The sequence below is a fragment of the Trifolium pratense genome, linkage group LG2 (assembly GCF_020283565.1).
Source record: "Trifolium pratense cultivar HEN17-A07 linkage group LG2, ARS_RC_1.1, whole genome shotgun sequence".
In the NCBI taxonomy this organism is placed as follows: Eukaryota; Viridiplantae; Streptophyta; class Magnoliopsida; order Fabales; family Fabaceae; genus Trifolium; species Trifolium pratense.
In genome coordinates this window covers 22470900-22615078 of record NC_060060.1, presented here as the reverse complement: position 1 = coordinate 22615078, position 144179 = coordinate 22470900, and the positions used below count along the sequence as shown (strand labels likewise).

Below are 144179 nucleotides of genomic sequence, written 5' to 3'. Positions count from 1 at the left end.
GGGATAATAGTAGAAGAAAGAGAAGAGAAAGTAAAAGTAGAGTGATGGAAGAAAGTGAAGAAGAGAAGAAGAAATCAGAAAGATTATTATTATGGAGTTGGGGTGCTGGAACAGATGGTCAATTAGGAACAGAAAGACTTCAAGATCAACAAATTCCTCAACAACTGTCTATCTCCTCTGTCTCTTCACTTGCCTGTGGCGGCGCTCATGTCATCGCCTTAACTTCTGGTAATAACATTATTATTTTTCATTTTCTATTTATGGCAATGTTGTGTGAAATGGTTAAACGTGACAGAAAGAAAAAGAGGGAGAATTATTATTATTATTTTTACCATTTATTTATTGCACAGTAGATAAAAGTAATTTATGTTACAGATGAAATTGTTAGGAAAATCATATATGACATTGTCAACATCGCTGGTTGTTAGTTAAGTGCTATCTATCTTATAAATAGTGTAAGTAAGTTCCACCACGATAGACTACTACATGACTAACATGAGAGTATCAAAATTTCAATTTAGAAGACCAAAAACATATTTAACTTTTTTTGTTATTTTTTCTTGATTTTCACTTTATGTTAATATTCAAAAGTAAAAAACAAATGCAGCTGGGAAGGTATTGTCATGGGGTAGGGGCAGTTCTGGTCAACTAGGCCATGGAGAGGTTGTCAATAATGTATTGCATCCCAAGGCTGTAACATCATTGGATAATTACTTCATAACTCATGTCTCTGCTGGTTGGAGTCACTCAGGTTTTGTTTCAGGTTTGTATTTTTGTCTCCAGCATGTGTTTGTGAAGTGAATAATTGAGATTGGTTATTTTGTTGAAAGTTTACTAATTTTGTTTTCTGATTTGTTCTTGGTTGGTTTCCAGATAAAGGGTGCTTATTCACCTGTGGGGATGGTTCCTTTGGTCAACTTGGACATGGTGATTATGCCTCACACAGTTCACCTGTCATAGTGTCATCCTTTGTTGGTCAGCATGTTGCACAGGTAGCATGTGGAATGCGCCATTCTCTTGTCTTGTTGAAAGGTATTCGATTTGTAAAAGTAGTTGCTTAGTTTGCTCTAATTTCTGTTTCAGTATTATGAATGTGAATCATGGTCATATAACAACATTTTAGATTGAAGGTGTTTTTAGTATTTGACACATGTTAGTGTCAGAAACCAGAACGATAATAGTACAACATTCAGTCGTTTTTCAATTGTGCGTCCGGTGTTTATGTATGTGTTCAATATCTATGTCTGTGTCAACTTCATAGGAGATTAGTAACCTTTATTTTACGGTCACGATCGCGATTGTGATAATGCAGGTTCTCTTTCAAATCAAGTTTATGGATTTGGTTCTGGGAAGCGTGGTCAATTGGGTGTCTCCAAAGATAAAATCAAATATATTAATCTTCCTGAAGTTGTTAATGGATTTGAAGATGTGGAAATAGTTGGAGTTTCTGCAAATGGAGATCATAGTGCTGCATTATCTGGTAAATCCATCACTCTTCCATTACATGGGTTTACAATTTTCTTAAATAAGATCAACCAAGTCATCTAGTGAAATTGATATACAGCAACAGTTGGTCAAAATATTACATTATGTTATTTTCTAAACAGTTTCATCATCTCTGTGTTGGTTATTGTTGCATTAGTTGATGGGAATCTTTACACCTGGGGAAGAGGCTTCAAGGGCTTTGAAGATTCTCACCTTCCACAATGCTTAAACTCTACATTGAAATTTACTAAAGCTACTCTAGGGTGGAACCATGCTTTAGCTATGACTGGTATTTATCAACACAGTTTTATGATTTCCTATCTTCTGTCACATCCCTGTTTTTAAAAGGGTGAATTTTGTTTGCTAAAATGCGTATAGGTGAAGGCGAGGTTTATATGCTTGGTGGCAACCACCTTGGAGTGCTTAGTGATCTTCACACTGTAAGACAGGCTAAGCAGTTAACCGGTACTCTCTCTGGACTAAATTGTAAACAAAAATGATTATTACTTTCACTTTTATTAACAATAGTTAAGTGCATTTAATTATCTTGAGTTTATGTAAAAAAGGAAATACATATACTAACATATCCCTAATTATAATTGCCATCCCCTTAAGAATTTATGTTCTCACCACAAATATTAATTTCAGAGTTCCATATTACTCTAGACAGGACTTTTCTAAAGTGAACATGTTTATCATGCAGTAGATTCAAGAGAAGCCAATTTGGAGAAAGTGCCTGGTCTTGATGAAACAAAGATTACTGATATTGCTACTGGAGCTGAGCATTCTGTCCTTGTCACAGGCAAGATATAGTTTTCTTACACCTAAGTAGTTTAAGGTCACATAAGCATGCTGACCTATTTCTTTCTAATGTTTTAGAGAATGGAGAAATAAAGACATGGGGTTGGGGTGAGCATGGTCAACTTGGCTTAGGGGATGATGGTGACCGAATCAGTCCTGTTACAGTAAGTCTTGGCTATGATCTAAGCGAAGCTGCATCAACCAAAGTCTATTGCGGAAGCGGCTTCACGTTTGCTTTAACTAAGCCCTAAATGTTTATCAAACTTGTTTATACACTAGAGTGCAGTATTTTCCTCACCTCCAACAACAGTCCAGATGTATGTTTCCGACTAATCTGAATGCGCACTTCCAAGAAAGTATTTTGCTTTTCATTCTCTTTTGGGTTCAGGTTGCATTGCGCGCACTAGGAAGCAGAGTCCTATGGCCTCTCAAAGCTGGGAACTGGAAGCAAAATGCCCGCTGATATGATATGGGTAGGGATAACTCAAAAACAAAATTAGAGAGCTACATTTTATACTTTATGGTGTATACACATTTTTTGTCAAAGATGATCTATAGTCCTGCCATTTATGGATCATATGGCTCATTCTCGTTATCGGCATTGTATACAAGCCAGTTTCACATATTCAGGTTTGAGCTAGAACATGGCTGAGATTCTCCTCTAGACTACAATTGTAAATTTAACTTGGTGGCCACTGATTTTTCTTGTTACTGCAAGACTCATGACTTCTTTCTATTTAATAGTCTAATAATGTTTGGTTTCTTGTATGGCCATAGTTGTAATAAAGGATTCAATTTGACTTGAACTTTCAAGTGTCAAATATCTACAAAAAGTTGGAAAGGAAAACGAGTGTTTTCTTCCACCATTGCCGTTCATCGATTGAAGAAATGTGTACAAAGAAAAGGAAAATTTCAAGCTGGTTCTAAAAAGCATGAATACTTATAGAACTGTAAAAGTATACTTAATTAATCTGGGAGCATGCTAAGAACAACATTGAAACCTGTGAATGTGGCACTACTTGCACAATTATATGAATGTGTTAAAAATAATTGAATAAAGATTAGTTTGAGATCACTCAAGTTATCTACATCTAAAAGTGTTACAAGGACTAAATAAAAAATAAATTAACCTCTCACTCTATACTTTGTACAAGAGTGAAAAAATGGCTAAAAAATTGGGTGACTAACCTAATGCATGTCATCCTCACTCAACTTTTTTTGTTACATCAACATCAATCATGAATCACGAGAAGATTATTCACAAAGCCATTGTTGTTGACCACTGGACGCAATGGATCGATTTTCCATTCACCGTCAACAATGAACTTGATCTGCAACAAAAAACTAAATGATTATACCACCTGCAGCTTATATCTTACTTATCACAACATCAACAGGTTTAGGAAATCATTTTTTGGATAAAATACAACTAACCTCATATGTTCCAGGATACAGTTGCAAATACACAGAAAATATACCAGTATTTGATTTCTCCATCTTTCTCTGCAAAGTAATAATATGTTGGTGTTCAGTATAGGTATCTATCTGAACAACATCAGGAGATAACATATACAAAATATTGTTATGCTGCATTTGTCATTCTACAAATCAAAGACAAATCAGAATTGATTTTTGCAGAATACAATGACAAAAGCAAAGGCAATTTAATTTCATTGATGATGCCCTTGCAACTGACCTATGATTCCTAGACAATAACACAGGAAATGTTGATGATTCATTCTAAGAGTACTTTCATCTATAGTATATGCACAAATCCTAAGCAAGATTGTTTGTGAACCATGAACTGACATTTGATATGGCATCCATGCGATTAACATAACAATTTCAAAACTTTTAAAGCATTTTCAACAATTGTTGCATCAACCTATTTACCAAAGTCAGAACTCAATGAAGATACGCCATCTTTGACTTATTATAGTTATAACTTATACAAGAGGGAGGTGTGAAGGAGTTCCTTTTGAAATTATTCCAAAGTGAAAACGACCCCTCTCAAGGAGAACCATGAAACCCATGTAGAGAAGGTGTCTTAATAAATCAATTTACACCCAGGGCGCGTATAATACCATGATGCATTTGGATTAAATTATAAACGAAAGCGCTTTTATGATATCATTTATTTCGATAACTTTTGTAAAAAAGGGACGAAAAAAAAAAGCTTGATTAATCATTTTAAAGTTTATTAGACCATTTTTTATAATTAAAAAAAATCACAAACGGACATGATATAATAACCTAAATAAAAATTTCTCAGAAAGATATTATACCTGGGAGGACCAGCCATCAAATGACCCTAACAAAAATACTTCAGAAGCAATATTAGGCCAAACTACACAAGTAGGCTTCAAAAGTTTCAAAGCTTTGTGGACATGATCAATCTTCTTCTGCTTCTCATCCAGAGCCTTCTGTGCATCCCTGGGAGAAAATAATATGATAATGTCAAGATTTAGATATTTTTTCCGTGTGAATTGTGAAATCATTTGAATGGTGTCTGAGGATACATTATTGCCAATGTCATCTTTCCTTCTAACACTGCTAGCTTGGCACGTAACGAACGCAGTCTGGCTTGAGCATTCATGATTTCAGTTTCCTGGAATTCCCAAGCATCGGAAAGCTTTTCGAGATTATCCGAAGAGTTCTTCTGTTCCTATTGAAGAATATACAGCAGACAAATAAAGACCAGTTTTAGGATTTTCTGAGGAGAGGGCCTTCAAACTGATGTTCAGAGTGAATGAAATACTATTCTATTAAAAAGTGAACATTCTTCTAGGCTCTAGTTTCTTTACGGTAACAAATTCTGATATCTATAATTTTTGTTGTTTTCAATAATTGATAATAAAATCACCCCTCCTGCATGAAAAATGCAAGCAGTGTGTGAATCTTGTTTCTATTTCTTAACTTCTTATTGGGGTAATTTACATAAAAGTCCTATTATTAGCCTCACTATATTATTATTACGATTAAAAGCTTACCGTCAGCGTTGTCACTTCACTGGTGTTAGACCTCAACGTGTGAAGTACAGAGGATAGCTCTGATTCCAGAAGCTGGATTCGGGATTTTATGTCATTTTCATTTGCATTTCCAATTATGTCAAGAGAATCTAATCCTGTTTCTCTGTTTATTTTGTGAGAAAATTCTCCTATTTTGACGATTTTAGGTTGTCCATAAACATCGCTAACATCTCCTTTCTGAGTTTGACTGGGAATAATTTCCGCATCTGTATGTCATAATTACAAATATATTAGTTAATCATGACTATAGTACAAAGAAAGGCATAACCTGAAAATGAAAAAAAGATTACCTTCAAAATCTGCATCTGAAGAACCAGTTCTCTGAACAATCCAACTTCTCCATGTCTCTGGCTTAATTGAGTTTCTTGAATTATCAGAACCTAATTGTGATCCGTTCTGGTCAAGTTTGATCTGGGAACCACTGATACGAATGGTTGTTGGTTTCAACGAGGATGGTCTACTACTGTTGCCAAGGTTGGCAGCTACCTTTACAACAAATGAGACACCAACATCATTATTTTACGTAGAGTACTGCAGATCATCTAAAGAAACGTTTAACTATTTTAAACTAGATTCTCTCAATTTCTGGTCACAACAGCTCACTATATGTTCTTTGAACAGTAAAACTATATTGCAATTAACTTTAACTGATTGGAAGAAATACATAATAGAAGAAACACTGAAAATATGATTGTTACATTATTTTCAACATCACGGATGGTGTTCCATAATTCCAAGATTATTTTTTTACTTCTGACATGTAATAAAAATAGAAACTAATGAACAACCTAAATCAGTTGGAGGGGATTTTATACTTACTCCATCCGTTGTAGTTCTATGTTCCCACTTCTCTTTATCATTATCAGATGAAATACAATCTTCTTTCTCTCCAAATCCACGTCCAAAAGAACTATTTCTGTGTTTCTCCAGCCGATTTAGTATACCCTCAATGCCAGACTCCTCAGCTTCTATTTCCCTGTTTAACAGAATACAACACTTAGGGTAATTCTCAAAGTTACATCTATTTCATCCATTCAATAAGAACAATAACATGGCATGTGTTAGAATAAAGAAAATATGTAGATATTCTATGAACTTTACATCTTCCTAGATTAGTTATTAATAGTCCTAGTCTCCCCAACTAACTGGGCTTCCTTAGTTATTAATAGTCCTAGTCTCCCCAACTAACTGGGCTTCCTTGTATTTATTGTATCTACATTATAAATACATAGAGTGTGTGATCTGGTTGGGCTGCTGCCGTTGAACTTTGGTTTGAAGGACAAGGTCGTCAGGACCATTTGCTCAAACAGTACAAGAATGTCCCTACCAAGGATCAACCAAGTTGGAAACAGGTTGATGCCTCCCTCTGTAGTGTCCTTTGGTACTCAATTGATGCAAAACTTCAAGCCCAGTTTCGTTCATTTAAGACATGCTACGATGTTTGGGCAAAGGCAAAGAAGACATATTCCAACGATGTCAATCGTTTATATAAAGTTGTCTCTAATCTTATTTCCATGAAGAAAGATGACATGGATATGCAAAGCTATGTGGGGAAACTTGATAGTCTGATTGCTGATTTTGATGCACTTATGCCTTTTACTGATAATGTCGACAAACATGCTGAACAACGTGGAAAATTCTTTATGGTGTTAGCACTTGCTGGTCTTCCACCAGAACTTGACTCAGTTCGCAATCAAATTTTATCTAGTGCTACTGTCCCGTCATACGACACTGTTTGCGAGCAGCTACTGCGTCTCTCAGCTCATACTCCAGCCGCTATTCCGGTGTCCACTTCTCTCAATGTGCCTGTTGACTCTACTGCACTTGTCTCAAATTACTATCAACGAGGTGGCAGAGGCGGAGGACGTGGAAATAATCGACATCGATCCCGCTGTACCTTTTGCAACCGTATTGGCCACATTGAAGCAGAGTGCCGAACAAAAGCTAATCAATTGCAGCCCAAAGTTGTGAATGTTGCTCAAATTGAAGCCTCTAACACCGGTGGTCAAGTCTCCCTTTCTACCGCAGAGTATAATGAGTATCTCAAACTGAAGGCACAAATGCAAACTACTGCACCGGTTGCCTCTGTTTCTCAGAATGGTAATCCCATTGCTTTTGTTTCACAATCTTCTTCACTTGGACCTTGGATCCTTGACTCAGGCGCCTCTGATCATATGTCCGGTAACAAATTGCTTTTCTCGCATTTGACTTATATAGACACACTTCCTAGTATTACTTTGGCTAATGGATCACAAACTAAATGTAAAGGCATTGGCCAAACTAATCCCATACCCACACTTTCTTTGGACTCTGTGCTCTATGTTCCCGATTGTCCATTTAACTTAATATCCATCAGTAAACTCACTCGCACCCTACCGTACTCTGTTACATTTGCTAATAGTTCTGTTCTTGTGCAGGATCGAAGTACTGGGACGACGATTGGAGTAGGGCATGAGTCTCATGGTTTATATTATCTCTCAACACCTACACTGCCAATTGCTTGTTCAGCCGTCGAGTCTTCACATATTGTTCACCAACGATTGGGTCATCCTAGCCTCCAGAAGTTGCATCTTATGGTTCCAAGTTTATCAAAAGTGTCTAACTTAGAGTGTGAGTCGTGTCAATTTGGGAAACATGCTAGGAGTTTCTTTCCCGACAGAATCAATAAAAGAGCTGCGTCTCCTTTTGCTTTAGTTCATTCTGATATTTGGGGTCCTAGTCGTGTTGCTTCATGTTTAGGCTATCAATATTTTGTTACCTTTATTGATGACTTTTCCAGATGCACTTGGATATTTTTAATGAAAAATCGTTCCGATGTCTTCTCTATATTTAAAACATTTTGCTCCGAAATAACTACACAATTTGGTACCCACATTAAAATCTTGCAAAGTGATAATGCTCGTGAATATTTGTCTACGTCTTTTCAATCCTTTTTGGCTTCACATGGTATCCTCCATCAGACATCATGTGCTCATACACCTCAACAAAATGGTGTCGCTGAGAGAAAGAACCGACACTTAGTTGAAACGGCTCGTACCATGCTCCTTCATAATAATGTTCCTCCTCGTTTTTGGGGAGATGCAATACTCACAGCCTGCTACTTAATCAACCGCATGCCCTCCTCTGTCCTCAAAAACCAGGTGCCACACTCCATCTTGTTCCCCCAACAACACCTTTACTCTCTGCCACTCCGCGTCTTCGGGTGTACATGCTTTGTTCACGACCTTACTCCTGGAAAAGATAAACTTGCTGCAAAATCCCTCAAGTGTCTTTTCCTCGGCTATTCTCGTCTTCAGAAAGGTTATCGATGCTATTCTCCAGATCTTCGGAGGTACATTGTCTCTGCTGATGTTAGCTTCTTTGAGACTCGCCCTTTCTTTCCTTCTACTCCTAAGGAGCCCAATGATTCTAGTCCAGAGATCCTTACTCTTCCCATTGCACCCACCCCTGTCTCTATCCCCACACCTGCCCCTATCCTTACACCTCCCCTTCGCGTCTATCAACGAAGGCCACGTGCACCACCCGCTTCTCAAGACTCATCCTCTACTCCGTCGGACTCTCATACTCCGCATCCGACACAGGAACTACCCATTGCTCTTCGTAAAGGTAACAGATCATCTCGGAATCCTAATCCTATTTATGCTTGCCATTTAGATTATCATCGATTATCTCCATCCTATTCTGCTTTTGTGGTTTCTTTGGATTCTGTGTCTATTCCAAAAACTACAGGTGAAGCTATGTCTGACCCTGGATGGCGACAAGCTATGGTTGATGAGATGGCTGCTTTGCACTCCAATGGTACTTGGGATTTGGTTCCCTTACCCAGTGGGAAAACTACAGTGGGTTGTCGATGGGTCTATACAGTTAAAGTTGGGCCAAATGGAAAGATTGACCGCTTAAAAGCTCGCCTCGTGGCCAAAGGATACACACAAATCTTCGGCCTTGACTATGGAGATACTTTCTCTCCCGTTGCCAAGATTGCATCTGTCCGCCTTTTTCTTGCCATAGCTGCTATGCATCAATGGCCACTCCATCAATTGGACATAAAAAATGCCTTCCTACATGGTGAATTACAAGAGGAGGTGTACATGGCACAACCACCGGGATTCACTGTTAGTGGTGCTTCTCACCTTGTTTGTCGGCTTCGTCGAGCACTTTATGGCTTGAAACAATCTCCCCGAGCTTGGTTTGGAAGGTTTAGTACTGTACTCCAAGAGTATGGCATGACTAGATGTGAAGCTGATTTCTCCGTCTTCTTCTTGCATTCTTCCCCAACTACTTGCCTCTACCTGCTTGTTTATGTCGATGATATCATCATCACTGGTAATGATGAGGCTGAAATCCAACGGTTGAAACAACATTTGTCTTTACACTTTCAGACTAAAGACTTGGGACCATTGAAATATTTTTTGGGGATTGAAGTTGCTCAGTCCAAAACTGGTGTGGCTATTACTCAGCGAAAATATGCTCTTGATATACTTGAGGAAACTGGATTGCTTGATTGTCGTCCTAGCGACACTCCCATGGATCCCAATGTTAAGCTACTACCAGGTCAGGGGGAGCCATTGAAAGACCCTGGTAGATATCGACATCTAGTTGGGAAACTTAATTACCTCACAGTGACAAGACCGGACATTACTTTTGCTGTCAGTGTGGTTAGCCAGTTTCTAAATGCTCCATGTGATGACCATTGGAACGCTGTGATTCGCATTCTCAAGTATATAAAGAGTGCACCGGGTAAGGGATTACTTTATGAAAACAAGGGCAACACCCAAGTTGTGGGTTATTCTGATGCTGATTGGGCAGGTTCACCAGCAGACAGAAGATCTACTTCAGGGTATTGTGTCCTCATTGGAGGAAATTTGATCTCATGGCGGAGCAAGAAACAAAACATAGTTGCAAGGTCGAGTGCAGAAGCAGAATATCGTGCTATGGCTGCAGCAGCTTGTGAACTTACGTGGCTAAGACAATTACTCCAACAACTCAAACTAGGAGATGTAAAAACAATGAAATTAATTTGTGACAACCAAGCTGCACTACATATTGCCTCCAACCCGGTTTTTCATGAAAGAACTAAACATATAGAGATCGATTGTCACTTTGTACGAGATAAAGTTCTTTCAGGAGAAATTGTAACTGATTTTGTTGGTTCAAATGATCAATTAGCTGACATATTTACTAAGTCCCTTAGAGGACCTCGGGTTGAATCTATTTGTAACAAGCTTGGTGCATACGACATGTATGCTCAGCTTGAGGAGGAGTGTTAGAATAAAGAAAATATGTAGATATTCTATGAACTTTACATCTTCCTAGATTAGTTATTAATAGTCCTAGTCTCCCCAACTAACTGGGCTTCCTTAGTTATTAATAGTCCTAGTCTCCCCAACTAACTGGGCTTCCTTGTATTTATTGTATCTACATTATAAATACATAGAGTGTGTGATCTGGTTGGACACACAGAATTCACATAATTTAATAGCATGAAATAAAAACGATGCAAGACTATAAATGTAACTAAAGTAAATCATTAGCTCATTGCTGCAAGATTAAAGGTGCATGCAAAATGTTACAAGTGAAAAGTTCCAAAACCCATGTAATTCCCAAGAAACAAACCGGGCTTGCTTAAAACTTTGAACAATTCAAGGATAAGAACAATACAACATCAACAACATAAAATATTATGGACTCTCCTATAGCAATTGGACTACCCTCCATGTTATCGACTCTCCTAACAGCATAATCTACAAGTCTCCTCCATATATTCCCAAAACACCTAAGTGGATGAATCGTGATTCAATTATCTTTCCTACAATAGAGAGTCCAACCCATCATTCTCATCTCTGCTATACCATTTTATTTTATTTGCCTTTTTATTATCCAACACTCAATCCCATACTAAGCAACAAAACCCATGTTAGTCACCTTAATTATTCCCTAATTCCTACACAACTCAATCCACAAAAATATAAATGCAATAAGGATTTACAACAAAAGAAAATTGAAAAGCAAAAAAAGCAGCTGCATCAATATAACAGGATCCTCACACTGATTCAACTGATTGAGAAGAGTTATCGAAAGATGAAGAAGCAGAAGAACCAGCAACCCCAGAAGTCCTAGTTACATTCCCTTGAATTTCACTGCTACTCCCATCTTCAAAATCAACCCTTTCAACAAACCCATCATTCAAATTCCACCCATAAGAAAGCCACCCACCTTCTTTCACAATAGCTTCAGCCAAATCCAATCTCCCAGCTTTAACCAACTCTTCCTTTGTAGGAAACCTTTCTGGGTTATCCGAATTTTGCATGAACTCCAAAATCTCGTCTTCCAAAGACGAAAATTCTCCGTCCCAATTCTTACACCGTGTCAAAACCCGAGAACAAGACCAACACAAACCTTTTTGAGTGTGTAAATTTCCCTTCCTAGGGGAAAAACTCTCACCCCCAATAACCAAACCAAGCTCGCTTAAAACCGCAACTCTTTGCACCTTCCTTGAAGAGGGGAACGATACAATGATAGGGTGAAAGAGAGAAAGGTTTAGATGAGGAAAAAACACGGAAAGAGATGGTGAGGTGAGAGAATGCATGGTTCAGGCATTTCGTCGAACAGTTACAAGGCGTAACATGCAAAACAAGGTGCTAGGCTCGAAGAACCAAGCAATGAACAATAGCTTGATAGAAATTAAACTTGAAATGGAATTATTATTTAAATATTCTTATTGCACACTTTCTACAATTGTTGTTGAACACAATGCCACTTTAGGGTCAGAGTTATTTTCAGTGACCATTTATTTTTTATAGATAAATGATAATCAACGTCTCTTGTATTTTACTTGTTTTCTTTGTCAAGTTGATTTAATATTTTTTTATTTTGAAAGTAAGTCTATTTATCAAGTTTAACTTATAATGGCGGTGGAGTGGTGCTCAATTGGCAGAGACATTATAAATTATTATAGGGTTTTTATATTTGGCTCATCATCATTGTTTTTGCAACGGGTCGTGTTCTGTTTCTTGGTGCTTGATTGTGGTTTTTTCTGGCACTGTCACCTCTCGTGGCGGTGGTTTCTAGTTAGGGTTAGTGGTGTTTCGGTTGATGTGTCTTGTGGTTGGTTTTCTAGATATTTGATTTTCTGATCGTTTCTAAATCTGTTGAGATTTGCAGGATTCATGATCTCTGGCTGACCTCTACTGTGTCGGTGATTTTCCTCGGGACTTGTTTTGTTTCTCGGTGCTTGGTTGTGGTTGATTTGGCACTACCACCCTCGTGGTGATGGTTGCTAGTCAATGGTGTTTAAGTTGATGCCGCGTACGGTTGGTTTTCAACATATGTGATTCTTGTTATCAAAAAAAAAAAAAAAAAAGATATGTGATTCTTTGATTGCTTCTAAATTTGTTGAGGTTTGCCAGATTCATGATCTCTGGTTGACCTATATTGCACGCTGTCGAAGTATCTGATATCCTCAGGTCAGACTGATGTTTATGTTTGCACTTTTATTTACGAACGATTAATTGGGTGTTTGGGGTGCTATAAAGATAGGGGACAATTAGCTTCCCATTTTTTATAATGGTGTTGCTCTTTTATTTGTTGTGGTGTTGTTGTTTAACTGCATTTAATTTTGTACTATTTCATTCTATTAGTATGTTTTATACTTATGACGATATGTTATAATATATTTGTCGATTAAAAGAACATCAAGGAATTAAAATTAATATAAAAAAGTGACCGATGGTTGAGTTAGAGACTAGCGTAATAAGATGATCATCGATTCTATTTTCATCCACAATAGAAATTTAACAAAAAACTAATAATATCAATTACTAACATTCATGGATTTCATGCCATTCAACAAATCATATACTTCTTATTTATTTTTATAATTGAGGTTGGAAGGAATATTTTTTAAGCAGGTAGCCCATTGTATTTTGTAAAAAGAAAGAAAGTGAAAAACATATATATATATTTTGAATAAAAAATTTCTTTTAGTGGAATGCTTAAAGAGTGCTCCGGGACACTCGTTAGCAAGACCCATTTTTAATTTTTCGATAATTGAAAACCTTAAACAACAACAGTGTACCTTTGACACATAGTTAACACACGATTCTATATTTTTTGTTTCCTCTTCAAGTTGGCTTAAATGCACTATTAAGGTGAAGTGTGAAGAAAGCAACGTCGCATAGAGGAACACTTTCTTAGGCCCAACTCCAAATAAAAGGTGTTGGGCACACACACATAATTTTTAAAAAATAAATTGTAAAATAATTAATTAATTTTAAATGATGTGACTAATTTATTTAACATTTACTTTTTCTTTTATATAAGTGTGTGCCTAAATAAATTTTTGTTAGGGTTGTGCCCAACTAAGAATTACTCCGTCGCATAAATCGATCACGTGGTTGGAAGGTATTGTTTTAATTTTGTGGGGTGAATTGGTGGATCAGATTAATGCCAAAGAATACCAAAAAGTAGTAATGATAATTTAAAGATAAGATCTACAAAAATAAACAAACTTTATGGACTTTCATTACGTTCACAAATCATATAAACTGGACACTGGACAGGGCCTGTCAATATAATAAACAAAAATTGGTCCGTAACGTAGTGGTAAAAATGTTTTTTCTTTAGGTTTCATGATTTTTTTTTTTTCTGGAATTTTTTTTTTGCCCGTCAATAAAAACTTCGGTTGTTATGAACTGAATTTTTTTTTCCTTAAAAAATATTTGGTTTCTGTTAACCGAATTTTTCCTGAATTTGAACTATAAAAAACTTCGGTTTCTGCGAACCGAAATTTTTAGCAAGAGCAAAATTTGAATATTTGAGGTATAAAAGATACATGGGATCAGTGCCAAAAATGGCTTGTTTGGGACGTAAATTTTGTTGATTTTGGATTCTGTGTATATTTTTGAACCAAATTGACAATTTTTTTCCATGTCGATAGGAAATTTCGAATTTGGATTAGTGTGACCAGCATGTGCACTGTTACATCGTACTTTATCGTTTTCTTTCTCCCGACATCATATGCATAAATTGAATGCACAATGCCAGTTTCTATCTAGTCAACAACTAAGATCTAAGGTTGTTTTAGTAAAATTTGGTCTAACAACTGTACATCGTATAATATATGTGGATGTCGGAGTACTCTAATTATTCATCAAAACAAAAATCTAAGGTCTAAGGTTGTTCCTTCATCCACACGCACAAAAAAAGAAAACAGTTCAATTTTCTCCGATTAATATTATAAGATTTTTTTTTTATAATAAGAAAATTTTACTCTTTGGATAATAAATTAAATATAAGCTTAATTGCATAGTTGGTCCCTTATATTTATTTTAGTTTTCAATTTTATCTCTTATGTATAAAAAGTTTCATGTTGGTCTTTTCAGGGGCAAATCTACACTGTGTCTTGAGGGGTTTCAACTGAACCCTGAACTTAAAAAAATGCACATATATAATCTTGTATATTTTGGATTTTGAACCCTGAAATTTTACATTTGCACCCTAACAATTAACACAGAGACCAAAGACCAGAGTCCAAAGAGAATAGAAAAAACATAGAAGGGAAATAATGAATATGCAGGTAGAAGAAAAGATGAATCTGCTTCTACAACCTATTTTGAGATTTTCAATATGTGGCCCATACGTAAATTGTGTAGTGAATTTCTTTGTGCGCCTCCCATTATATTTGTGCACCCCCGACATTCCCAATTTATACCCTCGTTATTTAGGATGCGAGTGTTTAAATAGGAAAAATTGGAGAAAAAAGATTTCGCATTTCTAGGATGAATTTTTGCCTCGAAATCGATCCAAGCCGAATTGCGAGCACCCCTCTACTTGAGAGCAATTCAGGGGGCCTCAAGAGCAATTTTCTTATGTTGAACTTATGGAGAAAGCCCAATATGGAGAAAGTGGACTTTAAGGTATTTCAAGTTTGGGAGTTATCATATTTGTCCTAAAAGTTTAGAATTTTTGAACTCAAATAAATTTTTTGAATCTATGAGAAGTGATAAGAGTTTGGCTTTATAAAAATTTGACTTTATCTTCTTTATCATATTGTTGACTTTATAAATTTATTTGGTCTAAATTTATTTGAGGTGAACGTGCATCCACCCCTGAACATATGAGGTGATCTCAGCCAGGTTCTTGACGTCGACCATGTATGAGGTGGTCTTGGCCACATATGAGGTCAACTTGGCAATGTTATTGGTTTCGACTACGTATGAGGTGATCTCGACCACTACCTTTAGTAACATCTCCTCCAACCTCTAAATATAGAGATGTTTGGAATTCAAAAGACTTTCTCAATCTCAAATCTAGGTGAATTGTCTGGTAGTGTACGTACCCATCACCAGGCCCCGGCCCAGAAGCATAGGCAACAAGCCCTATGGCAGCAGGCCTCTTAAATTTGAAGGCCTCAAAAAAAATTATGGGGTAGTAATATTAGTAAAATTGGGGGTGTAAATATTAATTATTGCTGCAAAATAAATATAAAGCCCCACTTTTGTCAAACCCAATCTAAAGTAGCTAGAATGTATTTTATTGTTATTGATAGAATAAGAATTTTTGTTATGTTAATCATAAGGATAATTATTTTCTATGTTATTTGCAATTTAAAATTGATGATTTTTTTTTTTTTAAAATTGATGATTTGCATGTGACCTCTAAAATCTCGGGACCGGCCCTGCCCATCACATAATCTTAATAAAAATATTTGGCACCCACCGTGTGAGGCTCGAATCCACGATCACAAGGTTAAGAAAGGTCACTAATGAAATTACACAAATGTCCATAAATGAGAAGTGTTGGTAATTCTTTGCTATCACATTAAACAGCTGTTGATAGTAACCTAAGCAGTTTTATTGTGAACATTATTCATAGTTTAATCAGTGGAAAACAAGGTCTAATTGGTTAGAATAGTGATGTCAATAAGGGAAGATTGGAGTACTTTTATTTCATTGTGGCTGGATTGGGAGTTTTGAATTTTGAATGGTTTTTGTTATGTGCTTGTATTAATTAGAACAATACCTTAGTGAAAATTGAGGACATAAGAAGCATACTTTAATGTGTAAAAGTATGTATTTTACTTTAGTGTCTGGATTAGATTATGATACAAATAAAGATGAAAGGAATAAATTTGAATTGCATATTGTGCAGTAATGTTTCTGGATTTAAACTTGAAGCACTTAATAGGTAGCATAAGTATTTTAGATAAAGGTTTGGATGTATATGACTTTATCTCTTGTTATTTTGTTAGAACTCTTTTTTACCAAAATGTTTTTTTGTTAGAATGTTTTGTTAAAGGTTTGATAATTTATTTTGTTGAAAATGATTTCATTGTTAGTAAATTTTGTTGGCACATACATTTAATCTCACATCACTATTTTTTTATAAGCAAAAGTTAAATTATAAAGAATATTAAGTATACTCAATCCTTACGATTTATGATGATTCCAATAGATACTATGAAGGTAAATCAATTTGATTATTACATCAATCGATAAAAGATAAAAGATGAATTATTTGCTATTCTCTCTAAAAACCAGAACCAAGATATAAGCAAAATTTGATCTACTAATACACGATAACAATTTTTCCTCTGAACATGATGTTATTACGAACATTTCTTAGATTTCAGTATTTCACATAGTAGCTAACCAAATGAGATTACGACCTTTGCATCTCACTACATGGCATTAATATTTAGTAAACTAATTTAACAAATCACGATCACGCACCAATACACAACTAGTATTAAACTATTTCCTTCTTTTTTAGTAAAAATAAATACTTTATTGTATCCACCAATACATAACTATTACTCCTTCCGCCCCTAATTATAAACACCATTTCAAAGAAAAAATTTGTCCCTATATATAAGCTCATTTTCAATTCCCTAGACATATTTATTATTATTTTTTCAAACATAACTCTACTTTGCATTGAAATACGTAAAGTTAACTACAAATACATCTTTTCACAAAGGACAACATAATAATTGTAATATCCAAAAAGTGCACATTTATTACACTACTAACTTTTCTTAATAAGCGTGAAAAATTGCAAAGGGAACTTGTATTAAGGGAAGGAGGGAGTAATCTATTTTCTTCTTTTTTACAAAAGGGTCTTGTTAACATGTGCATATAGGGCACATGATAAGGTATCTTAATATAGAAATTTAACATTTAATGATACAAGATATTTAATGCTTGAAAAGTTAAAATGCACAAATTTTAAGACATAATTTCTATTTTTACTACCTTAACATGTGCATATAGGGCACATGTTAACATTCTCCTTTACCGCAAAAGTTATTTTCACACCACAAAAGCTTGGTGGACGCTTTTCCCCCCACTAGTTTAAATTAATTTCAGTAGAAGGAAAAAGCATCACAAAATTACCGCAAAAGTTATTTTCACATCACCAAAGTTTGGTGGATTGCACTAGAAAAAAATATTATGGGAAGATTTTTGTTGGTAAGATTTACACTACTAGCGTACTTCATTTACACATCATAGAGAGGCTGAAAATGTTAAATTTGCACTATTTGGTACTACATATGGACTTTTGTTCACCACTATGAATTTAGGGAACCAATAATATGCAATGAAATGAACACAGAGGACACAGGCACATGTCTATTAATTGTAATAAAGGACAATGTTTCCTTTATTATTTGAACTAAAATTTTATGTTTAAATTTGTGCTTAGCTAAATCTATCAAACTTGCTAGCATAACATATGTGAATCCAAGGCAAGGATTCCTCATATAATTTTAATTTTAGCCACAAATTTATTTTGATATGTTTGGGTGATGACCGTGATGTTGATTGAAATTAATTTGGCTTGTTGAATTGATTCAAGTTTGAAAATAAGATTTGTAACTCTTAACTTTAAACATAATATACGGTAAAAAAAAAAACATTATATCTAAATTTATTGTTCAACTCACTTTTATATAATACTCATCATTTCAAAATCAAAGTATAAACCACCTCACAATCAACTCATTTTTAACTAAAATTATTTCATTTCAAAATCAATTTTTATTAGTGTGTAGCGTAAAACCAAACAAGCACTAGTTTCACTCACATTGTTAAAAAAAAATAAACTTCACTCACTTGATTTCCTTGAAAAAAATTGTATCTGTTATGTCTTTACCTGAGTTAGACCGATTTCGTCATGGATATGGTCCTGCTTGCTTAATGATGTAGTTGTGGTCCATGGATATGCATGTAGATATAGCCTCATTTACTGTCACTTAATGATGTTATTAATGTATAAATTCATTCCTTCGGTATTTTTTATAAGCGACAATTTATTTTTTCAGATTCACCGAATAAATAATGTATTTATTTATATTGTAAACCGGATATATAATTTATTCAATAAATCTTAAAAAATGAAATGTCTCTTATAAAGTTAAAAAATAATTATAATTAAAAGGAACTACTTGTTAGTAATATACGATACCCAAAATGATACTCTCTACGATCCTTAATACAAGAGAAATTTGACTTTATAGATTAATTGAGAATTTAATGTACCTAATCTAGTCGATATTATTGACTAAATACATTAAATTTACGATGAATCTAAAAAATAAAATGTCACTTAGAGTAAGGTTTTATTTTTTATTTTTCTACCATTACTTGTTTAAGGTTATACAAGAGAAATTGTCGTCCAAGAAGCATCATCCGTTGTCATTGAATGATGTCATCACTCATGAGTATATGGCGGTATTCACCTACCAAATAAAGTCTATACTCCATCCGATCCTTAATATAAGAAGAAGTTCACTTTTTAGATATATTGAAATATTGATGTATCTAAACTATATTATTGTTTAGATACATCAATATTTTGATGTATCTAAAAAGTGATATTTCTCTTATATTAAGGACTGGAGGAGTGTATTGCAATACTAGAAAACACAATTTGGGTGACCATAAAAATAAGAATAATGCTAGCAACACACTCTTTAACAAACACACTCCAACACACTCTCTTTTATTGGTTGAAATTCACATGGGTCCCATAAAAAAATGTGGACCCATATAACTTTTATGGGACCCATATAAATTTTTACCAATAGAAGAGAGTGTGTTAGAGTGTGTTTGTTATTGGAGTGTGTTGCTAGCACTCCTCTAAAAATAAACTAAAACCTCACAATGCTTCTAGTCACAACCAATGCTTATCGAAACAAACCATAACATCCGTACAAACTATAACAATCATAACCATGGTTATGTTTTGTGTTGAGAATCATTTTTTATAACCATGGTTATGTTTTGTGTTGAGAATCAACCATGGTTATTTTTATTAGTTTTTACTATAAAAAAATCATTTTTTCATCAAAATGATAATTTATTTTCAATAGCTTTTATCAAAATTCATTTTTTTATTACTCATCATCCCTCACCATCTTAAAAAAATAAATTTTTATGAATATAAACAAACGACAAATAGCTTTAAATTTTTTTCAAAATCTCTAAAAAAAAATCCATTTTTTTTAAAGCTGAAACAAACAGGCCCTAAGTCGGTCCAAGTTAGGTTTTGCATGGTTCTCAACCTGACCTATTAATAAACTTAAAATTTAAGTAGGGCATGCGGGTAGTATTATTTTTTAGACTTGAGTCTTGTATTCTAAAAGTATGGTATTATTTCATATTAATTAATTTAAATAAATAATTATATCTATGTTTAAATAAATTAACGAACTATAATAGACTAATGTGGTTAAATTTTTTACAGTATTAATGATTAACCTAACATTTTAAAGAATTTGACTATATAATGACATATTATTTTAATTCTAAGTTTATAATAATATATTTAAATATGTGAAAAATTTAACGTAAAAGAATAAGTTTAAATTATTGAAAAAAGTTATTGTAAAAAAAAAATTTATTTAAAAAGTTAACAAATTATAATTTAATTTAAAGTACAAAATTGAATATATTAACAACAACAATAATAAAAAATATTATTCATTTTTATAGACCGTATCAATCTACATTACATATTTTTTTTATCAAGAGTCTCGATCACTAACTAGGCTCACATGTTGGAATTAACTTATCAAGAATCTATAAGTTAGATGATAGCTGAAAAGTTAATAGAATAAAATTAAAGTGTTTGGTAAATTTAGCTTTTGAAATTTTAAAATGACATAAAAGTACATAGTTATTTTATGTGAGTGGATAATTATTTTTGTGGGTGAGTAGTTTTTTATTAAAAAAAATAAAGAAATTAACATAATAATAAGGTTAAAATTGAAATAAAAGGTAAAAAACTAAAACTATAAGTTGAAACGCTACTTGAAATAACATCTAAAAAGGTTGTTACCAAACACCTTTAATTTTATGAAACAAGCTTATAAACTACTATAATAAACTATAAGCTAACTTATTTGTTTTACCAAACACACCCTATATCTTTTTTATTTGTTTTTTTTATGTCTCCTTGTTTTGTGTCTCCATTTTGCCCATCATCATCACCACCACCACTAACATTACTATTACACTATATATAGTGCTCATGACATGGATAAAAATTTCACCTTATCTGATTTTCTGGTACTTATCGAACAACAATAATCACATATTTGTTCCCACAACCATTGTCTAAGATCACAATCTCTCATTTTGATCTTCCATTCAACCTATACCACCCACTAGTTCAATATGTTCAATTATTTCTCTTCTCATATATTGCCACACGCATCTACATATAGTTCCATGTTAAGGGATTTGACAATGCATGCTTAAAACAAATATGAACATATGCTCAACAAATTTTGTGTCAAAATTAGACAAATATCATATTTTGCTTATTTAAATTTCTATAAAAAATAAGACAAATATTATTTTTAAAGAAGGCTCACAACAATTAGCTGAAACTGTTCAACATCACGCTCTAGATTTTTCATAATTGGGCTCTCTTATTGCTCAATGTCAATCGTTATCATGTGTTATCCAAACATTTTCGTTAAGTTTACTAAGTGCCTATTTGTTTCAGCTTATCTTTAGAAAAATTATTTATTTTAAAAAAAAAAATCATTTTTGAGAATGTTACTACATTTGTTTGTAACGTTACATATTTTAAATTTGTGCCTATTTAACAATTCTTTTCATTTCAAGTATTGCATATATAGTTGGATTTTTTTGTGGACAATAATTTATATGAGTAGTACAACAAATATTAGTTGGTTTTTTTATATGACATATTACACTGGGGTTATAAATTATCGAGAGTTAAAATCACTTATTTTTTAATTTGTAATAAACGGACTCTAAATGACAAATAAATATGATCGACTACTTGTAGTAAAGGCAGTTGTATTGTGGACTAAATATCAAAACACATTTAACATTTTACCTTCTTGTATATCGTCTATTATATTAAAAAGAGGTTAAACAACCAAAATATAACGAGTACCAGAAATACTTAGAAATGATAGCAAAAAGAAACAATCACTAAAAAAGAAAGCAAAACAACAAATATAAAAGTATGAACAGAGCTAGAAAGTAACTTTGGGATACCGGTAAAAAACAAAGCGACAACCACAAATTGAGATCCTAGAGGCACCCTTGCACACGCAGGGGGCTCCAAGGGACAAACTGCCACCAAGACCCCACAAAGAAAGTACATAAGGCGTGCCAAGTGCCAACCACACATAACTCTACCAGAACCAACAAAGGACGGGTCCACCACTCACTCATAATGGGAGCAGAGATTTCCAAAATTCTTAGCATAAAACTATTTCCTAGAAGAGAATTGAATCCAGTCAAACAGTTGTTACACATCCACTGTCTTACTGAAAAAATAAGTGCATTTTAAACCTTTCAGATGGACCACACACAACAATTTTCGAAACAAAATTCAAACATATTCTAATCCTAGCCCTATACCCTAAATATATAAAGATGGAAAATAACTCCGGCAGATCTGTAGGTAAAAATTGCTCTCAACCTAACCACCTATAGACCTTATATACTCTAAAAGCAAAATCACAAGTAACAAAAAGATGCTTAACACATTCTACCAAGCTCCAAAAAAAACAAAACACACACGAAGTACCTACAAAATCCATAGTAACCTTACACCGAAAGAGATTTTGGCGGGTAGCTAGCTAGGAACCTTATTTTAGAGAAGTTGCCATTAGAAAACCAAAACTTTTGACGGCGTGTAACTTTTCCAAACCTTGGCAAGAAGACGGATCGCGTCCCCATAACAATCTTCGCAATTATTTGCTTCATAGCAAATTAGGAAGCCTACCTAACCGAATAAGTTCTATCTCGGAAATACTTCCACAACCACAAATCGCCATTTTAAGAGAGATGAATATCGTGAAGGACATGCTTCTGACTATCTAACTCCTGTTGTTCCCAAGAAATAAACCCCTCCTCCATTTGAAGTTTCACATCCACTCACCCCTCACCTAAAGGCTGATATTAAAGAAATGAATTAAGTTGTTTTCATTAAAAGGAAAAAAATCTTACTTATGTAAGGATCATATTTCCTTATGCAGTATTGACAATGAGAGACTATAAAGAATATAAATTCATTTCGCTAGTATTTTGGACCAAACTTTTAGGATGGATCAAGTCGAATGTTACATCCATCGACTTTTATATACAACCTTTTTTAGGCTGAGCATCTGAGTGTTTTCTGCGAGTGCAGCTTCGCTCCATTTAAGAAGCCTCCATTTATTCAAATTTAATGTACATATTGATGTCACATAGCAAATATTAATCGAACGGATGACATCTACATGTACCTCACCATTTTCATTGTCGATCACCTCCAATACTCGGATTCTGACCTCCAGCTTAAAACACACCTTCCATCAAACCACCTTTAATGTGAATTCATCTATCCTCTCTTCTATCCTCTTCGAATAATTTTGTTCTATGCTGAACACCTAATAAGTTATACCTGGCTCTAATTTCATTTCTTCGTATAATTGTATATTATTTGTCCTACTTTTTGAGACCTCAAATTAACTCTAGAGATGAAGAGTTAATTACAAAGAGGAGTACCGGGAGTACTCATAAAAGAAGAAAAACATAAATAGGAGACAAACACAAAAACCAAAACCAAAATACCAACAGGTGACACCAGTAGACACGAGCCCACCCAAATATAGTAACCAAGACAGAACAAGAAGAGGAAAGAAAATTTTTGCTTATCAAAAAAAAAAAAAAGAAGAGGAAAGAAAAGGACAAAAGAAGAAGAAAAAGGATGAAACCACCCACCAAGCAGAGTCATCATAAGCCAGCACCCATACTCTTAGAAATGAGTATTGGGCCTAACTCATCCTTACAAAACCGGCTTGTAAGGTGAGGATTGTCTCTAGTTTATAAACACTTAGTCAGACCATCTCTCAACCGATGTGAGACTTCTTAACACACCTCCTCGCGCCCAGCACTATTGGGCTTGGTGCGCGGATATAACGGTGGGCGGTCCGATAGCGGAAACCTGATAACAGGCGCCCAACGGATCGTGGAGAGGCTCTGATATCATCTTACAAATGAGTATTGGGTCTAACTCATCCTTACAAAACCGACTTGTAAGGTAAAAATTGCCTCTAGTTTATATACACTTAGTCAGATTATCTCTCAACCAATGTAAGACTTTTTAACACATACTTCAGCCATCTCTATCAGCTCCAACACATGATTGGTTGCATTTTTTTTAACTCTAATTGATTCAAACTTAAAACTATATGACTCAAAATCATTTTTTATCATATTCACCCAAAAACATTATCACCCGTACAACTAATTACACGATAAGACTCATTGGCCTTTATGGCGTCACTCATAAAAGTAGGTAATCACTTTTCTAGAGGCCACTCATAAAAGAACATGAAAAATAAAATAAAATAGCGCGTGATAATAAAAAATTCAACTAAAAATCAATGAAATGCAACACATGATACATCAACTCATGATATAAATTATTCTCTCCAATTACTATTATAAATGATGACGGATCGTCACACTCTCTAAATCAATGCCTATTCTAGTAACATTAAATGCATTTTAGTAGGTTTTAAGCAATAAATGTAAGAGAAATCTATTCATAAGCATGATTACTTGTGTTGCAAGAAAACAGGTAAATTGCAGGAAATTGCTGATTTTCACTACGCTGGGGGCGTAGCCCATCACGCGCCGCGTGATGGAGTTCACAGAGAGCCAAATTTTTCACCATGATCACGCGCAGCGTGAGGCCTACCACGCGCGGCGTGAAGCTTTGATCAGAATTGGATTGCTCTCTGACTTGATCACGCGCGGCGTAGCACTGACCACGCGCGGCGTGAATGAAGGAAGAATAACTGCGCCGGGGGCGTAGAGCTATCACGCGCGGCGTGAAGATTGCAGAGTTGAAGATCAGAGACCTCAGATTTGATCACGCGCCGCGTAAGACCGTTACACGCGCGGCGTAGTTGAAGAAATTGCAACCACGCGCGGCGTGATAGATCTGGCGCGCGGCGTGGTTGCGATTATTATATAAGGAAACTGCATTTTCTGTTTGAGGGGTTGGAAAATCTGCTACATTTCATCTACTTTCTGGTTTTGGAGCTTTCACAGTTGGATCCAGACCTTCATAGGATAGCTTCAAGCTCCTCAATAGCATGGATTCTCAAGCCATGAAGTTGAAGCTAGGACGCGATCGAAGCAACATGAGGAGCTAAACTCATTGTGGAGGTAGGATCTAGGATAGCCTAGGATGTAGATGGATCTAATGTAATCTGCTCTATTGTAAGAATTTACTCTGTTTCATAGTGTTTACTTAATGCAATTCTTCACTTAATGCTTTATAATCCTTCATTAGTGTTATAATGATTTTGAGTTAAGTCACGTATGAGAATATTGGTTTAATTTCTGAACTGAATTGCATTGAGCACTCGAGTGTTTCCGGTCGAGAGATTGAAACATAGAGTGTAGCGAACGATCGACACGCTTTCATATCATTCGTTGTAGGTAGCTTCCACCCGAGAGATCGGGGGAGTATCGACAACGAATAGAGTGGATTTTGACAAGAGATTGCAATTCACTAATTTGTTGATCCAGTTGTGAACACTTGAGTAAATTCGTATGATACGGTAGATTGCATGTGATTTAGCTATAGACTAGGTGATTCCGATGATTCTACCTCGCTTTTCCACTTATTACAAAGCACGTTTTCTACCAATTAATCACTCAACATACCCCAAATTTATGTGTTATTCTTGCATGATGTTTATGAACACTATTAGACTAGTTTAATCACACAATCCCTGTGGATCGATATTTTTATTACTACGTGGTAGTTCGTTCACTTGCGAAAATTCCATCAAGTTTTTGGCGCCGTTGCCGGGGATTGTGATTGATTCAACAAGGCAATAGTGTTTATATTTTCTGTGTTTTCTTTGATTTTTCTGTTTTACATTTTTCTACCGGAGCGTTCTACTTGTTTGTTCCTTGTGCATGCGGAGGACAGGTCCCATTGAGCTGCAGTTTGATCTAGAAATTGAGAAGACAGCTCGCGCAAATCGGAAGGCGGCAAGGGAAGCTCAAGCTTCTAGAGAAAAAGCTTCGTTAGGTGGTACACCGGACTGTCAAGAACAGAGTTCAGCTGCTATGGAAGAAGAGCAGGATCCACCGGTCCACGTTCCACCGGTTCCTCCACCACAAAGACGTACTCTTGGTGATTATGGGCGAAGAGATAATGACGCTCTAGCAAATCAGGGTTTTCAACCGGCAAACCCGGTTTCCTTTGACATAAAGAATACGGTCTTATCCGCACTCAAAGAGAACCCCTACTCCGGATCGGAATCCCAATGTCCCAACTTGCATTTGTCACATTTCTATGAGGCCTGCGATTATACCGACCCACCGGGGGAAAGTGAATCAGATAAGAGACTTAGGTTGTTCAAACACTCTCTCACCGGCCGTGCTAAGGATTGGTTGGATACAATACCCGCCGGAACTATTGAGACATGGAGACAACTTGAGCGGAAGTTCTTAGACCGCTACTTTCCTATCCACAAGTTCTTGGAAAGAAGGGCTGAAATTAGCAACTTCGAGCAAGCGGATGGGGAGACGCTCTATGATGCTTGGGAGAGGTTCAAAGTTTGTCTTAAAAGGTGCCCGAATCATGGCTTCGACGGCCACAATCAGATGCAAATGTTCACCCAAGGCTTAAGGGCGCAAACGCGCATGATACTTGACGCATCAGCCGGTGGTTCGCTGAAAAATTGGGACGAGGCTGAAGCAAGAGAGTTGGTGGAAAGCATGGCTCAAAACGAGTATAGAGCTACCAATGATAGAGGAGCCAAAAAGAGAGGAGGAGTCTTGGAGCTGGACACACAAACAGCCTTATTAGCTCAACAAAAGCTAATGACTAGCCAAATGGAAGCAATGATGAAGCTGCTGTCCAATCCACAAGTTCAAACTTCTTCGATAGGTAAAATTGATAATGTGCGTTGTGATTTCTGTTTGCAGGACCATCCCAATGGCGGTTGTTTCCCGGAAGGTTCAGAGGAAGTTAGATACTTAGCTAATTTCCGGAAACCGTACAACAACAACAATAACGGTTCCGGATGGGGAAGCAATATGCAAGGGCAAGGTTCAGCTCAACAGCAGCAAAGGCCTCCATCAAGGATGGAAGAGACTCTTAATCAATTCATGCTCATGACCCAAAGCAACTTCGAAGCAATGAAGTCAAGCCAAGAGACCTCAAACAAGAACCATGAAGCCTCTATCAAGAATCTTGAGGTGCAAATGGGTCAACTCTCAAGACAGTTTTCAATGTTGCAAAACCAAGGAGGTTTCGGTGGAAACACTCATGATAATCCGAAAAATGAAACTTGCAACGGAATCACTTTGAGGAGTAGAGAGGTACCGGAAAGACCAGCTGTGGAGAAGCCTTTGAAAAAGAAAGTCATTGAGGGAGAGATTGAAAATAAGCAAGAGGTTGTAGTTGAAAATGAGAGACATGAGGGAGAAGTCGAAAATGAAAATATGTCTAAGGAAGTGGAGATTAGTGAGGATGAGGAAGAAGAAGTTGAAAAACAGAGGGAGATAAAAGAAAAAGAGAGCAAGAAAGTTGAGAAAGGTAAGGGTGTTGATGAATCGCCATATGCTAGGATACCTTATCATAGGAAGAAGAAAGTTAAGAATCTTGAGCGAGAGAAGGAGTTCAAGAAGTTTATGAAGGTGTTAAACAAGCTTGAGATGGCTATACCATTGGTTGAGGCATTGAAACAAATGCCAAGTTATGCAAAGTTTTTGAAGGAGCTGCTTACTAAGAAAAGAAAACCGCCTGATGATGAAATGGTAAGTATGACTGAAGAGTGCAGCGCCCTCATCCAACGGAAGCTACCTCAGAAGAAGAAAGATCCGGGGAGCTTTACAATTCCATGTTCCATTGGAAATCTCACGATTGAAAAGGCTTTGTGTGATTTGGGTGCTAGCATAAATCTGACGCCGTTATCAATGATGAAGAAGATACCAGGAGTGGTAGCAAGGCCGACAAAGATGAGTCTCTCTTTGGCGGATAGATCGATTGTGCATCCGGAAGGTATTCTCCATGATGTGTTGGTTAGAGTTGCTGGATTTGTGTTTCCCGCAGATTTTGTGGTTTTGGACATAGAAGAAACTAGGGAGTGGGAACCTTTGCTCCTTGGTAGACCTTTCTTAGCCACTAGCCGTGCCCTAATCGATGTGGAGATGAGTGAACTCATGCTAAGGACCGATGATCAGCAGGTTACATTCAATGTCTTTGATACAATGAAATGTTATGATGGAGACCCACAATGCTTTAAGGTCCAGGTTTATGATCATATTGTTAAAGATGCTCTTAAGTTACCTTGGAATGCACACTACTTGCCACATGGTGGCACTATTTTTCCATAACCCTTAGGGGTATTGGACGTCAAGCATCGGGACGTTAAACAAGCGCTGGTTGGGAGGCAACCCAACGGTTTCTAATGTTTTAGTTTGTTTTGTTTTGAGGTATGTAGGTAGTGTTGGTGTAAGCCCTAGAGGCCAATTATTTATAATTGCATGATACTTGTATTGGATAATTTACTTATTAAATAAAGGCTTTTCTTTATTATGTTTATGTGTTAAATAATAATAGAGTCCCTAGAATAGTAAGTTCATTGAATGGAACGTTAAGTGTGACTTAATCGTGAGAATCCATTACACATGAGAACACTATTCTTAAAACATCCGTAGTCGAGCTTTAATGTGAATTGGGATAACATCAAAACATAGAGACTATTATGTTGGTAGACTGATGATCACATCTCACGGATCATAGATAAAGAGTTATCAAGTCTTCACATAGATATAAATATTAAGAGTAATATTTATATCGGATTGACCCACCATAAGAATACTACATAGTATGTTATGAAATGTCATAAGATATTCTCATAGTGATAAGTGGTGTATTCCACCCTTCGACCTGAAACCACTATGTTCCCTAGATGTAGGAGTGTAGTACTTTGTCGCCATTCAAAGTTATCCGTAACAGGATGACTATAAAGTTGGTTGATGGGTATTCCACGAATCATGCTAAGGGACATGAGTGACCTAGATGGAATTTACCCCTCCTACATAACAGGAGATATGTCTATGGGCCCAATATTGAACTTAACAAGGGTGACGTACTATGTCTTGTGTTCAATATAGACATAAGGGTAAAAGGGTAATTATACACATGAGTTTTTATCACGAAAGGTTTGTCAGATCACGTGACATTCTTGTGATTTGGGTAGCAGTGATGTGTTGCTAGATACCGCTCACTGTTTATAATATTAAGATTAATATTATTGCCAACGTCATAAGAACCTACAGGGTCACACACATAAGGACAGTCGATATGGAAGAAATAAGTAAGACTTATTTTGAGGGTGCGATTAGTGAAAAACAGTTTTGGGCTTAAGAAGACCATACACCGTTTGGCCCAACTGACCACACAAGAAACTCTATAAATAGAAGCTTGTATAGTTCAGTTTGTTTTGCTTTTTCACAATTCGTTTTTCAGAGAAACCCTGAAACTCTGAAACCCTAACCGCACTTCCTAAGCCTTCATCTTGTAGCAGCTAGCACTGAAAGTTGAAGACCTGTTCGTGTGGACTAGCTAGAGGTGCTGTCGTCGTGTGGTGCTTGTGATCAACGAAGAGAAGTAAAGAGTTTGTTGTTTCAGTTCTACAAAGGTATAACGTTTAACCCTGATCATGCCCATTCGCAAGGATCCATCGAAGGAAAAATTTAAAATTCCGCTGCGTTTTTACACTTTGTTTTTAAGCACGATTTTCCTTCAGGTAGGTACGCAGCAGAAACAAGGACTAAAGCAAAACAGGGCAAAACAGAGCTCAACTACGCCGGGGGCGCAGTACAATCACGCGCGGCGTGATCCTTCAATACAGAGGAAGGAGTTTTTAAAAATGTATTACGCGCGGCTTGGGGGTGTATCACGCGCTGCGTGAAGCCTGGAGAAAGAAGGGCTCTCTGACTAGTGATTACGCGCCGCGTGATGGCCATCACGCGCGGCGTGGCCTTTATGAAAGAAGTTCTTGACCGTTACAATTTGCACTACGCGCGGCGTAGCAGGGGTCACGCGCGGCGTGACTGCACAGAAAAGCGTGTAAAATTTGAATTTCTTCATCTTCCCAACCACTCCATCAATCCCATCATCAACACACACGTCCTCTCACGCGAAAAACTCCATTGTTAACCCATTCTCGGAATTCACTGCCATGGCCCAACAAGGAACATTTAATGTATCACAAGCCTTAAAAATGGACCGACACCTTGGACCAAAATTCCAAATTCCAACCGGTTCACTTGGAGTTGTATCATTTATCGTCATAGGCTTGTGGGTTCCATTCTATGACCGGATTTGCGTGCCGACACTAAGAAAAATCACAAAACATGAAGGGGGCATCACTCTCCTCCAAAGAAATGGAATTGGAATGGTGTTTTCTATTCTATCAATGATTGTAGCTGGTTTGGTTGAAAAAGTTAGAAGAGATGTTGCAAATTCTAATCCAAATCCACTAGGAATTGCTCCAATGTCAGTAATGTGGCTATTCCCACAATTGATTTTGATTGGTTTTTGTGAAGCATTCAACATAATTGGACTAATTGAGTTCTTCAATAGATAATTTCCGGATCATATGAGAAGTGTTGCTAATGCTTTCTTCTCTTGCTCTTTTGCTTTGGCTAATTATGTTAGTAGCATATTGGTCACAACAGTTCATAATGTCACTGGAACACATAGCCATCCAGATTGGTTAACAAATGATATCAATGCTGGAAGGCTTGATTACTTTTACTATCTTTTGGCTGGAATTGGAGTTCTCAACTTGGCTTATTTTTTGTATGTTTCTCAAAGATATCATTATAAGGGAAGTGTTGATATCCAAGAGAAACCTCAAGATGTGGAGTTAGGCTCACAAGTAGAATTAGATTACTATACTAGGAAAAATGATGAATCTAAATAAATTGTGTACAAAATATAGAAGATAGTTATCCCTGCCTTTAGTTCTAAGTTGAGATATGTAATATTACCTTAGTTCTTAAATAAAAAGTATTTTGAATGTTCTCTTGTCCTTCTCTTTTTATGTTTTCAACAGTATTAATTATTTCTTTACGAATATATTATTAATAATGTTATATTTACTTATGCATTTCAAGAGCAGTGAAATCAACAACAACAACAGTATAAACATGGCAATAACCCCCAACCATGGGGATGCTTTGATGAAAGGCCAACTAACTGAAATCGTTTGAGTCCTCCCATTGATGAATATATATATATATATATATATATATATATATATATATATATATATATATATATATATCTGTGTGTGTGCGTGTGCGCGTGTGCGTGTGTGTGTGCGTGCGTGCGTGTGTGTGTGTGTGTGTGAAAAATAAACGGATGAATTGAAGAAAAGAGTAGTGGTGATCTCCATCGCTTTACTCTTCTCTTCCACTTGCTCGACGAAATTCGAATTGACAATGTGAATTTTATTAAAATTGAAATTAGTGATATGAAATAAATTAATCCACGTGTCATGTTTCAATTGGTCCCAGTAAAAACCATTTCTATGGTTGTACAAAAAAAACAGTTTCTATTAAACTGTTTATAAGTTTTGTTCTTAAATATATTTAGTTGAATTAAAAATTAACTTAATTGAATATTGGCTTGAAGTCCATAAATGAAGTTGATATTAAAAAAAATATAAAAAAAATTCTAAAAAATATCTGTAGACAAATATAAAATAAACGGACAAATATAACATTAATATTTTATTCTTTTTTAGGTAATTAGTATTGTTGACTTATTGATAAAAACTTTTCATACAAAATTTTTCAGAAAATAAAAAAACAGAAACATAAAATAAAAGGACAACTATTTTTGTTTTAAGTAAATTTTTTTAAAAAAATATGTGTAGACAAATATAGCATTAATATTTTATTTTTTTAGGTAATTAAAAAAATGGATTTGTAGATAAAAAGAAAAAAATGTGGGAGAAGAGGTAATTTAGATTTAATTTGGGTTACATACAAAAAATTGGATTTGTAGGTGAAAAGAAAAAAAAAAGTGTAATCTACCTATATTAACAAAAACGTAGCAGATGGTCGATGCACAGTTAATAAATATGTATAGGATATATCGATGCCCAGTTAATAATTGATTTTTATTTACTAAAAAATTGAATTTGTATAAAGTGAGGTATTTGAATTTGGGTTACATACAAAAAATTTGATTTTTAGATAAAAAGAAAAAAATCGTGGAAGAAGTAACAAATAAAGTCGAGTTTTGTGGTTACAATTGGTCATTTAACTCATATTGTTTATATGTTGGTTCCAAAAATATAACAAATTAATTCATATGACTTAGTGGTAAATTTAATAAGAAGTGTAACTAAAAGGTTAAGGGTTCGAATAGTACTGAGAAATTTTTTTAGCATTTTTCTACTAACTTTTTTTTTGATAAAGACAAAAAATAACCCTGAATTGATTATGTGTCAAAAAATGAAAAAGGAGCAAATTGGAAATTTTATTAGTATCTTCTTTTCTTATATAGGAGACTAGTTACTCCTTCGAGGGCTGATTTCTAATCCGGATGTGATGCCCCACTTAGATGCTTTTAAACTGAATTTGGGTTACATACTTACATAATAAAATTGATGCTTTCAAAGTTTTATGTCTCTGAATGCGCATTTTCAAGTTAGTGACGACAACTAAAATGTGAAAATTTCTGTAATTGATATCATTTCACTTAAATGTGGATGTGCCTTGTTTTAAAGTTGTGGACGTAATTTAAAGGACAACTAAAGCTTCATTGCCAAAATCTTAATAGTGTCTGCCAAAATGAAATTATTACTATTATGTACTCCCCCAGACACAAACATATATCGAAAAGCATAAACAACACACCAGAATTGTTAACACAGTTCAGTATAACAGTTTACTCTGGAGGCATACCAAGCCAGGGATAAAGCTCACTAAATAGTATCAATTCGAAGACCACACATCAAATACCCCAATTTACGATCTTCTCACTTAATCACTATCAGTGCTATACTTTCTACCTAAGACTCACCTAGGTATGAGGCCCTCCTCAACTCCCTCATCAATCACAGACAGCGATTGAATTAACAGAACAATTCTGAACAAACAGTATGGTGGAGACACACTCCTTTAAACCAAATTCTACTCTCGCTTAAAAGCTCTTGAGTAAATCATAAATACAACTCAATAAACACATATTAAAAAAAAAATTGTTTGTTAAAGATTTGTTTTTTTAGTTTGTTAATGTTAATAATTAACAATATTAAACTTAGCAAAACAACCATCAGACACTTAGTAAAAAAAAAACCATCAGACACAACACTTTGGCCAGATTTTTTTTGTTATGTTTATTTTGTTTTTGTGCTTATAAGATGTTGATGGGAAAAAAATTTAACAGTCAGGACTAAAAGTGTTGATGAAAAAAAATGTAGGATATTTTTTCACTGTAAAAAAAAATATATGGACTAAAAACGTATTTAACACATTTAATTATTAATATTAACATTATTTTTTAGTTTATTAATGTTAATAATTTTTTTTTCAAAAAAAATAATATTAACATTAACAAACTAAAAAAACAATTCTTTAACAAACTAATTTTTCTTTTCTTTTTTTAATTGGGAATGAGGTTGCAAAAAAAATTGAAAAAAAAACTGACAAAAAAATAAAATAAAAAATAAAAAAAACTGATCGATGACGTGGCAAGCCCAAAAGAAAAAATAAAATACATGTGCCATATCATCATCCTTTAACCCATGTGGACGGCAGGGACTAAAAATATTGAATGATGAAACTTTATGGACTAAAAAGTGTGAAAACAAATTTTAGGGACTAAAACGAAAATTCTGTGAAACTATAGGGACCAAAAACATATTTAACCCTAAATATAAAAATTTAAAGATGTATTGGAAAACAACGTGTCATTAATGTTTGTTTGTTTGACAAAATTTTCTTGAAAACAAATTGAGAAACTAAAAAAAGTTAATAAATGTAGAAGGTTAGAGATTAAAAATGCATTGAAAATAGGGCGCGCGAGAAACTCGTACATAGAGGATGAGTAAAAATATGACGCGTGAAAAACTCGTAAGTAGCGGATGCGTCAAAATTGAGCGCGAGAAACTCGTAGGTAGCAGATAAGTAAAAATAAGGGGTGCGAAAAACTCGTAGATAGCGGATAAGTAAAAATATGACGCGTGAGAAACTCGTAAGTAGCGGATGCGTCAAAATTGGGCGCGAGAAACTCGTAGGTAGCGGATGCGTAAAATTGGGCGCGAGAATTATTATATATATATATATAATATAAGTAGCAGATGAGTAAAAATAGGACGCGCGAGAATTATTAATCCTATTTATAATGTTGAGTTTGAACACTAGAAGTAAAAAAAAAAAAAAAACAAAAATTAAAAATAAACCGGGCCAGCCCGAAAGACCGACAACCCATACCGGACCGGGCTCGGACACTAATTTTGGTAGTCCGTTTTTTATCCGGACTTTTTAGCCCGACCTGACGAAGTCCGAAGCTCGACCGGGCCGGCCCGAAATCGGCCGAGCTGCCCGTTTTGACAGCTGTACATACATGTGCCATAGGGTAAAATTTCACATACTTGCCTTCAAGATCTTTGTGAAATAGACTACTTATCTTAAACTTTTAGGTTTATGGGTCTCAATAATTACATCAAAGGTCCATAGCATAGGGTACAATCACATGATTCATGACCTTGGTATGATATGAATGAACATATTACCCATGAACAAAAAGTAACCCCAAAATATATATAATACTATTACTTTACTTTTTACCATTTAAATCCAATTAACAAATTGGGTTCATTGGTCCTAATATATCATCTATGCAAACACCTATACACATAAAAATCTACAAGTGGATGCTATTAAAGATACATAGTGCCATATTAGATTTTATATCATGCACATAGCATAGGAAAAAAGGACTTGAAATTATACAAAGAGTGCATATGGTCCCCACATTTCCACTGACCATAACAAACAAAGCACGCAATGTTGCAACCCTTTGTTTATGTCTCTCTTGCATGAGTCGGTAGTCTAGAAATAGCACACGTTAAAAACTCTTAATTTAATTTGGATTTATTAGAGTACTATTCAAAAAAATTAATAAAACACTGATATTAATCTAACTAGCTAGCATATAGAACCACTATGATCAAACCTCAACCATTCAATCATTGTATGTGTTTATTTTTATTTTTTGGAAGACTTGTTGTGTTGTAGTATAAATAAGTGTCTTTGGGTCTTTAGCTCAAACCACCAAAAAGCCAAATACTTTACATAAGCCATTTTACCTTGAGAAGAGAATCCCCAAAATTTGAAGAAAATATAGTCATATTGAAGAAAATGAGTGTAGAGGATAAGAAAACCAACCCTTCTAGTTTCTCTTCTTCAACAATAGAAAAAGAACAAAACTTTGAAAAACATGGCAACAAGAAGCCCGGAGGATGGAAGGCCATGCCTTTTATTATAGGTTAGATATTTCTATCTATCTATTTATTAATCTATTCGATCGTAACAAAATATAAGCATAAATGTATTTTGTATACTTTTTTTTATACATTTTGTTACAGAGACATTGATAATTTAGTAAGTGTGTAATTTGAATCCTCGAATCTCAAACTAACGGTTGAGATTGTTCAATATTCTCAATTGCGACCTTTTTTGCTTAAGTGGATTCATATTCGGCCTAAAATTTCATAGCTATTTTTTCTTCACATTTGTGTAATCTTGCACAAAATATTTCACACCCACTCAATTGAAAATAATTGATTTTTTATTTAATTTTTAACTTTGTATGTTGTGTAATCTTGCACAAAATATTTCACACCCACTCAATTTAAAATAATTGATTTTGATTTATTTTTTTAACTTTGTTAATACAGGAAATGAAACTTTTGAGAGGTTAGCAGCATTTGGATTGTTTGCTAATTTTATGGTTTATCTGACAAGAGAATTTCATTTGGACCAAGTTCATGCTTCAAACATTCTAAACATATGGAGTGGTCTTACAAATTTTGCCCCTTTACTTGGTGCCTTTGTTTCTGATACCTATGCCGGTCGCTTCCGGACCATAGCTTTTGCTTCATTTTTTTCGCTAGCGGTACGTATTAATCTCACGATTTAATTTATTTACTAACACTAAAAATATTTGACACTGTCAATCAATTATAATTATTAAATTATTAAAAATATTTAATTTTAATTCTATTTTCAAAGGACATATATGATTGATTATCGTTTCTTAACTGCGTAAAATATTTATTTTATCCGATTGCAAGAACATAAAATTATTTTATCTCTATCCATGCTTTGTGTAAAACTATTGACTTTCATTATAAATATGATTATAATTAGAGTGTTAACGTTTCAATATCCTTAAAAACAACCAAACAAAACTATCTTTGTTGTTGTCACTAATTGACTCTTGAGACTCGGGGAAGATTATATATATATTGTTGCCATTTTTTAGTACCATGAAGAAGCAATCTTAACTATGGAGGTTTTATTTACAAGGTTGTTCTTTTTTTATCAGAAAACTATAGAATGGAGAAAACTATAGAGCTTTTGTTTACATGGTTGTTCTTTTTTTAAGTGATTAAATGAATTATTTTCATATACTTCACATGCAATTGAATTATTGAAATTTTATCTATGATATCATTCTATAAGATGAATATGTCATAGGGTCCGAATGGAGTAGAAAAAAACGGAAATGATATTAATGCAATTTGGCTATGTGTTACTTTCATATCTTCGTTGTCGTCCAATTTGGCTATGAATGAATGAATGAATGAACTATGACTGGACCATTTTAATTTAATGATAATTTAATGTAGCATTTATGTCAAAAAAATTATCAGTCTTACAAACAAATGTGGCACAAAAACAATTGTCACAAAATACGGGACCGAAATTTTAAAAAAAGAACATTATCTTAACAATTTTATGTTTAAAATTTAAACATAGTCATTTTTTTTACAGCATACTCCTAGTTTTTTAAACGTAAAATTCAAGATATATTCCGATCATCAATTTCTTAATAATCATCTACGGTTGTACCTTGCTGTAATTTTTATCATAAGAATTTTTTTAATTTTTACGTTCATAGAATATTTGTAATCAATATTATAAATTTTATAGATCAAATATTTTATAAATAAAAATATACTTTTTTTTAATAATAAAAATCAGAGGAAATATTTGATGCACATAAATCTTGTCATAGATCCATTTTCTTACGTGACATCATCGTCTTGTCTTTTCACATTAAATTTGGTCAGGGGCTAGTGGCCACTTCCTTTGACTTTTAAGTATTTTATTTTATTTTCGTCCATAAATCTTAACTCAAGTTGTATGAGCTTAGGTATTATATTTGTTTGGCGTTCGAATTTTAATACTTTTATTTTATGTCTTTGAAAATTATTATTTTAAAAAAAATTATTCACTTTTGAAAAATTAAATAAATAAAAACATATTAACTAAAAAGTCGTTCTGAGTAATAAATTATCATAAAATCGTATTTAATCCTCTCTATTGAAAATTGTATAAACAGGGCATGATAACAGTGACATTAACATCAATGTTACCACAACTACACCCTCCACCATGCACACCTCAACAAAAAGCATTAAATCAATGTGTCACAGCAAGTTCATCTAATGTTGCATTTCTATTCATGGGACTTATTTTACTAAGCATAGGTTCTTCAGGCATAAGACCATGTAGTATACCATTTGGTGTTGACCAATTTGACCCTACAACAGATGAAGGAAAAAAAGGAATAAATAGTTTTTTCAATTGGTACTATACTTCATTCACTGTGGTATTATTAATCACTCAAACAGTGATTGTTTATATACAAGATCAAATCAGTTGGAAACTTGGTTTTGGAATACCAACTTTGTGTATGTTTTGTTCCATAATCTTGTTCTTTGTTGGAACAAAGATTTATGTTCATGTGAAGCCAGAAGGAAGCATTTTTTCTAGTATTGTACAAGTTTTAGTGGCTGCTTTTAAAAAGAGAAAAGTTAAGCTTCCAAATGAGAAAGAAGTTGATGGGAACTTTTATGATCCTCCATTAATTGGGAGTGCTATTTTGTCAAAGTTACCTTCAACTAATCAATTCAGGTAAGATATCATATCTCAGTCTTTGATTATTGAAAGTTTTATTTGTTTATCATTAAATTTGATTGATGGATAGGTACACATCACTTTATATTATCATGTTATTTTTTTAAAAAAAATAATAATTACTATAAAGTTAATTTTATATTAATTTATTAGTATCAACAAAACTTTAAGAGTACTACTTTATCAAAAAAATAATAATTTAAGTACAAAATATTTTCATTTTCATTATTATATATATGGCACGTGTGTGTCATTTTTTGAATAATATTATTAGCTAATAATTAGAGTTGTTGGTGATACCACCAACAACAGTATGCAAGATTGCTTAGCATCTAGTACAACCTATTCACCTATTGTTAGCTATTTTATAAAATAATGTCAACTTTTGAAATTTGAATATTTATTGGCTTAATTAGTAAAATGGTCCATTAACGGAGATGTCTTTAAGGGACCTATTCGAACATTTTTTTTCTTTAAGGGACTTCTTTCAGACTTTTTTTTCTTCTTTAAGGGACCAGTGTGAAACCAAAAATATCTTTAGGAGACTATTTTACTAATTATGCTATATTTATTTGTGTCTTAAAGAGTTGCGTTCTTGTGACACATATTTGACACCAAATTTTAACGATTAATTATATGATAAATATACAATTTGAAATTATGATTAATTGTTTTCGTAAATGTATATTTTAGGGCCTTGGACAAAGCCGCACTGATAATGGAGGGTGATTTAAACTCGGATGGAACCGTGGTAAATAATTGGAAACTCGTGAGCATCCAACAAGTAGAAGAGGTTAAGTGCTTAGCAAGAACCGTTCCTATTTGGGCTGCTGGTATTCTCGGATTCACTGCCATGGCCCAACAAGGAACATTTATTGTATCACAAGCCTTAAAAATGGACCGACACCTTGGACCAAAATTCCAAATTCCAGCCGGTTCACTCGGAGTTGTATCATTTATCGTCATAGGCTTGTGGGTTCCATTCTATGACCGGATTTGCGTGCCGACACTAAGGAAAATCACAAAACATGAAGGGGGCATCACTCTCCTCCAAAGAATTGGAATTGGAATGGTGTTTTCTATTCTATCAATGATTGTAGCTGGTTTGGTTGAAAAAGTTAGAAGAGATGTTGCAAATTCTAATCCAAATCCACTAGGAATTGCTCCAATGTCAGTAATGTGGCTATTCCCACAATTGATTTTGATTGGTTTTTGTGAAGCATTCAACATAATTGGACTAATTGAGTTCTTCAATAGACAATTTCCGGATCATATGAGAAGTGTTGCTAATGCTTTCTTCTCTTGCTCTTTTGCTTTGGCTAATTATGTTAGTAGCATATTGGTCACAACAGTTCATAATGTCACTGGAACACATAGCCATCCAGATTGGTTAACAAATGATATCAATGCTGGAAGGCTTGATTACTTTTACTATCTTTTGGCTGGAATTGGAGTTCTCAACTTGGCTTATTTTTTGTATGTTTCTCAAAGATATCATTATAAGGGAAGTGTTGATATCCAAGAGAAACCTCAAGATGTGGAGTTAGGATCAAAAGTAGAATTAGATTACTATACTAGGAAAAATGATGAATCTAAATAAATTATGTACAAAATAGAAAATAGTTATCCCTGCCTTTAGTTCTAAGTTGAGATATGTAATATTACCTTAGTTCTTAAATAAAAAGTAGGCTTAACTATACATTTGGTCCCTTACGTTTATTTTAGGTTTCAATTTGGTCCCTTACGTTTAAAAAGTATCAACATTGATTGTATAGAAAAGTGTGATTTTTGGAGGAGAGAATAGAAAACACCATTCAAATTCCAATTCTTTGGAGGAGAGTGATGCCCCCTTCATGTTTTGTGATTTTTCTTAGTGTTGACACGTGGATTAATTTATTCCATATCACTAATTTCAATTTTAATAAAATTCACATTGTCAATTCGAATTTCGTCGAGCAAGTGGAAGAGAAGAGTAAAGCGATGGAGATCACCACTACTCTTTTCTTCAATTCATCCGTTTATTTTTCACACACACACACGCACGCACGCACACACACGCGCACACGCAAACACACAGATATATATATATATATATATTCAGCAATGGGAGGACTCAAACGATTTCAGTTTGTTGGCCTTTCATCAAAGCCTCTCCATGATTGGGGGTTATTGCCATGTTTATACTGTTGTTGTTGTTGTTGTTGATTTCACTTTCAATGATACAATCAACGTTGATAACAACGGTGAAAATTAAAAACCCAGTTTCACTTTTAGACAAAATATAGAAAATAGTTATCCCTGCCTTTGGTTCTAAGTTGAGATATGTAATACTCCCTCCGGTCCTTTTTATAAGGAACACTTGGGGCAAAAAATTTGGTCCTTTTTATAAGAAACTTTGACCAATTTTCAAATGTTTTAAATGTTCAATTTCACTTATGCCCTTATTTATTATAAGAGAGAATTTAAAAATAAGTAAATTAGTTGAATAAAGAGTAATTAAATAAGGGTATATAGGGAATAAATTTAAATTTATAAGAGTATTAAATGAAAATAATTATGTTAAATGTGATTCCTTGGTTGTGTGATTTTTTCAAATTGTTCCTTATAAAAAGAACCGGAGGGAGTATTACCTTAGTTCTTAAATAAAAGTATTTTGAATGTTCTCTTGTCCTTCTCTTTTTATGTTTTCAACAGTATTAATTATTTCTTTACAAATATATTATTAATAATGTTATATTTACTTATGCATTTGTATGTGATAAATACTAGCATGATAAAAATATAAACTAATTTTCTTTTCTCAAGGAATGTGAATTCTATTACAACTTTGACCATTAAGGTCACCATCACCTTTTGCATGTCTAGCTCGGCTTCACCATCCATGTTACATTAAACTCAAACTTCAACATGACTAGTTCAGTTTGACCATCCAGAACACGTTGAGTTTCACCTTCATCATGTCTATCTCAACTTGATATCATCAACTCCAACTTCAGCATGTCTAGCTTAGCTTGACCATCTAAATCATGTTGAGCTCCACCTTCATCATGTCTTCCTTACCTTTATCATGCAGACACGTTGAGTTCAACCTTCAACACGTCAAACTCAGCTTGACCCATTTGTGACATGTTGTGCTCTACGCTTAGTTCAACTATGCAAGTCATTTGATATTGAATTAGTGTAAGTGAAAGTTATGGTCCTTCACATTGGCTTGCCACACATCCTGAACAAACATAGTGACCTGAGCTACGCATGTATACTCCAGCTCCATGTGATCTGCACGTACGAGTGACGTGAACTATGCGTGTTTGAGAGCTCCACGCGTCTTGTACATACGAGTTGCATATAAATCTCAGAGTCATAGCTTATATGGCCTGGATGTCCAAATAGAGACTCATTAGGTCAAGAAAAGATGAACCATAGAAGGAGACACTTGAGAGGTAAGAGTGGGGAACCCATTCAAGTAAAAACAGTGAATTCTATCTTAGTCGTTTTTTAGAGTAGTCGTGAAATCTCTTCTAAGACATTCTAGATGAAAACTCACTTGTTTTATTTATCTTGTGTTTACATACATGAACAAAATTCAATAGTTTTTTTTTTTTGGATGAGATCCAACGGATAATTTCCGCTATTAAAGGTACAATTTTGTTAGACTTTTTATTATAATTAAAATAGAAAAATAAACAAAAATTTAATAATTTATTAGAATGAAAAAAACTGAATTTTAAAATAATTTAAATATTTGAATTATTTTTTAACATAATGTTTTTATAATAATAATCCACATGGGTTCGTCTGGTGGGAAGACTTTGGACCTTAGAGTATGTTCCTCTCAAGGTCCGTAGTTTGAATTCTTCTTAATGTCACTTCCTAAGTTGAGTTAGTCTATACTCTACAAAACTAAAGTTTTGACTTCAATTGGGCCCCAACCTAGATGGAGGAATTAGTGACCCTCGAATTAGTTGATTTTTTGGGCAAATATTGAGTCTTTAAAATAAAAATTAATTAATAATATATTAAAAACTGAAGGAAAAAATTGAAAAAAAAAGACTTAATTACAATTTTAATTCCCTAATTTTACCCACTCACGAAATCAGTCTCCTTATAATTTTAAATAATGTGATGTATGACCTGAAGATATTGAATAACCAAAAAGTCATGAAATTATCAAGAAATTATTCATTTTTGTAGTTTAATAATTGAAATGTAAATAGTTAACTCAAATGGATGATTCTTTCTACATCATTAGACTGTATGCTATGTCGTTCAAAATAAGATAAAGTTGATCGATATTATATGATTTTTATGGTTAGCAGTTGAATTAGATTGAATTTTTAATTTATTTATTTTTTGTAAATTATTAATGTATTAATGAAATATTTTGATTCATCCATTACCATCCAAATTTAAAATCATCCAATTCATTTATTTTTTTCACTATACAAATTCTGTAAAATCACATAAAACAAAAAAAATGTAAGATCATCGTGCTCTAGATATTGTTAAAATAATGAGTAAGTCTTGTGTAAATCACAAGTTTAAATCTAAATATTTAGTTACACTCACACACAATAGTCATTTTTCTTTTTATAATTAAAGAATAAAATGATCTATGTTCTTTTCTTTTATTAGTGAAGTAATTTAGTGGCTTGAAATTTCATCTAATTTAAGATGAATAAGTAGGACTACCGGAGTTCCAACCCCAACCTCCTGCATATATAAGTGAAAGTTCATAAGGGAAATAAATCTGTGATTCGAATCCCAACTCATACATATAAAATGTGCCCCTGGGCATTGGTTAAGAAAACCAAAAAAGGAAATTTGTAAATTGAAAATAATACTTTTTAGACTTTCGAGACATTGATTGCACAAAGTTCAATGTCATATTACTATATTTGCTTCCTTAAACAGTGTCTCGGGAGCACTGTTTAGGATTTTCCATAAAATATTATATCTTTATTAACTGAGTTAAAATCATTGCAAGCTTCCCCTCTTTATTTTACTGTCCTCTTTATTTTACTGCCTCAATCACTAGTGGAAAAAACGCTTTTTAAGTCGGTTAAAATTGACTTTTTAAGTCGGTTCCGCGTCTGACTTAAGAAAAGCCGACATAAGAAGTATTGACGTCTATAGTCGGATTTGGAACTGACTTAAAAAATACTTCTTAGGTCTGTTAGAATCCACCTCTTAAGTCGTATTTGACCTGACTTAAAAAGTACTTCTTAGGTCTGTTAGAATCTACTTCTTAAGTCAGATAAGTACCTGACTTAAAAAGTACATCTTAGGTCTGTTAGAATCCACCTCTTAAGTCGTATTTGACCTGACTTAAAAAGTACTTCTTAGGTCTGTTAGAATCCACTTCTTAAGTCAGATAAGTACCTGACTTAAAAAGTACATCTTAGGATTCTGTTTGCCGCACTACAAAAAACATAAACGATAAATTAAAAACTCAGAATCAATGAAAAATGGGAAACTGTGGTTTGTGAAACTGCATCAGCTTTCACATTTTTAAACTGAACTGCTACATCATGAACTGAACTACACAGTTACAAAACTACATAGTTTTATTTTCATACTGACTGCAAGTGTGTGCTTGTAGGGATGACTGATCACTGATGAATCTAAGCATACACTTATATACCAGTTGGAAAATAACCCAACATAATCAAGTTATGTTTATAAACCTCCTCTACACTCAGGCCATGGAAGACAACGTGAACATATTATAAACACCTAGATTTTAATGATGGAGTAACCTTGCTGCTAGCTCTAACAAGAATTTCAATATGCCCTGTATTGCACTGGGGGGAACTAAAATACAGTGAAAAAGAATCTTAACAATTTGTTGGACATGGTGTTGTTCTTAATTATCATTTTGCATATCAACATTATTAGCTAGAAATTGAAAAAATAATAATAATGATAAAAAACACAAATATGCACAATAATAATAGAAATTGAAATTGAAAACTCACAACAAATAAAAATAAAAAGTTAGGGTTTAAAGTTTACATACATATGAAAGAGTGAAGGGAACGGTTCAAATTTCCAAGCTTGCAGCGAAGGGAACGGTTCAATTTTTCAAGATTTAGTTGAATTTCTATGAAAGTTAGGGTTTTAAAGCTTTATCAACGGTTTGAAGGTGATGAAGGTGCAGTGAAGAAGGTGTAGTGATGAATTGCAGTGAAGAAGAAGAAGCAGATTGCGTATCGAAGGTGAAGAAGGTGTAGTGATGAATTGCAGTGATGAAATGCAGTGAAGAAGAAGAAGATTGCGTATCGAATTTCCAATCTTTTAGTTGAATTACTATTCGTATTGTTTTTCTTTTAAAAGATTATGATTTTCTCTTAAAATATAAAAAGTTAAAAATTAGGATTTTTTTTTTTGGTAAAGAGGATTTGTTTTTTATGTTAAGGAGGTGAGTTCGATTCTCATATGCCACATTATAATTCAATTTATTATTAAAAATAAAGATACTTCTTAGGTCAGTTAAGCGCCACCTGACTTAACAAAAGAGGTTTCTTAAGTCAGCTGACCGACTCCTGACTTAACAAGAAGGTTTTATAAATTAATGAATTTTATTTGAATTTAATATTATTTTTTTAATATCTATTACGTCGGTTGATGAAAGAACCGACCTAAAAAAGTTTAACGTATTTACGAAGTTGCCACCGCACGTGTTCTTAAGTCAGGTGGCAACGCTAACCGACCTAAGAAGTTTTCTATAAAGTGTTTTTTCCACTAGTGAATATATTATATTCTTCACTTTAACAATGCACTTAATAGACATCATCACAATCTACGATGTTCATAAAATGAATTATGAGAAACATTTAAGAGACTCAAAGATTAAATTAGAATATTTATATTCTCAAAGATCAAATCGTAAACACTCTAGGGCCATTTTGAAGCCCGGCCTTCAATTTAATGATTTATGGAAGTTTTAGTATTTTCTCATATTAAATATTGAGAGTTCCTAGAGTCTGAAACTATTTTAATAATTTTCTCAAATTTTTATTTAAAAGGAGAATGTTGATGTTAATTCGGCTAATGATGACAAATTGACCTTTTGGGAATCCTCACCTACGGAGATGAAGAGTATCCTTCAGTCTGATGTTTTAAGGGTGTTTCACCCTTATACTTGATCTCTTTTTTTTTAATTTTTTTTTCCAGTCTCTTTTTTGCTATCGTACCAAAAAAAAAATGTTGATGTTAATTAGCATTTTCAGTTATGCGTGAAACAATATATATTCTCTTCGTCTCAAAATGAATGTCATAAGTTGACTATGTGTACTATTCACATAAACTACTTTGACTATATTTTTCTTTTAATATATAATAAAGACAAATATTAATATATAAGATGTTGAATTTATCTCAATAAATACTTTTTAAATATTAATATTTTATAATTTTTAATAATATATTATTAAAGATATAAACAATCATTAAATTGTGCATGGAGATGGTTAACCATGACACTTATTTTGGAACGAAGGAAGTAGTCAATATACACTCAAAAATTATGATGTAGACTGCTATATTAAGATTGTACGTTAATGTCAATAAAATGTAAGTGATTTCACATTAAGTCATCGACCACTTTAATTGCAATTTTTGGTCAAATTAATGATCACGATGATAACCATAACCACAATTTAATCATCAGATATACTACACGAAAGTGGGGAAAAATAGTCAATAGTGATAAAATTTGCTTGTCGCTTCTTATTGCAATGAAGCATATGAAGTATTCCATTTTACATGCTTGAAAGCGACATTGATCTTCAGTCATAAAATCATCATAACAAATATATAATAGTCTCCATCTAATATGCACAAGCAAAATTATTTTGTGATATTATTTTCCCATTGGATCATAAGTCACATTATATTATATAAATTAAAATATTAGATTCAAATGATTAATGAACTTTCTTAGAACTGATCGTTCAGGAGAACACAAATATTCAATTTATAGTGGAAATAATTTTTGACTAAATTTTATTTATCTTACAATAGAACTCTGGATTACTGAGACCCTTTTTCTCTAAAAGTCAGATATGTAGTCGGTAAAATTGACAATGTATATAAACCACATAGCAGCCAGGTAGAGTCGGCCAACTAGCTTAATCAAATCCTAGAAAGCAGAATCCACACAAAATTTGGAGCATGAATATGTCCAAATTAACTACTGTTTAGATTACAATCATGCATGATGGAATTGAAGGGTCACAACAAGTGCCATATATGGACAAACAAAGTGATATAGTTGTTTATGTGTATTAACTCCGCGTTTAAACATATGGGGGAGGTGGTGGGAAAGGTGCCCACAACTTCCATATATATTGTCAAATGTCCCAAAACTCCACTCACTTATAATTGATACTTACATGATTAAGAAAGAAGGTTAAACTTGACTATGGTTCTTGTTTGTGAGTGGCACAACATTGTGATAGATAAGTTTATATGATTCACAGTGATGGACCCAAACATATTGATGTTCATATTAGAGTTATGAGAAAACATGATTAGTGAAAAGTGATTATGACTTGGTTGAAAGTTTGACTTTGTGAACATAGGTCAAACACGAGTTAAGACTGTAATATGGGATTTCGTTTTATAAAATACTATGCGTCTTGCTAACGAGTGTCTCCGGGATACTCTTTAAGTATTCTATTAAAAGAAATTTTTTATTCAAAAAATTACACACTTCAATTTTCAATGCGTTGACTTTACGCATTTCCACAAAAATTCTATAAAAAACTTACTATTTAAGGGCTTAAAGGGTGCCCCGCGAACACTATTTAGCATTTGCCAAATACTATTGGGAGATTCATGAACACTAAGAGTTTAACATCACATCTGGTATAGAAAATTGAGAACGTTGATCACGTTGATCGGACTGGAGAAAAGTATTTTATATGGAGCAAAATATGTTACTCCATCCGTTCCTTTTTATAAGAGCTACTTTGAATAAAATGTACTATTCATTTATCTTGTTTTGATCGTATTTTTTTTAATAATATATACTAAGTTCTTGTTTTGACCGTAGTAGAGGTAAATATTAGTATATAAGATCTTGTTTAATTTATTTTGATGAGTATTTTCAAAATATTAAATTTTTATAATTTTTACTAATAGACAATTAAAGATATTAGTGATCAAACTTGTACATTAACATACGTGCAGTGATCAAACTAGATCTTATATTTAGAGATGGATGGAGTATGAAATATCTGCAAAAACTTTAATGTTTAAGTTACCAAGAGAGCAGCGGTAAGAGAGAGGTAAAAGGATCCATGAGAAATTTTATGTACAAAATAAAATAAAAATAATTAAAGAAATAAATATATGATATTATTAAAATAAAAGTTTGTAACTCGCTTGTTTAATCAAAGAAATTACAGTCGTTACTTGGATCGATAACATCATTTTCTCTCTTCCATTAACTATAGATGACAAAGAAGAAAAAAAATTAGCTATGATATAGTATATATACGATAACAATAGAGAAAATAAAAATGATTTAAGATGTTCTCATGCGGTGAGGATTGTCTCCCGTGGGCTTTTCCTCTAGTTAAATCTGGACCACTCTTGCTTTTTTGCAACAGGTCAGACTAATAATTTTTTTTTTGAAGGGTGCAGATTTGCACCGGAATCCCTCCTGTGAGATTCTCACGGGAGAGGATCCATTCTCGTTCTCATGATATAGCTTCGATAAATTGTCCAAGTGTTTAAATAACATACATACATATATAATTACAAAGACCATTTTGTTTGATAAAAAAGAACTCTACGAGAAAAAAGATTAAAATTAAAATAATTGAAAAACAAACCTGCAAGTAGTTTACCAAGAACATTAGTACCATTTGCAGAGAACATGAAAAAGAGAAGGAATTTGTAGAAAATAAGAAGGAAAAGAAGGAAACGTTATATAGAAGCTCTACCGTAAAATCATGGATATGGAGAAGCTCTAGGATAACCTTTTTTGTGAGAAAATTGAAATGGAAGTTAAAACTTTTTCTCACAATACATTAATTATTTCTTGTTCTGAAAAGGCTAAGTGATTTTTTGGATACACGTTGAGAAGGCTTAAACGTGCGTTTTGGCTTCAATCATGAGTTGCTTTTCTTATAATGTTGTTTGGTAAGCTAGATTTCATCTCAAGCTAAACATTCCAATATCACCATAAATTAGTTTTCTAGTTAACATTCCAATATCACAAGAATTATGAGATATCCATAAATTAACTTGTACAACGTTGGAAATGTAGTCAACTAGTAGGGGTGTTACCTTCCATTGGATTCTCACAAGCATTTTTTCATAGTTAATATCACTGTCAACTTCTTGTTCCTTATCAAGTTCTTCATTTTCCGACTTATCTGCATCAATTGTAGCTTACTCCTTTTAAAGAGAAGTGCCAAATGATAGTGAATCACATTTTTCTAACAAGAGTAAAGGGATTGACATAGCCGATTTCACTTCCAACACTGAACTCACCGTTCTTATTCCAATTTTCCAAATCTGCACCACCAATACTACTATAGTATCAAACCTATTCATCATGCCAAAAATTCAACTTGTGTGAATCAACACAAACACAATACAAGATATAGGGCTGTTTGTTATAGATTTTTTCAAAATAGATTCTTGTAGTGTTACATAATTTTGAGTAAAAAAAATTTACAAAGAATTTTTTTTATAAAAGCTTCAAATGAAAATTTGGTTTAAATAGTTATTCTTAAAATGTTATTTTAGATATTTGATCATTTTATTGAAACTTTTTTTGAATATTAGAATTTCGAAAAATCATTTAATTTTGAAGCTATTTCAAATAGGTTTTCATAAAAATCATTTTTGAAATACAACTTTTAAAAAAATTGTGATTTTGACTATGTTTTGATCTTCAATAATGTGTGTTTATGTTTTATATGATGTCAAAATTAGTGTTTCAATTTAGAAAAAACGAATATATAAAAACTTATAATATTTTGAAAAACGGTTTTAGAAAATCTATTTTAAAAAATACAAAGAAAAAATAGAACCTAATCAATTCCATAAAGATAAAGCAAAAGGACATTGCAGAAAGAGGTGGTGAGAAGTTTCTGCGTGAGCGAGGCACAAGTTGCAAATTGAAGGCAAGTTACAACCTCTCAAAGTCAAGTTCTCATATGTTGAGAGCAAGGTTGTCAGAACCGGACCGGTCATCGAACCGGCGAGCTCACCGGTTCAAGGTTCAATTAGTCGGACCAGGTTCAATCGGGGTCGAACCGTTTTTAATTGAAATATAAATAAATATATATAAATAATTGCTCAATATTTCATAATTTCACACATTAAAAAAATAAAATATCACAAGTCAAAATAAAATAAAATTTATAATTCAAACCAAATGAAAAATAGATGAAAAACAAAAACATTTCCTATTCCTACGACGTCGTTGTTTAGTTTCAGATTTTTTTTTAAAAAAATAAATTAAAACGACGTCGTTTTGCCCTTTTTTTAAAATAAAAATAAAAAAATCTGCAAAACCGCTTGAACCGCCTGGCCGGTTCAACCCGGTTCGACCCCGGTTCACGGGTTTTTTTGCCGGTCGGTTTCCTATCCGTTTTTTGCTCAAAACCGAACCGTTTTCATGACCGGTTCACGGCCCGACCGGTCCGACCGGCTGGTCCGATCCGGTTTTGATAATCTTGGTTGAGAGCTTATCATGAAGGATAATTTAAGGGAGTTAAATGAAACCTCCCCTAAATTAATTTTTTTTCTTCACATTATTTGGTTCGAAGTAGATAGAAGGGAGGGGAGGGGAGGTAAGATAATGTTTTTAATAATGGATAAATTAGACTAAAGACAACTCCAACACCAAAAAATAAAATTAGACTAAAGTATAAATTTACTCCCTCGCAATTTTCTCGTGGCTAAATTTAATCAATGACAAAAAATAATATCTAAATTAGTTTCTGGCAATTTTATACGGGATAAATTTAGATTGTATCTTTATTTTAATAAAGATACTATTTTTCTCTTATATAAAAATGTTAAAAGACTAATTTGAAACTGAACTGAGTCGTATGTAAATTGTAAGACCAAATTATATTTTTATTCTTAATATTATAATGCTATTGTTTAATAAAAAATACAACTATATATTCAGTGAAAAATATATTTAATTAACATGATATAGTAAATTCTAAATTAAAGTTATTTTTTTATTTAATGCATTTGATCCAAAAAATAATGCACATTTGTCCATATTTTTCTTTTGTTATATATATATATATATATATATATATATATATATATATATATATATATATATATATATATATATATATATATATATATATATATATATATATATATATATATATATATATATATATATATGTGTGTGTGTGAGTGTGTGTGGATTCTAAGGTAAAAGCTCTATCAAGTTCCTCACCGGTGTACCATTTAACTTAATCATTAGATTAATCTAAGTGTATATTATGCAATTAGACATTACCACACTAGATCAAAACATTTCTCTTACCCTACACTACATTCATGAAACTTCAACCGAGAGAAGAAACTTTGATTCAAGACTTCTCTTTCAACTCCTCTTGGATCTCTCTATAAATGAAGGTTTTGCTATATGAGATTTTCTGTCCACATCCACATTTTCATCGAGCAAGACAAAAAAAAAAAGACTTATAAAAAATGAGTCTTTTATTATATAATGTAACATGAGAGAGCTAAATATAGTTCAATTCACATCAAAATAACACAATGAAAGTTTAAAATTAAATATGTCAAACATTATAGGTTACAACCAACAAAAAAGCTTGCATTAAACACTTCAAATTTAACAAAGAAAAATAAAATTATAAGAAGTCTTGGCAATAAGGTGTTTCAACATGCATGCTCTCCAATTTCTTTAGATGCCCCTCAAGAACATCTATTTCATTCTCTTTGTTATTCTTATCAACCAAATTCAGAGCGACAATAATTGCATTTTCCAATTGTTTAGAGTGTTGATCAAATTTTCTTTGAGAAGACATTGATATAAGATCAAGGACTTATGCATTTTCCAATTATTTTGCTCCAATTTTGTCAATTGCTCTTTGGACTTCGTAATCCTTTGCATCAAATAGCTCTCGTGGTTCAGCTTCTTACCTTGGTCAAATTTAGAATAATTTTTGTATTTTGTGATAATCCTTTGGACCTCCCATGGAGAAGGCCTGACCTCTGGCCCCTAATGAAAATTGATATAAAGTATATCACAAACATCAATCCTACAAAGGGTGCCGAATTCATCAATCTTCTTGGTTAAACCCTTTTTTCTTTCGTTATAAGTTGTCCTCCTAGCAGGATCACTAATCACAAATACTAGTTTCAACTTTTTTCAAATTAACGGTAGATGTGAAAAAAAAATTCTTGTATGGTTTTCTTCACACAAGAAAAAAGTTTTCATATCCATGGTTTCAAAAAAGTTGAAACTAGTATTCATGGTTAGTGATTAGGAGAATAATTTACAACAAAAGAAAAAAAGGTTTAATCAAGAAGATTGATGAAATCACCACCTTTTGTAGGATTGATGTTTGTGATATACTTTATCTCGATTTTCATTCTCGGCCAGAGGTTTGGCCTTTCCCATGGGAGATCCAAAGGATTATAACAAAATACAAAAACTATTATGAATTTGAGCAAGGTAAGAAGAAGTTAAACCATGAAAGCTATTTGATGTAGAAGATTACAAAGTCCAAAGAGCAATTGACGAAATTAAACCATGAATTGGAATTTATTTTCATGGTTGGGAGATCTTGTTAGAAAGCAAAAGAAACTTCTAATTAATTTTATAATAAAAAATTATTTGAAATCAATAAGATGTTATAATCCTCCCTTTAAAGCAAAGATACATATTATTATCAATCTTGTGTGATGTAAACAATATAGTAGTCATTTAATGATATAGATTTTTTTTAATATTTATATTAGTAGTTTTTTGATCGATAATATAGATGATTTTTGTTTTTAACTTCAATAAATAAATAATTAAAAGGGCTAACTTATCGTTGTTGTATAGAGTAATGATTGAAAACACAGCCGAATTGAAGGAGGAAAGGCAGTGGCGGCGTGATGGTGGTGTAGAAGTAGCACGATGGTGGTGCAAGAGTGAAAGGGAAATTTTGAGAGGGAGGGAGAGAGAGAGAGAGAGAGAGAGAGAGAGAGAGAGAGAGAGAGTATAGAGAGATAGAGTAGAGAATGAGATATGGGAAATGATTTATGAAAGAGAAATTTTGAGAGAGAAGTGGAAATGGGGAATGAGATAGTTGGCTTCATGTTGTTGAATTTATAAACGCGAGTATTACTGTTGGCGATAAAAAATGGAATTTCATACTCCCGCCCAAGGTTTTCATGAATACCCCTCAAAACTACCGCCCAAGGTTTTCGAAGTGTATACACCTCAAAAATTTAAACTTTAAACTCCCGCCCAAAACTTTTTGTTGTAAAGTTTTGCTATAAAAATTGGAATTTCAAACTTTCTTCCAAGATCAATTTTTTCACCGAGTTGTCTTTCTCGAAAATCTTTTTATCTACATTAATGTTTTTCTTGTGTTGATTGATACTATAGACTTTTTTAGCAAAAAAAAAAAAAAGATACTATATATTTTTTACCATGTCTTTAACTTTGAAAATTATTTATAGTGTCATTGATTAACAAAAACATTTCCTACTCTCAATTTTTTTTTAATTTTTACTTTTTTTAAGTTCTAGCTCAGTGTTAATAACTTAACTTTCTGATCTCAAGATAGTGGGTTCACATCTCATTAGAAACATTTGTAAAATTATCGTTAGTGACAATCTAGTTAATGTAAACAATATATGAATTAAAGTGTTTCTCTTATTCAACAATTAGTTATTAGTAGGGGAACTTTAAAACATAGTTAGTCGAAAACAAAAATAGTCAGACAAAAAATGTAACGCCCCAAACTTTAGAACTATTTATTTTATTTGGATTCAGCTTATTTTAATTAATTGGTTAATATTTATTTAGAAAAGAATATATTTTTGTAACAAATTATGATATATTTTTGGAAGATATGTTTTAATCTTAGAAACAAAATAATAGATTTTCATGAAAAATTATGAGATGAGATTTTTAAGGAAAAAACAAAATAATGGATCATTTAACAAGATTAAATTTTAGAAACAAATCAGCTAAAGATTTAGATTACTTTTATGATTAAGAGAAACAAAAGAGTGAGAACAAGAGCAGCAAGCAAACCTTAAAGAATCTCTGCAAAAACCTAAGGTAAGGGGGTGAGTGAGTTCACATATAGGGCTAGTGTTAATTATCAGAGTAGTCGAGGGGACCTTGCCCTACTTCCCTTTTACCTTATTTTTGTGTTCTTGAAATTATCTATGATTAAAAAGAGTCTTAAATTACGTTGAGTTATGATTGCTTATTTTGTTTAAATGTCTCATAAGTCGAGACATTATGTTGGAAAATTTCATCGAGAAATTACGTTGGAAAATTATGTTGAGAAACGATGTTGGGAATTAAGTTGACATAACATTTTTAACGACATTGGGAAGCCATGAATTTGAATGTTGAGTATTGTTGTGTTTTAATGAGTTATTTGCTAATTGACGTGTTTGTGTACTTAGTCAGTGTCCTCATATATGCTAAATTGTGTTTTGGTCCCGTAGTGACGGTAGTGCCTTAAATCTTTTATGTGTTTATGTTTTCTTATTCCCTATTCTTGTTGTGTTAATACACGGTTGTCTTGTGTGAATATATTCTCACCCCTTTGTTGTTTGTGTTGTCCGGCTTGGCCCTGCGATTGTAAAATCGCAGTATTTACAAGTTGTCGAGTTTTCGAGTTTGAGAAGCCCTCTCTGATTGTGACACTTGGGAAGGAGTCTTAGAGTCTATAATATTTTATTACTTGTAATCTCTGATAGTTATTCTACTTTATAAAGATAAAAATTTAGTCATACTTTTTAAGGAAATAAAGTCTTCTTTAGTTATTTAATTTTAAAAAAAAAATCGGGTTGTTACAAAAAATACATTGTTCACCCTCATACCTTCTCACCTGACTTCACCGACTTGTGATTTTCTGATTCGATCATTCATGTTCTATTGCTATAGTAGCTTAGGTACCCTTGTATGCACCGAAGTTATCATTGTAAAACCTTTGTATAATTGTAGTTTGGCCAATTTGTTAGAGTGTTATTGACATGGACTTATTTTAAACCCTTAGATATAAAGTTCTGGTGGAAACGAATGAGTTTGCTTTTTTTTTTTTTTTTTGGAGATTGATTATGAAAACATGTCTGATTTTAGACTCATTGCAAAGTCGTATGTCATTTTGTTGAAAATTGTGAGAGACTGTCACCTTCTGAAGAGGATGAGCAAGTTAAGGAGTCCAAGGATAGTAGTAAACCAACCAGATAAGCAACAAAGATCTTTGTGCAGACAATATATGGCAGATTAGCAAAAAAAAATAAACAAAAAAAGGTGATAAATGTTGAAGATTCTAGTTTAACGATTGTTGATAAACATGCTCAGAACTTAGGAGAGTCCTAATTCATCAGTGATCGTAATAGTAACTTAAATCAGGAAAACAAAACTTAGCAATGCAAGTGGTTAGTGCTTACAGGACCCCTAAATCCATGGCAAATCAAAATATGTTCTCTGGATATCAGTAGAGGTGGGAATAGGCCAGACCAACCTACCTAGGCCTATAGCCTAGCTTATATAGGCTAAGGCCAGACCATCCTATTTCTTTAAATAGAGCAGTTCAAGATTTTTTTATTAGCCTACTAGGCCGACGTATTTAAGTTAATATGAATAATATATTTACTACTATTATTTTAATATATATATATATATATATATATATATATATATATATATATATATATATATATATATATATATATATTAAAATTTGTACTTTGATTAAATTATAAATTTAATAACTTTTTCAGTAGTTTAAGCTTATTAATCTACAATAGTTTTTCAAATATTTAAATATATTATTATAATTTTAATTTTAAATATGTTCATGTAAAATAGGCTTTTAAACAAGTTAACAGACCACATTGCCTTGCAAAAGGCCAGACCCAGGCCAAAAAGATAAGTCTATAATAAGCCACATGTCAGGCACAGATCTTCGATTTTTTGACAGATCAGACTCGGACTTGGCAAAGTCTAGCTCGACCTAACCTATTCTCACCTCTAGATGCCAACAAGATGATGTGAATTTTGAAGTGCAACATTCCAATCAAGATACCTCTAGCTCGACCTAACCTATTCTCACCTCTAGATACATCTAAATATATATTTTTTCATCAGTTTGGTTCAGTTTTTAACAAAACAATACAAAAATATATTTTTTATAATTTGGATTGAATTGTCAAATTAATCATTTTTTTTTATCTGCTTACACTCTACATAGATGTATAAAAAAGTTTTTTTCTTTTTTGACGAATGTATAAAAAAGTTATCGTATCTAGAATTATATGATTATTTTTTTACAATTCTTGTTTTTAATAAGTAATTTTTTATACAAGAATTTTTGTATTTCCTTTAACCCAGTTATATACTCTCTCTGTTTCAAATTACTTAACATTTTAAAAAATAAAAATAAAAAATTAAGAAAGTGTATTTTGTATCCGCTAGACCCTGCCAGAAAAAATGATGCAGAAGATTCAAATAATACACCTGACGGCAGAATTTTGATATAGCAGCATCCTGCAAACAAACTCAGAGAGGCAGCCATAATCATCCACCTAAAGTCCACTCTTGATCTGAGCATCCTAGACATGCTCTGGGATTTAAAAACTATTGATTTACAACAAGGTTTTAAATTGCGGTTGCGGTCGCGGATGTTGCGAATGTGTTCATTGCGGATGTTGTAGCGCGCAATGCGGCTGTTGCGGCGTTAAATCATTTTGAAATTTCACAAACTATATATATATATATATATATATATATATATATATATAATGAAACTACTACGTAACTACACTATTTATCCATCATTGTATAGTCTTAGTTTATTCCATAAACACTAATTTGAATGTTCTTAAAATACACGGTTGAGAGATCATTAAAATTAAGATTTTTCATTAGATTTGACACAAATTATGATTTGAAGTTCATAAATTTTATTTTTTGGTGAGAAAATTTGAACGAACATCGCCGAAAACGTCTGATGCGGCTTCTGATGCGGTTGTGATGCGGTCGTACACGTGAATTAAGATCACACCGCAATTGCGGTGCGATGCGGTTGCGGAGGCTATCGTATCAGCAATTCTGCGGCCACAATTGCGATTGCGGACTGCAATTTAAAACCTTGATTTACAACGTAATCCAGCTTGTTAGATTTAAACTCCAGCCATTTCCAAGATAGAATTTTCACCGACTCTACAATTTTTTATGCGCTAACTTTGTTATCCTTAAAAACCTTAACATTTATTGCTTTTTAAGTGCACCAAATGCGGGCAAACCAAATCACATTAGCTCTATTTGCATAGACTCTACCCTTGCTGACCAGACCTTCAAATTAATAACTATTGCATGGTATGTTTTTACACACGAAAGGCATTTATAAGTTGGGTTGAGTGATAGTATGTCTTTACACATGAGAGTTCATTGTTGTAGTCTGCAGACACTGATTAGATTCTATGCTTAAATGATGAAATAGAAATTTATTCCTCATCATTGGTTGAATTTCATACTTAAAGAGTGAATTTATTCCCCAGGTTTCCATCCAATATGTGATTGCAAAATTATCTATAATTCATTAATAAAATATGAATAAAGTAGTAATTAGTAACAATAACAACCGAAGAAATTAACTTTATATTATTTACACCACATCATCGCCATTTAAGTTTGTTGCTCGGTCATTTGGAAAGGGGAGCGAAATTCTCAAGTAGGATTATGCTGTTTTTTTTTGAGAAATTGATTCTTCCATTAATGTGATTCTCTTGAGTTTCTTGTGGACTGCACAAAGGCTCTTGAGTTTCTTGTGGTCTGCACAAAGGCGTTTGTTGTTAGGTTCAAGACGTAACCGTCAGTGGTTGTTGAAGCTGCCATTATTTAACTAACACCTCATAGGGTAATTTTGGAATTAACAAATTATTCGCAGGGTCGTCTATGTGATTTTAGGTGCTCTGTCAAAATTATGAATTAGGTGTCCCTTATGTGGATATGTACCGATACACGGCTTAGGTGGATCATTGTGATTGGTCCACAAATAATATTTAATATTAAAAATTAATAAATATTATTTATAAACCAATCAGAATCATCCACCTCAATAAATATACCGATACATATGTGTACAAAGAATTTAACGATAAACCCCCCATTTGTGAAATGGAACCTAGTGGATTCCAATTGACTTAGTAGACTTATTTGGGTTTTGTACCCAATCATGGTTCCATGCAAGCCAATTTCATTGAATCAATAAGTGGAATCAAAGAGATGAAGGAGTCATAATTTATTTTTGGGACACAAGGGAGTCATATTTGACAAAATTCTCAATTTTTCCTCTCTATATATATATTTTTTTCTCCAAATAGCATAGCGACTAAAATTTCACTTGTAAAGTGAATAAGTGGAAATATTTAAACTTCAGTCCCTACATATTACATGCAATGTCTCTGTCAACTGAACTATGCTCAGCTCACGGGAAACATGTTTACGATAAGATGAACACTCCGATACACATATTATGTGAATATGTACCGATACACGGCTTAGGTGGATCATTGTGATTGGTCCACAAATAATATTTAATATTAAAAATTAATAAATATTATTTATAAACCAATCAGAATCATTCACCTCAACAAATATATCGATACATATCTGTACAAAGAATTTAACGATAAACCCCCAGTTGTACAATTTCTAACAAAAGCCTCAATTTGTACTCCAAAGAAGCTACCAAAGGCCCAATGGGTTCAATTTCTTTATCCTTTAGCCAAGAAAATCCACACTATATAAACCACTCACAAAGTACAAACAACACACTCTCACAAACCATATCAAGTTTAACCCAAACCCCAACTCACACTGTCACACAAACCCCTCACTTTCTCATTTCCTATCTCTCTTCCACCGTCGCACACAGCGGCGCCACCGTAATCCACCGATTACCTTATCCGTTTGATAATGGCGTCATCAACCACCACCGATGGTCCCGTATTGAATCTCATCAACAAACGCCTTCGTGCACTACGGAAAAAGCTTAACAGAATCACGTCAATGGAGGAATCCGTTGCACAAGGGAAACCACTCAACAAGGAGCAAGAAGAAGTTCTTCGTTCCAAATCCTCCGTTCTTGCCCTAATTGACGAATTCGAGAAACTTCGTCAACCGCTTTCTTCAGCCCTAGCTGAAGAACTTGACCTAGCAACTCAAAACAATCGAGAAACCCTACCGGAGAATTCCGAACGGCGGAGCGATGATGTTGTTGAGGATATTCTGAATTTGCTTTATTTTGGTTCGCTTTTTGAAGTGAAAACGCAGAATGATTTTCATTCAACTATGCTTACGAGAACACATGAACGTGGTTGTTGCTTGACTTATGATTATGTTACTGATGATGCAACGGATCTGCTTGGTGAGAAGGATTTGGACTCGATCTCTGCTTTGTTTGGGTTGTTGATTTCCAGACCTGCTGATTCCAGTTTTTCGCATAAGAATGCTTTGAGGAGATGCATTGAACATGCTAAGTTGTGGGTTTCTAAGGCTCAACAGCCTATTGACCCCAATGTTGATGTTACATGTAAGGGTTTTGATTTTAGGGTTTTCAAATTTTATTCAGCTTTTGTGTTTTTGTTGTGTTGAATGTTGATTATTGTTGTTTAACTTTTGTTTTTGTTTTTGTAGATGCTGGTTTGAGGGAGAAGTTGAATAAGATTATGTCTTCCGAGTATTTTACGACGACTCCTGAGATGAAGGCTACTGTTGAAGTTGCTGCAGCTGCTGGAAATTATGGCGCTTTTCAGGTGCCGGCGCATGGTTCTGTGGTTTCTGTTGAAGTGGAAGGTTCTGATTCTCAGCCTGAGGAGAAGGTATAATTCCTTTTAACATTGGTTATTTTGTTTTGAAATTTTATTGTTTGGTTGAGAATTCCTGTTACATTGGTTATTTTGTTTTGAAATTTTATTGTTTGGTTGAGTTGAGTGTTTTGCTGGATATATCTGATGAAGATGGAAATTGAATGGGATATATTTTGTTGGTGTTGTATTGTACACTTGCTATCGACATTACTTCATTTGTCTTGATAATATGTGGTTTGATTGTGTCGAATCTTTTATCAGAAGTTATTCTTGTTTGGATGTTTGTAGTTTTACGGGTAAGAGGGGAGGGATGGGAGTAGTTTGTTTGTTGCTTTGTTTCTAATTGCTCTGCTTCATACATATATGGGGAGTGAAATAAAATCACTAAGGTGGTCATTCTCGATGAGTTTGAAGAAAACAATTCAGTTTAGTGATTAATAATGTATAATAACAGAAATAATCTAGAGTTAATCCCATTGAACTTTGTTTCTTTTGCGACCTGGAAGAGTTTAATATTGATGAATTTGTCTCTGAGAATAATGATGCTGTTAAGTTCAACCTGTGCTCTTGAATTGCTGTGATATAAATAAAAGTTGGTAAGTTATTAATTTGCTTAAGATAAATCTGAAGTGTCAGGAGGGAAACAGATATATACTGTCTACTCTGTGTCCGTGCTTAAGCTATAAAAGGCTATTGAGATGAATTAAGAATTTGATTTCTAGAATGAATGAAGTATTATAATGTGTAAAATAGTGTTATCCCCTAGCATTTGAAATGTTAGTTGAAAATTTCTAGTAACCTAATGGTTTGTAATATGCATATAACAAATAAATTTTTTATCTTGAATAGTTCAATTGATTTAAACTTTGTCTTTCACATTTAATCTGTAACGTGTGCTGACCTTGACCATGTTTTATTAGAAGCTTAAAACTGAACCATTCCCATAATTTAAGGATGCATGACTTGAACCTCTGACCCTGGTTTTCTATTTCTTAAAGATATTGTTGTTTTGCATGTGGGCTTGTTTACATATTTTGAAAATTGTATTGTTTTTTCTCAAATAAGCATGAAAGAGCATGCCTGCATATCTTATAGTTATATATTAATTGAGTCTTCAATTCAATTATTGCCAGATGTGTTTGCAAATGCTGTTTTTGTGTAAGCTTTGTATTTAATATTTCAATAGAAAAGAACATGATACAGTTGTAAAGGGTTTTTTTTTTTTCCTGCACCCGTAATTCTCATGACTATCTTTTCAAATATATCTAGTATAATTGACATTGTATATCTGTTGGATTTATGTTTATTTTTATGTGAATAACATATACACTTTTTTCTTCATTTATATATTGGATACATATTCAGTACCAAATTCCATGACTGTTTGTTTATAGTATGCTGCATATATATTTGTGAGTTTATGAGTTGGCTGCATATATTTCTTCCTCAGTAGTAATGTTTGCTACATAATCTGGTTTCCTTTATCTAGATTTTCATTCCAAAGTTGAAAACCACAGTATGCAACCAAGAATGCATACCATTTCTATAAATTAATATCAAAGAGGGTTGTTCTTTGTTTGAATTTTCGGAATCGCTATTATATTTTTTTTGGTTTTGTGAATTTTTTATGTATATGACATAAATATCCTAGATTTATCGTATCTTACATTTTTTAAGAATAGTACTATCATTTTATCCGATTCTTATACTGGATATGTATGTTATCCCATATTTGTGTTAAATGTGTGCATCATTGTTTTTTATAGTTCCGAGGATTTTAATAACACTGTATGCGTGTCCCTTTGTAAGTCCCGTGGTCCTGTGAAATGATTTATATTATGCTACCCACTATGGTCTTGGAAATGATGTTATATATAGGGCTTAAGAGGGTATCCTATTTGTGATTCTGTAGTCAACTCATGACTGTACATCCCCTAACCCTCATTAGGAGATAATTTTACTTCACACATCGCGCGCGTTCACACACATGATAATGGTAGCTGAATGCGTAGTCTATGAAAGAGAGTTTATTCTTGATAATTAATTTATAGTCAGTAGTAGTTAATCACCCATCTCACTTTATAGGCTATCTCCCCTTTTATGCAAGGTACATGTGTTTGTTGTGTGTGTGTGTGTGTGTGTTAGGGTGGAAACTATTGAGGGGAAGATGATAGAAACCTTGAGGATGAGAATAATGGGAAAAATTGTTAAAAATTGAAGATAGTCTGAATGAAATAAATAAGTGAATATTGCTCTAACTTTATTTTATTGAACTATGTAAAACAGAGATAGTTGGGAGGACAACCATTGCTCTTGCTCATTTTTCTTTTTCTTTTAATGCACACATACCGAAAAATTAGTTGAAATTCAGATTCTGTTTATTATCAACATAAGGAGTGAAAATCGTAAACACTTGGTTGAACTTAGAATTTGTAATCCGCAAGGAGAACACCAAAATATGGTAGAATCGTGTGACCAGTAAATATTTATGTTTAGGGTAAAATATATCGATTTAAATGTAGCTAATATTTTCATTGATCTAGTTTGACTGTTGATTAGAATATGCTGCAATAGCATAATGGTGAGAACCTATGCAGAAATAGGTTTTCATTGTGTCCTTCAAGAGGATTAATAACTAGAAGTCCTATATGTTTGTTCAGCATTGGCTTAGGTTCTCAAATATATTGATCGTTTTAGTTAATTGCGTTAATACCTTATACCTTATAAACTAATTGTCCTGTCCTGTCAGTTGTTCCTGTATTTTACAGCATTTTAGTTTTTCTACCTAACCCTTGTCATAACATAGGATGACACCTTCTCAAAGTTGCAATTGTTGTTATAATCTGGAAGCCTGGTACTTGGCTACCTCAAGATTTTCATGATTATAGAGGTTGCCCGCTTTTGAAGGTCATGAAAATCATAAGAATGAGGAAGTTATGATCTTTATTTATCATAAGAATGTCGAGGAAGTTAAGAATGATAACATGTTAAGATCTGGTGTTAAAAAATTCCTGTTTGTAAATGTGTTTGTAGTTATGTTTTTGAGGGTTTTCCATTTTATCTTCGATAACAGTCACATAAACTTCACCTCTAGACTCTGATATGATATCTAAAGGATATCTGCCCACTCTTCAAGTTCTCCCTGTTTTGTAGCATTTGGATTAGAAACATTTTAACATGAGACCCAAGGTTATTATGTTCTTCGATTGAAGCCAAAATAAATCCTGATGCTTTGTACTTTTTGCTTATGAGTTCTGTATGCATTTTGTAGGATGAAGGAACTGCAAATTTTCAAGGGCAAGGATCTGGAGAAGATCGGTCTGATCCTGAAGGAGAATTTCAGAAGGTATGTATAACTTCGGCACAGGCCTCTTGCTGACATTGAACTTCATATAACACCATAGGTTTTCTCTTGCAGGATGAAGTAGAAGTAGAAAATGCAGCTGAGGTTGTACCAGTCCAACACGAGCAGAACAATCCTCAGGTGGATACGGAATACAGTCAACCAGATGGAGGAGAGGGAAAGGAGCAACAGTTTCACCCCAGGAGGGGGGGTTATCAGAATCAAAGAGGTGGACGTGGTGGAGGCGGTAGGAGGGGTTATTCAAATGGTCGTGGAGGCCGTGGTGGTGGAGGAGGCAGAGGGTTCCCAAATGGTGGCCGCAACCAATACTATGACCAGCCTGGAAATTATTATCCAAGGAACTATAACAACAGAGGAAGAGGCGGCAGAGGTGGTGGCTACTACAGCAACCATGGTGCAGGTGGTCAAGTTAATCATGTTGCAGGTGATGTTGGGGTGCAATCTTGATATATTATGACTTGTTCATAGTGTTTGTTACTATAATTGGGTGGAGGTGAACCTTTTTATTCGTCTGGCATGAAACATGTTTTGAACAATTTTGTTTAAACTTCCGACATCCAGACTCCGCCATTTTGTAGTCCAGTAGCTAGTTGACCTTTGTCCCAAATCTTACAGCATCATGTTCAGGAATGAATGTTTTTCTTAGACTTTCTGCATTAGCGTTAAAATGCTGTGTTGTCATTTTATTGGTCAGGTAAACATGGCAGTTGCAATTTGAGTATGAGTAAACTACCATTTTCGATCTCAACCTTGTTATATGTCATATTTGTCCAAATGCAAAAAAATAAAAATGTTCTCAAACTTTTTTTCTCAGTCATGTTAGTCTTGGACTCGTTAGAGGACTAGCTCGACTGATAAAAATTGGTTGGAATTTTTTTTCACTTTTTGGTTTAAGAACACTTGTGACATGTTTTAAGGTTGGGTATTAAATAGAGTTTACTTGATAAAAGTAGATATTGGATCTACCATAATGCCCAAATTACAAAGGCTAGTTTTGTTAGGAAAAAATAGTCACATTCGAGCCATAGCTATTCACCGTATTGCTTGGTATTCATTTCCATCTTCAATGGAATCGTATAATAATGTGTGGGGGTTCTAACCTAAAATCATACATAGTGGGAATCTGTTTACAATATGATAGGTTCAAAAATCTAGATATTTTTCTAAGGGAAGTTACTTAGAAAATTATATAAACCAAGAAATAGGGAGTAACATTTTGATTGAAGGTTGAAGAACGAGTCTTGTTGGAAATCATTATAGGAACCAAGTGTATTTGTTTTAGTGTTTTCCAACGTTCTGTGGTTAGAAACCGCTCCAGTATGTAGCCAATGTTTTAAGAACCGGACCGGAGATTGAACCGGTAAGACCTCTGGTTCATGGTTCAACTAGTTCAATCGGTTAAACCGTTGTTAAACCGTTATTGAACTGGATAATTAATAAATATATTAAAAAATGTTTGAATATATGAATATAGTATTAATCATAACCTATAAAGTAAAATTCATAAATAAAACTTAGAAGCAAATAAAAAATTCATAACAAAATTATTATAAAAAATATTCATAACCAACTTGACAACAAAAAAAAAAATTCATATAAGAAAAAATAAGTTAAAAAAACATAATAAACTTATTTGATGAGTATGGTAGAGAGTAGTTAAAAAAAAAAGTGATTGGGCTTATGATTCACATGAAAGAGATTAGGCCTAATAGGTTTATTTAAAAGCACATAACCCTAATCCTTATTCACTTGATCGTTATTTAGCCGTCACACTGCTTTGCAACAACAGTAACTTCTCAACAGAGAATGAAATAGCAGAGAATCTATTCATTTAAGATGGTGTTTTGAAGCAATAAAAAGGATATACATGATGATCTCTCTACTCTAAATTCTCTTATTTTATCTCACAAATCCTATATTCCTTCTTTTTCCATCTATACAATGTCAGATCCAATATTCCTCCACTCTTAAGTTTTCAGTTATCGCAAATTTTTGCTGTGAAAATGGATTTTTTTTTTTTTGAAATTTCGTTTTTTTTTAACTAAGAGAGAACCGGCCAGTTTTTCCGGTTTTCCCGGTTCATACCGGTTTAAAGCGGTTCAAAGTGGTTTTTCTCCGGTTTAGAGGACTAGCGGTTTTGGGCTTTCATCCGGACCGGTACCATGCCTGGTTCATGGTCGAACCGGCCGGTCCGGTCCGGTTCTTAAAACATTGTATGTAGCAAATGTTATGTAGCTTTTGCTTTATGTTGTTACCGGTCGAAAACATTACTCCATGTGCGTGGTCAACCTGTTCTTTAACTGTTAAAAGTAATAAGACAAGGTGAATAATTTGTCGTAACTTTTTTTTTGGGTGTTAATCCTCTGATAGTCTGATTTCTAGGAGAAATGAGTCTTGGTAATTCAAAGTTTAACCATGAGGTAAATAGAATATAGGAGTACTCTAATTTCAAGGAGAAACAAATGCACTAAAAAAAACATCAACAAATGCATTTGCTACATACTGAGTTTCTGGGATGTTATTGCTACATACTGGGGGTATCGGGTAATGGTAGAATTGGTTACTCAAATTCACCGGTCCTTCTAAAAATAGTACTCCTTTCAACTATTAGCAATAGAGTATAATTTTTTTACCACCGTTAACATGGAAATCAAATGTTGAACCCTTGACTATTTTTTTAAGAGATTAAAAACTCTTACCACTTAGTTCAATATATTTTATTTAAAAGCTTTTACTGTGATTGTTTTGCTTTTCAATTTTGCCCTTTATATAATCTATTTTATTTACAATTTAATAATTCTATTGAATTAAATAATTGATTTTCTCAAATATCAATACTTGTATTGTAGTATATGAAAAGACGCTAAGTTTTAACCGAGCTGTTTTTTCTTGAAAATTTTGTGGTTCATAATCTATCTCGTACTATTTTTAAAATTAGGTCATTTTCTTTTAACCACGAAAATAGTATGAACCACCAATAAAAAAAGCTGTCTGCTTCTGTTTCATACTACTAGGAGGTGTTCTCTGAAGTAATGCCGACTAGAATGAGATCCCATGACATAATAAAAGAGCTCCACCAACAAATGCAGAATATTATATTTGTCACATAGAATGTCAATATAACCTTTGTCAGCATTGTTCAATTCACCTAACCTATATTTTTTTTAAGTACAGAGACGAAAAGATAAGTTATTAAAAATTCACACACATAAAGTGGAAGATCGGAGTTTGAACCCGGATCATGACGTCCGACTTAACAATTTCAATATTTTTAAAAATTGAGTTAGGATTTGTGGACTCTAACCTCTATTCTCTTTAAATCTTTTTTTTTCTTTTACTTTTTATTAAATAATTTCATCGTATGAAAATTGAAATGTGATGATAATGACATTGACATGCACTCAAAAACGGAAAGTTACATGACTGTTTCTGCAATTTGCTTAACTTTAAATAAGTTTCTGATCCAAGTGAAGGTTTGAACTGTTAATTTAGCATCATTATTTATGTATTCTGGTTGGAATTTGGAATTTATACCCGACAATTTTATTTAGTAAAATATAACGTGTTTTCTTAGGTTTCCCAACCCCTTCTTTCTTTTTTGAAATTTAATTTATATATACCGTAAATACGTAATACCTTTTTTATAAATATATCACGAATGAATTACAACCATCAGATTATTTGCCATTTGAATGAACACATTACTTGATGAAAGTAAAAGGTCTTGCTCTAGATACATGTTGCATGTCGTGATGCTCTCTTTCGTACAGGTGTTAAAAAAAACCACTGAACAGAATTGAACCAAAAATAAAAACTAAACTCTAAATAACAATTCAAGGTTTAATTTAATTAATAAACTAGCTGGACACCCGTGCGTCCGCACGGGAGTCGCGGCGTTGCCGCTCCTCACTTGGTAACATGAAATAATAATTTATTGGAAAGTAATTCAAAAGATAAAAAATAAATAAAAAATCAGAAAGGATATAATATTTAGTAAAAAAAATAGAAAAAGAACAATAGTAAAACCATCACAAAAAAACCTCAGATATCCGTATTAGTATAATATAAATTTTGTTCAAAAAAAATATATAAATATAGATAATGGAGAAATCATGAAAAAAAATAGGCTACCTTATTAATATATTAGTACAAACATTGTCTTGTAAAAATAACCAAAAATTTATGTCTGTGTATTCAATATATGAGTGTAAATATAGTCCCGTAAAAATTATTAGAAAATAGGCAACCTTATTAATATGTTAGTGAAAATATAGGTTTCACAAAAATCATCAAAATAATTAGGTCACCGTATTAAATATGAGTATAACCCGTAAAATTGTAAAAAAAAAAATAGACAACATAAAAAATAAGTTTCCATGTTAATATATGAGTATAAATATAGGTTCCGCATATATTATAAAAGAACGTGCAAGCTTATTAATATGAGTAAAAAACATAGTTCCCACAAAAATTACACAAAACATTAGGTCATTGTATTAACATATGAGTATAAATATAGATCTCACAAAAAATAGTAAAAAACTGGAAACTTTATTAATAAGAGTAAAAACATATAGCCTTGCAGAAATCACACAAAAGATTAGATTCTTGTGTTAATATATGAGTATAAATACATCTCATGTAGGGTGGGTGGGGTAGCTCAGTTGGCACTTGCTGACTGAGCAGGTGTAGGCTGTTGGTCAGGGGTTCGATCCTTGACAGCAGCAATTGTAGTATTTTCTTTGTAAATAAGTTGGTGGTACTTATAAACCATCAACTTTTTTTTTAAAAAAAAAAAAAAAAAAAAAAGAAAAAAAAAATACATCTCATGTAGAAATTATGAAAGAATTGACAATCTTATTAATATATTAATAAAAAATATAGGTCTCGTAAAAATTAACAAAATATATAGGTTGTTGTATTAATATATGATCTACTATAACCCGTAAAATTAAAAAAAAGGTTAAACAATTTTATTAAAATATGATTAAAAATATAAATCTTGTAGAAATTAAAAACAAAAAAGGTTATGGTATTAATATACGAGTATAAATATATGTGCTCCATAAATTATTAAAGAACAGGAAACCTTATTAATAAGAAGAAAAACATAGATCCCTCAGAATTCACACAAAAGATGATGTCCCCGTATTAATATATGAGTATAACTCGTAAAATTAATAAAAATATATACAACTTTATTAATATATGAGTAAAAATATAAGGCCCGTAGATATAACCAAAAAAATTATGTTCCCGTATTAATATGAATATAACCTGTAAATTATTAAAAAAAAAAATAGACAACATGATATATTAGTAAAACACAAGTTCCGTGAGACTAAATATAAATTATGAATAATGTATTGGTCAATCTATTTCAAAAGAATGACCAATGTATTGATGACAAGTGGATTTTTTGTTCCGGTAAAATAAAAGGTAATTTATTTCTCAAAAAATTAATTAGTCCTTATATCAACAACAAAATATCTTCCAACAAAAAAAAACTTCTAAATAAATGTCATTTATTTTTTAACTTTGTATTTAATTCTTTTTCTTTTAAACTAAAAGTATCATCTGCACAACCATGCAGAGACCAATCCCCTCGAGATGACTGAGAATTCTTATTGTTTTAGTCTCAACATTTTTTCGGGAGTTTTTCAATTTTTCTCCCACCATATTCTGATATTAAATTAATTAAATGTAGGACAAAACTTAGAAACAGTTCCATTTTTCTCCCACCATATTCTCATATTAAATATAGGACAAAACTTAGAAATAGTTCCATATGTACTGTTGACACTGTCCACCAATTAAAATGCGACACCTGAATTAATTTATTCGTCATTAATAATTTATTAAACTCCGTCAGTTCACCATTATCTAAAAATCTAAAAGTGAAACTGGTTTTTAATTTCCACCGTTGTTATCAACATTGATTGTATCATTGAAAGTGAAATCAACAACAACAACAGTATAAACATGGCAATAACCCCCAACCATGGAGAGGCTTTGATGAAAGACCAACAAACTGAAATCGTTTGAGTCATCCAATTGATGAATATATATATATATATATATATATATATATATATGTATATATATATATATATATATATATATATATATATATATATATATATATATATATATATATATATATATATATATATATATATATTTTGTGTGTGTGTGTGTGTGTGCGTGTGTGTGTGTGTGCGTGCGTGCGTGCGTGTGTGTGTGTGTGAAAAATAAACGGATGAATTGAAGAAAAGAGTAGTGGTGATCTCCATCGCTTTACTCTTCTCTTCCACTTGCTCGACGAAATTCGAATTGACAATGTGAATTTTATTAAAATTGAAATTAGTGATATGGAATAAATTAATCCACGTGTCATGTTTCAATTGGTCACAGTAAAAACCATTTCTATGGTTGTACAAAAAAAAAACAATTTCTATTAAACTGTTTATAAGTTTTGTTCTTAAATATATTTAGTTGAATTAAAATATAGGTTAGATATTTCTATCTATCTATTTATTAATCTATTCGATCGTAACAAAATATAAACATAAATGTATTTTGTATACTTTTTTTATACATTTTATTACAGAGACATTAATAATTTAGTAAGTGGGTAATTTGAATCCTCGAATCTCAAACTAACGGTTGAGATTGTTCAGTATCCTCAATTGCGACCTTTTTTGCTTAAGTGGATTCATATTCGGCCTAAAATTTCATAGCTATTGTTTCTTCACATTTGTGTAATCTTGCACAAAATATTTCACACCCACTCAATTGAAAATAATTGATTTTTTATTTAATTTTTAACTTTGTAAGTTGTGTAATCTTGCACAAAATATTTCACACCCACTCAATTTAAAATAATTGATTTTGATTTATTTTTTTAACTCTGTTAATACAGGAAATGAAACTTTTGAGAGGTTAGCAGCATTTGGATTGTTTGCTAATTTTATGGTTTATTTGACAAGAGAATTTCATTTGGACCAAGTTCATGCTTCAAACATTCTAAACATATGGAGTGGTCTTACAAATTTTGCCCCTTTACTTGGTGCCTTTGTTTCTGATACCTATGCCGGTCGCTTTCGGACCATAGCTTTTGCTTCATTTTTCTCACTAGCGGTATGTATTAATCTCACGATTTAATTTATTTACTGACATAGTAAAAACAATTTACACTGTCAATCAATTATAACTATTAAATTATTAAAAAAAACTATTAAATTATTAAAAATATTTAATTTTAATTCTATTTTCAAAGGACATATATGATTGATTATCGTTTCTTAACTGCGTAAAATATTTATTTTATCCGATTGCAAGAACATAAAATTATTTTATCTCTATCCATGCTTTGTGTAAAACTATTGACTTTCATTATAAATATGATTATAATTAGAGTGTTAACGTGTGTGTGCGTGCGTGCGTGCGTACGTGCGTGCGTGTGTGTGTGTGTGAAAAATAAACGGATGAATTGAAGAAAAGAGTAGTGGTGATCTCCATCGCTTTACTCTTCTCTTCCACTTGCTCGACGAAATTCGAATTGACAATGTGAATTTTATTAAAATTGAAATTAGTAATATGGAATAAATTAATCCATGTGTCATGTTTCAATTGGTCACAGTAAAAACCATTTCTATGGTTGTACAAAAAAAAAACAGTTTCTATTAAACTGTTTATAAGTTTTGTTCTTAAATATATTTAGTTGAATTAAAAATTAACTTAATTGAATATTGGCTTGAAGTCCATAAATGAAGTTGATATTAAAAAAAATATAAAAAAAATTCTAAAAAATATCTGTAGACAAATATAAAATAAACGGACAAATATAACATTAATATTTTATTCTTTTTTAGGTAATTAGTATTGCTGACTTATTGATAAAAACTTTTCATACAAAATTTTTCAGAAAATAAAAAAACAGAAACATAAAATAAAAGGACAACTATTTGTGGTTTAAGTAAATTTTTTTAAAAAAATATGTGTAGACAAATATAGCATTAATATTTTATTTTTTTAGGTAATTAAAAAAATGGATTTGTAGATAAAAAGAAAAAAATGTGGGAGAAGAGGTAATTTAGATTTAATTTGGGTTACATACAAAAAATTGGATTTGTAGGTGAAAAGAAAAAAAAAGTGTAATCTACCTATATTAACAAAAACGTGGCAGATGGTCGATGCACAGTTAATAAATATGTATAGGATATATCGATGCCCAGTTAATAATTGATTTTTATTTACTAAAAAATTGAATTTGTATAAAGTGAGGTATTTGAATTTGGGTTACATAAAAAAATTTGATTTTTAGATAAAAAGAAAAAAATCGTGGAAGAAGTAACAAATAAAGTCGAGTTTTGTGGTTACAATTGGTCATTTAACTCATATTGATTATATGTTGATTCCAAAAATATAACAAATTAATTCATATGGCTTAGTGGTAAATTTAATAAGAAGTGTAACTAAAAGGTTAAGGGTTCGAATCGTACTGAGAAATTTTTTTAGCATTTTTCTACTAACTTTTTTTGATAAAGACAAAAAATAACCCTGAATTGATTATGTGTCAAAAAAATGAAAAAGGGACAAATTGGGAATTTCATTAGTATCTTCTTTTCTTATATAGGAGATTATTAGTTCCGTTTGGTTCAGTTTAACGGTTCGATATTTTCAGTTTTTAAAACTAGTTCTAATGTTTAACCTGGTTTAGTTTTTGACAATGTTTTAACAATTTGGTTCAGTTCGAATTATGTCTAATATAATTGATGTTTTCTCTCCCGATTTCGTGTTTCTTTTATACCTTCTAAATTTTCAATTTTACCCTTGAAAAAACTTCGGTTTGTAGAAACCAAAGTTTTTTTTTTACCTTTAAAACAAATTTCGATTTCTAAAAATCGAAATTTACTCTGAATTTGCACTAGAAAAAATTCGGTTTCTACGAACTGAATTTTTCTACAAGAGCAAAATTGAAATATCGGGGATATAAAAAAATCACAAGGGGGTCGGGAGAGAAAGCATCAATATAATTTGGTTTAGATCAATACTGACAAGAATCATGAATACACCCCTATTCGTGAGCCATGCTTTTTGTAACGAACTAATATAATTTTGTGGTTCAGCCTAGTCTGAAAACATCTGGTTTTCTAGCACACCCCTTGAAATTCTTAAAATAGCCCATCTTAATATAATCAACGAATGTTGAAGGGCTGCAAAATCTGAAAAACACATTTCACACTTTAACTAATGAATCTTATAAAAATATTCATAGAGGAAAAAAAAAGAAGGATGAGAAGATAAAAATATTAGATTTTATAAGATTCACTATTTACAAGTACGAACTCAGTTAGTTACTTAAGTAATAAATTGTTTTTCCAAATTTGATTTCTGTTGTGTTCGCTAGTAAACTGTATTTTTTTTTAGATTTTTACCCCATTTTATGTTCACTAGAGTATTTTCTGAACTTTAGAGGACGCGAAAAAGAATTACCACTAAGTAATGCATATTCAATTTCTAAAATATTGGCCTAAAATGTGGGCAATATACCATTTGGGTTAAATCAAAATAAACGGCTCCGGCAGAATGTGATGCCATATCAACCAACATGCATGTGATTGTGATGCGACTTCTTTATGTTTTAACAATTTTTAATATATTTTTTAATTATTGGCAAACATATAAAATATCCTAGTAATTATAAAATGATATATCGATTTTGACAATTTTCTACTTCAACAAAGGATGAGATCTTATACTGTATTATATCTTAAGAAATTTGATTCCTTCAAAAATAGAGGCCTTTGGTGTTCCATTGTCCAATCATGAGAATGAGAACAATCTCTAACAAATAAAATACAAACATTTTTTTTTTAATTTTCACTACTAATATCCAACTCACCGACAAAAATTTGTGCATTTTAATATAAAACCACATATGCAAATACCACGGATCTACTGGAAATATGGATGTGTGTGAATATTGTGAATATTGTAAAAATATTCATAGAGGAAAAAAAAAGAAGGATGAGAAGATAAAAATATTAGATTTTATAAGATTCACTATTTACAAGTACGAACTCAGTTAGTTACTTAAGTAATAAATTGTTTTTCCAAATTTGATTTCTGTTGTGTTCGCTAGTAAACTGTATTTTTTTTTAGATTTTTACCCCATTTTATGTTCACTAGAGTATTTTCTGAACTTTAGAGGACGCGAAAAAGAATTACCACTAAGTAATGCATATTCAATTTCTAAAATATTGGCCTAAAATGTGGGCAATATACCATTTGGGTTAAATCAAAATAAACGGCTCCGGCAGAATGTGATGCCATATCAACCAACATGCATGTGATTGTGATGCGACTTCTTTATGTTTTAACAATTTTTAATATATTTTTTAATTATTGGCAAACATATAAAATATCCTAGTAATTATAAAATGATATATCGATTTTGACAATTTTCTACTTCAACAAAGGATGAGATCTTATACTGTATTATATCTTAAGAAATTTGATTCCTTCAAAAATAGAGGCCTTTGGTGTTCCATTGTCCAATCATGAGAATGAGAACAATCTCTAACAAATAAAATACAAACATTTTTTTTTTAATTTTCACTACTAATATCCAACTCACCGACAAAAATTTGTGCATTTTAATATAAAACCACATATGCAAATACCACGGATCTACTGGAAATATGGATGTGTGTGAATATTGTAAATTTTAGAGTACTACATTTGTAATCACAAAAATGCAAAGTATTAACCGTTTATTTTGTAATAATATAAATCTATGCACTACATTGTGGTTAACGATGTACGGTAAATTAGTGTAGAAGTTAAGAATTAATCGTTAAGAAGTCTCACATTAATTATGAGATGATCTATGAATATATGTTTATAAAGTAAAAATAATATTCATTTTACAAGTCGGTTTTGTAGGATTGAGTTAGACCTAATTCTCCATGATCTGCTAGGCCGCTTACTATCGGGTTTCCAATCGGACCATCAACCATTATATTCACGCTCCAAGCGCTGGGTGCGAGAGATTGTGTTAAGAAATCGGTTACGAGATAACCTATGAATATATGCTTATAAAGTAGAGGTGATTCTCATATTACAAATCAATTTTGTAAGATTAAGTTAAGACAAACTCTCAATTTTAAGATTAATTTCTATATTAAAAGAGGGTAGCTTTAGTCATAAGTAGACAGTGTTAGAGTTCAGACTAGATAGTCAACTCCAAGAATATGATACCTGTTTTTGTTCTGCTTTTCTTCATTTTTTTTTAATAATAATTTTTTATCAATCGATGAATTTCAACAGAATATGATAATATGGTCTATAAATACATTGTCACTCAATATAATGTCATACACAAAATTCACTCATAACAACAATTCCTACACAAACTCTCCCATCAATATTGGTTTTTTACTTGCCAAAAAAGAATCAACATTATGGGAGCCAACTTTTCCACTTTAGAGACTGTTGTTGAGAGATCATCACTGCAACCAAACCTGATTCTCACCTTCCACTCTACAGCAAAATGGAAGGCTCACTTTGAGGCTTCCAAAGAAACAAACAAGTTGGTAATAATTTTCTTCTCTCTCTTTTTTTTTCTTAAAAAAAGAAATGGTAGGTAAATAATTATTATTAATTAAAGTGACACTAGTGACTATATTACAGCCACTTTCAAGAGATTTAGGACTCTATCGTCCTTATTCACGTGAATATAGCTCAGTTGGTATGACATCACACTCGGCATTTTATATGTAGGAGTTGATATTCGAACTTCAGACACACCACTAATTCATCTTAAAAGTAGAATTTTAGTCACTAGAGTACGTGACAACAAAAACTATATCATTCTTTGAAATTATAAATTCAAGCTCTTATCACTAAACCGATACCTCAGAGACAATTGTAACCAAGAATTTCACCAATAAAAAAAAGGTTTTAAACATTGATCCGTGACATCAATTGTCGTCATGAAGTTAAGTTTTTTTTTTTTTTTTTTGATAAGAATGAAGTTAAGTTTTTTAATATTGTTTGTATTGTGACTTGTGATTTTTGTGATTTCCGGGGTTCGAACCTCGATTTCTGCATATAAAATGTGATGTCCTACCAACTGAGCTAAACTCACGTGGAAACAAGATGTAATACTTTGGCTATTCAAAGAGTTTGAGTAGTTCAACTAGCATGAACTAGGAGTTAAAAGATTTAAGAAATTAAATGACCACATTTCTCAAGTCACAATCCAAACCTAAATGACCGCACTTCAAGTCTTGGTGAAGAGAAAAATTAAATATTAACAACTGATTAATTACTTTGGACGTTGCGGAAAAAAAAAACTTAATATTCAGTTGAAATTCTTGGGTTTTATGAAGTGATTAATTTTCTTTCATATATTTCTTAAAGATGGTCATTGATTTTACGGCTACTTGGTGTGGACCTTGCAAATACATGGAGCCAATTATCAAAGAATTAGCTGCAAAATACAAAGATGTCGAATTCATTAAGATTGATGTGGATGAGTTAATGGTATGATAAATTTCATTTTATTTACCTTGATTTTTAATTATATGCAACATTTTTACTAATAGAAACTTATGATACAAATTGAAACAGGATGTGGCAAGTGCATTTCAGGTGCAAGCAATGCCAACATTTATACTAATTAAGAAAGGAAAAGTAGTTGAAAAAGTGGTAGGAGCCAAAAAGGAGCAATTACAGAAGCTGATTGAGAAACGCAGGAATTGATTAGTGTGAGATTATGATCATCCTCTTGCAACATTGTAATAAAGTCAGAAAAATATGACTTCATGACATACTAAATAAGTATAAGTTGCATTGGTGTTGCTGGTCATCGGTCATGGACACGAGTATATCATATATCTACTATCCGTTTTATTTTATAAGTAGTCTAATGACTAGAAATTCCACGTACTCATAAGGTAAATAAGTGGAGTGTTTAGAGTTCGAACTCTGACTCATGCATGTATAATGCGACGTTCATATCAACTGAACTAAACTCACGGGACTATCTACTATCAATATAATCAAATGAATATGGAAACGCCAATTCCAGCAAATATATATTTGTTTAATTAAATGCCACTTTGCATCAAAAACCAAATTAAATGCCACATCAATTTTTTTTTTACTAAAAAAACAATGATCTTTATATTTATTCAAATTTGTAAAGTACATCAATCAAAATCACTACATATTCAAGTTCGCTAAAAATTTAAAAGATGAATTTGCAAACAAACTCATTGTACTCGAGTTAATGTTAATAGCATAAAACAACCTAATAACAAAGCCTACAATTTGTATGAAAAATTCAAATGTTCGAAATAGTCATGCATCTGAATCTGCAACGTTGAAAATGTTAAAATCATTGAATCTGCACTGAATTTAAATTGAAGCAAATATGGAAATCTGAACAAAATAAACACAATATTAAGATGGGAAATCAAAACAAAAATCATACTAGCTAAGACGGAAAATCAAAACCAACACTGTACCAAAATGGAAATTAAAACAAGCAAATTCGAAATAACAAAGAAGAAAACTCAAACAAAACTTAAAAATATGTAAAAATAATTTATTTAAATAAAAAGAAATAAAAAATAATAAAAACGGGTGTATTTGCATGAAAGTTGACCCTATGGATGCACAATCGATTGTGGTAAATGCCATATTAATTATTATTATTTCATAATTGTGTCATTTTTGTTTACGTAAAAATCAAATACAAATAAATTATATACTTTTTGTTGACATGTGATGGATATATACCGCTGATAAAATTGTCACAATGATAATTAATTCTTTGTTGAAATATTTTAACCGCTGATAATTACTTCTTTGTTGGTTTACTTCTCCCACTTTAGGTTTATATTCATGATAACATATATATGCCCAATACATATTGTCATTGTCAGTGCCCAATAAGCTAACATTAGGTAAATACAATATTTTTTGAATTGTATGAACTAAACTCGAACAAAAAATTGTAGAGTGACTAAAATAATAATTGCATAAACTAAAATCATATTTAATTCTACTCAATAATTGAAGAAATATTTTTCACTAATATAAAAAAAAATAAGGGACAAATATATGTCACTGATAAAGGTTTTTCCACCAATTTGTTTTTCTTTTTCAGCATATGCATGATTTCCACACAGACACAGGCACATCCTTATTAATGGGAATGTAAAAGAGTATTATGAATAATATTGAAGATAATGGTGTTCCATAAATGTGTGAGTTCAACTTCCGCTTTCAGTGCTACTAGGATTTCGTTCGTGGATAATATGTAAGTATTTTTTTAGTGTTAGTTGAAATTTAAGTTTTCTCTAGTTACAGTGATTTTCAAGATTCAACCTACCTAAATTTTTTTCATAAAAATAGAAGATGAAGGTGCTTTTAATAAAATTGATATTTACACACCTAAAAACTTGTTCAACCGTGGACTCAACTGGATGGTTAACAAAAACAAATACATGATAACCCTAGAGTAAATAAGAAGAAATTGATTATTTTTTTTCTTTCATTTTTCTAAATAAAAATGAAACTAAATAAATTATTTTCAAGCAATTTCAAGACTTGTTAAGTTTCAAGTCCCAACAGAGACGGTGGTCAGATTTTAGTCTTGTAATATTAAAGTGTCGAGTTTAAATCTTCACAAAAATAGTTGTAAAATACTGTTATTAGTGGCACTTCGATTAATGAGAATTTCTCCCTTCACCAATTATTGAAAAAAAAGACTTTTTAAGTTTCATTTTTATTTTCTATGTTATATGTATATATGTGTTATTAATTAATTATTGTTTTACTTTAAATATTATTTTTAAATAATTTAATATGAATATTTAAAAATAAGAATATAAATAAATAAATAAAAGATATCCATTTTGATTGGTCAGAAAAAAAAGATACTCCCTCCGGTCCTTTTTATAAGGAACACTTAGGGCAAAAAATTTGGTCCTTTTTATAAGAAACTTTGACCAATTTTCAAATGTTTTAAATGTTCAATTTCACTTATGCCCTTATTTATTATGAGAGAGAATTTAAAAATAAGTAAATTAGTTGAATAAAGAGTAATTAAATAAGGGTATATATGGAATAAATTTAAATTTGTAAGAGTATTAAATGAAAATAAGTATGTTAAATGTGATTCCTTGGTCTGTGTGATTTTTTCAAATTGTTTCTTATAAAAAGGACCGGAGGGAGTATCCAATTTGACACTCAGTCAACGAGAGCACATTGTTTTGCTACATTATCCTACTCTTATAATGTTATTTCCAAATTATTTGTGTGGAGCTTGTTTTTTCTTTCCTTTTTTTTGACACAATTCTTTCCTTTTTTTTATAAGCACAAAGTAAACTTATTTACATCATACAAACCCATTTAGTTCAAGCTATTAATATATGATTAGGAGCCGTTGAATATAAAGAACATTGACTGTTTTAAACAAACACTATCTTCATATTTTTTTAAAAAAATAATGTCTTAAGTACTAAATGAGTTTAATGATTAAATTGCTCTAATATTTTATTGGCGTAGGTACATTTACTCATGTCACCAAAGATCTTCTTGTAGAAGCCAAATATTACTGGCCAACCAGCACAAAGCAAAAGAAAAAGGGAAAAATATCTAAAGAAAAATTAACAAGAAAGTGGAAGCTACTTTACGACCATACAAAAAATATATATGGTGAATTTCAATATATATTCGGGAGATAAAGATCGACCTTTATTTTCTCGAAGTTCATAGAATACATTCTGCCTTTTTTTATAATAAGAAATTAAAACTATATGTATTGATCACGGGCTAGCTAAAGAAATTAAAATACGTTAACAAAGGAACTATATATGGCTCATTGTAACCATAAAAACTATATATAGAGCTCATTTTATCAAAAAAGAAAAAAAAAAACATCATAGATAGGTCATTATTTCAAATGAATAAACTTTAGATAGTTCATATGTAAGGTAGGTTGCAACCGAGTATTTGCTTTCCATCACCAGTTTAATCTGGTTCGGGAGACAAATCAAGTGGTTCTAGTCCCCTTCCGATCGCAGTTGCAGGGGTCAAATCGTGGTCGTTCCTACCAAGTTCAGCGCTAATCATTATTGAACTAACTAACCATTGATTTAAGATTTTTTTTATTTACGATGGTGATAATGAGGATCGAACCTAGGACTTCATCCAATCGAGTATTTGATGAAGAGGTTAATAACCTTAATCGAGTATTTAACACACCCCCTCGCGCTCAACACTGTTGGGCTTGTTGCGCGGATATAAATGGTGGAGGGCCCGATCATAAACCTGATTATAGGCGCCCCGACGAAGTGGCCCAACGAATCATGGATAGGCTATGATATCATCTTAGAATTGAGTTTTGGGCCTAACTCATCCTCACAAAACCGGCTTGTAATGTGAGGATTGCCTTTTGCTTATAAACACTTATTCAAGTCATCTCGCAAGCGATGGGGACTTCTTTAACAATATTAAAAGACTTATAGATCATTTCATAACAATGCTTGAAATAATGTTGCAAACTTCTTAAAAATTAATCGAATCATATTAATATTATATGATATTAAAGTTATCTTGTTTCCTTGATATGAAGTTATCTTACTTTCTTTCAAAAAAATTGTTTAGTTAATTTCAGCGATGAACTCAGACCGTTGTTATATAAAGAAGAGATGATGCTCTATTGGTGGCTAGCCGCAATTTGACATGATAATCAAAAGAGGCTCACAAGTTGTGTTTTTAACATCATGTGATCCGTAAGACTTTATTATCAATTGGAATGTTAATATTGTTCGGATAATTGCGGCTCCCAACGGGTAGAACTAGATAGTTTTCTCCGTGGATCCGGTGTAATTGGTGATGAGGTCAAGTATAGAGGAGAAGAGTATCTACAAAAATATTAGTACTATAAGAATCAAATTAGTAACAACTTAAAATGAGTGTGTATATTTTGAGGATGAGTTCATATGCGTGTATATAAATTATATGAATAAGCGTCTCATGGGTCTCTCTATGCGAGAGAAATGAAGAATGCATATTTCATGAAATGAGTCATTTATCCACTATGGTAACCGTTTAACATAAGAATATAGTGTGCTTTGACATAAGTAATTGGTTTGGTTCCTTAGCAATAGAATTACAGGTAGGAAGGCGGCTATGAAATAAGTTTTGTTTAATTGAAATTCATTAACCATTTAAATTCAACAACTTAATTGGACAGCTATTGTTTCATCCTTGAACATATAGAGATATACAGTTCTATAAATGATTTAGCAATGGTTGGACAAGACCAAGAAAAGGATAACATTGTGAATAAATAATAAAAAAAAGAATCGTACTTTTCGCACCCCCTGAATATCTTCGGTCACCCCCTGAAATTATCAAACTAACCCTCTCTCTTTCTAGGATGCGAGCACTTTTTCGCACTCAAAGTAGCGAGTGTAAATATTTTTAGCTCAAATTCATCCCCTAGAATGAAAAAAATCATGGAAAAAAAAGTTCACATTATAGAAAGCGAACTCAGCTGCAGTTTGCTATCTAGAAAGCGAACTTTGTTGCAGTTTGCTATCTAGATAGCGAACTCAGCTGCAGTTTGCTATCTAGAAAGCGAACTTTGTTGCAGTTTGCTATCTAGATAGCGAACTCGGCTGCAGTTCGCATGCGAACTCACTGCAGTTTGCATTCTAGAAAACGAACTCAGTTGCAGTTTGCTATCTAGAAAGCGAACTCAACTGCAGTTTGCATTCTAGAAAGCGAACTCTTTCCCCTCAATTTTTGCTATTTACACACTCGCTTTCTAAGTAACGAGAGGGGTAAAATGGGGTTTTCAAGGGGTGGCCATGTATACTGAGGGCGCCAAAAGTAAATCTCAAAAAAAAGAAGGGGATTCACCTATCGATGGACTTTGGAATATCTTGGTCCAAAGAAAATGAAAAGATGGAGGCCCAATATATTTTGGAGTTAATAAATCTTTGTGATGAACGAATACATATTATATAATTTGGTATAATTACACCAAATATCCTTTATCTTATTTATTTATAACACTTTGGTCTTTATTTTTTTTTGTATCATTTTAGTCCTTTATCTTTTATAATGCACACAAATACATCTTTTTTCTTATTTTTTTTTATTTAAAAAATGTTGAGATGTCAATCCAGATACATCTCAGCATTTTTTAAAAAATAAGAAAAAGGATGTATTTGTGCGCATTATAAAAGATAAAGAACTTAAACGATACAAAAAAAAGATAAAGGATTAAAATGTTACAAATATATAAGATAAATGATCTCAAGTGTAATTTTGTCATATAGTTTTAAAAAGATGATGCACATTTCTTTCAATTTAATCAGCGATTTCAAGAAGTTAAATTCTAATTATTAGAATTAGAATATAACAATGTTAAAATTTTTAACGAGTTTTTTTTTTTTTTTTTTTTGTATAATATTTAACAACGAGTTTTATTATAAGTCATAATTCAATTATTTATATTGATATTGTTATTCTTGACAAAAAAATATTGATATTGTTATTCTGAATGCTTTTACCTAAATTCGAATATGAGATCTTACAGTGTATTTAAGTTTCACTGATATTTGTCTTTAACCAATGGAAATTATTAAATGAGAGTTTATCGTCTAAATAATCTTATCCAAATAATTAGACTTTGTAATGGCATGAAACTAATACCTAATTTATAAAAATATGACTATAACATGTGTTTATGTTCTTGTGCTATGATCACATCACAAAATTCTGCCTAATTTTTGAAAAAGTTCACTCAAGTACTTTCTATCATTAAGTTAGAAAGAATCTGATACGTTAAAAAAAAAAAAAGTGATTCCCCTCTACTTTGTTAGTCTTATAAATAGCACTCTCCTATAGTAAATGTCATCATCCAAACAAGATTTGAATACAAATAAATTTTGTTTTCTAAAAGTCTCAAAAATTAAAAGATAGAGGAAAAATGGGAGCCAATTCATCCAATATGGAGTATGCTCATCATACATCAACAAAGTCACCATCATCATCTCGCATTCTCACCTTCCATTCCACTGCTAAGTGGAAGGCTCACTTTGATGCCTCAAAACAAACAAATAAGTTGGTGTGTTATTATTATATTTTTTTTTTATAGAAAGTGTGTTATTATTAATAGAAAAATGCTAATGAGCGTTTTAAATAGTAAGTTTTTGTGAAATTTTTATAGAAATGTGTGAAATCAATAAGAGTACATTGAAAATTGAAAAGCTTCATTTTTTAAATATGTTATAAATATATTATTTTTTTAAATAAAATATTTAAAGAGTACTCCGATGACACTCGTTAGCAAGACCCTTATTAATATAAGCTATTCTCATTACTAGTTAATTTTTTCTTATTGGAATGTGTATCTTTTTTATTTTGGTTTAAGATGGTGATTGAATTCACGGCTACATGGTGTGGACCTTGCAAATACATGGATCCAATCATCCAAGACTTTGCTGCAAAATACATTAAAGTTGATTTCATCAAGATTGATGTGGATGAATTAATGGTATTGTCAAATTTTTATTTCATTTCATTAGCACTCATTTATGTTTCTTAGTGTAAAAGCAACATACCAAATATACATTTCAGCTGATAATAACTCTTTCGATATCGGAGAATGTTAACATGTGTCATTAACATGTACGACACCCTTAGGTCACATGTTAATAAGACCGTTTAATATTGTATACTTCATTTGGTCTGATGGTATTGACTTGAGACTTGAGAGTGTGATCCTCCTTAAGGTCTCAGGTTCGATTCTCTCTGATTCCAATTTGGATGGACTAATTTAACTTCTTAAAAAAAAATAAATTATATACTCCCTTCATCTCAAATTACAAGTCACTTTAATTGAATAAAAAAAATTGTCCTAAATTATTAGTCGTTCCAATGAAGCATTTACTATTTATTACGTTGTCTTCTTTCAACTCTTCAATTTATCTTTTTCATATCATCAATGAAAAACATTTTTGTATACAAACTCATAATTTCTCTTTTTCAAATAAAATTAATATTACATTTCTTAATTTGTGTGAAATAGTCGAAACCACTTATAATTTGGGACGGGTGAAATATCTACATAGTACCGACACATCAAATTAAAAATGTATTCAGAGCGTTTGACACATATTGATATCTAACATCAACATTACACTGACACATGTCATTATATTAAATTATTTTATTTTCTAAAATTATTATTAGGATGAACATATATGTTGGTGTCGTGTCTGAACTATGTTCATTTACATTGAATTGTAAACAGGGTGTCACTCAAGAATTCCAGGTGCAAGCAATGCCAACATTCATATTGATGAAGAAAGGTAAAGTTGTTGACAAGGTTGTAGGAGCAAAAAAGGAAGAGCTTGAAAAGCTAGTTGAGAAGCATCAAAACTGAGTCTCTAAACTTGCACATGGTCAAAGTTGTGTTGAGCATCATTAAAGGAACAAAGAATAAGGAGAAATTATTCATTATATATGCTATCTACATTTTACATGTTTGTGTGACTTAGATTATGGTTTTGACGTGCAAAGCGTTTTTATGTAACCAAAAGTGAAAAATAATTTAATTATATGGTATGTTAATGTGCAACTTTAGCATTCTAATTATATTTTACCAGCAGATTGATATTTGTTTAAGAAATTTAATAAGCAAATATTGCCACTCAATTTGTCAAAAAATCTAATTTATTTCCACTCAATTTATAATATATTTGGTTGTTGTTATTAGAAATAAATAAATAAAATATATTTGGTTGCTGAGATGATAAAATTAATGCTTTTTTTATCAAATAATCTAATGACTAAAATTTCATCCCTTCTAACGAACAATGAATAATCCACTTGTTCTAATCAAAATATAAAAATAAAAATCAATAATCCACTTGTTTATTTTATAATAAGTATTTTCTTTTACAAATGAGACATTTGTTATAAGATGGAGATATAAAAACTTATTTAAGGGGGCATCACTGTAGAGCTGTCAAAATGGGCTAGCCCGAATGGGCCGGCCCGCCAAGCCCGGTTTTTTCCCGGGCTCGGGCCTTGAAAATCCTAGCCCGAATTATTTCCGGGCTTTTTAGCCCGGTCCGACAAAGCCCGATTAAAATATGGGCTAGCCCGAATGGGTCGCGGGAGGCCCGCAAGCCCGAAAAAATTAAAATTAAAAATAAAATATAAATATAAATATAAATAATTTGTTTCGGATGATTTGAAATTAGTTTGTAATATAAATTATAAAATACCGTCCGCTACTTAAGTAGCAGGAGTAAAAATAGGGCACCCAATAAACTCGTAGGTAGGGGATGAATAAAAATAGGGCGCGCGAGAAACTCGTACGTAGCGGATAAGTAAAAATAGGGCGCGCGAGAAAGTCGTAGGTAGCGGATGAGTAAAAATATGACGCGCGAGAAACTCGTAAGTAGCGAATGCGTAAAAATAGGGCGCGAGAAACTCGTAGCTAGTGGATGAGTAAAAATAGGGCGCGCGAGAAACTCGTACACAGTGGATGAATAAAAATAGGGCGCGCGAGAAACTCGTAGTAGCGGATGAGTAAAAATAGGGCGCGCGAGAAAGTCCTAGGTAGCGGATGAGTAAAAATATGATGCGCGAGAAACTCGTAAGTAGCGGATGCGTAAAAATAGGGCGCGAGAAACTCGTAGGTAGTGGATGAGTAAAAATAGGGCGCGCGAGAAACTCGTAGATAGGGGATGAGTAAAAATACGGCGCGCGCGAATTATATAATATTTATAGCGGATGAGTAAAAAATAGGACGCGCGAGAATTATTAATGTTATTTATATAGTTGAGTTTGAGCACTAAAAGTAAAAAAAAAAAAAAAAAAAAGATAAACCGGGCCGCCCGAAAGCCCGACTACCCGTACCGGGCCGGGCTCGGGCACTAATTTTGGTAGCCCGTTTTTAATCCGGGCTTTTTAGCCCGGCCCGACGAAGCCCGAAGCCCGACCGGGCCGACCCGAATTTGGCCGGGCAGCCCGTTTTGACAGCTCTACATCACTGCCATGCCAAGTGACATCAACAACGTGTCACCAAGTCCACAAAGCAAAAAATTCTTCAATTTTGTTTTCAATGGACATAAGAGTCATGCTAATTAGTTTCGGAAAGAAATTGTGTATTGAAAATGTTATTTTTTACAATTTTTTAAAAATAACAATAAACTTTAAAATAATTTTACTATATTTACTTTTTTTAACTAGTAGTGTCCCGGAGGTATTAGTCTGTGAAGTCCCGATATCACAAAAATGACGAAGTATCGTGTCTGATACGTACTCGATACCGATATTCGTCTGATACTCTTTGATACACGTATCAGAAAAGTATCGGAAATTAATTTTTTTTTTTTTAAAAAAATATAACCGATACGTGTCGGATACTTCTCCGATACGTGTATCGGAAAAGTATCAGATAATTAGTGTTCTCTGATGATGAAAACGTAGGAAAGGAGACTGATACAATTCGTGTCTTCTCTTAAGTATTGAATGTTAGAGTATGATGTTACCAACTATGTCTTTGGGTAGTACGTATTTTTTTTATAAGCAAATTGTTAGTATATTATATTATTATGTTAGTTTTTTCTTCTTGTCAGAACTTGAACCCTGGATCTCCAACTCCTTAACTCTTAGCTCAACTAATTAACCAGTTAAGTTACTCATCTCACTCCCCCTTTTTGGGTAGTACTTAACTTAAGATATGTAATTGTTACTTGTTAACTCAATTTGAGTAATTTGAATGTTAATTTTTTATCATTATCGATTTTATTTATGTTTATATATTGTGCATTTATATATATATATATATATATATATATATATATATATATATATATATATATACCGTATCGGTATCATATCGGTATCGTGTCGTATCGTACCGGTAACTAGCTAGTGTTTTCCTTTTTACAAATAAAAAAAAAACTTTGGCTAGCCAATTTTGTTCTTGGTCCATACAAAAATCTTAGGTGCAAATCCAATAGTTGATTGGGGACCCAAATTTGATTAATTTACTCAACAAGCCTTCAAGAAAATCTCCCTTATACACCCTAAATTGGAACACTCCCCCTCCCCTAAATCCATCACAAAGCATATTAAATTCTCATTTTATCCTTGATAACTTTTAAATATTTTTAATTATTTAATTCTATTCTAAAAAATTTACATTTTTGGAGTCAAAATATTTGATGAAGTCAAATTTTGAGTCTTCCACCACGTATTAATTTTTAAGAATAAGTTCAAGAAAACTTTTTTTTTTAAGCAAGTTCAAGAAAACTAACACTTTATATTTTTCCTAAATGAATAATGATTTTGTGAAAAAAAATTAAAATTTGAGTTTTCCGAAAATATGCTATTACAAATTCAAATTTTGAAAAAAAAATTCTTCAAAAAATAAAACATCCACAAAACCTTTATTTATATTTTTATAAAATTATATCAATTCTAAATTTTTGTAAATCAAAAAAATTGAAATATTAGTTATTTTTTCCAAAAATAAGTTTTCCTCATTTCAACCGGGACCATGTTCAAAATTTGTATAACTAAGTTTTCTAACAATGAAAAAAATTATATAAACAAATTATTTTTTTAAAGAAATATATAAAAAAAAATATTAAATTGAAAATGGAACAATAGAATTTTAAATGAATAGGTTTTAACAATGTGTCAAATCACAACTTATAAGGTTGATTTCACTGTGTAAGTCAAACTTATATTAGCTAATAAACCTATATTTTATAAATTTTTTCTTCCAATAATCAAATTCAAGCAAATAAAATTTTACGAGGGTTTAAATGATCAAATATGACTATAAATAGAAATGAACAATGAAGTTTTGTTCCATCAAATTTTGGTGGCCAGAAGAATACAACATATGTGAACCTTTTGTTAGGCAAAGTAGCGGAGTTAAAAAGATACGGGACCATATTATATTAAGGTTATTTAAATTTCACTTTTTAAATTATTTATTTAGCATTTTTGTATTATATATTTTGTGTGGTATATATTCACGCGTTAGTTAAAAAGTAGATGCTACCAATCCATTCCAAATGTGTAACAACTCATAGGTATATTTGCAAGTTCAATATTTGATGGCACTAGAAAGAAAGTCTCATCAGAATCTTAAGATATTATGCTGCAACAACAATTCAACATAAACCATGTCTTCAAACTGACTGCTGATGTACAAATATTGCTTTTAGAATCAACAAATATTGTTTTCCAAACACACGCTTAAGGGTGGATTTAATGAAAAGCATATTAGTTAAGGACGTGAACAAGGCAAAGCCGTAGTGGGGAGTAATTTTCTACTCTCTTTTACGTCATCTAATATGCTTTTCATTTTCTCTGTTTTGACGAGTATTTTTTCTCCATCCGCATAAGCACAAACATACACCAAATATGACACTGGCACAAATGCATTGAGATTCTGATAATTCAAGAATGAAATTATTGAATATACTCACATATATATGTAGATATCTGTAAAAATTGAATACTAGACACACATTCAATAAAATGTATTAGTGCTAAACCAAATATTAAAATTTACATTTCTGTTAATTTTCTCTACTTCTCCTACTTAACCTATGTCATGTTTCTTAACATAGTATTTGTCACAGTTTTCAGGTGCATTTTCCTTAATCTAGTGAGTGAAGTTCTTGATCTTTTAGATCGTCCTATTTGATATGGTTTTTTTATATCAATATGACTATATAAATATAGAGTTACAAAACTTTAGATCATATGTGTAAATAATAAATTAATCATATAAATTTTAAACAAATCCTAAATATTTTAAACAGAAATATAAATCTTAAATTGTTATCTTATTTTAAATATAAATAATATTTAAATCTAAAATCTTAAATATATATATATTTAGGCATATTATTCTTAATACAACAAACTTTTGTTATTTTAAGTCATTTGGTTTTAGTTGTTTATTTTCATGTAATAAAAACTACATGTTTGGAAATGGATCGTTAGATAGAACTCGAGTTCGATTTTTAAGTGGAACAATTTGTTTGTCAATTTTTACTATTCTCGCAGATGAACTCTGAATTACTAGTACCTCTTCTCCAATGAATCAGAGAGCTAACACAAAAAAAAAAAAACTACATGTTTGGGTTAGTTGATATCAGAAGGGATGCAGTTGTGTATTGGGCTTGTCACAGTTTTGCACTAAAAACAAGTGTGATACTAAAAACAAGGGGTACGAAATTTTTTAGCACTTACCTTAAACCTAGTATTTCTTAACATAGCTTTAATTTGTTTTCTTTGATGTTTCACATCAATGTGTGGAATGAAAATGACCCATTTAATCAACTTGAATGGTGCTAGTCATTCTCAAATTTGTCCTAATAGCTTCAACATTCCATTTTACAGCTTACCACTTAAAAGAATCCGATTCATTACAAATAAAATCACACACTTCTACTCCTTTGTAATCTCTATATATATTGCAACCAATTTTCAATCATCCCAACAAATTAACAAACCAAACATCATATATACTCTTCCAACTTATTTCTCATTCATTCATACACCTAAATCATTTTTTTTGTTAATCAACATGGGATCAAACTTGTTTAATTATTCTCATGTACTTACCTTCCATTCAACTGCTAAATGGAATGCTCATTTTGAAGCCTTTAAAGAAACTAATAAATTGGTATGTTTATGTAGCTTCAATCTTTAACTATATAGTATATTTACAATAGATCAAATTTAGTTTCTTAATGTGGTATTGTTTTTTTGTTGCTATAGATGGTAATTGATTTCTCAGCAAAATGGTGTGGACCTTGCAAACTTATGGACCCAATTATGAAAGATTTTGCTGCAAAATACACTGATGTTGAGTTCATTAACCTTGATGTGGATGAGTTAATGGTATGTTACAAAATTATCTTTAACTTTAACTAGTTTTTATTTATTTAATGTAAAAGAAACTTTATATAAGGATTAATAACTCTGTTGTCCCTGTGAGCATAGCTCAGTTGGTAGGACATTGCATGCAATATGCAAGGACTAAGATTCAAACCCTGATACTCCCACTTTTAACCAGATTTTCTGAAATATTAAGTAATCAGTGATCAAGACCAAATGCGAAATTGACCTATTACAAATTATTAATTTTAATGATATGATGTCCAACACTTGAAACTGATTTGTTTTCACAACTTATATGGCAACAGGGAGTGTCTCAAACATTTCAGGTGCATTCATTGCCAACTTTCATACTCACTAAGAAAGGAAAAATTGTTGAAAAAGTGGTTGGTGTAAGAAAAGAGGAGCTACAAAGGATGATTGAAAAACATAGAAACTAAAGTGTAGTATCATCATGATCATACACTGTAACAAAAACAAAGTCTCTGCAGCACATTCTTCATAGATTACAAAGGAATAAGAACAATCTACAAGTTCAGAATGCAATAAGTTAGTGTCATCATTTTCATTTTTCACACAATAAGAAAATAGGTGTCATTCTTTTATCATTTAATTTAAGAGGAAATATTGTAATGATATATATGTAATTTTTGGTTTATCATTTAATTTAAAGAGGATTCTTTAATGTTATTTGACTATGCTAATCATCAAAATCTTCAACAACTTGCAATATTTTTATATTGACCAAAATAACATAGTTCTGTTCTTTCTTCCAAGAAAAAACAAAAAAAATATTCTCAAAATATTAGCCAAAGAAAAGGTTTATAAAATTAAATGCAAAAATGGAATGGTATATGATGGAAAAATATTCTCCGCAGTTACAGCAGCACGCTGTAACACGTAGTTATTAATATCTGCAATTCGATTATACATCAACACATGGTTTTAACTCAAAAGACACGGTTTTTAATTTAAACAGTCTGATCTCAAATTGACGGCAAGGATTGAAAACAGTGTGAAACTGCGTGTATTTACTACATCAGCTACAAATGATTAGTCCAAAACTTAATGCATACATGGCAATTCTAACTTATAAGGATATACCTTTATATATAAGTCAACTTCAAATTTTCAAACTAAGCAGATCATATAAAACATATCAGTTTCCTCTAGAACAGTAGATAAACACTTGTTTTCCAAAGTTACATATCATGCTACGGATAAAATCACAATTAAGCTAGCTTTAATATATATCTAATAGTGGAATTGCATATTAAGTTATTTACATCTGAAGTAGAAGAAAGTTAACGAGCAAATTGCGGATTGCAGAAAATAGCAGTTTGTTCAAACTCCGCTATTCTATAGCCTATAGCGGTATAATGCTACTATAACTGCTATTTGACAATACTAGATTAACTAAGAGTTAAAAACATTAGATTAGACTAAAATTATAGATTAGTTATATGTAGCATCACGCAAAATCCTTCTTACATCATGCTTTTGTAGAGCGGTTAGCATTGATGGATACTCAACATGAAAGTTGATTCTAAGCTTTCCTTTCTTACTTGGTTCCTTTGCAAGTGGCATACCTTCATCAGAAACCACCTTTTCATATTGTGGCGTAACAAGATCAGTCACTTCAACTGTGATATCTCTTCCATCCAAGGTTGTTACGTTGAAAGTCGTTCCAACAAGAGCTTCTAGAAGTGATATCTTTTGAGTCATTATCAAATCATTTCCATCCCTTTTGAATGTATCATGTGGTGTCTCCATCACCACAAAGATTAGATCAGATGGAGGAGATCCTGGTCGTTCATTTCCTTGCCCAGGAAACGTGATTTTTGTACCCTTTTTCCAACCAGGTTTAATAGATATCTTCAAGAGTTCTTCTACACACTTCGTTCTCCTGTCAAAACAAATTTAGAAAATAAAGCTCCTTGAGTCCTTGTTAAACCAACTTATGTTTCCAAGCAAATTAAAAAGGAACCGCAAATAATGACAATATTGTAGTCCGAATTTATCTTGATGCAATTTTCCATTCAATTGGTTTAATTCAACGGTAAATAAGTGTATAAATAAGCCTGATATCAAACAAACCAATCAACATATGATATATTACAGACTATGTAGCACCACAACACTTTATCAGATGAAAGACACGCCCAAAGTCGGCCACATGTCAACTTTTTATACCGACACATGTAGTTTACTATTGATGTCTACGTGTTTGTGTCATGTCTGGTGCATATGTGTCTGTGCTAGCACTACATATGTTACACAACACAAATTCTTCTTGTTTTAACTAACTGATATTAACATATGAAGCGCCAACACAAATTCACAAAACAATTTTAAACCTTTCTATATTTACATGTGGATACGGAACACTGATAAATCTAAATGCATGCTCGTTGCACAAGTGTGCATGATTAAGCAAAATAAGTTTACAACTGATATAGAAAACGACTGAAACTGCAGAATATAGCAGCCAAATGTAGCATAACAACAACAACATCAACAATACTATTAAAGACAATAAGACAAAAATGATAGCCAAGGCAAACAAATGTGATCATCAACTACCAAGTAAACCATCCAAAATTCACTATGCAACAAAAGACTCAATTCAAAGTTAGTGTCATAATTTCATTTTATTAAGCAATTTATGAACCGATGTTTATTGCATAAATTCTTATGCATAAGTTATCTCTGTAATCCAATAGAAAATGATGTTAACATGTATTTGTATAAACTGTGAGTTGTTTCATAGGCTATCATGTCGAGCTTATCAAAATAAGTTAAAAACAACTTTTATTTTTTTGGTTTTCACTCTCTAATTCCTAGGGGAAGGGGCCCTAGTAGTCCAGAATTCGGGGCGAGTTCTGACATCAAGTGGTTCCAGACCCGTCCCAAATGCCGTTGCGGGGATTGAACCGTGGTCCTCCCTGTCAAGTTCAGCGCCAATCACTACTGAACCAACTAAAAACAACTTTTGAAAAAGTCAAAAGCTATTATCATAAACTCTTCACAACATTTGCAGTTTATAACATAAGATAAACCTAAATAAGCTTTTCCAAATCTAAACCAACTTAATTTCAAAATTTGTACTAATACTAATATTCCCTTTCCAATTTAAACCCTCTACTAACATCTCCAGTACATTTTTTTGTTTTAATTTTGTTGTCAGATAGCATAGTAGCTAGAAATTCACCCCTTGAGGTGAATAAGTGGGGAACCCTGTGTTCATCCCCGGCCCCTATATATAGCATATATATGATGCCATGTCTTATCAACTGAGCTATGCTCATGGGACCATCTTACCTTCAAATTAATAACAAAAGTTATATAATCCAATTTATAAAGCCAATTTCAATTTCCTTATACATAGTAGTATAACCTGAAAATTAAATCAAGTACTCAATTCTATCCCTACCTTAAATCTTAACAATCAAGGTTTTAAATAATCCATTTGATTGGAAAGAAAGTGGGAAGTAAGGAAAACATGGAAACCGAGGAATGAACTTAAACTAAGTCTTAGGCCATGTTCACTCCTCGGTTTCCGTCTTCCCACTTTCAGCCGCATTTGACAGCAATTCTATACAATATCAAGAATCACACCGCAACCATTATTAAACTAAAATAACAGTAATTGAAGAGAAAGATGATTACCCAAACCCATCAGGAACAGTCCTTATTATCTTAACCTTCTTTCTGCAACCCCTATAAAGCTCTTCAAGAGTACAATAAAACTCAGTCTCAACAGCTCCAACATCTTCATCTACCTTAATATTATTCCCATCACCATCATTGAAACCATCAAAATTCATAGGATATTTACCATATTTATCATAGATCTGACGCTTCCTAGGATCACTAAGAACATCATAAGCTTCAGAAATTTTCTTAAACTTTGTCTCAAACTCTTGTTTCCTTAAAGGGTATTGTTTAATCTTATCAGGATGCCATTTCAATGATAAATTGTTAAACGATTCGCTCAACTCTTCATAGGTTGCATCACGATTCACCTTTAGTATTTTGTAGTAATCATCAATACCCATTTGAGAAAAGTTGATGAATTTGAAGGAATTGAGTCAAAGAAAAGAGTGAATTGTGGTAAAATAGTAACAAAGTGTGACGAAAGAAGAGATTTTTGAGGAGATAAACAAGGAAAAAGAATGTGACGATGATGATTTTTTTAGGTAGAATCAATCGATCAAATCCTAAAATTAGAGAAAGACTCGTTTTTTATTTTTGTCAATAGGTTCTAAAAAAGAGAAAGATACAAATTTTATTTCTAAGGATCTTAAATTGGAATCAAAATATTTTTTTGTGATAAAAACCCCAAGACTTATTTATGTTCTAGAAAGGCCCATTTAATTCTAGAAAAATAAGAAAGAAAATATACAACTTTTATTCTTAATCTGAAATAGAAATCAAATTCCTAGGTTCCATAATAATAGAAATCAAATTCTAGATATAAAATAGAGAGTTTGTTGATTATTTGAATATACAAAATTCGAAAAATTAATCTCTGCAATTGACGTTAAAAAGGAATTGAAATCAAGTCAATTCTGGCTCTTGTCGTATTATAAAAAAATAAATTATAGTTTATTAAATGATTAATGTATTTAGTCTATAATATATAAAATATAAAATATAGTATTAGTTAATTGACAAATTTGAAAAGTAATTGTTTTATGGCTTAATTAGTCTATTGGTCCTTAAAGATATTTTAGGTTTAACAATGGTCCCTTAAAGAAAAAAAGGTCTGGATTGGTCTCTTAAAGAAAAAAAGGTCCGCATTGGTCCCTTAAAGACTTATATTTTTGTCATATTGGTCATTTCCGTTAAATTTTAACTCCAAATATAACAAAAAATTCCAATGGTTAAAATTTTAAAAATTAATAAGGTTTTTGGTGGACCACTTACACTTAATGACATCCACAATTCAGTCTACTAAAACTAATGTTTTTAGTAAAAAATTGACGGAAATGACCAATTGAGAAACGAATGTGTCTTTAAGGGACCAATCTTGACCTTTTTTTCTTTAAGGGACCATTGTGAAACCTAAAATATCTTTAAGCCGCCAGGGTACATGGTTCGATTCCCACGGAAGGCAAAAACTCTACTAGTGAGGGGGTAGAGAAGATCGTGAGGTGGCAGCTCCGGGATCGCCATGATGGGGCCCGGGGGCTGTTAGTGGGAATGGATTGAACACGTATTTGAACCCCAGGGTACGTGGTTCGATTCCCACGGAAGGCAAAAACTCCACTAGAGAGGGGGGTGGAGAAGGTCGTGAGGTGGCAGCTCCGGGATCGCCATGATGGGGCCCGGGGCTGTTACAAGTTACATTTTTATACCGGTCTTTGTTCGTCTTATGTAGAGATCTGGTTAATAATATATTCGCTGTTCAAAAAAAAAAAAAACTTTTATTTTACATGTATATTTTTTTAGTTGTTGAATAAATACTCCAATTATTAAAGGTAATGCAGTAAAAAGATGGCAAAACGGGTCAAGTCCGTCAGGCCGGCCCGTTTAACCCGCCATTTTTGGTAGGGTAGGTTGACATTTTCAATCCGTAAAAGTAGTGGGCCCCGCCTAACCCGCAAAAACACGGGACGATGACGGGACGGGTTGGCCCGTTGGATTTAACTAAATTTATTTTTAAAAAAAATCTCAACTCATTATAAATTAATCTTCTATTTTTGGCCCATATTTTAAAAAATAGAAAGTTAACTCAATTAACTTAATAGGGCTAATATATATTTCACATTTTTTCCTCATCATTTTTGTGGATTTAAATGAAATTCAAGTTTTGTTTGTTTTTTATTTAAGTTGAGTATTTTCTTAAGGTTTTATTATGGTTTGTTTGGTTTTATAAAACATGGATGTTTGAAGTGTTGATTGATAATTTTATTTTTTGGTCACCTTGTTGGTTAATTATTACTATATTTTTTCCTTTCCTTTATATATATATATATATATATATATATATATATATATATATATATATATATATATATATATATATATATATATATATATATATATATATATATATATATATATATATATATTATGAGCACTTGACATTGTTAATGACAGAGCGATTTTTAATTTTTATTTTATTTACAAATTTTTATGACATTTTTGCTAATTTAATGATTTTTCTTTAATTTTATTAACGGGGCACTCCCGCCACCGCCACTAGATAGCCCGCCCCTAGACGGGTTAATGACAGAGCGAGTCTTGTTGACCCTTTTTACCATCCCTAGTAAAAACCATCATGCACGTACATAAGAGATAATTGCAGCTCATATAACTATTTTATATTTAATGAGTAAACTAAGATTTATTTTAACTTTTACCACCAATTTAATTCGGTTTGGAGGTCAGATCTAGCATCAAGTGATTTCAGTCCCCTTTCAAACTAAGATTTATCTTACCAAACTCGTCTTTGATGCAGGGTGGCCTCATCGCGCATGCACATACCACCATTTCTTCAAAAACCAAAACAAAAATAAACATAGAATAACATTCTTATCAAATTCAAAAGTCTTAAACTTGCATTAAATTAAATTCTAAATGTATGTATTATCATTAATCAGGTGACATTTCCTAAATGTAAATGAGGCAATGCCTAAATAAAAACAACCAAATCTTGAGATATGAAAATAGATTTCAAACCTATGTGAAAGTAGCAAGTAAATTAAACTAAAACCTGACAACTAAGAAAAATATAAAAGAAATCATACTTTTGCGAACGACGAACACCTAAGGAAATCTTTCTGACGGCGAGAATGGTAGGAGCGATGGCTGAAGCAACAGCCGCGAGAGGAAATTGAGGGAAAGTGATGTCAGTTCGAGGAGCAACGAGTTCGATCGCTGAAGAGTAAATTGAGAAATCAACATCTTGCTGCAACTGAGAAATCAATGGAAATTGATGAAGATTTATGTTTCTTCGTGGAAACTGATAGAAACCGAAGGAAATTTCATCATGGTAGAGGGAATTTTCCGGCGACGGAATAACTAGATTTCAAGGGAAAGTGAAAATTTGGGGAAATTGGGAAGAGAGAGTGAAAAATATAAAGCAGGATAAGTAAAAATAAAGTGGAAGGGGTAAAAATAAAGCGCGTGTTAATTCTTTTGTGAAAACATCATAATATATTTTAGCAACGGCTTTATCGTGGTAAATTGAGCTCTTTACCCACAGTCCAAATAACCGTGGCTAATAGGCCGTGGCTAATAAACCGTGACTAACTATTGAAATTTTTGTAGTGCCTTTATAAAAAGGTGGGTAGAGTTTTCTCACTATGAGGTTGAGTTTGTACTTGCATTAATAGAAAACTTATTTATCGAAGAGAAAAAAAGATCTCATTAATAATATTTGTACATTTGTTCCTTAGAATATTTTGGTCTTCATCTGTTATTTTTATACTCGTTTCGTCCCAAAATAATTCTCACATTTTACTACTGCATATTTGTCGATGTACAATTTTGATCATTAATATTTTTAGTTGTGTATTATTAAAAATTATGAAAATTTGATATTTGGATAGTACTCATCGAGACAAATCTAACAATATCTCATATGCTAATATTTATCTTTATACATTAGTAAAAAAATATGGTCAAAGTAGCTTGTATAAATAGTGCACACAGTCAAATTGTGACAATAATTTTGAGACGGAGGGAGTATAAACGGTTGAAATTATAGAGGAGATATAACGATGATAATTCAACGTTTTCACTATTTATATCAATAGAAAAATGCTAAACAGTGCCCCGGGATACTATTTAAGGAAGTAAATATAGTAATATGACATGGAAGTTTGTACGGTCAATACTTCGAAAGTCAAAAAAGTGTTATTTTCAATTTAAAAATAATATTTTTTGGTTTTCTTCACCAGTGTTCCGGGGACACCGGTTAACAAGACGAAAAAAAAACAATTAGGAAGTATATAGTCAAAGTAGGGAAAAGTAAACCAAGTGCAGTTTCATCAAATTCATCACCCCTTACCGATCACTTGCTTTGTCGAATTATTTCGTTAGTCTTTTTTCTTTGCAACTTTTTTTGTTTTTTAGTCTACTAGTCTAATGATTAGAAATTTTACCTTAAAGATGAATAAATAACGAGTATTCGAGGTTTGAATCTCGACTCTCGCATAATACAAGCAATGTCCATACAAACTGAGCTAAATTAACGCAGGGACAGTTTTCTCCGCAACTTTATCTGTGAATCACATGTTATATATCTCTAAATTCCTCAATTTGTTTTTTGGTTTTCACCACCAGTTTAAGCTGGTTCGGAGGTCAGTTCTGACATCATGTGATTCCAGCCCCCTCCGGATCGGGGATCGAACCGCGGTTCTCCTCATCAAGTTCAGCCTCAATTACCACTGAATCAACTAACGATTGATCTAAATTTCTCAATTTTGATTATTGACAGTTGTGTTGTGTATATTTCCCTTTGATCTATTATTTAAAATTTTAAACACCATAATAGGAAACTTTTTTTTTTTTTACTGTATAGTAGAAATACTCTATCCGTCCCTTTTTATAAAAGTTACTTTGACTAAAATGTACTACTCCATCCGGTCCTATATATAAGAGGAAATTTACTTTTTAGATTCATTAAGAATCTAATGTATCTAGACTATATTATGGATCAAATACATTAAATTCTTAATGTATCTAAAAAGTAAACTTTCTCTTATATATATAGGACCGGAGGGAGTATTAATTTATCTTGTTTTGATACCGCATTTTTTTATTACATATATAGATGTAAATATTAGCATGTAAGATCTTGTTTAATTTGTTTTGATCAGTATTTTCAAAATATTAAGTTTTTATAATTTTTACTAATAATCAATTAAAAATATTAGTGAATAAAATTGTGCTTTGGCGTAGTACAATGGTCAAACTAGATCATATTTAGGGACGAAGGGAGCAGTTGCTTAGCTGATTTTATGGTTATGTTATTTAAAAATTAAAATATTGGTCACTTTAATTTTATTTTTTTTGAACTAATTTGGTCACTTTAATTTTTAAATATGACCTCAAGCACAGATTGTTTTCTTCTGACAAGACCTCAAGACAGTTTTAAATTTTTTTTTTTTTAAAAAAAAACACAATATATTTTAAATTATTAGTTTGTACAGTTTATTTAATTTGAAACAACCAAATGTATAAAGTCAATCTATTAAAAATTAAATTTTTAATTAAATAGTTCTTTTAATTAAATTTTTTAAAGAGTGTTCCGAGAATATTCGTTAGTAAGACCCTATAATTTTCTTTTGAGAGGAGATAGGTAATACTAGTAAAAACTACTAGAAATTAGTACGATATTTTAGAAAAGCATGGAACATATATATTTCATGTATATATTTATTGCTTTTTTTTAACGATATGTATATATTTATTGCTTATCAATCCCACCAAGGTTCACAACTTCAGAACTTGACATCCCGGTATGCTTCTTGGTTGATTTTGAACTCAGAAACAAAATATCCCCCTCGATGATTTTGTTGGTTTGAGATTCCTCCGGATATTAGGGAATTTTTTGTTGATAATAGTCTTGGTAAATCAAATTTTAGGTTTGTTAATATGTAGAGAGGTTTTAGCTTAATCCCACTCTTCTTATTTTGTACTTCTCTCTTATCCATATATAATATATGATTTTGGTTATAAAAAAAGAAAAGATAAATGTATGATTTTGAATTAGGAGAATCCAAATTCATCATTATCCACTTAATATTCACATCATTCATTACTTTATTATTTAGAAAAATTAGTATTATTTATCATGCCTTTGATTCTTAAAAAACCCTCATAATCTAGTATATAGAGACTTAGGATACCTAACTTTTTTTCTATCTTTTTTTAGAAGTAAGAAGTTAGTTAAGTTGGTTAAAAAAAAGTTAGGTTAAACAACAATTTTTAAAATCTCTAGTAAGAAAAAAACAGCTTATATATTTTAAGAAAAATTATAATACATTATCAAGCATACCTTTTAACATGATTATAATAATAAAAAAACAACTATTAACCTTTTTTTTTTTTACCGGATGCTTCCAAACTTGTAGATGATATTAAAACTTTTTCTTGGTTTTGGTTTAAGGGTCGTTTTGGTTGTAAGTCCTCTTTCTCTTTTTCTGAATGGTGTTTAGATCCTATTGTATGTCTTCAAAGCATACTATAATTTGCTTTATATTGTGAGGGATTGAGTACCCCTTTGTACTCCTTTATAATATATTGTTTGCTTATCAAAAAAAAAAAAAACTATTAACCTTTTTTTTTAAAAAAATAAAATAAAATTTACCAAACAACTTTAATTTTATTTTTAAAGCTATTATTTCTAGCTTTATGATTAAAATAGTTTCTACATCTAAAAAAAAGCTGGGTCAAACAGTACCTTGTTTACAAATTAAAAATTAGTTATACAACCTGATTACAATTTTTTTTAGTTTAAGAGTTATTTAATAATTTTCAAATAATTTAGGGACCTACAAATTAATTAAATCTAATAAAAAAAATTAACCTTTAAAAAAAACCTAGAAAATAGAAATTAGGACTATATTTAAAAAAATAGGTAACACATTTCGGAATTTCTTGTTAATTGTAACGACGCTCGTTCAATTTAAATAAAAGATAGAATTGTTGTTTGGATATTATTATTCGTTTTTTTAGTTATATAATTTAAATTAGGACTATATATATTTTTAATAATTTAATGCTTATCTAAATCAAAACAAGATTTATAATTTGACCAAATTAATCCAAACAAGATAAGAATTTCAGTGATCCGATAAAATATATATATATATATATATATATATATATATATATATATATATATATATATATATATTTTATATAGTTCAATAAAATATCTTAAACTTTAGCCTATATATATATAATGTATGACAAAAATTGTATTTCATAACTCGCAAACCCTAAAATTCAGTTTATGTTCTTACTATTTAGTCATAAGAAATAAACACTTGATTGCTAGCTACCTCATCCATGGATCATCAGTCCCTCCTCAGATTTGATGTGAGTCCTGCCCGTGAACCAATTCTACAACAACAGTTACAACAAGACATTGACATGCCTTCTTTGTTCTTCGTTGATTTTGAATTCATCAACACAATTTTCCCATGGGATTCTTTTCGTAATCCCAATGAGTACGAGGAAACAAACAATGTAACTCTTACGATTCCTACTGAAATCTTATGTAATTGTACGGATCACGATCATAAAAGTGTTATGTATGACATATTTTCCTTCGTGTCTACCAACATATTAGACACGATTTTACCGGAATTGGAAGAATGTGCTAAACAAATGGTTGAAGAGAATCATGAAGAACGTGAATTTTTGGAGATGGATTTGTTGATTCATATTAGCACAATAGACATGGCAGGTGAAGAAAATCAGAATGATAATGGTCAAGCTCAACAAATTGTGGATTTGTTGGAGAAACATTCAATTGATTATCTTTCTTCCGACTCGACTACAGAACAATGTTCAATTTGTTTGGAGGAGTTTGGGACAAGTTCAGAATCTGTTTCTACAAAATGCTCGCATGTTTTTCATAAAGAGTGCATGGTTCCTTGGATCCAAAGATGCATCGACTGTTCATCTTTTTATTCTTGTCCATTATGTCGAGGTCAAATAATATGATCATAGAAAGAAATACTTGTTGATTAACGTTGTATTCTTGTTCCTTAGAGCATATTGGTTTTTTTATAATAGAAATAGTTTTTGATACAATAGGTGCTCAATCTTAATTTTAAATATGCATGGAATTTAAAATCTTCATTATTAATTTTAATGAATAGTTAGTATAATTTTTTGTGTTTGTACAGAAACATTTTATTCATGTATTGGTTAGAAAAGTATTCATATTCGAAGCTGGTCTGATCCATGGAGAAGTATTTATATTGGTTTTGAGTAAACAAATTAATTTCACTTTTATTTAAAATTGTCAAAGTTTTTAAAGGGTACAAAGTCTAGACAAAGCCTTTTTTATAACTTTTATTCTTTCATTATTCCATGTTTCTTATTGTCGGAAGGTTGTGTGTTGATATCGTAGAAGTTTAACATTTGTTGTGGTATTTTTTTGCACAAATTTAAATAGTGACCCTCTTATTAATTTGCTGTGAATTAGAGATATGTATTTTTTATCACAAAAAGTGAATGTTTTTGATTATGGTTTACGCACAAAATTGATACATTTTCATAGTTTATGGACTATTAATGGTTAACTTAACACGAGTGTTAATGGAATATGACTAAATAGTTTGATATATAGGTGTGAATAATTTAGGGATATTTTAGTTTATTTCAATTGTTTATGCACTAAAAAGTTTAAAGATTTGTTCATGTGAGCTTAACTCAGTTGGTAGAAACATCACATATATTATGTAGGACTTGGGATTCGAACCCGGTCACTCCACTTATTCATCTTTAAGGTAGAATTTCTATCCATTATCTTGCATGTTTAGCATCTAATGGCTTCTTTTAGAATTGCAAGGGTTGAGTACCCCTTGTACTCCTTATAATTCATTATTTGCTTATATAAAAAAGAATTTCTATCCATTAGGCTATACTAGACACTTTTTCTTTTCAATAATTTTAAGATGTACTGTACCAAAAATAACAAATTAAACTTTAGTTTTCCAAATATATAGCATTAATTAGTTTTATTTTTGTTGAAAAAGATAGTAATTGACAAATCATACTATTAAAATAGAAAAACGACAATTAAATAGATACGCTAAACCCGTAGTCAAAGTACACTTAAAAAAGAATGGATAGAGTATAAGTTTGATTGTATTAATATAGAGGGGATGAGAATGAAATTCAAGCTTATTTTTCTCTAATATATTTTTTAAAAGATAAGAGAAAAAGTGTAAATAAATAAATAAATAAGAGAAAAGTGTATATTTTAACCTGTAATTATTTACTCTTATTTTTATTGTGTGGATAGTTATGAAGCTATATCTTATATCTACTTTTAATATATAATAAAATTGATTATTACCAAATTTACTAATTTATCTTTATATGTTTTTATAATATTTCAAATTTTATATCATTTATTGTAATTTTACTCTATTAGTAAAATATAGACAAAATAAAAATAGGAATCTATGCATAAAAATAGGAACAAAACAAAATTTTAGGAAGTTAAGTAAAAATAATTATAAAAAATAAAAAAATTACAGTAGAAATTTTAGTGGATGACGGTCGGCTCTGCAAGTGCACAGAATCTCTACCAGGTAATAAAGTGATAAGTTATCGTTCTCCACAGGGATTGTGCCAAGGTTACTAGTTTCGCTTTGGAATGTGATAGTTGCCTTCGCTTTGTGTATTTAAGAAGGTATCTTTGCGGGTACTTTAGTAAATGCGGAAAGTAAATGACAAAAAAGTAAATTGCGGAAAAGTAAATGGTGTGTGACCACACGGGGTGGTTAAGTGTTGTCGGATCCCTCCCTTACTCCTGCTTGGTGGCTTTATTATTTCTCTCTTTAAGGATTTAGACTCTTGAAAATAGGTTTGAAGCAATATTTGTTCCTATTTCTATTACAAGCTTTTACAGAGCCTAGTTAAAGGTTACCTTATCTTTATGTAGACACCCTGATCTAGAACTCCACTTTCTCGTTTAAACTTTGGTCTCATCGCCCTGGAACCCCTAAATTATAAGTTGTCACGTGTGCCTGAAACTCGTCACCTACCCACATGCATACTCTACAAGGTAGAAATTAACGTTCTTTCCAATCGTATACTAAGACGGCATATACTGAATTTATTGGTCTCCTATATGGTTTCCTATAGGCCTTAATATGTCATAAATATTATAAATATTAAAACCAAACATTCGTAAGGGAGTTTCTCAACAACACCTAATTAACCTAGGAAAAATAAATTACAAAGACAGAAAGAAAAAGAACCTTATTGGCCTTGGAGTTCCTTGACATCCTTTTCTCCTTCTTAGAGTTCTCCTAACTCTCTTGTGAATATATGTTCAATGCTCTGAATATTGTGGTATGAATAATTGTGAAGGAAGAAGACTCTATTTATAGTTTTACAGCTGAGTTTGAGTTTTTTCCGCCCCTCCATCGCACCCATCGTGGCCACAATGGTGTCTAATTTTACCTCATCGTGGCCACGATGGATCCTATCGTGGTATGATGGAAGATTTACTAGGGATTTTCTGCTTGTTTTTCAAGTCATCATCGTGCCACGATAACAAGCCATCGTGCCACGATGGTAAAGATTTTCAACAGATTTTCTTCAATTGTATCATTCTTCTCATCGCGGCACGCCCAGACTAATCGTGGGTACGATGGTGCGCTTCTTTATTTCATTTTTGCCTTTTTTTGCTGCTTTTTCCATTTTTCTTGCTTCTGGTCCTTGTGTCTTCACTTTTCCAGATATTTCCTTGCTTTTGGTCTTTATTTACTATAAAAACTATTCTAATCTACTACTAAAAACAACATATAATTGGCTGTCATTATTGGATAAAAAAAATTAGGCAAATGTTAACATGTGCATCTAAGGCACATGTTAAGAATATAAATATAGAAATATTCTCTCGAAACATGTGTATTATATCTTTTAAGCATTAAATGTATTTGTAATATTAAATGCAAATTTCTAATTATAGATACATTAACATGTGCCCTGTATGCACATGTTAACAGCACCCAAAAAATTATACATAGAATAATATCAATAAACATAAAAATAGGAAAATAAAAACATAAATAAGTTTACTACAAAGTTTACTAATTTGTCAATCTCATTTTTAATAATATTCCAAATTTTCTACCTTTTATATAATTTTACTTTATTATATTTTTTATATAATTTACTTTATTTATTTGCATAATATAAACTCAAAAATAAGTCAATCTAACCGGGATAAGTTTTACAAGAAATAGCAGAATAATTTCACTTATATTTTAACATTATTTTATAACAAGTTTTTAAATATTTTGGTGGCTCGGTACGGTAAGGAGGTAGGGATGCTGAGGGAACGGGGGTTGGAACGGTTCGTTGTGGTGGAGGGAGATTTTACGATTACGGGATGGTGTGGGTGATGAGGGTGAGATGGGGTGGTTTGAAGAGAGCATTGAGCGGCGAGTTGGTAATGGAGAGGACACCTTTTTCTAGAGAGATCCGTGGTTGGGTGGTGTTCCCTCGAGCGTGCGGTCTTAGAGTCTGTTTGACTTGTGTCTGAATAAGACGAGTACAATGACAGTGATGCGAGGTTTAGGTTGGGATGAGGGAGGGGGCGGCGAGGATGTGGCGCTGTCATTTGTGGCGCCGTTAGTTTCACTTATATAAACTAGTTCAATCGCTAATTTTTCAAATACTACAAATTCAATCAGCTAGCTTATTCGCAAAAAGTTAAAAACTAACTTGTAAGCTATCTGTTATAAGCTAGTTTATTCGCTATCCGCTATTTTATACTAAACAGATCTAGACTCACTTACATTTAGTACAAATGTGCTAGAAGAGATAATGGAAAGAAATAATATTGTAGATGGTAATGACAAAATTTACCTAAAAAAATAAACTAGAAGAGTAGATATAGATACATGTACGATTTTTGAATTAGGAGAATCCAAATCCATCCATATCCACTTAATATATTTACATCATTCATTACTTTATTATTTAGAAAAATTATATTATTTATCATGCCTTTATTCTCCAAAAACCCTAATCTAGTTTAGAGAATAATTTATGAATTTAAAATTAGTTATATTAGTTAATTATACGACCTTATTACGATTTTTTTTCTAGTTTAAGGGTTATTTAATAATTTTCAAATAATTTAGGGACCTATAGATTAATTAAAGCTATAAAAAAAAATAACCTTTAAAAAAAACCCAGAAAATAGAAATTAGGACTATATTTTCAAAAAATAGGGAACATATTTCGGAATTTGTTGTTAATTGTAACGAAGCTCGTTCAATTTAAATAAAAGATAGAATTGTTGTTTGGATATTGTTGTTGGTTTTCTTAGTTATCTAATTTTTTTTTTTTTTTTTTTGACTAATCTTAGTTATCTAATTTCTTTACGTGTATCTAATTTGTTGTTAATTTTTTTTTTTTTTTTTTTTGACTAATCTTAGTTATCTACTATCTAAATCAAAACAAGATTTATAATTTGGCCAAATATTAATCCAAACAAGATAAGAATTTCAATGATCCGATAAAATATATATATATATATATATATATATATATATATATATATATATATATATTTTTTTTTATAGAGTTCAATAAAATATCTTAAACTTTAGCCTATATATAGAATGTATGACAAAAATTGTATTTCATAACTCGCAAACCCTAAAATTCAGTTTATGTTCTTACTATTTAGTCATAAGAAATAAACACTTGATTGCTAGCTACCTCATCCATGGATCATCAGTCCCTCCTCAGATTTGATGTGAGTCCTGCCCGTGAACCAATTCTACAACAACAGTTACAACAAGACATTGACATGCCTTCTTTGTTCTTCGTTGATTTTGAATTCATCAACACAATTTTCCCATGGGATTCTTTTCGTAATCCCAATGAGTACGAGGAAACAAACAATGTAACTCTTACGATTCCTACTGAAATCTTATGTAATTGTACGGATGACGATCATAAAAGTGTTATGTATGACATATTTTCCTTCGTGTCTACCAACATATTAGACACGATTTTACCGGAATTGGAAGAATGTGCTAAACAAATGGTTGAAGAGAATCATGAAGAACGTGAATTTTTGGAGATGGATTTGATGATTCATATTAGCACAATAGACATGGCAGGTGAAGAAAATCAGAATGATAATGGTCAAGCTCAACAAATTGTGGATTTGTTGGAGAAATATTCAATTGATTATCTTTCTTCCGACTCGACTACAAAACAATGTTCAATTTGTTTGGAGGAGTTTGACACCAGCTCAGAACCCGTTTCTACCAAATGCTCGCATGTTTTTCATAAAGAGTGCATGGTTCCTTGGATCCAAAGATGCATCGACCGTTCATCTTTTTATTCTTGTCCATTATGTCGAGGTCAAATAATATGACCATATGAGAAAATACTTGTTGATTATCTTTGTACTCTTGCTCCTTCTGGCATATTAGTTTTTATTTGTATTGGTTTTTTATAATAGAAATAGTTGTTGATACAATAGTTGCTCAATCTTAATTTTAAATATGCATGGAATTATTTAAAATCTCATTATTAATTTTAATGAATAGTTAGTATAATTTTTTGTGTTTGTACAGAAACATTTTATTCATGTATTGGTTAGAAAAGTATTCATATTCGAAGCTGGTCTGATCCATGGAGAAGTATTTATATTGGTTTTGAGTAAACAAATTAATTTCACTTTTATTTAAAATTGTCAAAGTTTTTAAAGGATACAAAGTCTAGACAAAGCCTTTTTTATAACTTTTATTCTTTCATTATTCCATGTTTCTTATTGTCGGAAGGTTGTGTGTTGATATCGTAGAAGTTTAACATTTGTTGTGGTATTTTTTTGCACAAATTTAAATAGTGACCCTCTTATTAATTTGCTGTGAATTAGAGATATGTATTTTTTATCACAAAAAGTGAATGTTTTTGATTATGGTTTACGCATAAAATCGATACATTTTCATAGTTTATGGACTATTAATGGTTAACTTAACACGAGTGTTAATGGAATATGACTAAATAGTTTGATATATAGGTGTGAATAATTTAGGGATATTTTAGTTTATTTCAATTGTTTATGCACTAAAAAGTTTAAAATTTGTTGATGTGAGCTTAACTCAGTTAGTAGAAACATCACTTATATTATGTAGGAGTCGGGGTTCGAACTCGGTCACTCCACTTATTCACCTTTAAAGTAAAATTTCTAGCCATTAGGCTACTAGACACTTTTTCTTTTCAATAATTTTAAGATGTACTGTACCAAAAACAACAAATTAAACTAGTTTTTCAAATATATAGCATTAATTAGTTTTATTTTTATTGAAAAACATAGTAATTGACAAATCGTACCATTAAAATAGAAAAACGACAATTAAATAGATACGCTAAACCCGTAGTCAAAGTACACTTAAAAAAGAATGGATAGAGTATAAGTTTGATTGTATTAATATAGAGGGGATGAGAATGAAATTCAAGCTTATTTTTCTCTAATATATTTTTTAAAAGATAAGAGAAAAAGTGTAAATAAATAAATAAATAAATAAGAGAAAAGTGTATATTTTAACCTGTAATTATTTACTCTTATTTTTATTGTGTGGATAGTTATGAAGATATATCTTATATCTACTTTTAATATATAATAAAATTGATTATTACCAAATTTACTAATTTGTCTTTATATGTTTTTATAATATTTCAAATTTTATATCATTTATTGTAATTTTACTCTATTAGTAAAATATAGACAAAGTAAAAATAGGAATCTATGCATAAAAATAGAAACAAAACAAAATTTTAGGATGTTAAGTAAAAATAATTATAAAAAATATAAAAATTACAGTAGAAATTTTAGTGGATGACGGTCGGCTCTGCAAGTGTACAGAATCGCTACCAAGTAATAAAGTTATAAGTTATCGTTCTCCACAGAGATTGTGCCAAGGTTACTAGTTTCGCTTAGGAATGTGATAGTTGTCTTCGCTTTGTGTATTTAAGAAGGTATCTTTGCGGGTACTTTAGTAAATGCGGAAAGTAAATGACAGAAAAGTAAATTGCGGAAAAGTAAATGGTATGTGTGTGACCACACGGGATGGTTAAGTGTGGTCTGATCCCTCCCTTACTCCTGCTTGGTGGCTTAATTATTTCTCTCTTTAAGGATTTAGACTCTTGAAAATAGGTTTGAAGCAATATCTGTTCCTATTTCTATTACAAGCTTTTACAGAGCCTAGTTAAACGTTACCTTATCTTTATTTAGACACCCTGATCCAGAACTCCACTTTCTCGTTTAAACTTTGGTCTCATCGCCCCGAGAACCCCTAAATTATAAGCTGTCACGTGTGCCTAAAACTAGTCACCTACCCACAGGCATACTCTGCAAGGTAGAAATTAATGTTCTTTCAAATCTTATACTAAGACGGCAGACTCTGAATTTAATGGTCTCCTATATGGTTTCCTATAGGCCTTAATATGTCATCCTTCGGTCGGGATTACTAGCTTCGTTTCCTATGCGATATCCACTAGGTCCTTAAATTTTATTCTAATGTGATCAATATTAAAATAACTAAAACCAGACAACAAAAGAGTTTGAATAGAAATAACTAAAATTCATAAATATTATAAATATTAAAACCAAACATTCGTAAGGGTGTTTCTCGACTCAACCTAACCTAGGAAAAATAAATTACAAAGACAGAAAGAAAAAGAACCTTATTGGCCTTGAAGTTCTTTGGCCTCCTTGCCTCCTTCTTAGAGTTCTCCTAACTCTCTTGTGAATATTCAATGCTCTGAATATTGTGGGATGAATAATTGTGAAGGAAGAAGGCTCTATTTAAAGTTTTACGATAGCGTTTGGGCTTTTTGCGCGCCTCCATCGCACCCATCGTGGCCACGATGGTGTGTAATTTTACCTCATCGTGGCCACGATGGATCCCATCGTGGTACGATGAAAGATTTACTCGGGATTTTCTACTTATTTTTCAAGTCATCATCGTGCCACGATAACAAGCCATCGTGCCACGATAACAAGCCATCGTGCCACGATGGTAAAGATTTTCAACAGATTTTCTTCAATTGTATCATTCTTCTCATCGCGGCACGCCCAGACTAATCGTGGGTACGATGGTGCGCTTCTTTATTTCATTTTTGCCTTTTTTTTTCTGCTTTTTCCATTTTTCTTGCTTCTGGTCCTTGTGTCTTCACTTTTCCTGATATTTCCTTGCTTTTGGTCTTTATTTACTATAAAAACTATACTAATCTACTACTAAAAACAACATATAATTGGCTGTCATTATTGGAAAAAAAAAAATAGGCAAATGTTAACATGTGCATCTAAGGCACATGTTAAGAATATAAATATAGAAATATTCTCTCGAAACATGTGTATTATATCTTTTAAGCATTAAATGTATTTGTAATATTAAATGCAAATTTCTAATTATAGATACATTAACATGTGCCCTGTATGCACATGTTAACAACACCCAAAAAATTATACAAAGAATAATATCAATAAACATAAAAATAGGAAAATAAAAACATAAATAAGTTTACTACAAAGTTTACTAATTTGTCAATCTCATTTTTAATAATATTCCAAATTTTCTACCTTTTATATAATTTTACTTTATTATATTTTTTATATAATTTACTTTATTTATTTGCATAATATAAGCTCAAAAATAAGTCAATCTAACCGGGATAAGTTTTCCAAGAAATAGCAGAATAATTTCACTTATATTTTAACATTATTTTATAACAAGTTTATAAATATTTTGGTGGCTCGGTACGGTAAGGAGGCAGGGATGCTGAGGGAACGGGGGTTGGAACGGTTCGTTGTGGTGGAGGGAGATTTTGCGATTACGGGATGGTGTGGGTGATGAGGGTGAGATGGGGTGGTTTGAAGAGAGCATTGAGCGGCGAGTTGGTAATGGAGAGGACACCTTTTTCTGGAGAGATCCGTGGTTGGGTGGTGTTCCCTCGAGCGTGCGGTCTTAGAGTCTGTTTGACTTGTGTCTGAATAAGACGAGTACAATGACAGTGATGCGAGGTTTAGGTTGGGATGAGGGAGGGGGCGGCGAGGATGTGGCGCTGTCATTTGTGGCGCCGTTAGTTTCACTTATATAAACTAGTTCAATCGCTAATTTTTCAAATACTACAAATTCAATCAGCTAGCTTATTCGCAAAAAGTTAAAAACTAACTTGTAAGCTATCTGTTATAAGCTAGTTTATTTGCTATCCGCTATTTTATACTAAACAGATCCAGACTCACTTACATTTAGTACAAATGTGCTAGAAGAGATAATGGAAAGAAATAATATTGTAGATGGTAATGACAAAATTTACCTAAAAAAATAAACTAGAAAAGTAGATATAGATAAATGTACGATTTTTGAATTAGGAGAATCCAAATTCATCCATATCCACTTAATATATTTACATCATTCATTACTTTATTATTTAGAAAAATTATATTATTTATCATGCCTTTGATTCTCCAAAAACCCTAATCTAGTTTAGAGAATAATTTATGAATTTAAAATTAGTTATATTAGTTAATTATACGACCTTATTACGATTTTTTTTCTAGTTTAAGGGTTATTTAATAATTTTCAAATAATTTAGGGACCTATAGATTAATTAAAGCTATAAAAAAAATTAACCTTTAAAAAAAACCCAGAAAATAGAAATTAGGACTATATTTTCAAAAAATAGGGAACATATTTCGGAATTTGTTGTTAATTGTAACGAAGCTCGTTCAATTTAAATAAAAGATAGAATTGTTGTTTGGATATTATTGTTGGTTTTCTTAGTTATCTAATTTTTTTTTTTTGACTAATCTTAGTTATCTAATTTCTTTACGTGTATATACTACTATTTATATTTAATAATTTAATGCCTATCTAAATCAAAACAAGATTTATAATTTGACCAAATATTAATCCAAACAAGATAAGAATTTCAATGATCCGATAAAATATATATTTTTTTTATAGAGTTCAATAAAATATCTTAAACTTTAGCCTATATATAGAATGTATGACAAAAATTGTATTTCATAACTCGCAAACCCTAAAATTCAGTTTATGTTCTTACTATTTAGTCATAAGAAATAAACACTTGATTGCTAGCTACCTCATCCATGGATCATCAGTCCCTCATCAGATTTCATGTGAGTCCTAGCCGTGAACCAATCCTACAACAACAGTTACAACAAGACATTGACATGCCTTCTTTGTTCTTCATTGATTTTGAATTCATCAACACAATTTTACCATGGGATTCTTTTCGTAATAACAATGAGTACGATGAAACAGGCAATGTAACTCTTACGATTCCTACTGAAATGTTATGTAATTGTACGGATAACGATCATAAAAGTGTTATGTATGACATATTTTCCTTCGTGTCTACCAACATATTAGACACGATTTTACCGGAATTGGAAGAATGTGCTAAACAAATGGTTGAAGAGAATCATGAAGAACGTGAATTTTTGGAGATGGATTTGATGATTCATATTAGCACAATAGACATGGCAGGTGAAGAAAATCAGAATGATAATGGTCAAGCTCAACAAATTGTGGATTTGTTGGAGAAATATTCAATTGATTATCTTTCTTCCGACTCGACTACAAAACAATGTTCAATTTGTTTGGAGGAGTTTGACACCAGCTCAGAACCCGTTTCTACCAAATGCTCGCATGTTTTTCATAAAGAGTGCATGGTTCCTTGGATCCAAAGATGCATCGACCGTTCATCTTTTTATTCTTGTCCATTATGTCGAGGTCAAATAATATGACCATATGAGAAAATACTTGTTGATTATCTTTGTACTCTTGCTCCTTCTGGCATATTAGTTTTTATTTGTATTCGTTTTTTATAATAGAAATAGTTGTTGATACAATAGTTGCTCAATCTTAATTTTAAATATGCATGGAATTATTTAAAATCTTCATTAATTTTAATGAATAGTTAGTATAATTTTTTGTGTTTGTACAGAAACATTTTATTCATGTATTGGTTAGAAAAGTATTCATATTCGAAGCTGGTCTGATCCATGGAGAAGTATTTATATTGGTTTTGAGTAAACAAATTAATTTCACTTTTATTTAAAATTGTCAAAGTTTTTAAAGGGTACAAAGTCTAGACAAAGCCTTTGTTATTGGAGTGTGTTGCTAGCACTCCTCATGTTGAATAATGCTAGCAACACACTCTTTAACAAACACACTCCAATACACTCTCTTTTATTGGTTGAAATTCACATGGGTCCCATAAAAAAATGTGGACCCATATAACTTTTATGGGACCCATATAAATTTTAACCAATAAAAAAGAGTGTGTTAGAGTGTGTTTGTTATTGGAGTGTGTTGCTAGCACTCCTCTTCCATGTTTCTTATTGTCGGAAGGTTGTGTGTTGATATCGTAGAAGTTTAACATTTGTTGTGGTATTTTTTTGCACAAATTTAAATAGTGACCCTCTTATTAATTTGCTGTGAATTAGAGATATGTATTTTTTTATCACAAAAAGTGAATGTTTTTTATTATGGTTTACGCACAAAATTGATACATTTTCATAGTTTATGGACTATTAATGGTTAACTTAACACGAGTGTTAATGGAATATGACTAAATAGTTTGATATATAGGTGTGAATAATTTAGGGATATTTTAGTTGATTTCAATTGTTTATGCACTAAAAAGTTTAAAGATTTGTTCATGTGAGCTTAACTCAGTTGGTAGAAACATCACATATATTATGTAGGAGTTGGGATTCGAACCCGGTCACTCCACTTATTCATCTTTAAGGTAGAATTTCTATCAATTATCTTGCATGTTTAGCATCTAATGGCTTCTTTTAGAATTGTAAGGGTTGGGTACCCCTTGTACTCCTTATAATTCATTATTTGCTTATCAAAAAAAGAATTTCTATCCATTAGTCAAAGTACACTTAAAAAAGAATGGATAGAGTATAAGTTTGATTGTATTAATATAGAGGGGATGAGAATGAAATTGAAGCTTATTTTTCTCTAATATATTTTTTAAAAGATAAGAGAAAAAGTGTAAATAAATAAATAAATAAGAGAAAAGTGTATATTTTAACCTGTAATTATTTACTCTTATTTTTATTGTGTGGATAGTTATGAAGATATATCTTATATCTACTTTTAATATATAATAAAATTGATTATTACCAAATTTACTAATTTGTCTTTATATGTTTTTATAATATTTCAAATTTTATATCATTTATTGTAATTTTACTCTATTAGTAAAATATAGACAAAATAAAAATAGGAATCTATGCATAAAAATAGGAACAAAACAAAATTTTAGGAAGTTAAGTAAAAATAATTATAAAAAATAAAAAAATTACAGTAGAAATTTTAGTGGATGACGGTCGGCTCTGCAAGTGCACAGAATCTCTACCAGGTAATAAAGTGATAAGTTATCGTTCTCCACAGGGATTGTGCCAAGGTTACTAGTTTCGCTTTAGAATGTGATAGTTGCCTTAGCTTTGTGTATTTAAGAAGGTATCTTTGCGGGTACTTTAGTAAATGCGGAAAGTAAATGACAAAAAAGTAAATTGCGGAAAAGTAAATGGTGTGTGACCACACGGGGTGGTTAAGTGTTGTCGGATCCCTCCCTTACTCCTGCTTGGTGGCTTCATTATTTCTCTCTTTAAGGATTTAGACTCTTGAAAATAGGTTTGAAGCAATATTTGTTCCTATTTCTATTACAAGCTTTTACAGAGCCTAGTTAAAGGTTACCTTATCTTTATGTAGACACCCTGATCTAGAACTCCACTTTCTCGTTTAAACTTTGGTCTCATCGCCCTGGAACCCCTAAATTATAAGATGTCACGTGTGCCTGAAACTCGTCACCTACCCACATGCATACTCTGCAAGGTAGAAATTAACGTTCTTTCCAATCCTATACTATGACGGCATATACTGAATTTATTGGTCTCCTATATGGTTTCCTATAGGCCTTAATATGTCATAAATATTATAAATATTAAAACCAAACATTCGTAAGGGAGTTTCTCAACAACACCTAATTAACCTAGGAAAAATAAATTACAAAGACAGAAAGAAAAAGAACCTTATTGGCCTTGGAGTTCCTTGACATCCTTTTCTCCTTCTTAGAGTTCTCATAACTCTCTTGTGAATATATGTTCAATGCTCTGAATATTGTGGTATGAATAATTGTGAAGGAAGAAGACTCTATTTATAGTTTTACAGCTGAGTTTGAGTTTTTTCCGCCCCTCCATCGCACCCATCGTGGCCACAATGGTGTCTAATTTTACCTCATCGTGGCCACGATGGATCCTATCGTGGTATGATGGAAGATTTACTAGGGATTTTCTGCTTGTTTTTCAAGTCATCATCGTGCCACGACAACAAGCCATCGTGCCACGATGGTAAAGATTTTCAACAGATTTTCTTCAATTGTATCATTCTTCTCATCGCGGCACGCCCAGACTAATCGTGGGTACGATGGTGCGCTTCTTTATTTCATTTTTGCCTTTTTTTGTTGCTTTTTCCATTTTTCTTGTTTCTGGTCCTTGTGTCTTCACTTTTCCTGATATTTCCTTGCTTTTGATCTTTATTTACTATAAAAACTATACTAATCTACTACTAAAAACAACATATAATTGGCTGTCATTATTGGATAAAAAAAATTAGGCAAATGTTAACATGTGCATCTAAGGCACATGTTAAGAATATAAATATAGAAATATTCTCTCGAAACATGTGTATTATATCTTTTAAGCATTAAATGTATTTGTAATATTAAATGCAAATATCTAATTATAGATACATTAACATGTGCCCTGTATGCACATGTTAACAGCACCCAAAAAATTATACAAAGAATAATATCAATAAACATAAAAATAGGAAAATAAAAACATAAATAAGTTTACTACAAAGTTTACTAATTTGTCAATCTCATTTTTAATAATATTCCAAATTTTCTACCTTTTATATAATTTTACTTTATTATATTTTTTATATAATTTATTTTATTTATTTGCAAAATATAAGCTCAAAAATAAGTCAATCTAACCGGGATAAGTTTTCCAAGAAATAGCAGAATAATTTCACTTATATTTTAACATTATTTTATAACAAGTTTTTAAATATTTTGGTGGCTCGGTACGGTAAGGAGGCAGGGATGCTGAGGGAACGGGGGTTGGAACGGTTCGTTGTGGTGGAGGGAGATTTTGCGATTACGGGATGGTGTGGGTGATGAGGGTGAGATGGGGTGGTTTGCGGAGAGCATTGAGCGGCTAGTTGGTAATGGAGAGGACACCTTTTTCTGGACAGATCCGTGATTGGGTGGTGTTCCCTTGAGCGTGCGGTATCAGAGTCTGTTTGACTTGTGTCTGAATAAGACAAGTACAATGACAGTGATGCGAGGTTTAGGTTGGGATGAGGGAGGGGGCGGCGAGGATGTGGCGCTGTCATTTGTGGCGCCGTTAGTTTCACTTATATAAACTAGTTCAATCGCTAATTTTTCAAATACTACAAATTCAATCAGCTAGCTTATTCGCAAAAAGTTAAAAACTAACTTGTAAGCTATCTGTTATAAGCTAGTTTATTCGCTATCCGCTATTTTATACTAAACAGATCCATACTCACTTATATTTAGTACAAATGTGCTAGAAGAGATAATGGAAAAAAAATAATATTGTAGGTGGTAATGACAAAATTTACCTAAAAAAATAAACTAGAAAAGTAAATATAGATAAATGTACGATTTTTGAATTAGGAGAATCCAAATTCATCCATATCCACTTAATATATTTACATCATTCATTACTTTATTATTTAGAAAAATTATATTATTTATCATGCCTTTGATTCTCCAAAAACCCTAATCTAGTTTAGAGAATAATTTACGAATTTAAAACTAGTTATATTAGTTAATTATACGACCTGATTACGATTCTTTTTTAAGTTTAAGGGTTATTTAATAATTTTCAAATAATTTAGGGACCTATAGATTAATTAAAGCTATAAAAAAAAAATTAACCTTTAAAAAAAACCTAGAAAATAGAAATTAGGACTATATTTTCAAAAAATAGGGACTATATTTTCAAAAAGGAATGTTTCATACTTTGCAATTCGCGGATGATACCATTATAGTAGGCGAAGGCAATTGGGACAACCTTTGGACTATTAAAACGGTGTTGAGAAGCTTTGAATTAGTATCTGGATTAAAGATAAATTTTTTCAAAAGTAAGCTTTATGGTATTAATTTGGATGATAGTTTTTTGCGCGCATCTTCGTCTTTTTTGCATTGTGGTGTGGATTCTATCCCTTTTCGCTTTCTTGGCATACCGGTAGGTGCTAATCCGAGAAGAAAGGCTACTTGACTACCTATTATTGATTCCATGAAAAAGAGACTTGGTGTTTGGAATAGTCGTCTTTTATCTATTGGAGGGAGAGCCACTCTCATAAATTCAGTTCTTTCTAGTTTACCTCTCTATTTCTTCTCTTTTTTTAAAGCACCGGTTTGTGTGTTGAAGGAAATGGTGAGCATTCAAAGGAATTTTTTATGGGGTGGAGGAATGGATAGATCAAAAATATGTTGGGTTAGTTGGGATAATATTTGCCAACCAAAAGATAAAGGAGGGTTAGGCATAAAAAATTTGGAGTCATTTAATGATTCACTCTTATTATGTAAATGGAAGTGGCGGTGTCTGAATGATTTGTCTGCTTCTTGGTTCAATCTTTTGCATTTTCGTTATGGTTCTTTTGCCGCTAATTTCTTATATGGGGAAGGGAGGGAGAGTCTCTCAAACATGCTTCAATTTGGTGGCGGGATATGTGGAAAACAGGAGGAGCGGAGGAAGGGGGTTGGTTTGTTAATAATATTAGTAGCATTCTCGGCGACGGTAATAATATAGCTTTTTGGAAGGAAAAATGGTTAGGAATGAAACCGTTAAGTGAACTGTATCCATCTTTGTTTCAAAAATCAACTCATAAAGATGCTTGCATTTCAAATATGGGGATATGGAATAACAACATGTGGTCTTGGAAACTTAATTGGATGGAAGCACTTGATGATGCAGATGTTGAATCCCTCAATGATTTGCATCAATTGCTTGAACAAGTTCGGCCTAACAGAGCTTCTAGCGACAGGCGAAGATGGTCATCAAATTCTGATGGTTCTTTTTCGGTTCGATCAACGTACATGGTTTTGCAGGACAAACGTGTAGGTACTACTCTTGATACAAATACAGTGGCAGCATTGAAGAGTTTATGGAAGAACAATGTTCCATCAAAAGTTAGCGTTTTCGGTTGGTGGTTGTTACTTGAAAAATTACCAACCCGGGAGGCTTTATTTTGCAAAGGTATTATCACGAATAATCATGAGAGAAGTTGCGTATTTTGCTTCAAAGAGGTAGAGGACATACAACACATCTTTTTCACTTGCTGCATTACTTCACAAATTTGGCAGAAAATATTTGTTTGGTTGGGCACTAATGTGATCCCTTTTGAGGACGTCACAAGTCATTTCACTTTGTTTGGTGAATTAGCAAAAGGCAATCATAGCAAGCGAATTCGTCATATAATTTGGCTGGCGACGACATGGAGTATTTGGCGTACGCGTAATAACATTATTTTTAGAGGAGACTGTGTCAACATATCATCTTTAGTGGAGCAAATTGTTTATTTTTCTTGGTTTTGGTTTATAGGCCGAACAGGGAACATTGTTGATTTAGTTTTTTCTGAATGGCGTAATAATCCTTTAGATTGTTTCCAACGCATCTAAAGTGATCTATTCTGAATTGTAAGGGTTGAGTACCCCTTGTACTCCTTATAATTCATTTTTTGCTTATCAAAAAAAAAAATAGGGAACATATTTCGGAATTTGTTGTTAATAACGACGCTCGTTCAATTTAAATAAAAGATAGAATTGTTGTTTGGATACTATTATTCGTTTTTTTAGTTATCTAATGTCTTTACGTGTATATACTACTATATATATTTAATAATTTAATGCTTATCTAAATCAAAACAAGATTTATAATTTGACCAAATTAATCCAAACAAGATAAGAATTTCAATGATCCGATAAAATATATATATATATATTTTTATATAGTTCAATAAAATATCTTAAACTTTAGCCTATATATAGAATGTATGACAAAAATTGTATTTCATAACTCGCAAACCCTAAAATTCAGTTTATGTTCTTACTATTTAGTCATAAGAAATAAACACTTGATTGCTAGCTACCTCATCCATGGATCATCAGTCCCTCCTCAGATTTGATGTGAGTCCTGCCCGTGAACCAATTCTACAACAACAGTTACAACAAGACATTGACATGCCTTCTTTGTTCTTCGTTGATTTTGAATTCATCAACACAATTTTCCCATGGGATTCTTTTCGTAATCCCAATGAGTACGAGGAAACAAACAATGTAACTCTTACGATTCCTACTGAAATCTTATGTAATTGTACGGATGACGATCATAAAAGTGTTATGTATGACATATTTTCCTTTGTGTCTACCAACATATTAGACACGATTTTACCGGAATTGGAAGAATGTGCTAAACAAATGGTTGAAGAGAATCATGAAGAACGTGAATTTTTGGAGATGGATTTGTTGATTCATATTAGCACAATAGACATGGCAGGTGAAGAAAATCAGAATGATAATGGTCAAGCTCAACAAATTGTGGATTTGTTGGAGAAACATTCAATTGATTATCTTTCTTCCGACTCGACTACAGAACAATGTTCAATTTGTTTGGAGGAGTTTGACACCAGCTCAGAACCCGTTTCTACCAAATGCTCGCATGTTTTTCATAAAGAGTGCATGGTTCCTTGGATCCAAAGATGCATCGACCGTTCATCTTTTTATTCTTGTCCATTATGTCGAGGTCAAATAATATGACCATATGAGAAAATACTTGTTGATTATCTTTGTACTCTTGCTCCTTCTGGCATATTAGTTTTTATTTGTATTCGTTTTTTATAATAGAAATAGTTGTTGATACAATAGTTGCTCAATCTTAATTTTAAATATGCATGGAATTATTTAAAATCTTCATTAATTTTAATGAATAGTTTGTATAATTTTTTGTGTTTGTACAGAAACATTTTATTCATGTATTGGTTAGAAAAGTATTCATATTCGAAGCTGGTCTGATCCATGGAGAAGTATTTATATTGGTTTTGAGTAAACAAATTAATTTCACTTTTATTTAAAATTGTCAAAGTTTTTAAAGGGTACAAAGTCTAGACAAAGCCTTTTTTATAACTTTTATTCTTTCATTATTCCATGTTGAATAATGCTAGCAACACACTCTTTAACAAACACACTCCAATACACTCTCTTTTATTGGTTGAAATTCACATGGGTCCCATAAAAAAATGTGGACCCATATAACTTTTATGGGACCCATATAAATTTTAACCAATAAAAAAGAGTGTGTTAGAGTGTGTTTGTTATTGGAGTGTGTTGCTAGCACTCCTCATGTTGAATAATGCTAGCAACACACTCTTTAACAAACACACTCCAATACACTCTCTTTTATTGGTTGAAATTCACATGGGTCCCATAAAAAAATGTGGACCCATATAACTTTTATGGGACCCATATAAATTTTAACCAATAAAAAAGAGTGTGTTAGAGTGTGTTTGTTATTGGAGTGTGTTGCTAGCACTCCTCTTCCATGTTTCTTATTGTCGGAAGGTTGTGTGTTGATATCGTAGAAGTTTAACATTTGTTGTGGTATTTTTTTGCACAAATTTAAATAGTGACCCTCTTATTAATTTGCTGTGAATTAGAGATATGTATTTTTTTATCACAAAAAGTGAATGTTTTTTATTATGGTTTACGCACAAAATTGATACATTTTCATAGTTTATGGACTATTAATGGTTAACTTAACACGAGTGTTAATGGAATATGACTAAATAGTTTGATATATAGGTGTGAATAATTTAGGGATATTTTAGTTGATTTCAATTGTTTATGCACTAAAAAGTTTAAAATTTGTTGATGTGAGCTTAACTCAGTTAGTAGAAACATCACATATATTATGTAGGAGTCGGGGTTCGAACCCGGTCACTCCACTTATTCACCTTTAAAGTAAAATTTCTAGCCATTAGGCTACTAGACACTTTTTCTTTTCAATAATTTTAAGATGTACTGTACCAAAAACAACAAATTAAACTTTAGTTTTTCAAATATATAGCATTAATTAGTTTTATTTTTATTGAAAAAGATAGTAATTGACAAATCGTACCATTAAAATAGAAAAACGACAATTAAATAGATACGCTAAACCCGTAGTCAAAGGACACTTAAAAAAGAATGGAAAAATTATAAGTTTGATTGTATTAATATAGAGGGATGAGAATGAAATTCAAGCTTATTTTTCTCTAATATATTTTTTTAAAAGATAAGAGAAAAAGTGTAAAAAAATAAATAAATACGAGAAAAGTGTATATTTTAACCTGTAATTATTTACTCTTATTATTATTGCGTGGATAGTTATGAAGATATATCTTATATCTATTTTTAATATAATAAAATTGATTATTATCAAATTTACTAATTTATCCTTATATGTTTTTATAATATTTCAAATTTTATATCATTTATTGTAATTTTACTCTATTAGTAAAATATAGACAAAATAAAAATAGGAATCTATGCATAAAAATAGAAACAAAACAAAATTTTAGGATGTTAAGTAAAAATAATTATAAAAAATAAAAAAATTACAGTAGAAATTTTAGTGGATGACGGTCGGCTCTGCAAGTGTACAGAATCGCTACCAAGTAATAAAGTTATAAGTTATCGTTCTCCACAGGGATTGTGCCAAGGTTACTAGTTTCGCTTAGGAATGTGATAGTTGCCTTCGCTTTGTGTATTTAAAAAGGTATATTTGCGGGTACTTTAGTAAATGCGGAAAGTAAATGATAGAAAAGTAAATTGCGGAAAAGTAAATGGTATGTGTGTGACCACACGGGATGGTTAAGTGTGGTCTGATCCCTCCCTTACTCCTGCTTGGTGGCTTAATTATTTCTCTCTTTAAGGATTTAGACTCTTGAAAATAGGTTTGAAGCAATATATCTATTCTTATTTCTATTACAAGCTTTTACAGAGCCTAGTTAAACGTTACCTTATCTTTATTTAGACACCCTAATCCAGAACTCCACTTTCTCGTTTAAACTTTGGTCTCATCGCCCTGGGGACCCCTAAATTATAAGCTGTCACGTGTGCCTAAAACTAGTCACCTACCCACAGGCATACTCTGCAAGGTAGAAATTAAAGTTCTTTCAAATCCTATACTAAGACGGCAGACTCTGAATTTAATGGTCTCCTATATGGTTTCCTATAGGCCTTAATATGTCATCCTTCGGTCGGGATTACTAACTTCGTTTCCTATGAGATATCCACTAGGTCCTTAAATTTTATTCTAATGTGATCAATATTAAAATAACTAAAACCAGACAACAAAAGAGTTTGAATAGAAATAACTAAAATTCATAAATATTATAAATATTAAAACCAAACATTCGTAAGGGAGTTTCTCGACTCAACCTAACCTAGGAAAAATAAATTACAAAGACAGAAAGAAAAAGAACCTTATTGGCCTTGAAGTTCTTTGGCCTCCTTGCCTCCTTCTTAGAGTTCTCCTAACTCTCTTGTGAATATTCAATGCTCTGAATATTGTGGGATGAATAATTGTGAAGGAAGAAGGTTCTATTTATAGTTTTACGGCAGCGTTTGGGCTTTTTCCACGCCTCCATCGCACCCATCGTGGCCACGATGGTGTGTAATTTTACCTCAACGTGGCCACGATGGATCCTATCGTGGTACGACGAAAGATTTACTCGGGATTTTCTACTTATTTTTCAAGTCATCATCGTGCCACGATGACAAGCCATCATGCCACGATGGTAAATATTTTCAACAAATTTTCTTCAATTTTATCATTCTTCTCATCGCGCACGCCCAGACTCATCGTGGATACGACGATGCGCTTTTTTATTTCATTTTTGCCTTTTTTGCTGCTTTTTCCATTTTTCTTGCTTCTGGTCCTTGTGTCTTCACTTTTCCTGATATTTCCTTGTTTTTCATCTTTATTTACTATAAAAACTATACTAATCTTCTACTAAAAACCTCATATAATTGACTGTCATTAGTGGATAAAAAAAATTATACAAAGAATAATATCAATAAACATAAAAATAGGAAAATAAAAACATAAATAAGTTTACTACAAAGTTTACTAATTTGAAAAGTTTACTACAAATTTCTACCTTTTATATAATTTTACTTTATTATTATTTTTATATAATTTACTTTATTTATTTGCATAATATAAGCTCAAAAATAAGTCAATCTAACCGGGATAAGTTTTACAAAAAATAGCAGAACAATTTACTTATATTTTAATATTATTTTATAACAAGTTTTTAAATATTTTGGTGGCTCGGTACGGTAAGGAGGCAGGGATGCTGAGGGAACGGGGGTTGGAACGGTTCGTTGTGGTGGAGGGAGATTTTGCGATTACGGGATGGTGTGGGTGATGAGGGTGAGATGGGGTGGTTTGAAGAGAGCATTGAGCGGCGAGTTGGTAATGGAGAGGACACCTTTTTCTGGACAGATCCGTGATTGGGTGGTGTTCCCTTGAGCGTGCGGTATCAGAGTCTGTTTGACTTGTCTCTGAATAAGACGAGTACAATAGCAATGATGCGAGGTTTAGGTTGGGATGAGGGAGGGGCGGCGTGGATGTGGCGCTGTCATTTGTGGCGCCGTTAGTTTCACTTATATAAGCTAGTTCAATCGCTAATTTTCCAAACACTACAAATTCAATCAGCTAGCTTATTCGCAAAAAGTTAAAAACTAACTTAAAAGCTATCTGTTATAAGCTAGTTTCTTCGCTATCCTCTATTTTATACTAAACAGATCCATACTCACTTATATTTAGTACAAATGTGCTAGAAGAGATAATGGAAAAAAATAATATTGTAGGTGGTAATGACAAAATTTACCTAAAAAAATAAACTAGAAAAGTAAATATAGATAAATGTACGATTTTTGAATTAGGAGAATCCAAATTCATCCATATCCACTTAATATATTTACATCATTCATTACTTTATTATTTAGAAAAATTATATTATTTATCATGCCTTTGATTCTCCAAAAACCCTAATCTAGTTTAGAGAATAATTTACGAATTTAAAACTAGTTATATTAGTTAATTATACGACCTGATTACGATTCTTTATTAAGTGTTTAAGGGTTATTTAATAATTTTCAAATAATTTAGGGACCTATAGATTAATTAAAGCTATAAAAAAAAATTAACCTTTAAAAAAAACCTAGAAAATAGAAATTAGGACTATATTTTCAAAAAATAGGGAACATATTTCGGAATTTGTTGTTAATTGTAACGACGCTCGTTCAATTTAAATAAAAGATAGAATTGTTGTTTGGATATTATTGTTGGTTTTCTTAGTTATCTAATGTCTTTACGTGTATATACTACTATATATATTTAATAATTTAATGCTTATCTAAATCAAAACAAGATTTATAATTTGACCAAATTAATCCAAACAAGATAAGAATTTCAATGATCCGATAAAATATATATTTTTTTTTTATAGAGTTCGATAAAATATCTTAAACTTTAGCCTATATATAGAATGCATGACAAAAATTGTGTTTCATAACTCGCAAACCCTAAAATTCAGTTTATGTTCTTACTATTTAGCCATAAGAAATAAACACTTGATTGCTAGCTACCTCATCCATGGATCATCAGTCCCTCCTCAGATTTGATGTGAGTCCTAGCCGTGAACCAATCCTACAACAACAGTTACAACAAGACATTGACATGCCTTCTTGGTTCTTCATTGATTTTGAATTCATCAACACAATTTTCCCATGGGATTCTTTTCGTAATACCAATGTGTACGATGAAACAGACAATGTATATCTTACGATTCCTACTGAACTCTTATGTAATTGTACGGATAACGATAATAAAAGTGTTATGTATGACATATTTTCCTTCGTGTCTACCAACATATTAGACACAATTTTACCGGAATTGGAAGAATGTGCTAAACAAATGGTTGCAGAGAATCATGAAGAACGTGAATTTTTGGAGATGGATTTGTTGATTCATATTAGCACAATAAACATGGTAGGTGAAGAAAATCAGAATGATAATGGTCAAGCTCAACAAATTGTGGATTTGTTGGAGAAATATTCAATTGATTATCTTTCTTCCGACTCGACTACAGAACAATGTTCAATTTGTTTGGAGGAGTTTGGGACTAGTTCAGAACCAGTTTCTACAAAATGCTCGCATGTTTTTCATAAAGAGTGCATGGTTCCTTGGATCCAAAGATGCATCGACTGTTCATCTTTTTATTCTTGTCCATTATGTCGAGGTCAAATAATATGATCATAGAAAGAAATACTTGTTGATTAACGTTGTACTCTTGTTCCTTAGAGCATATTGGTTTTTATATGTATTGGTTTTTTTATAATTGAAATAGTTGTTAATTAATACAATAGACAATAGTTGCTCAATCTTAATTTTAAATATGACTCAATGCTTTTTTTCTTTCATTATTCCATGTTTCTTATTGTCGGATGGTTGTGTGTTGATATTGCAGAAGTTTAATATTTGTTGTGGTATTTCTTGCACAAATTCAAATAGTGTCCTTCGTTTTAATTTGTTGTGAATTAAAGAATAAGTATTATACCACAAAAAGAGAATGTTTAGGGACTAATTGAATGTTTTGCATTATAGTTTATTGACTATTAATGGTTAACTTAACACGAGTGTTAAGGGAGCGACAAAATAGTTTGATAGGTGAATAATTTAGGAATATATTAGTTGATTTCAATAGTTTATGCACTAAATAGTTAAAAACTTTTTTTTTTTAATTTCAATAGTTTATGGACTAAATGAGAGTTTATTCAATATTTTTGTGGCAACGTGTAATTTTAATGTCAAGAAAATTTCATTCATTATTTTATGAAACTAATTTTTCTTTCTTTTTAAAATTATTATTAATTCTATGATTTTAAATTATAAAATTCAATTTAAAATAATTTTTAATCGATGATCCTCAATGAATGACTTGCTCGACTATTTTTGATTTTGAATATGTCCAGTTTTCCGACAGGAAAAATTATGTGTTACCGTCAGTTTTTTAACATTTTCGGTGACAACATTCAAAAGTGAATCAAAAGCGTTTTGCTCCAGTGGATCGTAGTTCAAATTTGTATGGGGAGTGGAGGAAGGTTAGATTAGAGGGAGGGGGACTGCGAACGCCTGTCCCATGAAGCGTCAGGGACCGTGCATTCCTCCCGGGTTGGGCTCAGGGACTGCAATCAGTCAGCCGCTTCCCATGTTGTCGTCAGCATGTTCTTGACAGATCCGATCGGGTGTTCATAATCTGGAGTAAAAGGATTCGAACCTTTTTAATAATTTATCCAAAAAGAGTTATTTTATTTGGTATAGCTTCAAAGTTTTTTTTTTTTTTTGGTTTACTGTATATGATATTTTCAAAATTATATGTTATTGTTTGAATAAAAATAATGAAAACATGTTATATATAATGAAAACATATGTGTTACTCCCTCCGTTCCTTTTTAAGCGTCGTTTTGGAAAAATAACACCAAATTAGCAAAGTGTATTCTCCTACATTTTCTTCCTATTATACTCCATTTGGAATAGTCACTATTAGCCGCCTGCATAAAACCCTAATCCCACTTTCTATATACTCCTTTTTAAGGGTTTGCCCGTATAGCTAGCCAATTTTGGCGGGATGAGTTAACATTTCAATCCTCAAAAATAGTAAGTCCCGCCTCGCTTAACCCGCAAAAAAGCGGGATGACGATGGGGTGGGACGGGTTGACCCGTCGGGTCTAACAACCAATTTTTATTTTGAAAAAATGTCTCTTCCCATTATAAACGAGTCTTTTATTTTTGGCACATATTAGAAAATATAAACCCAATTAATATAATCTATAGTTTAGAGTTTGTATTTATATTTTACTTTTCCGGCTCCTTCTCATTCTCAATGTTGTTGACAGCTTCGACTATTTTTCTATTTTTTTTTTTTTGATAAGCAGACTATTTTTCTATATAGTTTCATGCCGCTGTCAGATAATACCGTTGTTAATTTAATTTGGATTGAAGATTAATTATTGCATGTTTATTGCTTACTTTTGTTGGTGTGAATGTAAACATTGAATCCAAGTTTTGTTTGTGTTGCTAGACCAATAGACTTTAGCTCTTTTTTTTATTTAAATGGAATCCAAGTTATGTTTGTTTTTTATTAAACTCAGTATTTTTTTTTAGGTTATATGGTTTCTCTATTATTTTATTTTTTGGTCACCTCGTTGATTTTATATTTGTTCTTTTACAAAAAAAAAAAATTGTTGTTTTTGCAAATTTATCGATCTTGTTTATTTTTAAATAAAAATAAAAATTGACGGAGCACTCCTACAACGTGTAATTCGCCATGAAAAGGAGTGGGGTGAGATTTTAAACCCACCATTGCTAAGTAGTCCATCCCAACCCCTTTTAAGCCAGTTAATGGTGGAGCGGAGATTGGACCGTTTTATCATCCCTACACTTGCATTAGTCGTGACAAGTGATCTAATCATTATATATTTGCCACATAACCAATATGGAATTTGATATTGTTACGTAGAACTTGTGTTTTTACAATTGACATGATGAAAAAAACATAAATAACCTTAAAATTAATACGATACATCTATGTAGTACTTACAAATAGAGCTGTAAAAAGGGCCTTAATGGGCCGGCCCTTTAAGGGGCGGACCCACTTATTCCTGCTTATTAATTTTATTTAAATTTTAAACAATTTTTCTAGTGTTGTGAACTTATTCTCTTTTTCTTCAATCAGCACTGTCCACGATCGGCACCCTAAAAAAACTGTGTTTAAAATTTAAATAAAATTAATAATCAGGAATAAGTGAGTCCGCCCCTTAAAGGGCCGGCCCCTTAAGGCCCTTTTTACAGCTCTAGTTACAAAGGACAAATTATCATTTACATGAGCTAGAGGGTTAATAAAACTGTCCTTTTGATGTAATATGCCTTTTTGATGTTATGCTTACAAAAGTCAAATGATGATCATTTGCGGTAGATATAAGAACTAAAAGTCAAATGATCCTCACGAGCTTAGTTCAGTTGGTAGGAACGTCGCACTATATGTGAAGGAGCCGGAATTCAAACTCTGAACACTCCATTTATTCACCTTTAAGGTAGATTTTATAGCCATTAAACTACTTTGACCAAAAAAATAAAAATAAAAAGTCAAATGATCATTTACGATGCATTTGTGTACACTACTAGAAAAAGTTCAAATACCGACGGAATTTAGAGACGAAATTTGTTTCTTCTCTAATAGAGATGGAATTAGAGACAGAAAAAAGTTGTTAGAGACCGAAATTCAAATATATGTATTAGTCACGGATTTTAGAGACAGAAGTTTCCGTGTCAATAAAATTTCGTGTCTAAATCCGTCTCTATTTTATTATTTTTATAATTATAATTGAAATAAATAGTTAGAGACGAAAATTTGAGACGGATTTTAGTCGTGTCTAATAATTTCTGTCTCTATATTCGTCTCTGATTGATCAACTTAAAATTAAAATAGTCAAACATTTGTCAGAGACAGAAGTAATCCGTCTCTGAATTAACCTGTCTCTAGAATCCGTCTCTAATGAAATAACATTGAAAAATTATTTTTCGTGTCATCCCTCCAAAAAGTTTACCCAATTTTTCGTGTCATCCCTCCAAAAAGTTTACCCAATTTTTTCACTGCCCGCTAAAAAGTTTCACAGAATTATAATTTTATTAAATTTTTTTTTTTTAATAATAAGATTTTATTTTAATCACTCCTCCATGAGTTTCTTTGAGTTAGGTTTCACCTTCCTCACTGTTTCATCTTAATCCACTCCTCCACGATTCAGAGGTCAGGTTTACTCCTCCATCCACGATTCAGAGGTCACAATTCACTCCTCCATCCACGATTCAGTCGCGAACTCAATTCGTTTCCCGGATTCGGTAATGCTTTCTCTTAGGTTTTCTTTTTGTGATCTTTTCCTTGTTAACCCTTCTTCTCTTAGATTTCTACAATTTTCTGCAATTTTCTCTTAGTTGTTGTTGTTTAGTGGCCTGTTTTGCAGGCCATCGATTACAAGGACTCGCCGTTGTCACACCTTGCTCCTTCCATCCATCCATCCCTCTACTACGAAATTAAAGCACTACTAGAAAATTGATCATTTGGAACGGATTTTTGGGACGAAATGAATTTTGTCTAAAGTAATATTGCACTTTCATACAGATTTTGGACAAATTTCAAATTTTTCTGAAAAGTTGGGACGAATTTCAGACGAAACACATATTATTGATTATTTTATAATTTTTTCACGATTTCCGTCCCAAATCTATGTGAAATATTGGGACGGCTTTGGGACGGGTCCATAATTTTGTGCATTGTTACTGTTTCTAACCAGTTCCGTCCGAAATTCGTGTGAAATTTGAGATAGATTTTAGACGGATCTATTATCTATATATATAATTCCTAAATAGTTCTCCTAACCCTAATCCACTTAGACCAATCAAATTGTTTCATTTAGCCACATCATCCATTTAAATCCAAATAAACCACTCTACAATGCCACATCATTTCTACTTAAATTATTATTATTATTATTATTATTATTATTATTATTTATTATTATTATTTTATTATTTCATCTCTATACTTTTCATATTCTACATTTATAAACTTATGACTTTTTAATATACACTCAATCTATATATATAAATCCTAGATAGTTGTGAAATTGTCTATCTAAACCCTAATCCACAGACCAATGAAAACTTTTCATTTAGCCATATCATCCACTTACATTCATTTAATGTGGGGTACTAATTGTAATTATTATTATTATTATTATTATTATTATTATTATTTTGGGTTATTATTCATTTACATTTTTTTGTTCATTTTATTATTTTTTGTATTTTATTGTTTTTTTTTCAAAAAGGTTAATGTTTTTGCTAATAATCTTTTGTCCAATCTTTGTAAATATAAGGAGTTGGTCGATTGTCAGAACTACTTTCTAATATTAGTAAAAAAAATAGATAAAATAAAGTTTACTAATGGTTGTTATGTCCTGTATGATTTTTATCATATTCGATATTTGAGTATGAGTTAAGTTGGTTTATTTTTGCTCCAATAAGTTTCAAATTAATATAAATGTCAAATTCGATAATACAGTAATTTTTTTGTAAGAGATAATAAAGTAGTTTATCCAACTCAGAATCCTCCAATGAGATTTATAATATAAATAAAAACTTATGTTTCAACATCGATTGTTTTCCATGGTCAATTATATGTTGTCATTTCCATAGTTATTTTGAAGAATGAGTTAAAGATATTGCTAATCAATGTTAATGAAGAAGATACCAAAGTAACTTCAAATCTGATGTATAAATAAGTTTTTTAAATGTATAAGCATCGATATATATAATTCCTAGATAGTTGTGCAACCACTAATCTAACCACAGTGTATGAGTATGACCATAAACCGTTTTCATAGTGACATGACAATTTATGGATTACCAACTTATTTTGGTAGATGCAATAGGATCCATTGTAATCTTTTCGAAATGTATAAACACATCTTTAATATCTATCTTATATTTACATCACTTTATTATATTTTTTTTTAAGGAACATCACTTTATTATTATTATTATTATTATTATTATTATTATTATTATTATTATTATTATTATTTTGTTTTTATTGATGTTATTATTATAATTTTCATAATACTTATTGTTTCAATTTATACGAATGATTTTTCAACATTATAATATAAAATACCGCATAACACCCGTGCATCGCACGGGTGTGGCACTAGTAAAAATTAAAATGTACTCCATCATAACCCTAATTTACTTTTCTGTCTATATACCTTCCGCCGTTTCATTTTTTGCCTTCACTTTTGCTTGGCTTCTTCTCTGTAACACATGCCTCTGTTTGAGATGGTGCTTCGAGCGTGACTTGCTGGTGACAAAGAACCGAAACCCTTCTAGTTCAATTTCGCCCATGTCCCTCAAGAAGATACATCTCCCGTCGTTACTTTCTCCCATCGAGGTAAGATCCCTCCACCGCGACCAACATCATCGTGGTAAAATTCTTCCCCATTATAAGTTAACATTCTTTCTCCTTTCATTGTTGTAGAAAACATAGAGCCACTATCAAGATAGATTCACTTGTTGTTACATCTCTTCAACTTGTGTTGAGTTGGATCTGATCTAATTCCCCCAAATATGGAACCCTAATTCAGTAATTTGTATTTAACCAAATCTTTGGCTCACATGATACAAGAGTATATCTCTGATTTGTTTTATTTCAATTGCAGAAATGAAACTAAAAAGTTAAAAGTTTGCTTTCAGGTATGAATATCAAAGTTTATTGTTGTTAAAATTTAAGGCAGCGTGTAATTTGATAGATATTAATATCACTGAATCTGGCTTGTTTAGTGTGGCAGACGTTCCTGGGTGTGATTAATGCAGATGCTTCTTTAAGTTTGATGTATTTTATAGGGTGGTATCTGGTCTTGGTTTTGAGCATGATAGTAGTGTTGTTTTCAATTGGCAAATGCAAGTTATGTAGGCTGGTTTTGAGCATGCTATAGTAGTGTTCTTGAGGATCTTGAAATACTTCAATTGATACATAATAGATATTATGGCTTTGTCTAAATATCATGTCTTTAATTAAGTTTGATGTATGTTTAGGGAAGAATGATGCATGCTTTGATTATAATAGAATGATGTATTTTATTGATGTATATTTAAGCTCAGATTATCATGATAACATTTTAAATTAATTAGAAGATTACCAACTAATTATTTGCTATAGTGGCATCTTAAATTACTTATGCAGGCAGCATGGTTTGAGAGTTGAGACATATATCCTTCTCTAATCTCTTTGTTGTTTCCCCTGTTTTCATTGAACTTTTTATTCTATTAATATTTGATAAGAAATTTCTTTTTGGACTTGTTTAAGTTAGCATTTACTAATGTCTTTTTGAAATTGTTTCAGAGTGCTGTATAAACAAGTATAACTAGAAGAATATGAAAGAGTTGCTTCTCTACTTGATGAGGAGAGGAAGAGTATGCTACTTCTAGTTGATGAGAAGGTCAAGCCTATGTTGTTTCAAGTTGGCAAATGTAAGTTATGCAGGCTAGTTATCTTGGGTAGTTAGTTTAGGCTCTTGCTCATATTTCTACTAAACAAGATTTTAATCAATTTATGCTAATATTGTGTTCACTTGTTGCATTCAAACCAAATGTCTAGGGACTTTGATAAATCATGCATCTTTTTTTTAATGGCAATGCATCATGCATCTATTTTTAGACTATCTTGCAGTAGATAAGAATTTACTATGAAAGAAGAAGTTAGTTAGACATTAAAGCTTGTTGAAAGGAACTAAAACTATAAGAGCTTATTAGATTGATGTATATTGGTCAATCTTAATTTCTGGTGGGTTTTGTTTGATGAAATTTATGTAGTTGTATTCTAGTAAATTATGTAATGTGTGCTTTACTAATATATAATTTTAAAATGGTTTTTAGAGATATGCAAACTGAAGTATGACAATGTGCAAAGGCTACTTGAACAAGTTTTGATGCGGATGAGAAACAAGTTTTATTGGGACCCTTGCATTTTATCATATGTAAATGTATTTTAGTGACAATATTTGTAGAGTTCATTATTTACTTGAGCTGAAAATAGTTGTACATTAACGTGATTTTGTAACATTTGAATGAAATAATTTATGTGTCTTGGTTTATTTCAAAATGCAATTAGAATAAACTTCTTTATGATTTGGATTATTTGTAGTTTTGTTACGTGTGAGCTTAATTGTGTTCTAATCTAATTATAAAACCAGTTCTGTTTAATTATGTTTAGAATTACTTATCTGTGAGATTAAGTGAAACCGGTTCTAATCTAAAATGTGTTTTGTCAATATGGAGACCGAATTCTATGCTTAGAGACGGAATTTTTGAGACAGAATTATTTGAATTTAGAGACGGACAATTCTGTCTCCTTTAGAGACGGATTTATTATGTTTTGAATTCAATGTTTAGAGACCGATTTATTTGATAGTGACAGATAAATTCTGTCTCTAATCAGAGACAGAATATAAAATCCGTCTCTGATAGTTTAGAGACGAGGAAATTAAAGACAGAATCAAATCGGTCTCTAATTCTGTCTCTAACATGCTTAGTGACGGAATATTGGCATTTTAGAGACAGATTTTACCCGTCGATATTTAAGATTTTTCTAGTAGTGGTACTTACAAAAGTCAAACTGGTTAAGCTAGTTGAGCAATGAGTTAAGGAGTTGGAGATCCAGAGTTCAAATGCCGACAAGGAGAAAAACTACATAACATTGTAATATACTAACAATTTGTTTATAAAAAAAATTAGCTAGAAGGTTAATTTTTTTTTAATGGCAAATATTAAGTTAAAAAAAAGGTGAAAAAATCAAAGTACAACGAGTACTAAAGATACTCAAAATAAATAAAAATGAATCGGTCACTAGGAAGGGAAAGCAAAACAACAAATAAAAAATGATGAGCATGCGGGATAGAAAGCAACTCAAGACTACCGGTATAAAACAAAGCAAACCAACCTCAAATTAAGATGTTAGGGCCACCCATGTAAGGGTTCTTAAGAACAGACCGCTACCAATACCACACAAAGATGTTAAGGCCACCCATGTAATGCTCGGTTAGTTTTTGTCTTAGTGGAAATATAAAATGAAATCAATATAATGTTATTTTATAGGAGTTACTAGTAGTAGTTTATAAGTGTGACTGTTTACTGTAGGGGTGAACACATATTTTTTGTCAGGATATAAGACAATGTATATAAGGGTATACAATAGTATCGTGTATGTTCAAGGATGGCGACCGCCCCATTTGGAACATGGATTTAATTGATATGCACCGACGGTGTAAAATAATATTATACTGTCAACTAATACCAACCATATTTTTTGCTACATCACCTCACTTTCTTTGAAACATACCTTCCGTCCCTGACTAGAAGGTTAATAAAACTGTCTTTTCATAATATGCTTACAAAAACTGTCGCTTTGATGTAATATGACACATAGATGTATTTAAAAGACATTTGATAGAAATTAATTTTTTGAAAATGGTTTCTTGCAACTCCTAAATGCTAAACATTTTTTTATTTCTCTAAATCGAGCGTGTTGGGGATTTTCACATTATAAAGTGATCAAACAATTTTCTGTTTTCAAGAAGAAAAACTAGTTGTATGAGCATTATATGCAAAGTAGAATAAACATGACGAAATTTTCCAAATTAGTTTATGCTATGATTCTCCTTCTTTTCATATTTCTTGTTGCAACTAATGCCATGAATGCGAGTAAGCTAATTTTTCTTTTTCTTTTTAATTTATTCTTTACTTTATTACATATTCTTTCATCTCCTTTTATTTTTTTTTTGGTAAGATCTCCTTTGAGTAACACTCTTTTAATCTTGTTTTTTTTTTTAAAAAAAAAACACTATTTTAATCTTGAATGTACATCCAATCATTTTGTCTAATTACTTTTGACATTGATTTTCCAGGTGAACGGTGTATTCCTCCTCAAATGCTTATGTGCGATTTGCATGGGTGTCACTGTGGGACGTGGGAACAAACAGCTTGAAAATTTAGAAGAAAAGTGAAAGAAAGTTTAATAAGAATTAAATAATTTAGATATTTTAGTTAGTAATTTATTTTAATTTGTCTCGTTTAGTTGAACTTTTTAGTTGAATTTCTGTTGGCCTTTATATCTATTTAGATTATTATCCATTTAGTACGTAGTAATGTACTATATATTTAGTGTTTTGGACAAATTTTAATCAACTCAATTAATGAATGAAAATGTTTTATTTTATTTAGCTAGTTAATTTATCATTCCTTTAGTTTTTCTAATGTTTTCATTAGAATAGATTCAGTTTTCTTTATGATTTCATTGTTTGGTTGTTTATTGAATTTTGGCCTAGTTCCCCAATATTTTTCCTTTAATTAAATTTAGATACACATCTACGCTTTTTATTTAAAAAATAAATAAAAATTTAGCTTTCTAACAAGAAGAGCAGGGCTTCAGAAAAATGGAAGATAAAGTAGAAAAAAAGGAGGATTATTTGTTTTCGTAATACAAAATACTTCTAATTTTAGGTAACTCAAAAATTATATAGAATTGGATATAGATTTTGGAAATTTTGGATGACAAAGATAACATGCGTTTTTAAGGCACTTGTTAGTGTACAAAGATATTAGTTTTGTATTGAAAATTGTACACTTTATCACTTTAAAAGTCAAAGATTATTTTATCCAAAATTTAATTATCATTTCAAGTATCCTTAACATGTACCCTTAGGGCACATGTTAGCATGACTCATTTAATAAAGTGTTTTGCTAACGAGTGCCCCAAGCATTTTTTAAGCCTCCCATTTAAAGAAATTTTTTATTTAAAAAATTAAACACTACAATTTTCAAAGAGTTTAATTGTTGTGCACCGTCGGTGTAAATTTTTTTTACACATACATCCAATGACGCGTTGCCACATCATTTAATGAATGTGACACGTCATGTGTTTTTAATTACCATACATGATGTGTCGGTATGTTATTTGACGCATGTGCAAAATAATTTTACACCGACGGTACATATAAATTAAATTCATTTTCAAATATGTTGACTTTACGTATTCCCACAAAAAAATTATAAAAACCTACTATTTAAAGTCTTAAAAAATGTCATGGGACACTCGTTAGCATTTGCCTTTAATAAATACTATACAACACTTAAAAAGTGTGGCAAAAATAAAAAAAGTTGCAACCTAAACTTTAGGCTGTGTTTGGATTGATGGTATGCGATGAAATCATTACAAGAAATTTGATTTTTGGCACATTACCTTTTTTGTTACAAGTCGTTGGCAAAAACTACATTTCTTACTAGAAAGGTAATTTTGCCAATGACTTGTAACAAAATAAAAAGGCACTGCAAAAAATCAAATTTATTGTATGGAGTGGAGTGGAGTGGTAACTTATTAGATTCTATTGTTTGGATTTGCAAAAAGTGAATGAAATGGAGAAAATCATTCAATCTGATACAATTTTTCTTCGCCTCCAATTTGGGGTGTATACAATGGAACGAGACTTCATCATTTTAATATTACCTCTTTATCCCTATTTTTATATTATCACTATATTTTCATCTTCTTCTCATATTACATTATTTCTTCTTCTCACATTAGTGCATATCTTCTTCTACCCATTTCTGTTTATATTTTATATGTGTCTGTATGCTCTTTTCTTTCCACTGTAATTGTTACTTGAAACTTTGATTGTAAGTTTTTTCCTTTACTACCATGATTGTTACTAATTTTTTTTTTCCTGGACGATTGGTACTAATATATTGTTAGCGGAATCTTGACCAAAAAAAAATATATTCTTATCGGAAGAAAACGATTCATTAGATATATAATGACAGTCAATTATATGATATTTTTAGTAGTAATTTAGGTAGTTTTAATAGCAGTTGAAGCCCAAAAGCATGCAAATACATGAAAAAGTTAAGTTACTTGGCACAGAAGCAAAAAAAGTGGAAAAAACTGCAAAAAAAGGGCAAAAACGTAATAAACAGCGCGCACCATCGTACCGACGATGAGATTCAGCTTGGCGCGATGGGAAGACGATTTAAATTGAAGAAAATCTGCAACAAATATTTCCCATCGTACCACGATGACTTGTCATCGTGACACGATGAAAGGCGGTTGAAGAAAACAGAAAATCTGGAGAAGATCTTCCATCGTACCACGATATGATCCATTGTGGCCACGATGAGGCAAAATTACATGTCATCATGACCACGATGGGTGCGATGGACGCGCAGAAAAGCCCAAAACTCAGCTGAAAAACTATAAATAGAGTCTTCTTCCTCCATTATTATTCATTCAGAAATATTCAGACACATTGAATATTCACTCTAGAGTTAGGAGAACTCTAAGGAGGAGGCAAGGAGGCCAAGGAACTCCAAGACCAATAAGGTTTTTTTCTTTCTGTCTTTGTAATTTATTTTTCCTAGGTTAGGTGGAGTCGACGTACTCCTTACGAATGCTTGGTTTTGTATAATTTGAGTATAAATTCAATTGTTTCTACTTTCAAACTCTTTTATCGTCTGGTTTTATATTTATTTTAATACTGATCAGATTAGAATAAAATCTAAGGAGCTAGTGGATATCGCATAGGAAACGAATTTAGTAAACCCGAACGAAGGACGGTGTGCTATGGCCAAGATGAGACCATTAAATTCAGTATCTGAGGTCTTAGTATAGGATTAGAAAGAACGATAATTTCTACCTGAGGCTGAGTTAGGACTAGTTAGAGGCACACGTGACAGCTTGTGACACATGGAGCCTTAAAGGTAATGATACCAACGTTTTTAACAAAAAAGTAGAACCGACAGAAATGATATTTAAGTAGAGTAAAGGTAACCCTAACTAGGCTCTGAACAGTTTGTAATAGAAATAGGGAACGAGTGCTTCTGAACCTATTTTCAATAGTCTAATTCCTGATAGAGGGAAACAAGGGATTAACCATCAAGCAGGAATAAGGGAGGGATCCGACTACACTTAACCACCCCGCGTGGACACACACACCATTATTTTTATAGCAATTTACTTTTCTGCACTTTAATTATTGCAATTTACTTTTACCCGCACAACTATCTCCAAATACCAAAGCTAATGCAAAATCATTCCTAAGTGAAACTAGTAATTTTGGCACAATCCTTGTGGAGACGATAAACTTATCATTTTATTACTTGGTAGCGATTTTGTACACTTGCAGAACCACCGTCAATATACATTGAATTTTTTTTTACCGATAAATTAACTGTAGTTGTTCTTGTCCAAGAAAAAATATATTTTAATCATTCAAATGCTATTATAATATTTTTAGTCGGTTAAAATCATTAAGAGGGGCTTGAACCTTTCAAAATAAGAAAAAAAAATTCTTCCATTTCAAGATAAGACATTGTTATTTCAAATTAAATAGGTTTATGTTTATAATTTAATTTGATGTATCAAACTAGAAATAAAAGTTAATAAAAAAACTAGAAATATAATTTCAGTTAAATTAGAAATAAAAGTTCAGTATATTCTATTTAAAATTCTATTAGAAAATATCAGTTTTTTAATTAGGAGTTAAGGGTAAGAATGGAATAAAAAGTTGTAACTTATTGCATTCTGTTCAATTTCCAAACAATGGCATTAAAATTTTATTCCCCTCAGTTATAAATATCCAAATAGTGGAATAGAAACTCAGCCCATTCCGCTCCATTCCACCACTCCATTCTATTGTGTTCCACTCCGCTACGTTATGTTCTGTACCATCAATCCAACCAGAACCTTAGGCAACACTTTGGTAACAGTTTTCAGTGTGAGGTCTTTGTGGCCATTGCTTATAGTTATTATTCTCTTAGACCGGGGTTAAGACTTATGCCAACAGAATTAGAAAACCATCGAAAACTCCAATCTCCCCCACCCCACTTCTCATCTCAGCTAAATGTCATTAACCAACTGAACTCAATATCTTAGTTAAAATTGTCTCTTCTTTAGACCATATTATATGGTGTGGATGATAACATTTTTATTGTTAAAGGCAATCGATTCATTACTGTTGGCTCGTATATAAACGTTTCTAATGTGTTAAAAATGTGCGATTCCCTTTTATTAGCCAAAGAAATTATAAGTGTAGTTTTAATATAAATGTATAATTCATGAAGGCACTAGGTTTGATCTAGTGGTGATGAGTTTGGGTAGTATATTATAGATCATAGTTTCGATCCACAATTCATCGTAAAAAAAAAAAAGTATAATTCATGAACCATTTGAAGAAACCAATATGATTGGCAATTCAATACCAAATTCTGTACAAAATTATCAAATTTGATGTATATAATCCAATAACAATTTCCTTTTTCTGCATAAATAAATATAATGTCATCATTATTTATATCCAATACTATATTAATTATCATCCTTTTAGAATATATTTTTTATCTATCATGAAAAGCTAACTGATAAATAAATATGAAAGGTCGATAATAAAGAAAGAATGATCTCTCTCACGATCACCGATACTTTGATGTGAGACACTTAGAAAGGCCAAATGATCATTTACACTAGTACAAAAAAGAGTTTTAATAGCACCTAAAAGACACTTAATAAACTCAAGAACACGTAGATAAGATAAGATGACACGGACCTCTTCTACCTTAGTTAAAGTCCTGAGTTCGATCATTAACTTATGGATGCAACAATGTTAAAACTCTTAGGGAAAGTTTGACACTTTTTCTTTTGGGGGGATGAGTTAGGTTTCACAATACTCGATGAATTAGTCTATGCAGTTACACGCAGAGGATATCCGATTTATGTCATAAAAAAAGACATTGAATGAGAATTATGTTTTTAAAAAGGGTTTCTTGCAACTTCAAAACACTAAAAATTATTTCATTAATATACATCCAATGTGAAGAATTTTCACAATATAAAGTGATCAAACAATTTTCTATTTTCATTAGAAGAAAAGTTAGTTTTTTGTCGATTATATGCAAAGTGGAAAAAATATGACCAAATTTCTCAAATTAGTTTATGCTATGATTCTTCTCATTTTCCTCTTTCTTGTTGTAGCCGACGGCACCAATAGTAGTAAGTTCATTTTCATTATCATATATCTTTTTAAATTACTCTTCTTTAGCATGCTCAATCTTTCATATATTTGAGAAACGTTCTTTTAATTAATCTTGTTTTATATATAACATAATTTTGCTTGATTTACTTTGGACATTGATTTTTCAGGTTATGAGTGTATCCGTCCTCAATTCATGATATGCAATTTGCGTGGGTGTTTTTGTGGGACATGGGAGAATACTTAAGTTTAAAAGTAATGCTTTGAATATAATGTTAATTGTATTATGCAAGTTTTGTATCCTTTGTTCTCCTTTTGAAAAATGGGAGAGAAGTAATAGTTAACATCACTACATTATTGCAATTAGCTATTTAAATGGGTCATGTTAAACAGTGTCATCGGGATACTTGTTAAGTATAGTTAGGACCAGTCCAACATATTTTGAGGTCCGACACAAATTAATTAAAATTGAGGCTAAAATTTGTATTAGATGGGAACTCGAACTCATGACCACACACATTATTCACACAAATGATAAATTAGAACAACTGGACTATAAATAAATTGTATCCTTTTACAATAACTTAATGTTAAGAAGTTCCACATTAGATGTGAGTTGACCTGGACATGTTTTTAAATAAGAGGCAATTCTCACCTTACAAGTCAGTTTTGTATTATGAGTTAGACTCAACTACTCATTTCTAATATCGTATCAGAGCCTCTCCAAGATTCATTGGACCACCCGCTATCGAGTCACCCACCATTTATATTCATGCACCAAGCTCAATAGTGTTTGGTCGGACATGAGTCGGCCTGGGGGTTTATAAGTAAGAGGCAATCATCACCTTACAAGTCGATTTTGTAAGGATGAATTAGACTCAAATATCAATTTCTAAGACTTAAACATGCTTAACAAATATTTTTTAAATATACAACAAACCGATTTTAAAATCTCTTATTCTTAAGGTCTTAACGAGTGGTCGTCTTGCCATTGCTCAAGATTGGCCTTGAATATCATGAATCAAACTCAAATTCTTTCAAATAATTTATTTGAAATGAGTTCATTAACCACTTTAATTTAATATCTTATAGTTTGTCAAATGATATTTGATTTAATATGAAACTCTTATCCTATTGTGAGATAAAGATATTGTAGTCAAACATATGAACATATGTTATGTTAATGGTAGAGTTGACATTGCCTCCACATGCAATGCGGCTTATACTTTGAAAAAGACACATGAAGCTTCCTTGATATATTTATCTAAAGCGTCAAGAACTTAACACAAGTGCAAAATTAAAACTAATTGTTGTTAATTCGGTAAGTTTAGTGTTGAATTGAAATATTGGGCGCACATGCAAACTTTGTAAAGCTACATGCACCCAAAATTGACTGATTCTTTTCGTATACATGAAGATTTGACATTTTAACTTGTTGCTGCTAGTGCTACTCACGGGAAATAAAGATAGAAAATAAATTCAATTTAACTAATAATATCTTTTTTTTTTTTGACCGGATGAACCAATAATATTTGTGTAGTGTCATTAGTTTTATAATATCTTTCACGACAAATATGCAACGTTACTTACTATCTTTTGATGAATTTCTACGGAATCATATGGTTTATATAATGTTATAGATAGATATATAAAATAATGAATTTAATTAATATTCATTAGTTTATGCGAATATATTTTACGGTGTCGCGGTTAATTTCTTTTGACTTTCACCATCAGTTTAATCTGTTTTGAGGTCATGTTCTAACATCATGTGGTTCCAGCTCCCTCCCGATCGCTATTGTTGGGGATCGAACCGTGGTTCTCCCTACCAAGTTCAGCGTCAATCACCACTGAACCAACTAACGGTTGGTTGTGTCACAGTCAATTTCAATCATGATAATGATGATTATTTTAGAATTTCTACAATTTTATAAATGAAATTCTATCTTAAAACAGCGGAAACGAAATTGAATTTAAATAGCCGAAATACCTGCAGTCATTGCTCTTTCTTAAAGCTTATTCTTGTCTGAGGATTGCTATTGCTCTTGCTTGTTTGAGGATGTTAAGGTTCTTATAAACCTTTCACAGTCTTACTTTGATGGTGTAAGTTTTTACGAAAGAGATTGTTAGACTTAGGGAACCAAAACAAAGGGATTGCACTCTTTTTATAACTTTTGTCCATCACAAAAGTATTTTACGTACAATCATAACTGTCTCACTATCTCTTAAGTGTCGGTTACTATATTTGAGGGAAATAAGAGCACACTTTAGGCTTAATTGGAAATTATTATAATGTGCATTTAGTGCTAATTTTCACTTATTTAAATATATAATAAATAAATAAATAAATGGAGATAAATACAACATATTACACATATATATATGATTGGTTGTAATTTATTTTTAGTCAAATAGATTAGTGATTACTTTTTTTTTTTTGACATATAGTGATTACTTAGAATTACACTTTTATGGTGAATATAAGTGGATAGTTCGAATTACAAGTATAAAATTAGTGATCCAGTTTGATCATGTGTACTATTCATATATTTTGTTTTTAATAGATATTACTATTAAAACCAAATATTAGTATATAAAATTTTACTTTTATATGGTTAAAGATATTAATGGTCAATATATTTTTTTAAAACTCGATATCCGACCCAAGGACCAATTAATGGGCAATATTATGTATTATTTGGGAAACAGTCAACTGAATCACTTACGGATGGAGTATTGTTTAAGTAAACTTGATACATAAAGGATTTCACTCTTGAGGCAGAGTTTGAGTTCTTAATCCAATTAAAGATGGCTTATATGTCACAATCCTCCTCCTCCAACATCCCTCAAAATACTCACGAGGTGTTCCTTAGTTTTAGAGGTGAGGACACACGCAACAACTTCACAAGCCATCTTCATGCTACCTTAACAAGGTTTCAAATCAAAACCTACATAGACTACAATCTTGTAAGAGGAGATGAAATATCAAACGCACTTCTAAGAGCAATTGAGGAATCAAAGCTTTCAGTAGTTGTTTTGTCTGAAAACTATGCAAATTCTAAGTGGTGTTTGGATGAACTTGTGAAAATACTTGAATGTAAAAAAAATAAGGGACAAATTGTGGTGCCTGTTTTTTATGGTATTGATCCATCTAATGTTCGTAATCAAACAGGAAGTTATGGAATTGCTTTTGCTAAACATGAGAAGCAATTTTGGAGGGATGTGAGTAAGGTGCAAAGGTGGAGAAGTGCTTTGGCTGAAATTGCTAATTTAGCTGGGTGGGATTGTTCTACTAATAGGTACTACTAGTAATTCTTTCTTTATGGTGAAATTTTTGTTTTAATTAATACTATAATTTTATTGTTTTAATATTATCTCACCACTTTTTAATATTTAAACATTTATTTTGTATAGTTAGGATCCTACTCGAACTCTCCTGTTACTATAGAGGATCCAAGCCCGTATAGATTAGAACCATCTTTGAATCCAAAAACATGAAAATTATCTTTCCCCCACATTTCTTTTATTTTCCTGAAATTTCATTTTTGCTCATGCATAAAAAGTTCGAAAAATCTTTCCCGAACTTTCTCTAGTGTAAAATATTATTTTCAACCGCAAAAAAAAAAATTGAAAAATATGTTCTGAACTTTTTTGCATGGGTAAAATTGGAATTTTAGGTGAATAAAAGAAACTGGGGAAGAGAATTTCTCCAAAAACACCCATTAGCAATACAAATTAAATAGCCCAAATAACCTAATATAAAATTAAGACCATCTTTACACCTTTACCCCAAGAGACAAACTTCAAAACATTTTGTTGCGAAATTAATGCCAATTATTACTTTAATAAGAAGTTATTTTACCTTTTTTTTTAAAAAAAATTATAGTGTTCTTGTCAATTTTTTAAAACATTTTGTTGTGAAAACAGCATGCAATCCGAACTTGTGGAAAGAATTGCTAAGGATGTGTTGGAGAAATTGAATCATGTATATGTTGGTGACATAGATGAAGAAATCAATAAGTATGAGCAACTATCAAACCTTCAAGTAATGAATCTCATGCGTGGAAGTGGATTCAATACTCAACTATGGCATGATCTTCAAGCAACAAATCAGCATCTTGGGGAACTTAGAATGAAGAAAAATGTTATTCTACTTAGACTACCACGTGGCATGTAATTTTCATGTGAAGAAATTTCATAAAAGAAATGTTAAACTAAATCATTTGAATTGGTTTGTTGTTTAGTTTTGCTGTCACAAAAATTAATTTATAATCCATAAGTTTTGTAAAATAATAAATCTAAATGTTTTCTTAGTACATAGACGAAATGTCAAAAATCATTGAAAACTCACAAATACAAAGTGAAGTGATTGGGATCCGAGTTCATTCATGACATTCGATCTAGTAATTTTGACTTTCAAGTTGACCTATGTAACTTGAATATAAAGTAATTTAGTTTTTGAATACATCAATATAATGTTGAGATGAAAAAAAAAAAACTTTAAAGCTTAACTTCAAGCAAGAAAGAATCTATATTGATGCATATATAAGAGCATGCAATATTATAAATTTGAAAATATATGTGATAGACTTAATATTATATTCTTGGGTAATCATGTCAATGATACGAAGTTTTCAATGTTGTTAGTGAATAATTAATTAATATCCGTCGATGAATCTATGAGGCACACAAGGTTTATTCTCAGTAGCGGACATGGCCCACCCTCACCTCAAAAAAATAATTTTTTTATATGTTGAATATTAATTTAAATGTATTATTAATGATTTTAAGTCACTCATTATACATATTTGTACATATATTAGTAATTCGGTACACATATTAGAGTTTATTATTGATGATTATAAGTAATTCGGTACACATATTAGTTCAAATATTAGTGTAAATATTAGTTCATAATTATTGGGTCTTGTTAACATGTGCCCTTATGGCACATGTTAAGATATCTCAATATAGAAAATCAACATTTAATGATACAAGAAATTTAATGTTTCAAAAGTAAAAATACACAAGTTAGCATTTTTATAATTTCCATTTTTGCTTCCTTAACATGTGCATTAAGGGCACATGTTAACATTATCCTCAATTGAATTTATAGTATTAGATAAAATTAGCAATTGAACACTAGCATATATAAATATAAAATGACATAAAAAAATATGTTTAATTAATATTTAATTTTTAAGTCTCATATTACCAGCTCTTGACTTCTAAGGACTCGGTGATCTTGGATGCTAGTTATGATCTTATTTGGCACAAACAGATACCCCTGAAGGTTTCTATTTTTGCTTGGCGTTTATTATGGGATCAGCTGCCCACAAAGCCAACATGGTTACCCGTGACATCTTACCATCTACAGCTCAATTTTTTGTTTCTAGATGTGAAGAGATCGAGTCGGCCCATCACTTGTTTCTTTCCTGCAGTACTTTTGGTTCTCTTTTGGACATTGATTCGCTCGTGGATTGGCATTCCTATGGTGGACTCCATTAGTTTGTGTGATCATTTTATCCAGCTCACTTCTTCAGCATGTGGTTCTCGAGCACGACGGTCTTTTCTGCAGCTCATTTGACTTCCTTGCGTTTGGGTTGTGTGGAGGGAAAGAAATCAAAGATTATTCAGAGGCTCAACAAGTAGTTTTCATCAATTGTTGGATAAGATCAAGCTGTTTTCATATAGGTGGTTGAAGACGACGAATGTGACTTTAGTCTCAAACTACCATAGCTGGTGGCCTTGTATGATTGTTTATGGTTTTTTTCCTTGACTTTTTGTAAATATTTGTAGTCGATCTCGGTACACCTTGTGCTATGGAGACTGTTTTATTAATATATATCTCATTTTGGTTTGTTCAAAAAAAAAAGTCTCATGTTTTCACATTTGTTGCAATTTTAGTCTCATCTCAATGTTTTGTTTTTTTGCCATAAAAATAGGGAATTTTAATGCAAAAAAATTGTGAATCTTAGTCTCAAATTTGATATTTCATCTTTAGATTCAATAATTTTGAAGACAATAAATCACTTTTATAACCAAAAGTCACAATTTTTAGAGTAAAAATATAGAAATAGAGGAACCAAAAAATAGAGGGATCAAAAAATTCAATTTGAAAATAGATTGACTATTTTTTGGCTCACCCACAAT

General features: G+C 31.8%; 13 protein-coding genes, 4 long non-coding RNA genes, 1 other non-coding gene and 1 pseudogene across 20 annotated transcripts in view; 15 read left to right on the top strand and 4 right to left on the bottom strand.

Annotated features, from left to right (window-relative positions):
• Positions 1-3092, top strand: part of LOC123906908 (ultraviolet-B receptor UVR8-like) — an 8945-nt gene extending 5853 nt beyond the window's left edge. Inside the window, exons 4-11 of one of the 2 annotated variants that reach the window (XM_045956925.1) lie at positions 26-228; positions 608-763; positions 874-1032; positions 1313-1480; positions 1643-1774; positions 1864-1950; positions 2192-2287; positions 2365-3092. In XM_045956925.1, the coding sequence (XP_045812881.1) occupies positions 26-228; positions 608-763; positions 874-1032; positions 1313-1480; positions 1643-1774; positions 1864-1950; positions 2192-2287; positions 2365-2537 (1174 nt within the window). In that variant the 3' untranslated portion in view covers positions 2538-3092. Of the gene's footprint in view, positions 229-607; positions 764-873; positions 1033-1312; positions 1481-1642; positions 1775-1863; positions 1951-2191; positions 2288-2364 lie in introns of both variants that reach the window. The other variant, XM_045956924.1, reaches the window with a different exon arrangement.
• Positions 3093-3229: 137 nt separating this feature from the next.
• On the bottom strand, positions 3230-12112 carry LOC123906907 (protein PTST homolog 2, chloroplastic). The gene is made up of 8 exons (XM_045956923.1): positions 11360-12112; positions 6135-6291; positions 5606-5801; positions 5277-5521; positions 4806-4951; positions 4572-4719; positions 3721-3789; positions 3230-3617 (listed from the first exon to the last, which is right to left on the bottom strand). Exons 1-8 carry the CDS (start codon positions 11899-11901, stop codon positions 3519-3521), a joined length of 1602 nt encoding a protein of 533 aa, XP_045812879.1. The 5' UTR covers positions 11902-12112; the 3' UTR covers positions 3230-3518.
• A 14246-nt stretch (positions 12113-26358) lies between these two features.
• On the bottom strand, positions 26359-26460 carry LOC123912006. The gene has a single exon (XR_006810859.1). It is a non-coding gene; the product is annotated as a small nucleolar RNA R71 (small nucleolar RNA).
• Positions 26461-30063: 3603 nt separating this feature from the next.
• Positions 30064-30914, top strand: LOC123908739 (annotated as a pseudogene).
• A 4046-nt stretch (positions 30915-34960) lies between these two features.
• Positions 34961-39752, top strand: LOC123904860 (protein NRT1/ PTR FAMILY 2.13-like). Its single transcript, XM_045954465.1, has 4 exons — positions 34961-35393; positions 35806-36023; positions 37476-38050; positions 38747-39752. Exons 1-4 carry the CDS (start codon positions 35267-35269, stop codon positions 39651-39653), a joined length of 1827 nt encoding a protein of 608 aa, XP_045810421.1. The 5' UTR covers positions 34961-35266; the 3' UTR covers positions 39654-39752.
• An 8386-nt stretch (positions 39753-48138) lies between these two features.
• Positions 48139-52402, bottom strand: LOC123904865. Its single transcript, XR_006808279.1, has 2 exons — positions 50589-52402; positions 48139-48580 (listed from the first exon to the last, which is right to left on the bottom strand). It is a non-coding gene; the product is annotated as an uncharacterized LOC123904865 (long non-coding RNA).
• A 5684-nt stretch (positions 52403-58086) lies between these two features.
• On the top strand, positions 58087-63141 carry LOC123904861. Its single transcript, XM_045954466.1, has 4 exons — positions 58087-58848; positions 58953-59137; positions 62397-62471; positions 62544-63141. The coding sequence occupies exons 1-4, from the start codon at positions 58233-58235 to the stop codon at positions 62934-62936; spliced, it is 1269 nt and encodes a 422-aa protein (XP_045810422.1). The 5' UTR covers positions 58087-58232; the 3' UTR covers positions 62937-63141.
• Positions 63142-73872: 10731 nt separating this feature from the next.
• LOC123904863 (thioredoxin H2-like) lies at positions 73873-75594 on the top strand. Its single transcript, XM_045954469.1, has 3 exons — positions 73873-74089; positions 74919-75041; positions 75129-75594. The coding sequence occupies exons 1-3, from the start codon at positions 73958-73960 to the stop codon at positions 75258-75260; spliced, it is 387 nt and encodes a 128-aa protein (XP_045810425.1). The 5' UTR covers positions 73873-73957; the 3' UTR covers positions 75261-75594.
• A 5848-nt stretch (positions 75595-81442) lies between these two features.
• On the top strand, positions 81443-83180 carry LOC123904862 (thioredoxin H2-like). Its single transcript, XM_045954468.1, has 3 exons — positions 81443-81651; positions 81958-82080; positions 82840-83180. The coding sequence occupies exons 1-3, from the start codon at positions 81514-81516 to the stop codon at positions 82969-82971; spliced, it is 393 nt and encodes a 130-aa protein (XP_045810424.1). The 5' UTR covers positions 81443-81513; the 3' UTR covers positions 82972-83180.
• A 4872-nt stretch (positions 83181-88052) lies between these two features.
• On the top strand, positions 88053-89201 carry LOC123904864 (thioredoxin H2-like). The gene is made up of 3 exons (XM_045954470.1): positions 88053-88254; positions 88350-88472; positions 88778-89201. Exons 1-3 carry the CDS (start codon positions 88156-88158, stop codon positions 88907-88909), a joined length of 354 nt encoding a protein of 117 aa, XP_045810426.1. The 5' UTR covers positions 88053-88155; the 3' UTR covers positions 88910-89201.
• Positions 89202-89690: 489 nt separating this feature from the next.
• On the bottom strand, positions 89691-92790 carry LOC123910103 (dnaJ homolog subfamily B member 13-like). The gene is made up of 2 exons (XM_045961151.1): positions 92139-92790; positions 89691-90375 (listed from the first exon to the last, which is right to left on the bottom strand). The coding sequence occupies exons 1-2, from the start codon at positions 92525-92527 to the stop codon at positions 89925-89927; spliced, it is 840 nt and encodes a 279-aa protein (XP_045817107.1). The 5' UTR covers positions 92528-92790; the 3' UTR covers positions 89691-89924.
• Positions 92791-99497: 6707 nt separating this feature from the next.
• Positions 99498-100157, top strand: LOC123904400. The gene has a single exon (XM_045954073.1). It carries the CDS (start codon positions 99498-99500, stop codon positions 100155-100157), a length of 660 nt encoding a protein of 219 aa, XP_045810029.1.
• A 4759-nt stretch (positions 100158-104916) lies between these two features.
• On the top strand, positions 104917-105576 carry LOC123904399 (DNA repair protein RAD5-like). The gene has a single exon (XM_045954072.1). It carries the CDS (start codon positions 104917-104919, stop codon positions 105574-105576), a length of 660 nt encoding a protein of 219 aa, XP_045810028.1.
• Positions 105577-110322: 4746 nt separating this feature from the next.
• Positions 110323-110982, top strand: LOC123904398 (DNA repair protein RAD5-like). The gene has a single exon (XM_045954071.1). It carries the CDS (start codon positions 110323-110325, stop codon positions 110980-110982), a length of 660 nt encoding a protein of 219 aa, XP_045810027.1.
• Positions 110983-122991: 12009 nt separating this feature from the next.
• LOC123904397 lies at positions 122992-123651 on the top strand. Its single transcript, XM_045954070.1, has one exon. It carries the CDS (start codon positions 122992-122994, stop codon positions 123649-123651), a length of 660 nt encoding a protein of 219 aa, XP_045810026.1.
• Positions 123652-129200: 5549 nt separating this feature from the next.
• On the top strand, positions 129201-131105 carry LOC123911004. 2 transcript variants are annotated; one of them, XR_006810362.1, is made up of 4 exons: positions 129201-129403; positions 129491-129705; positions 130355-130482; positions 130888-131105. It is a non-coding gene; the product is annotated as an uncharacterized LOC123911004 (long non-coding RNA). The 2 variants fall into 2 exon arrangements; XR_006810363.1 differs by lacking the exon at positions 130888-131105 and having other exon boundaries at positions 130355-130622.
• A 1381-nt stretch (positions 131106-132486) lies between these two features.
• LOC123910071 lies at positions 132487-133225 on the top strand. The gene is made up of 2 exons (XR_006810120.1): positions 132487-132711; positions 132915-133225. It is a non-coding gene; the product is annotated as an uncharacterized LOC123910071 (long non-coding RNA).
• Positions 133226-137828: 4603 nt separating this feature from the next.
• Positions 137829-138375, top strand: LOC123910016. Its single transcript, XR_006810112.1, has 2 exons — positions 137829-138046; positions 138197-138375. It is a non-coding gene; the product is annotated as an uncharacterized LOC123910016 (long non-coding RNA).
• A 2440-nt stretch (positions 138376-140815) lies between these two features.
• On the top strand, positions 140816-142326 carry LOC123908981 (disease resistance protein RPV1-like). The gene is made up of 2 exons (XM_045959742.1): positions 140816-141325; positions 141954-142326. The coding sequence occupies exons 1-2, from the start codon at positions 140835-140837 to the stop codon at positions 142201-142203; spliced, it is 741 nt and encodes a 246-aa protein (XP_045815698.1). The 5' UTR covers positions 140816-140834; the 3' UTR covers positions 142204-142326.
• The last annotated feature ends 1853 nt before the right edge of the window (positions 142327-144179 follow it).

Excerpts from the sequence above, each read along its gene's own strand:
- LOC123904398 (XM_045954071.1), top strand. The coding sequence starts at position 110,323 with ATGGATCATCAGTCCCTCATCAGATTTCATGTGAGTCCTAGCCGTGAA.
- LOC123904861 (XM_045954466.1), top strand. The coding sequence starts at position 58,233 with ATGGCGTCATCAACCACCACCGATGGTCCCGTATTGAATCTCATCAAC. Across the intron at positions 59,138-62,396 it reads ATTCTCAGCCTGAGGAGAAG|GATGAAGGAACTGCAAATTT; the intron begins GTATAATTCCTT and ends TGCATTTTGTAG. Across the intron at positions 62,472-62,543 it reads CTGAAGGAGAATTTCAGAAG|GATGAAGTAGAAGTAGAAAA; the intron begins GTATGTATAACT and ends TTTCTCTTGCAG.
- LOC123904863 (XM_045954469.1), top strand. The coding sequence starts at position 73,958 with ATGGGAGCCAACTTTTCCACTTTAGAGACTGTTGTTGAGAGATCATCA. Across the intron at positions 74,090-74,918 it reads CCAAAGAAACAAACAAGTTG|ATGGTCATTGATTTTACGGC; the intron begins GTAATAATTTTC and ends TATTTCTTAAAG. Across the intron at positions 75,042-75,128 it reads TTGATGTGGATGAGTTAATG|GATGTGGCAAGTGCATTTCA; the intron begins GTATGATAAATT and ends AAATTGAAACAG.
- LOC123910103 (XM_045961151.1), bottom strand. The coding sequence starts at position 92,527 with ATGGGTATTGATGATTACTACAAAATACTAAAGGTGAATCGTGATGCA. Across the intron at positions 90,376-92,138 it reads ACTGTTCCTGATGGGTTTGG|GAGAACGAAGTGTGTAGAAG; the intron begins GTAATCATCTTT and ends TTGTTTTGACAG.
- LOC123904860 (XM_045954465.1), top strand. The coding sequence starts at position 35,267 with ATGAGTGTAGAGGATAAGAAAACCAACCCTTCTAGTTTCTCTTCTTCA. Across the intron at positions 35,394-35,805 it reads GGCCATGCCTTTTATTATAG|GAAATGAAACTTTTGAGAGG; the intron begins GTTAGATATTTC and ends TTGTTAATACAG. Across the intron at positions 36,024-37,475 it reads CTTCATTTTTTTCGCTAGCG|GGCATGATAACAGTGACATT; the intron begins GTACGTATTAAT and ends TTGTATAAACAG.
- LOC123906907 (XM_045956923.1), bottom strand. The coding sequence starts at position 11,901 with ATGCATTCTCTCACCTCACCATCTCTTTCCGTGTTTTTTCCTCATCTA. Across the intron at positions 4,720-4,805 it reads AAGATGACATTGGCAATAAT|GGATGCACAGAAGGCTCTGG; the intron begins GTATCCTCAGAC and ends ATTTTCTCCCAG. Across the intron at positions 3,790-4,571 it reads TTGATGGCTGGTCCTCCCAG|AGAAAGATGGAGAAATCAAA; the intron begins GTATAATATCTT and ends ATTACTTTGCAG.
- LOC123904862 (XM_045954468.1), top strand. The coding sequence starts at position 81,514 with ATGGGAGCCAATTCATCCAATATGGAGTATGCTCATCATACATCAACA. Across the intron at positions 81,652-81,957 it reads CAAAACAAACAAATAAGTTG|ATGGTGATTGAATTCACGGC; the intron begins GTGTGTTATTAT and ends TTTTGGTTTAAG. Across the intron at positions 82,081-82,839 it reads TTGATGTGGATGAATTAATG|GGTGTCACTCAAGAATTCCA; the intron begins GTATTGTCAAAT and ends AATTGTAAACAG.
- LOC123904400 (XM_045954073.1), top strand. The coding sequence starts at position 99,498 with ATGGATCATCAGTCCCTCCTCAGATTTGATGTGAGTCCTGCCCGTGAA.
- LOC123908981 (XM_045959742.1), top strand. The coding sequence starts at position 140,835 with ATGGCTTATATGTCACAATCCTCCTCCTCCAACATCCCTCAAAATACT. Across the intron at positions 141,326-141,953 it reads TGGGATTGTTCTACTAATAG|CATGCAATCCGAACTTGTGG; the intron begins GTACTACTAGTA and ends TTGTGAAAACAG.
- LOC123904397 (XM_045954070.1), top strand. The coding sequence starts at position 122,992 with ATGGATCATCAGTCCCTCCTCAGATTTGATGTGAGTCCTAGCCGTGAA.
- LOC123904399 (XM_045954072.1), top strand. The coding sequence starts at position 104,917 with ATGGATCATCAGTCCCTCCTCAGATTTGATGTGAGTCCTGCCCGTGAA.
- LOC123904864 (XM_045954470.1), top strand. The coding sequence starts at position 88,156 with ATGGGATCAAACTTGTTTAATTATTCTCATGTACTTACCTTCCATTCA. Across the intron at positions 88,255-88,349 it reads TTAAAGAAACTAATAAATTG|ATGGTAATTGATTTCTCAGC; the intron begins GTATGTTTATGT and ends TTGTTGCTATAG. Across the intron at positions 88,473-88,777 it reads TTGATGTGGATGAGTTAATG|GGAGTGTCTCAAACATTTCA; the intron begins GTATGTTACAAA and ends ATATGGCAACAG.